The following is a 144,179-nucleotide window of genomic DNA, read 5'->3' as shown; positions in this document are numbered from 1 at the left end:
GACAAGGCTGATTTGCATATATGCACTTGCCTAGTGTGGGTGACAAAATGCATACGGCTGCTGCCCACGTGTCGGAGGGGGTTAGCTTCATTCTCCTTAAATCAGAGCCGGGGGTCGGCATTGGTGGAGAGGGAGCGTGACGCATGTCACGATTACAGCCCCTCTGTGTTCCTGGAGAGTGCCTCTGTGCCACGCCCCTCTCTCCAGGAGCACTCTAAGTCTCCTGCCACACCCTCATTCATGATTGGTCCCCTAGACTAATTAGAACAGACATTGGAGATTATTTTCATAGTAACTCTGTCTGAATTTGCTTGCATTTTGCCTGACCTCTGTCGGTTTACCGGACCTCTGTCTGTTTGCCTCACTTTGCTTGGTTTTGGTTGGTTTGTTTAATCCTGTTAGCTCTGTTTGGCCTGTTTAGTATGTTCAGTTCTGTTTGGTCTGTTTACCTTGTTTAGCCTTCAGTCCTGTTTCGTCCGTTTAGTACTGTTTCGTCTGTTAGCCTGTTTAGCATGTTAGCCTATTTAGTTTGTTAAGTCCAGTTTAGTTTTAGTAACCCTGTTTAACCCTGTTTAGTCTTGTTTAGCCTTTGTCAGCCTTTGTCTCTGTTCGTTAGCCTTAGCCCTTTGTTTGTTAGCTCTGTGTGTTAGCTCTGTTTGTTAGCCTTTGTTTATTAGCTTTAGTTCTGTTTATCTCGATTTAGTCTTTGTAGTCCTGTTTAGTTTGTCTTAGCCCTGTCCAGTCCTGTCTAGTTCCTGTTTAGCTTAGCTTAGGGTTTAGGTTCATGTTTCATGTGTTTAGCCTTTAGCTTAGCATAGTTCATTAGTTTGTGTTTTGTTATTACCTGTCTTGTGTTTAAACTAGTCTCGTGTATCCCTGTTGTATCTTTTGTCTATGGTATTATTAAACAGTTTTGGTTTATATACATCTCTGCGAGTGTGTCCGCCCCTCTTGTCCGTCATAGCCCATACAACGTTACAACGCAATTGGGCAATTGGACGCGCTAAAAAAAAAAGTCGGGAAATTGCATAAACAAAATATATATATTATATATATATATATATATATATATATAAAGACAATGAATTACATATACAGTGTATCACAAAAGTGAGTACACCCCTCACATTTCTGCAAATATTTCATTATATCTTTTCATGGGACAACACTATAGACATGAAACTTGGATATAACTTAGAGTAGTCAGTGTACAGCTTGTATAGCAGTGTAGATTTACTGTCTTCTGAAAATAACTCAACACACAGCCATTAATGTCTAAATGGCTGGCAACATAAGTGAGTACACCCCACAGTGAACATGTCCAAATTGTGCCCAAATATGTCGTTGTCCCTCGCTGGTGTCATGTGTCAAGGTCCCAGGTGTAAATGGGGAGCAGGGCTGTTAAATTTGGTGTTTTGGGTACAATTCTCTCATACTGGCCACTGGATATTCAACATGGCACCTCATGGCAAAGAACTCTCTGAGGATGTGAGAAATAGAATTGTTGCTCTCCACAAAGATGGCCTGGGCTATAAGAAGATTGCTAACACCCTGAAACTGAGCTACAGCATGGTGGCCAAGGTCATACAGCGGTTTTCCAGGAACAGGCTTCGCCAGGGTCGACCAAAGAAGTTGAGTCCACGTGTTCGGCGTCATATCCAGAGGTTGGCTTTAAAAAATAGACACATGAGTGCTGCCAGCATTGCTGCAGAGGTTGAAGACGTGGGAGGTCAGCCTGTCAGTGCTCAGACCATACGCCGCACACTGCATCAACTCGGTCTGCATGGTCGTCATCCCAGAAGGAAGCTGACGCACAAGAAAGCCCGCAAACAGTTTGCTGAAGACAAGCAGTCCAAGAACATGGATTACTGGAATGCCCTGTGGTCTGACGAGACCAAGATAAACTTGTTTGGCTCAGATGGTGTCCAGCATGTGTGGCGGCGCCCTGGTGAGAAGTACCAAGACAACTGTATCTTGCCTACAGTCAAGCATGGTGGTGGTAGCATCATGGTCTTGGGCTGCATGAGTGTTGCTGGCACTGGGGAGCTGCGGTTCATTGAGGGAAACATGAATTCCAACATGTACTGTGACATTCTGAAACAGAGCATGATCCCCTCCCTTTGAAAACTGGGCCTCATGGCAGTTTTCCAACAGGATAACGACCCCAAACACAACCTCCAAGATGACAACTGCCTTGCTGAGGAAGCTGAAGGTAAAGGTGATGGACTAAACCCAATTGAGCACCTGTGGCACATCCTCAAGTGGAAGGTGGAGGAGTTCAACATGTCTAACATCCACCAGCTCCGTGATGTCATCATGGAGGAGTGGAAGAGCTCTGTTGCAACCTGTGCAGCTCTGGTGAATTCCATGCCCAGGAGGGTTAAGGCAGTGCTGGATAATAATGGTGGTCACACAAAATATTGACACTTTGGGCACAATTTGGACATGTTCACTGTGGGGTGTACTCACTTATGTTGCCAGCCATTTAGACATTAATGGCTGTGTGTTGAGTTATTTTCAGAAGACAGTAAATCTACACTGCTATACAAGTTGTACACTAAGTTATATCCAAGTTTTATTTCTATAGTGTTGTCCCATGAAAAGATATAATCAAATATTTGCAGAAATGTGAGGGGTGTACTCACTTTTGTGATACACTGTATATATACGTATATATATATATACTAAATTCAAAATATATAAATATATACTAAATTCAAATGGTATTTTATAAGCCTTCTGTGACATTCACATAAATACTTTGTATTATGGGTGTTTAAATATTTTATATTAAATATTTTGATCAATGTTTACATCCTTTGCTATCTGTAATGTTCACTTATTCTGGTACCTACTTTAAAAAGAAACATATTTTGGGAAAAAAATATTTGATGTTAAAAGGAACTTCAAGATATTTTGTTGGACTAATTTTAAGGCACTAAACTGTTGCCTCTAAAGGCAAAATGTAAAATACGATTAGGGCATTCCTAAGTGGCAACCAAGTTGTAAACATACAACTCTCTACAATGCTATTGTATGGCATTTATTTAATATTTTTTTCACTGAATCTAAGCCGCTAGCCAAGACCAATAAAACAGCCTCAAATCATCTATCTATTTGAACTTGTTATTTTTACATTCACTAAATTCTGTCAGACTGCCAGATGGTAAAGCAAGATTCACACTCAGTAGTACATATTTCCACTTCTTCAGATTTGAATAATGATGATGTGTTTAACAAAACTTCAGCTAATGACTGGTAATGTATGCAGCTGTTCAGCCATGGAAATCCAATACATTAAGCTCTCAGCAAACAGGTCCGACACCTAAGCTGCTTCCACTGACAGTTAGCACTGTGGTAGTGAGTGTTTCAACTGATGTAAGGTTATTTGGACATTATACATGCTTAACCAGTGCGTGGTGTTCATAGTTTTGTTACTCAGCCAATGTTTGCGGGTCAGGTGGACCCATACAAAATATCAGATGTTTACTTTAAGATGTTTACAAGCAATAAAGACAGCATATTTGGTTAACATTTACTATTTACTTATGTTAGATCATATTTATAAATAACAGTGCCATCCGTTTGTTGTGATGAAATATAAAAAAGGAAAAATCACTATCAAAATATGGCTGGAAAACATGTTTACTTTGAACAAATCGAAATAAAACAACCTTAAGAAATGTAAAACATTTGTCAGTCTAAGAAACACCAGCCTAAACAGATACAGTATTTGTATCAGTCTACACATCAGTCCCACTGAACACAGTCTATTCATGCAGCCTATACAACACAGCTCAGCTTTACTGTGTGTGTGTTTCATCCATTCATCTGATGCATGCATTATGTGTCCCTCTGTCTGTCTGTCCGTCTGTCTGTCTGTTTCTGTCTCTGTCTGCCTGTCTGTTTTTATCTATTTGTCTGTATGTCTCTGTCTGTTTGTCTGTTTCTTTCTGTCTGTTCATCTGTTTCTCTCTATCTGTCTGTCTTTCTCTCTTTCTGTCTGTTTCTCTCTGTCTGTCTTTGTCTGTCTGCCTCTCTCTCTGTCTGCCACTCTGTCTGTCTCTCTCTCTCACACACACAGACACACACATACTCACAGCAGGACATGTTGTAGTAGGACAGAGTAAAGGGATACACTTTTATACCTGCGGGACCTGAACACCACATGTGAAATATAAATGTGTAGGGGGGTGTACAGTGTGAACTCATTAAAAACATGTTATTTTATATGTTTTTCACACAAAATGAGCCAAAGGCAAGAAGTCTAAAGTTAAAATAATAATCAATAGCATAATCTTTCTTTTGGTAAACATAAAAACGTAAACGTAAAAACGGGTCTCACAGACCCAAGCACCACACAAGGGTTAAGCAGGTCCATGTGTGGTTTAAAACCTGAGCTGCTGTTACTCTTACACATTTTTACTTCACAAAGACAGCACTTACGATTAAATTAAAGAGGGCAGCTCTAGCAGGACAGCTGACATTTTCTGATGTCATTTAAACTGTGATTTCCTATGATCATGCCACAGTGAAAGTAATTTAGAGAACAGTTTGTTCTAGCCATTTAAACCATGCCGTGGAATGTTTGATATGATGTGTTTGATGATGTGCAGTTACCAAAGAAAAAATGCTAAACAAAAACATAATGTTTAAACAAAATAGGACACAAAAAAGTTAAGCCTCCAAGATTTTATTTATTAATTTATAAATGTATACAATTATCCTTTTAAAGAAGGACTTTTTAAATTAATTTTGAGGTCACAGGACACAGAAACCTGCTTGTCTTGGTTATGTCTTGATTAGTAATAGTCACATGTAAAGTACCACCACAGTTAATGCTCCTAAGCAATGCACCAGTAAACATTCAAATCCATCAATAGGCATTGTTCAAAAGCCAATACGACCATAGCCATATTGGATATATGTAAGCTAAGGGGCAGAAAGGTTGCAATTGGAGGACACTTGATATGATTAGGGGTGTCACAGTGGCTCAGTGGATAGCCCTGTTGCCTCACAGTTACAAGGTACTCGGTTCAATTCCCAGGTGGGATGGTCCAGGTACACCCCCACCACTCCCACCCTCGCCAGGACATGCTCCGGTTCCCTCCAACAGTCCAAAGACATGCAGTCAGGTTAACTGGAGCTAATAAAATTGCCCTAGGTTTAAATGTTTGTGTGTTTGAAAGTTTGCCCTGTGGTGAACTGGCAACCTCTCCAGGGTGTTTATTGCCTTTCACCCCAGTGGTAGGACCCAGCGCGACCCTGAATAGGATGAAGCGGTGGTGAAACAGACAATGAATGAACTGTTCTTTCAAAGCCTTATATATTTCTTAAAATCCCTTTCTACGAGGGTTCTTCAAAAAGTTTACGCACTTTTAAAAACTCTATTTATTAAGAATTTTAAAAACAAATTACATCACCTTCCGATGCACTGTTTCCAGCATCATACCAACTTTTTAATGCCATCAGCGGTTGAGCGCATAGCCACTGATGCAGTGCTGCTTTCACATCATCATCACATGAAAATCTTCTTCCCCTTAAAGCTTCTTTGAGCAGTCCAAAAAGGTGGACATCAGATGGCGCTAAATCCGGACTATAAGCGCTGTCTCAGTCTCTCAGACACGACAAATTACTACTTCTCCTGCCCTCACCGTTTCCAACGAAAATATAAAAGTGTGGAAAATCTTTGAAGATCCCTCGTATATTTATTTAGTAAGCTGTTTTGTTTAACCAGCTTGTTTTACACAGTAAGTTATTTCTGCATTCAGGCCAACTACTTGATAGATTGCAACGACCCCTGTGTGCTATACATCCACAGGGAGAACTTAACACACAGTTTTCAAAGACCCACTGTATCCTACTCATTGTTCAAAAGTCAAGCATTTTGCTTTAACTGACATTCCTTAAACTGTTTACAAACCGCACTATAAATATTTCTATTGTGCATTCTGTTTTTGAATGGGCAAAATTGATTCTTTTGGCACTATAATTAGGTTGCTGACCCAGTGCCTATTGGATGTCCCGCTGAAATAGGCCGCAGACATGCAGGACGATCCACTGATTGACTGTTTACCCATGTGCTCCAGTTTCTTCAGCAGTGGAGAACCAGCACTGCATATTGCTAACAGCTGTATAAACCAAGGTATACAAAGTCATGAATGAAGTCGACAAGTTTTGTTAGCAGACAAAGAACCTATGCAAACATACAAATAAGCACGGATTGCCCCTCTTCTGAACCATGTTTGTACCTTGATCATGAGCATGATGTAATAAGTTCACGAATGTTTGTGTCACTGAAAGAGAAAGAAAGAAATATACGACTGCCCTAAAAACCATAAGAACCAACGCATGGTCAGACAACCTTGCTTTAAAACAAACTGCCTGCTGTAAGTCATTCTGAAAGTATGCTGTAAGCTAAAGAGAGCCACAAGCCTGTAAAATGTTTATTGTTTTCAAAATTATAGGCTTTACCAAGCTTTATGTGTCATATGAATGAACTAAATGGTGAACTGTTTTTTTCTTGAGAACATCAAACCTGAGATCTAATAACTGGCAAAGTTCAGGTAAATTCACAGTCCCACAGATATGGCCAGGTGCTTTTCTACAATATTTGTTGCCTACTATAAGTAGAAAAAACATTTATGTATTTAAAATCCAAATGTTTCCGTCACTTCTCTTATTAAACATATTTTGGTTGGCCGCTCAGGTGGCCCAGCGCTAAAAACACACGCTGGAACCAGAGCTGGGATCTCGAATACATCGTATCGAATCTCAGCTCTGCCTGCTGGCTAGGCTGAGCGGCCACATGAACAACGATTGGCCTGTTGTTCAGATATGGGCGGGACTAAGCTGGATGGGGTCTCTCTTTTATGACTGGTGCAATTACGACCTCTGCTGGGTGATTGATGGCGCCTGCACAGAGATAAGAAAAGAGCTCTCAGGGTGTGTCTCTCGCTGCACTGCACTCGTCAAAAGTGTAGGTGATAAGATGCATATGGCATGCTGCCCACGTGTAGGAGGGGGCGTGGGATAGCTTTGTTCTCCTCAATCAGAGCAGGGATCGCATTGGTGGAGAGGAAGCATTACACAATCGAGCAATTGGATGCGCTAAAAGGGAGAAAAGGGGGAGGAAATACATAAACAAAAAAAAAACATATTTTGGTGAATATTAAATGAAAAACTAAAATAAAACCTTGAAGAACTAAATATGATACATATTGTGCATTTACATTATGCTAAACGTTTAATAAAGTTTCCTATTCATTTAACTCATAATATGATTATAATTCTTGTAGTAAGTTATACCTAATAAATAGGAATGCACCGATCCGATATTAAGATCGGATATCGGTGCCGATATTACCAAAATGAGATGGATCGGATATCGGATAATTAGGCCGATCCATGGGCCGATATGCTGCCTCAGTAGAGAGGATTCTAATAAGTCAATATTATTCGAACGCGCTACTTAGACAGCGCTTCCATCGGGTTTCGCGTTTAGCATCTTGCCATTAAAACCAATGGATTGAGGTAGCACAGCATGCTAACGTCAATATAACACCTCCCTTCAGGTACCGATAACGGTTACATTTCCTGACAAGCCCGAACTTGCAAATAAAAACACTCGGTACAAGTTTATACAGGTTAAAAATCAGTAATATTTTATTTACGTTTGATAATAACTCCATTCGTTTGTCCGCACCATCAGCCATGTTTATTTTTCTGTGAGAGAAAGAGAGAAGATTTGGAACAGCCTCCTCCTCGGGAGCGCGCACAGGATGACATAAAATGCGTCTATGTAGAGCGCGCACTAGCTTTTCGAACACATCCATTATGTTGAATTGCACTAGATGTTTGCTTGTTTACAATGTTTGAGTATTTGATTACTGATTGTATTGTACCAAGGTATTCGTTTATTCTCAGGTTCTTCTTCCGCTGCTAGATTTTGAATTACTGTTTACACTACATATTTAAAAAATAAGATTAATTACTGTTTGTGTAACTACTTCAGTTTCAGCTGATACATTTAATTTATTTTAAAATATTTTAAGAAGTTTGCCTTTTTTATTTTGAATTTGAATGCTGTGCCAAGGTCCTGCACAATTGTTTATTATTTTATTGACAAATATATAGCAGTTCAGTACATTTATATCTGTGTTAATTATATTTTGTTTTGCAAACTTAGTAATGTTTAAGTAAATCCTGATGCCTTAAGTCTTTCCCACATGATAAAGTATACGGTTTATTAATTCAACAATGGTATCGTATCGGATCGACTGATATGCAAAGTATATGTATCGGATCGGTATCGGAACTGAATAAGTTGGATCGGTGCATCCCTACTAATAAATACCAAATAAACCCAAATAAAAAATGTGTGATCATGATCATACAGTCATTTTTGGCACATGGTTTACATGTCTATTATTTTGTTTCAATGTAGTTTATCATATATTGTATTGTAAATCCATCAGTAAATTGCCCAACACCCCCCCCCCACACACACACACACACACCAAGGAAACAACCAAAAAAATCAATAGGCAAAAGTCCTGATTCTGTAGCAGAGGTGAGTAACAAAACATGTTAAGTCTGAATACCGTGTACAGCTCTGATCTGTAATTTTTACTCTCTGAAGATAAAGTGGTGTTTAAGCCTTTAAATGCACCCAGAAGTACAATTACGAGCAGCTTGCAACACTTCACAAAACACTCCATGTGATCATTATGTTTATGGAGACAAAATTAAAGGTAAAGTTGTGCAATGACCCCAGTGAATGAGGTACACTGAAATCTGGCAGAAGTTCAAGTTAAATCCATGATTAAGTTATAGATTGAGTTATTTGATTTGTAACATTTAATAAAATTTATGTAAAATGTAAATAAAGCAATAATATGATATGTGTTGTTATTATTATTATTATTATACAGTGGTACCTTGAAACTCAACGTCAATTGGTTCTGGGACTGGCGTTGAGTTTAAAAGGCGTTGAGTTTCAAGGTATTTTTCCCCATGAGGATGTATAAGAAACCTGTTAATGCGTTCCTGAGGACTTGCATATATTTTAGGCATATGTAAAATAATGGGGTTGTTTTTGACACTTAAACACTGAAAAAATACAAATATAATATAAAAAACACTGAAATAAAAAGCTGATTCTTACAATTTCTTAGCACCTTGAGCTGTAACACAAGTTTAAAAATGAAACAGGAGGAAAATACAGCAAAACACAGATACATGTGGAGCTTTCAGAGTGAATCTGATGGTTATTCCACACAAATGCAGTTTCGTCTCATATGCACACTTTGATGACGTTTTACCACACCGCTCAAGCCAAGCGCTAAACAAAGCGACCGTTTATTGTTAATTTGAAATTAAATAAATATTTTTTTTTAAAACAAACTGAACACGTCGAGTATAAGGAAAACATTAAGTTTAAGGATACAAATTTCTCGACGTAGAGCGTTGAGTTTCAAAGATTTTGAGTTTAGGAGGTGTCGAGTTACAAGGTACCACTGTGTATTTTGTTTACAAACCCTATTTCTGGAAAAGTTGGGGCATTATGTAAAATTCTATAAAAATGAGTATTTAACTGACAAAATTACAGAACACGTATAAAGTATACGGTTTATTAATTCAACAATGGTTTCGGATCGGTATCGGGTATCGACCGATATGCAAAGTATATGTATCGGATCGGTATCGGAACTGAAAAAGTTGGATCGGTGCATCCCTATTTACAAGATGGCTAGAACAGAAAAGAGCTATTAAACCACACTAAGTCCCTCAAGTTACATTACATTGGGCATGTGATGAGACACCAACATGACAACATTGACAACATTATGTTATGCAATTTATGTTATTAGGTCAATCCATATTATTCCTGTCATAACGCTGTCTTCAATGTTGTCATGTTGGTGCCTCATCACATACGATAGTAGCTGTTTTCTGTTGTAGTCATCTTGTAAACCTGAATGCATTTTTCTTCCTCTTTCTTCAGTGTACAGGCTTCACATACATTTGTGTCTACTGGCCAGATATACACACCCATTGTGTCCTGGAGGATCTCTACCCAGACCCAGGTCAGGATATCAATGAGCAGCTGGACAGTCTGTGGTGATACTCGACAGTATCGGATGCACTGATACATAACATCCCATAGGTTCTCAATTGGGTTAAGGTCTGGAGAACGTGAGGGCCAGTTAGTGGCATCAATGCCTTCATCATCCAGGATGTGCCTACATATTCTGGTCACATGAGGCTGTGCATTGTCTTGCACCAGGAGGAACCCAGGGCCCACTGCAGCAGCATAAGTTCTAATGGCTCTAATGATTTTTTCCCAGTACATAACAGCTGTCAGGATATGTCTCCCCAGACCATTACTGACCCACAGCCAAACCTGTCATGCTGGATGATGTTGCAGGCAGCATAATGTTCACCTTGGCATCTCCAGACTCTTTCACATTTGTCACATGTACTCACTGTGAACCTGCTTTCATCTGTGATGAGAATGGGCCGCCAATATCAGACCTGTCAATTCTGATGTTTTCTGGCAAATAGACCTACACCGAGCTGGGCTGTGAGCACAGGTCCCACTCGAGAACATTGGACCCTCATTCCACCCTCACAGAGTCTGATTCTGACAGTTTGGTCAGAAAGATGCAAACCAGTAGCCTACTGTAGGTAATTCCGTAGTGCTTTGGCAGTGCTCATCCTGTTCCTCCTTACACAAAGGAGCAGATACTGGTCTTGCTGCTGGGTTGATGCACTTTGACAGCCTTGTCCAGCTATCCTTGTGTAACAGCCTGTGTCCTGGTATCTCCTCCATGCCCTTAAGACTGTGCTGGGAGACACAGGAAACCTTCTTGTGATGACACATATGGATGTGCAGTTCTGGAAGAGCTGGACTATCTACCCAACCTAAATGGGCTGCAATAGTGCTTCATGCTATCAATAGTGACAAGAAAATTAGCAAAATGCAAACCTAGAGAAGAATACGTCCAGAAGGATAAAGAGAGAGTAATTGTCTGTGACGACTACTTGCAATACCATTCCCTTTTGGGAGGTTTGCACCAAGCACCTCATTTGCATAAAAGCAGGTCAAACTGATTTACATTTGCTTTTGCTTCCTAACTGGACAGATTGATATCCATGAAGTTTGACATGGTGTTATACTTTGACGATTAAGTGTTTCTTTAATTTTTATACACTGATCAGCCATAACATTAAAACCACCTCCTTGTTTCTACACACATTGTCCATTTTATCGGCTTCACTTACCATATAGGAGCACTTTGTAGTTCTACAATTACTGACTAGTCCATCTATTCATACTGTTCTTCAATGGTCAGGACTCTCCCAAGACCACTACAGAGCAGGTATTATTTGGGTGGTGGATCATTCTCAGCACTGCAGTGACACTGACATGGTGGTGGTGGTTTGTTAGTGTGTGTTGTGCTGGTATGAGTGGATAAGACACAGCAGTGCTGATGGAGTTTTTAAACACCTCACTGTCACTGATGGATGAGCGACCGTCTCTGACTTTACATCTACAGGGTGGACCAACTAGGTAGGAGTGTCTAATAGAGTGGACAGTGAGTGGACATTTAAAAACTCCAGCAGCGCTGCTGTGTCTGATCCACTCATACTAGCACAACACACACTAACACACCACCACCATGGCATTGTCACTGCAGTGCTGAGAATGATCCACCACCCAAATAATACCTGCTCTGTGGTGGTCCTGTGGGGGTCCTGATTATTGAAGAACAAGATGAAAGCAGGCTAAAATCTATTCTTCTATTGTGTAGTACTAATGTGACTGGGCAGTTACAAAAAAGCATTTCACTGCTTGTTATACTATTTATGATCTGTATGTTACAAATGAACTTTGATTTAATCTGATTTGATATAGTGATTCAGAAATGTAATAAATAAGAGAAATTCACCGCCTCCCAAATTCTGTCAAATTACACTTAATTTTTAAAAGATTATTTTAAAAAGACAAACTTTTGTCACCCCATACTGCTAAAACAGAGAAATTAGTATTATTAAAACATAATAAAACTTAAAAAGAAGGCTTAAAACTAAAAGGAACACAACACAACAGGAAGGAGGCTTGCTGGGAACATCACAGAGCCCAAATATGTAGATGAATGTAAGCTACTTCCGAGCCAGACAGGCCGTTTTGTAATCAGTTCAGCCATGTGGACCTCTCTACACCATAATCACAGGATTGATCCAGCAGGACAGAAGAGATACTGAAGTAAATATCCACAGGGTTTTGCTTAGATTGTGACAACAAGTTGTTTTGCATATGTTAGTTTTACCAGGGCTTTTGTTATTTGTTCCAAAATCAACAGTTTGAAACAGCTATTCAAGAACTAGGACACACAAGCTAGGAAAGCACATCTGGTGCACAATTGAGAATCCTGGTAATAAATACTACATACAGCAATATACGTATATCAGCCATAACATTAAAACCACCTCCTTGTTTCTACACTCACTGTCCATTTGATCAGCTCCACTTACCATATAGAAGCACTTTGTAGTTCTACAGTTACTCTTTGCATGCTTTGTTAGCCCCTTTCATGCTGTTTCTCAATGGTCAGGACTCTCCCAGGACCACTACAGAGCAGGTATTATTTGGGTGATGGATCATTCTTAGCCCTGCAGTGACACTGACATGGTGCTGGTGTGTTAGTGTGTGTTGTGCTGGTATGAGTGGATAAGACACAGCAGCACTGATGGAGTTTTTAAACACCTCACTGTCACTGCTGGACTGAGAATAGTCCACCAACCAAAAATATATCCAGTGACCACTGATGAAGGTCTAGAAGATGACCAACTCAAACAGCAGCAACAGATGAGCGACCGTCTCTGACTTTACATCTACAAGGTGGACCAACTTGGTATGCATTGAAGAACAGCATGAAAGGGGGCTAACAAAGCATGGACTACAGTCAGTAATTGTAGAACTACGGTAAGTGGAGCTGACAAAATGGACAGTGAGTGTTGAAACAAGGAGGTGGTTTTAATGTTATGGCTGATCGGTGTATTGTATATATATACAATATATACATATACATATATAAAATACACCAATCACCCATAACATTAAAACCACCTCCTTGTTTCAAAATGAAAATATATTAAAAAAATGATTATGTGGCTTTCCAGTCAGTTAAATTGTCAACAAATTCAGTACTTTTGTGTTTCTCCACAGCACAGGGCAGCTACCTGCAGTGCTAATGGAGGTGAAAAAGTAAGCAGAAATCAGCTTAAATACCAGCAAACTAACCTAGACTCTCTCAAACTAGACCAGTATTCTACCATTAAAAATGCTTTATGAAATTTGTGAAGTGTGACGGAGGTAGCATCATGGATTATGGATGCTTTGCTTCCTTAGGGTCTGCACATCTTACAAATATTAAAAGAACAATGAGTTGTATACCTGTATACCTAAAACAAAAATTTAAGTTTATGAATGTGGCAAGACTATAAAAGACTTTATTGTAATGGCCCTGTCTGATCCAACATGAGAAAAAATTGCATACTCAATTTTGCAACCAGCTAACACACATCGGTACATTCTTGACCTTTGGATAATTGATGACTCAGAATTGGTAGATGACTAAATTTTAAATGAGGAAATTATCAACAACAGACAATAAATTTTTGCACAGCAGATAGTGGCGTCTATAGAGCATCAGCGTACAAAACTTTGCTTATAGGCTCCATATAGTAGATCAGTAAGTGTGGTTGAGCAGACCCTCCGGGAGTCCTATCAGTACTGTGACCAGGAAGTCACATAACACTGACGTAGATGTCAAAGCTCTGTGCTTCTTTCAGGAAGTAGACTACTGGCACAGTGGACTGCTATTTAAGTTTTCTTAATACAAACAACATCAGTGCTGCTGAAAGAGGGGTCCATACTTCAAGTGTGAAATCATCTGCCGTTTCTAAAGCTAGATTAGCAAACATGCAGAAATATCAAGGTAATAAAATCGTTTGCTGAGTATGAAAGCACATATAAAACCAAGAATATTTTGGGGAGCTTAATGAAGTTTAATTCCAACAGGCATGTTAAAAAATCTAGTTAAATCCTTGCAACTCCTTGTTAATGCATATTCTCTTGGAATTAGTTGTTCAACAGACACATAAATGATACGTTCAGATAGGGCTGGACGGTATGACCAAAAATTTGTATCACGGTATTTTTTAAGATTTTGACAGATTATGTTTTATTTATTTTTTTTGTATGACTGATGTAATGATGCACCACAAGACAGTTAAAAATCAATTTACATGTGTAGCGATTCAAATTGGTTTACATGGATAATGAATCAATATTTACTAGCACTGGCGCTATTCACCTCACCTGGTTGACATCACTACAGGGTTGCCATTTATTTATTTATGTGAGGATACTTTATTTGTATTATTCATTTATTTATTTAATGTGGGATTTATTTCATTTGGGGGTTTTTTTTACACAAAAAGGGAAATGTGCAGCTTTGTTTTGCATATTTTGTACCTACCTCAAAAATAAACGGGCATTCATTATTTAGATAAATAATAGATAAGCACAAATACAGTATTTTTTAAGAGCAATAATAAAAGGAAACTTTGTCATAATTTGTCTTCAATTTAATTTTGTTTAAAAAATTGGGAAAAAAATCGCATCGTGAACCCAGTATCATGAATCGCATCGTGGGTAGAGTGTGTTGTTACATCCCTAGTTCTGAGTACTTTAAGTTTTGCATATGATGGAATCAGTATGCATGAAACAGGTGCAATATATACAACATTTATTATAAAGTTTCATACAATTACTGTTAGCTCTCCCTTTAACAAATAAAACCACATTTGCAAAATTTACTGTACAACTTGACCACAGGTCTGTTTTAGTCTGTTCTAAACTGCCGACACGGCTCATTTCTTTGTCACGTTCTTCCGGTGCATATTTGGTCTTCCTCTCTTCAAACTCCATCTGTTTTTGTTTATTTTTTTCCACCATATCGAGAAAGCCTCTCTCATCTGTTAACACTGTCATGCTACCGGTACCTGGCTAACCCGTGAGCTGTATCTAATCTGCACAACACTCCATAGCGCTTTTAGTGGCGAACAATATTATAAGATCTGCTGCCTACTGAAGACTACAGCTGTTGTATTAACTATGCTACGGTATGGCAGTATTTGAAAAATCCATACAGTATGAGGAATCAAGGACGGTTTACCAAATGTACCATCATACCGCCCAGCACTATGTTCAGATCAACAAACATTAGGACAATCTAATACTTATTGAGTTCAGATGTCTCAAGCACAACTGGTACTGAGTTCTGAGCTCAACTCCACTAAACAGTTTTTAGATAGCAGAAGATGTTGATTGATAGCCAACACTGATGTCAGACCTAACAATTTCCCACAGACACACAGTCCAAAATCTTGTAAAAAAAAAAAAAAAAAAAAAAAAAAGCTTACTGAGAAACGTGGACGCAGTTAGAAGTTACAACACTGTTTATAACAAGCTTAGGGTGAAGAGTCTTCATATGTTTGACCATACAGTGAACTTAATTTATGTTAAGCCAAAATGTGTGATCTGTTGGAATGAATACTTATCAGTCTGGTTTGTCAGACTACTTCCACTGGACTAGCCATATGGCTATGCAGATTTCACACCTGTTAAAGCCATTTAGTCACAGGAAGCACATAATCCCAGTATTGCTAACCTCATTCCGCTTTCCTGAATACATTTGTAAAGTGTCTAACAAAGTCATGTTTAGTGAAACCCACAGAGGCACTGAAAGCAGGGAGTGCCTTTTTAAAACAACCTTAGAAGTCTACCACACCCTTACCACAAACAAAAAAATGGAAAGAGAGTAAGAATCTTTCTTTTCAGGTGTCTGGGGAGTCAAAAGAGTCAGACTGTTGAGTGAGTCGAGTGATGTCATTATTACAATAGTACCCCAATATAAAAACACCAAAGTAAAGGCACTGATTAAATGAATGACCGTAAAAGCCAAGCATTCTGTGACACATAACATGTGTTTGTGAGATGGAGATTACTAATCCAGTGATTAAGATCTAGTCTAAAGGTAAAAAGAGCAGAATTACATATTCTGTACAATCCAGCATAATAATACAGTACATTGGCTTGAACAGTGGCTTGAGGTACTTTCATTTCCTCATGTGAAGAATAATTTCTTATAAAGCATTAAAGCATGTGTGCAACATCACTGCTAAATGTGTATTAATGAGCATGCAGAGTTTTTTTACATTTAACACCAAGGTTTTAGATTCTGACCTCTAGTACAACATGAACATCAGGTTCAATGAACTGTAACTGTGCAATCAGAAAATAGCATCAAAGTTCATGAACTATAAAGCATGAACCCTTCCAATTTCTACAAAAGTAGCATACAAGGATGACAAGAGCCAAAAAAAATGAATAATACAAGTCAAAATATAAGCAGAAACCCAAGAGAAAGCAGAAAACAACAACCATTAAGCATCTGTTAAAATGTAATTGTATTGAAACTGTAATCACAGTTATGTAGAACAGAGTTTAAAAAATGCCAAAACAATGGTGAGCAGAAAAAAATAATAAAAATTGAATAAACAAATTTTAACAGCATAGAAACACGAAATGAACTTGTACGTGATTGCCCCCTTGTGGAGGCTTTACATTACTTCTTGTAAACCACAGTGGGTCGCTTTAAAAAAGTTTTTAAAACCCTGATGTAGCCGCCCAGATGGTGCAGCGATAAAACACGCTAGCACACCAGAGCTGGGATTTCGAATACATCGTATCGAATCTCAGCTCTGCCATCCCGCTGGGCTGGGCAGCTATATGAACAACGTTTGGCTTTTGTTCATACAGGGTTAGGGAGCTGGATGGGGACCTCATAACTGATGCAATTACGACCTCTGCTGGCTGGTTGATGATGCCTGCACAGAGTAGAGGAATAATACTGGCGCTGTCCTTGCACAGGGCCGATCGCATATGAACTCGGCTGGTGCTGGTGAAAAAATGCAGTCGGCTACTGCTCACGTATTGGAGGGGATGTGTGTCAGTTCGTTCTCCTCAATCAGGAGCGAGGGTCAGCAGAGGAAGCATAACACAATTGGGTAAAAAATGGACGCACTAAAAATGGGGAGAAAAGGGGAGATAACGCATAAAAAAAAGCCTGATGTAGAATATATGATCACAGTTGTGAAAAATACAATCCAATCTTTTTGTATTACATTTCAACTACTGTCTCAAAGATGTTTCCTATGGGGTTTAAACCAGGAAACAAACCATTTTTGTGTTGATTTGGACATTTTGGATCATTGTCCTGCTGGAAGATCTTGCTACCACCAATTTTAGTTTATCAGAGGCAGACAGATTTTGATTCAAATTGTCCTGGTAAGTCATGGAGTCCATAATGCCACGTACCCCTAAAACTGGGGCCTTTAGTGAAACAACAGCCCCACAACATCCTGGACCCTTCACCATACTTAACAGTGGGCATCTTTTTAGTGCAGTCATACTTCTTTTTATGCCAAATTCAGTCTGTGTTTTTTGACAAAAATCTCAATTTCTATTTCATGATCATAGAACACGGTTCCAGTCAAAGTCCCAGTAGTGTTTAGCAATCTCCAGGCACTTACATTGCTAGATGACAGAAAAGGCTTTTCCCTGGCAAGCCATACAAACAATCTGTTAGCATGGAGATGGTGTCTGATTTTTGGGAGTTTTGGAGACTTTAAGATGCTACTTTTTGTGTAATTCTCCAACAGTGATCCTTGGAGATTTTTGTCTCTCATACCATTCTCCACATTGTGCGTGGAGGCAATACAAACTTAGATCCAAGACCTGCTAATTATTACCCTAAATTTAATTGTGTTCTCTTGCCTTTCCCATTATGAAGAATGAGAATGAGAATTTGACTTCTGTGTCACCACAAATAAATATGAAGTAAATGCTTTAGTTACAACTTGTTTCTAAAAATTTGTAGTCATGCCAGTATTTGTGGCACATGGTTAAAAATTGAATTTCGTATAACCCTGGTGTCAAAATGGAAATCTACTAACAGAATCAGAAGAATGCAGAAGTTTTACATCACCATGACCATAAAAGGTTCTTTCCCAAAAAGAAGCCCCTGCTTCAAAATCAGCACCTCATCTGAAGTTTGTTGCTGATGACCTGATCAAAGAAAAACTTTGTGGTCAGATTTAAGAAAGAAAATATTTAGTCACAATGACCAGAGGTATGTTTGGAGAAAGTGGCGTAGATGAAGGGGCATAAATTCCACTTACAATTTACCTACTGTCAAGCATAATGGTGGTGGTAGTATGCCCTGGAGCTGTTTTGCTGCCAGTGGAACTGGTGCATTGCACAAAGTGGTTGGAATAATAAAGAAGGAAGATTTACTTGATTGGGTGTTCCAGCAGCATACTCAGCCCCGGTTCTGGACTGCTTTGCTTGGGGGGGCAGTAAAACCTAATGAGGGGGCATGTTGATAGTCATGTTTTTGAAGCCAGAAATATATTCAAGGCTTGATTTGTGCATGAATGATGACAGCCAAGCTATTGATACTGGCTTAAAGTGATGTATGAGGTAAAGAAATAAAAATGCATGTTTTCGAACTTAAACTTAAAACCCAATGATTAAAAAATACATGTTGATTATGTAAATGGAGAAAAAAGATTATCTAATTGTATTTCATTTTAATACGCCCCCTTAATTAAATTGCCATTACTAATAGAACAACTCTATTTCTTGAAAGGCTTTAATACAAATTTAAGTCAAAGCTGACAAATGTACCTACACACAGACTGAGAATATTCAAACGTGGAAATAGGAATGAGTGAGAATATTTATATTATTGGGAAATTAAAATATAAAGAAAACAAAAGAATACTAATTCTGTAAAAAAAAAGTGTTTACCAGTATACCTGCCTCTCGCTCACACTAACAGAACATATACTGCCGAACTGAACTGTTTGGGGCAGTCTGCCGATTTTTATATGACTCAAAGAGCCAATCAGGAATAAGCAAGGAAATATCTTCACACTGTAAAACAAAATGCATTTTTGTGATTGGTTCAGAGATAATTTTAAAAATAGCCGTTGCTTGCATTGTGCTTGGGGGGGCAAAGACACAATTTGGGGGGGCAATGCCCCCCTCAGCCCCCCCCTAGCGCCGGCTTTCTTACAAAAACGTTAAAGAATGGCCAAATTAGGCTCAAACTACACTTTTGGGAAAGTCTTGGAAAGGTCTGACCTCGGCACTATGGAGAATAGTGTGCTGGACTGAAAAGTCAGTCAGTCTGTGTCAGAAAAACAACACATTGGGTTAAACTTGATTAATTCTGTCAAGAAGAGCCAAAATGCAGCTTGAAAGTTTTATGCCAAAAGCAGCTGACCGAAGTGAAGCCAGGGGATATATAAGCAAATATTAAGTGTGCTGTATGTATAAATTTGATCCTGCAGAATAAATAAACTAATAAATAACTGAAATTTGTAAAATTCATTTTAAACTGGATAATGAAGTTTTATTTTAATTTATTATCATCAACCACTTCATTCTTTTCAGGGTCGTGGTGGGTCCGGTTCACCCGGAAACACTGGGCGCAAGGCAGGAATACCCTGGACAGAGCTTTAGCCATCCCACACCTCAGAGATAGCCAATCAGGTTGGCCTGGTCAGCTGATAAGTCTTGCTGCACCACCCGAGCACTAAAATGAATTTTACCACTCAGAATATGTGTGGTGTTGTATTCATACATTAATGTGTTCATTTATTCATATATTGATTTAATTTCATTAACTGCTTCATCTTTATTCGGTTTGTGATGGATCCAGAGCTTTTTTGAAATTACTGGCAGCCAATCCAACATATCACACTCATCCATATACCTATTTACCACCAAATAAAAATGTTTATCTTTTTTTGTCAGTATCCATACTGCATAAAACATATTTCTGTATAGTCCTATTTGTTTTCATGCAATTCAATCTGGTGATTTTCCTGGGGTTAAACCACCCAACAATGTCTCAAAAACAATATAGAACCCCAAATCATAAAAAAGTTGGGACAATATGGAAAACGCAAATAAAATATGCATTGTTCCTTACATTGACTTTTATTTCATTGCAGACAGTATGAACCTGAGATATTTCATGTTTTGTCTGGTCAACTTCATTTCATTTGTTAATATACACCCATTCCTGCGTTTCAGGCCAGCAAGACATTTCGAAAAGTTGGGATGGTAAAGCATTCAGCTGTTTGTAATGTTGCCATTCCTTCTCGCAGTACTTGAAAGGTGTTTTGGCACTGAGAATACCAAACGATAAAGTGTTTCAGGTGTTATTTTGTCTCATTCCTCCTGCAAACACGTCTTAAGGTGTGCAACAGTATGGGGTACTGTGGGTATTGTAGCATTTTTCATTTAAAAATTCTCCACACATTGTCTATTGGGGACAGGTCAGGACTGCAGGCAGGGCAGTCCAGTGCTCATACCCTTTTCCCTCCACAGTCATGCATTTGTAATGTGTGCAGAAAGAATGGGACAAAATAACACCTGAAAAACTTAATTGCTTGGTATTCTCAATGCCAAAAACACCTTTTAAGTGTTGTGAGATGGAATGGCAACATTACAAAGTGGTAAATGCTTGACCGTACCAACGGTATGTTTTTGGAATGTGTTGCAGGTCTGAAATGCAGGAATAGATGTATATTAACAAATGAATTTAAGTTGACCAAACAAAACATAAAATAGCTTGGGTTTATCCAGTCTGCAATTAAGTAAACATCAATGTAAGAAACACTGCATTTTTTATTTTCATTTTCCATATTGTCCAAACTTTTTTTGATATGGGGTTATATTTTGACGCCTTATTAGTATATATTATCTTACGGACAGAATGATGACAAGCTAATAAACTAGGGGGCTACACAGCAACATAGGTCCTGACTGACTAATATATAGCAATGGCAGTTGTAGCCTAGCGGTTAGGGTACTGGACAGTAAGCAGAAGGTCGCTGGTTCAAACCCCACCACTGCCAGGTTGCCACTGTTGGGCCCTTGAGCAAGGCCGTTATGCCTCAGTTGCTTAGGCTGTAAGTCGCTTTGGATAAAAGCATAAAAGCATGTGCTGTAAATGTAAATGGTACCTCGTTCCAGGTGTTTTTTGGTTGCACTAGACCCACCTTGACCTTGAACATGCATGTAATTACTTTGACATTTATATCATCTGTACAAATATAAAAAAACAAATTATATAATAACAAAAATAATTTTTAAGACATTGTAAAATAAAAATAATTTTGCATATTAAAAATACAAAACATACCAAAAGTATGTGGGCAATGGGAATGAGTTTGTTGGATGAAAACAAACTAAAAACAGCATTCACTGGTAAGACTTTCCACAAGAATATTAAGTGTGTATATGGGAATTTGTGCCCAAAAACATTCAAGAGCAGGTAGTGATGCTGAACATAAATGCTTGTTTCGCAATCAATGTTCCAATTCATTCCAAAGGTGTATAATGGGGTTGATGTCAGGGCTCTAAACACACCACTACAGTTCTTCCAAATCAATCGTGCCAAGTCATGTTGTTTTTTGTTGTTGTCACAAAGTTCAAAACAGTAATCTGTCCACATACTTTGGGTCATATAGTGAATAAATTAAACAAACAATTTCGAGTTAAAAAAACAGAGATAATCTTTCTCTGGTCATTTCCCACATTGACTTCCTCAGGGGCCAAACAGTCCCAAATGATGATATGATTAGCTAAAGAGATAAGTGTAGAAGTATAAACACAGAAAAAAGCTGCTTTTAGGAGGGCAGTAACAGCAGTTCTAACAAATTTTACTGTCAAATAAGTACATGTTTTTCTGTGTTGCGTATTTAAGTATGTGTTAAATAAATGAGAGCAGGCTTTGCTTTGGTTTGTTTTTATAAGAGGTTAACGAGCGCCCTCTTGTTTCCGTTCAGCCTCAGTTGTGAACATATCATTAATTACTTCTGCACAGTTAAAACAAATGTACTTCACTATACTATACTGTTCAATACATGATATGTGCTGTACTGTTTGCATTGTTCATAATATGTATAGATTTAAATGCATAATGTTTAGATTTATCTTTATAAAACTATTCATAACTAACAAAATAACTTTAGTTTAAATAACTAAGTTAAAACAGTTGTTTGCAAGAAAATGTGCTATTTAAGACATCCCACACCTCAGAGACAGCCAATCAGGTTGGCCTGGTCAGCTGATGAGTCTTGCTGCACTACCCGAGCACTAAAATGAATTTTACCACCCAGAATATGTGTGGTGTTGTATACATATATTAATTCATTCATTTATTCATATAGTGATTTAACTTACTGCTTCATCTTGATTAGGTCCCAAACCAGCGGTCTTTGATTCAATGCAAAATGAATTTTGCAGCACGGTCACTCAAACCCCCAAACCCCCACATTTACACCAAACTTAAAGAGCAGTTAGCAAGCAGTTAAACCATGAAATAATGTTTTCCCTTTGCTTCCTTTCTGAATGTTGCCAGTAGTTCACTTAAATCTTAAATGTCCGTCTTTAAGGTCCTGTGCAAGTTCTGCGTCGTAGTCGTAAGCGCAGTTGTATCTGACTGAGCTGTAGTGAAAGATTCTCGAAGATTTGTTCGTTTCAAGCGACTCTTTTCAATGAATCGTGAAACTTAATTCCTCAGCGTCAATGAATTACTTTCAGCTAAAATAAACAAAACTTTAATAAGCGACATACTTGTTGTAAATGTTATATGTTTTAAGTCTCTAACACGAAACATTTTACAACCTAGTTTTCGTAGGTTTTCCGTTAATAAACCAAATGAATCAAACCTCGATTTGATTCACTTGAAGCCACAACCGTTACTCGATGCTTTTTAACACTTTCGGGTTAGTGTTTGGGCACAGTGACTTTTAGAGTGAAATGAAGCCAAAATGTTGATTATTCTATATATTGTAGCGTAGTGGTTTTGATGAACAACCAAAAGATGCTCACAGCTTTATTATTCAGCTAAAGATTTTTAGAAGAAAAGAGACTGCTATACAGTATAATACAGTAATACCCCGGATCATACACACCTAACCCACCCGAAACACAGTTCTGTTATTCAACATGAAGAACTTGGTGATGGTAAACTACCCACAATCCCCTTCATTACTCAACTATTTACATACCTTTTAGTCTTGGTCCAATCATAGCAGTGTGTATGTCCTCCATGGTCCACTCATAGTACCATATTAAACACTGGGCTGATAAGTTGTTTGTAGTAAGCTTGTTGAATGGAGCATTTATGGGCAGGCAAAAGACCTGAGTGACTTTGATAAAAGGCCAAATCATTATTGCTAGTGACTGGGTTGAAGTACATGCAACAAACTGCCAAACAGGTTGCTGGATGGTCAAGAAGGCATGAAGGCTTTTGCACCAGGTACAGACCAACAAAAGGGTTACTGTGGCTTAAATTGCAGATCACTTTAATACTGGTAATAAGGGGATGTACTCAGTGCAACAAACTCTTTGGGGCTTAAATGGGGCTGCATTGTCACAGGCTTGTCAAAGTGCCTGTTCTAATCCCTGTCCATAGCTAAAAGCACCCACAATGGGTATGTAGGCATTGGAACTGGACATCGGAGCAATAGAAGAAAGTCAAATGGTTTGACACATCTCGTTTTCCCCAAGATTACATGGATGATGAGAGGTCATAACTGTTTTGAGAGCACATGGTCCTTTAGTTTTTGCTCATTGAAGTATATATTTGCAATCAAAAATATTTACCCCCTTACCTTAAAATATATTATGGTGATGGGTATTGACTATAATGAAACTATACAATACACTAAAGTCTCAGTAAACAAAGAAAAAATATTAATTGATACACATAATTTTGATTTCATTTAAGTCTACCTCATTAATATTATTTAAGTTTAACTGCTATTAGTCAATTTTCAATGTTGTCAACTCCCACCCTTTGTTTTTAGTGAAGTAAGTGCTCAGAAGCTTTTGACACCTTTCCTTACAGCTTACACTTGATGGCTTTCATGCTGTTACTGCCCTCTTTAAACCCCAAAAATTCTCTATGAGGATTAAATCTGTAGACTAAGAAGGCAATTTTAGGATATTAGATTCTCTAACCAAGCTTTGGTTGATCTGGAAGATATTGCTGGAAAGTCCAATTATCCCCATGGTTCAAATTTACACCAGTTATAACGTTCTTCCCTAAAATGTATTGGTATTTCTGTGAATCCAGGATGACACACGGTCAAGACTGCCAGTTAAAAAACACCCCCAAATATCACATAACCCATACCACTGACCCACCTCCATGCTTGACCATGGGAACAGTATTCCTCTGGTCATAAGTCTCTCCTTTTCTGCTGATCTATTAGACTAAACAGTCTGATTTTTGTCACTTAGAACTGTGTCCCAGAACTCTGCAGGCCAATCCAAATTCCTTCATCAGGTAAAAGAACACAGGGTATTTAAAACTGTCTATTTAAAAAGCAGCAAGTTTTCTGCTGTGCCACAAGTTTTGGACAAAACTCCCAGTGTCTCTAGAAACGCATTTTGGTGCAATGAAATTATCACCTCTATTACCTTTTTTGAGAGCTCATTAGTTTTTACCATGGTTGAAACACACCTTGAACACATAGGTGTTGTTTATATAAAAGATCACAGCTGAAAGTTGTATTTGAAGTTCGCAATGGTTTAATCATGCTGTAACCCAATGTTAGCTCTGTTATTTTCTTTGGGTGTCGAATATAAAAACTATATATTTCAGTGTTTTAATGACTGTGACTGTATATTTCATATCCATTAACCTGTTTAACAACATAGCTAAATAAAGAATATGTCATGTAAAAAGTAGAATGTCGCATTTTTTCAATGGTTATTACCAGAGGTGAAAAGAGTACTAAAATATTGTACTCAAGTAAAAGTACTATTACTTTAATGAATTTTTACTTAAGTACGAGTAAAGTTACTAGTCCAAAAATCTACTCAAGTAAAAAGTAACTCGTTTAGAATGTACTCAGAGTAAACGTTACTTCGCGCTTCTCGGAGTAGTTTTATATATATACTCGGCTCTTTAAAAGGAACCGAGCCAAAAGATCCGACTCCCCATCGCAGAATTCACTGCAGCAGTTTCCCAGACGCGATTTTTTTTTGCGTTTTTTTTTACTCAGTAACGGATGTTATTTAAAATGTAATACAAAAACATACTTAAGTAAAAGTAAAATTACAGGCTGTAAAATCTACTTTAAAAAGTACAAGTACACAAAAAAACTACTCAATTACAGTAACGCGAGTAAATGTAACTCGTTACTTTCCACCTCTGGTTATTACATTAAAAAGTATCACTTTCTGGGATCTGTACAGAGGTCCTCAGATTTTTCTTATTATAATGTTTATGCGTGTACTCAAGCTGCCCCTAAAAATTCAAGTCACCAGCTGAAGCTAATCACTATCAGTGAAGTTTTGTTTTGGTTAAACCAACAAAAAAACGTTAAAAACTCCAGAAACTCCATTTGATTTTCCCCAAAAAAAGAACTGCAGAAAATCAACCAAGTGGCAGTTAAGAAAATCCACATATGGCATATGTTTTAAGTGTTCGAGTCTTTAAGTATATCAAGGAAATATAATTATGCACTTCATTAACATTTTGAACAGACTGCACATCCCTCCTTTCCTGTTGTGTAATTGCTTTTTTTAAATATAAATTACAATGTGTACAAGGGCAGTGATAGCTCAGTGGTTAAGGTACTGGACTAGCAATTAGAAGGTTGCCGGTTCAAGCCCCACAACCGCCAAGTTGCCACTTTGGGGCCCCTAAGCAAGGCCCTTAACCCTCAATTGCTCAAAATCCTGTTCCGTCATAACTGTAAGTCGCTTTGGATAAAGCGTCTGCTAAAATACCAAAAATGTAAATGTAAAATGTACATGAACAATGCTATAAAAATACAGTTCCAAAAAAGAGCATCACAAAGGCAAAGCAAGAAGTGTGGGTGATGTACCCCAGTACCCTGAGTTTAAACCTTACCAATAGTCACTCTTTTTGTCCCTATGAGATTCCTCCACATGCTTTAGTTTCTTTTCACCTCCAAAAACATGCCAGTAAGGTGAAACAGCTACTCTAAATGGCTTGTATGTATAAGTAAGAAAAGAAGTGTGTGATGATCTGTAATGACCTGTTTTATCCAGGTGGGCTTTCAAACCCAGATATGACTCTGATCATAATAAATCCGGGGTGTCCAAACTTTTCTTGTTGTGGGCCAGATGGAGTAAAAATATGCAAACACGGGCCTCAGAATATTTTGTAATGAAACGAAAAAAAAAAAAAAAAAAAAAACAGCCCTATATCGATCAGCCATAACTTTGTAGTTCTACAATTACTGACTGCAGTCCATCTGTTTCTCTGCATGCTTTGTTAGCCCCCTTTCATGCTGTTCTTCAATGGTAGGTTTTATTTAGGTAGTGGATCATTCTCAACACTGCAGTGACACTGACATGGTGGTGGTGTGTTAGTGTGTGTTGTGCTGATATGAGTGGATAAGACGCAGCAGCGCTGATTGAGTTTTTAAACACCTCAATGTCACTGCTGGTCTACCAACCAAAAGATGACTTAACATCTGCAAGGTAGACCAACTACGTAGAAGTGTCTAATAGAGTGGACAGTGGACAAAGCTGCTGTGTCTGATCCACTCATTCCAGCACAACACACACTAACACACCACCACCATGTCAATGTCACTGCAGTGCTGAGAATGATCCACCACCTAAATAATACCTACTCTGTGGTGGTCCTGACCATTGAAGAACAGGGTGAAAGCAGGCTAAAAAGATATGTACAGAAACAGATGGACTACTATCAGTAATTGTAGAACTACAAAGTGTTCCTATATGGTAAGTGGAGCTGATAAAATGAACAGTGAGTGTAGAAACAAGGAGGTGGTTTTAATGTTGTGGCTGATCAGTGTACTTGATTACTAACAATTACACTTATTCACTGTACAGTGTTTAATTGACTTAATTATCTATCGTTGACTGTATCGTGTGAACTAAGAACTCGCCAATTTCACTCACCAGTTTAGAATCCTAATGGAAAGATTATTATACTTATTTACTTACTACACACTTTCCTCTGTACTTGGTGAAAAAATATTCATTTCCCCAGTGTGCCATCTTCTGCATTCACTGTCTAGTTTTTGTTTCTTTGGAGATGCTATGTTTATGTAAAACCTCGGGAACATTAATGTAGGTGTAATGTTAATATTTTGAGTTGGGGGAAAGAAGATGGAAAGTGTTTTAGATTTGTTTTGTGCGATGACGACACCCAGAGTTTAAACAGTTCAAGCAGTTTAAAAAAAAAAAAAAAAAAAAAAAAAACCTGCTTAATAGCGAGCCAACTTTATTTTTTGTTTCTTTCTCTAGAGGTTGCAGAAACACTGATACATGCTTTTGTTACCACCAGATTAGACTATTGTAATTCTCTACTATATGGACTTCAAGCCAAAACTCTCCGTCCACTACAAACTATTCAGAACGCTGCTGCTAGGGTTTTGACCTTTACCAGGAGGTATGATCACATTACTCCTGTTCTAGAAAAACTTCACTGGCTTCCGATTTCCATGCACATTATATTCAATATAAAATACTAGTTCTCACTTTCAAAGCACTTCACGGTCTCGGCCCCGCCTATCTCACTAAACTACTCACAAGTCACACACCGTCATGCAGATTGAGGTCCTCGGACGCTAATCTGCTTTCCGTTCCCAGATTTAGGTTGTCCACTATGGGTGGCAGATCTTTTTGCGTTGCCGCCCCAGCACTCTGGAACTTTCTGGCTCTTCTCTTTCTGAATTTAAGGCTTCCTTGAAGACCTATCTCTTTTCACCACACTTTCTTTCTTCTTCTTGAACTTCTATGTCTAGTCTATCTTTACACAGCGACCTTGAGCTTGATGAAAGGCACTATTTAAGTTGAACTTATTATTAAAAAAACCTCGCGAGCCGTTTCAAAAATGGTAACAGGCTGTAAATGGCCCATGGACAGTAGTTTGGACATCCCTGTGATAAAAGAATGTCTAATCATTAGAAACAGCTTTACTTATTTATTTACCTTTAAAAACTGTGTTATCCTCATGGGAACTGTTGGATTGTTGAATCATTCAGAGCAAGACAAAAAAAAAACAGCCTAAATGCGGTGCCAAATTGCCAGGCACAAATACTAATAACAAATTATTGAATGAATTAGGACCAAGAAAAGAGATTTTTACAGAACTGTATTAAATATTAGAAAGGATCACAGATACAACACATAGCTTTTTATAATGATTATCCCATTCATCAATAATCTCCCAAACACTTAATTATTTAAAACTAAACAGCACATTACAATGATCTGCTTACAGTGTTAATGCATTAGCAATACTGTCCTTAACGATCAAACACAGTATACTGGAGCTAGTGAAATTGTAAAAAAAAAAAAAAAAAAAAAAGAAAATCATAGTAAGAATATTATACATTAACAGAAACTAGCACGAAACCAAAAATTCACAATTTAGCAGTAAAACCTAATGATCATTTACGCATGTATAAATGTATTTAAGAAACTTTTAAATAAAATTTTTATTGATATGATTATAAAAGACAAGAACAAAGGTTTATGTGGAAGTCTACAATACACCTGATCATACTATGAGATGTGCACGAGATGTTCACACTAGTGGAATAAAGTGCTAGTGTGTGTACACTGAAACCATAACAACCACGCTAAGGAGTGCAATGGATCTGATTTAATAAGTTCTGGATCTGGATACAGATCAAATTATTAGCAATAATATTGTGCAATAGTCATTTGTTAAAATGTACCTTATGTATGAAAAGGAGAAACCATCCAAAAATTCAAAGATTACTTAAACCTTTATATCAGGGGGGTTTTATGCAGGCACAGAAATGTTTGGCCTTGACATCGAATATCTTTTGGCCATTTGCTAGAGGGCTACATGCAAGATATGGTGAAAAACACCACCATCATTGCCTTCTGGGTTTTTGACCATGAAAACTGTTTGTATGAATGTTAAAGTAAACACAAAAATTGGCACTTACACATCCATTATGTAAAATGTGACTGAAATGCACTGAGTAATGTTTGTTAATATAGGAGTGAATAATACCATGCCCTTTACTTTTAAAGAAAAAACAAAATTACATTCAAATATTCAAAATGTGTAGAGCCATAAACCAAATATCAACATCATGCCAAATATCAACAGAATATTTAGTACAACAGACTAGTGTTTCACCCACCGTAAATCATTACAAATCCTACATACGCCGACAGACACAAGAATGTATGTTTTAAAGATGGGTACTGCACAAGGCCAGAATAAAGTCGAGAACTGGACACTGTAGACAAGATGAAGCTATTAACAACAGTGCTCATTCAACAAAGTCCATTAAGGGAGGTGTATTTAACTGAGCACCACATGCCGATCAAACACGGATTTGCGCTGCTCCTGGACCTGCCTTCTCCAGCGCTGCTGGGCGTGCTCCACTTTGTTCAGCATATTGGAACGAGAGTGTGTGCGAGACAGCACATCATGGGCATTGGCAAATGGCTGCTGGTCCTATCAATTCAAAGAAAAAAACTGATTTGTTTTCATCTGTTAAACAACATCAAAATTAAGTTCCGTTTTTACCAGAGAAATATATATTACATAAAATAATTACATTTAAAACTGAAGAAAAAAAACAATGCAGAGTGTAATGGAATGCTATTTCTTAAAGGGGGCATAAAACACCCAATGTTCATTTTGTAACAAAAATGATAAAAGTTAAATAAAAGATTTGTGTTTTGTACTATTCTTTTACTCTGGATTATTCATGGTGATATATTTTGTTACGTAAGAACAAAAAAATATACACAGTGGCTACTTTTATTTTTATCTGTTCAGGTTAACTGCATACAAAAGGTTTATATACTGTATACTCCACATAGTTCTCATGTACAAAATGCTCTCTACAAACTATTGCATCATGCCAAGTACAAAAAGCTGACTGCCGCTTAAGTATAAACGTCTGCAATCATCATTTTAGAAGTATGAAAGTCAGCAATCATTCCATTATTTCAGTTTATTAGCTTGTTAACAGCCAAGTCTCACAGGGCCAGACTCGTCTCTTGCAAGATATTCTGGAAATTCTATAAAACACTTTGACTTAAAGGTAGGTAAAAACAAAAACTCTGGCAGACACCAAGATGGTTTAAAATTTATAAGCCAAATATACCTCATGAAGGCAAAACTTAACATTTTTAACTGGTAGTTACTACTAAAAAAATCAGCTTGTCATTCTGAGTGGAAGGACGTAGCTAATGTAAGACAAGATTCACCCATGAAGCAACCAGTCTGGTCACAAAACCAGTTAAACTGCATAAACAAATAAATCAGATCACACCCAACTTACAAACAATACCAAAGAACATATTAGACCATTAAAACCAATACCATTTTAAAATGTAGAAGGTTGACACTATTTTGTGGTTAATGTCTTTATAGCTAAACTTGTAATCATATAAAACAGACAATAATCCAACTGTGATCACAACTGAACAATACTATAAACATTATTTAAATGTTGGTATCTATAGAAGCAAAGTAAATTCATTATTGCCAAATGTTAATACCATCAACACCCCGAACTACACACTATTTATTATTTATCATTTGCACCTGAATTTTACGTATATTTATGTATAGTTATTTAGCACTGTCCTTATATAGTTATAGTTACAGTTGTATACTTATTATTTACACACCTTTTATTATTATTACTGTTATTATAATACATACCTAACTAATCCCATCTTTATATATATGCTTATTATTATATTGCTATTATGTATATATTACTATGTACATAGATATAATTCCATATATGTACAGTGGGGCCAAAAAGTATTTAGTCAGCCACTGATTGTGCAGGTTCTCCTACTTAGAAAGATGAGAGAGGTCTGTAATTTTCATCATAGCTACACTTCAACTATGAGAGACAAAATGAGAAAAAAAATCCAGGAAATCACATTGTAGGATTTTTAAAGAATTTATTTGTAAATTATGGTGGAAAATAAGTATTTGGTCAATAACAAAAGTTCAACTCAATACTTTGTAACATAACCTTTGTTGGCAATGACAGAGGTCAAACGTTTCCTGTAAGTCTTCACCAGGTTTGCACACACTGTAGCTGGTATTTTGGCCCATTCCTCCATGCAGATCTCCTCTAGAGCAGTGATGTTTTGGGGCTGTCGCTGGGCAACACGGACTTTCAACTCCCTCCACAAATTTTCTATGGGGTTGAGGTCTGGAGACTGGCTAGGCCACTCCAGGAACTTGAAATGCTTTTTACGGAGCCACTCCTTCGTTGCCCGAGCGGTGTGTTTGGGATCATTGTCATGCTGGAAGACCCAGCCACGTTCCATCTTCAATGCTCTCACTGATGGAAGGAGGTTTTGGCTTAAAATCTCACGATACATGGCCCCATTCATTCTTCCCTTAACACGGATCAGTCGTCCTGTCCCCTTTGCAGAAAAACAGCCCCAAAGCATAATGTTTCCACCACCATGCTTCACAGTAGGTATGGTGTTCTTGGGATGCAACTCAGCATTTTTCTTCCTCCAAACACGACGAGTTGAGTTTTTACCAAAAAGTTCCATTTTGGTTTCATCTGAGCACATGATATTCTCCCAATCCTCTTCTGGATCATCCATATGCTCTCTGGCAAACTTCGGACGGGCCTGGACATGTACTGGCTTAAGCAGGGGGACACGCCTGGCACTGCAGGATTTGAGTCCCTCTCGGCGTAGTGTGTTACTGATGGTAGCCTTTGTTACTTTGGCCCCAGCTCTCTGCAGGTCATTCATCAGGTCCCTCCGTGTAGTTCTGGGATTTTTGCTCACTGTTCTCATGATCATTTTGACCCCACGGGATGAGATCTTGCGTGGGGCCCCAGATCGAGGGAGATTATCAATGGTCTTGTATGTCTTCCATTTTCTTACAATTGCTCCCACAGTTGATTTATTCACACCAACCTGCTTGCCTATTGTAGATTCACTCTTCCCAGCCTGGTGCAGGTCTACAATTTTCTTCCTGGTGTCCTTCGACAGCTCTTTGGTCTTGGCCATGGTTGAGTTTGGAGTCTGATTGTTTGAGGCTGTGGACAGGTGTCTTTTATACAGATAACAAGGTCAAACAGGTGCCATTAATACAGGTAACGAGTAGAGGACAGAAGAGCTTCTTAAAGAAGAAGTTACAGGTCTGTGAGAGCCAGAAATCTTGCTTGTTTGTGGGTGACCAAATAGTTATTTTCCACCATAATTTACAAATAAATTCTTTAAAAATCCTACAATGTGATTTCCTGGATTTTTTTTTCTCATTTTGTCTCTCATAGTTGAAGTGTACCTATGATGAAAATTACAGATCTCTCTCATCTTTCTAAGTAGGAGAACCTGCACAATCAGTGGCTGACTAAATACTTTTTGGCCCCACTGTAAAAAGCTATAGTTATAATTCTATATTAATATTAATCATAGATATATGATTGCTGATATTCTCTGGGTTTTTTTTTTTGCACAATGCTACCATTTGCACTTCTGGTAGATGCTAACTGCATTTCGTTGCCTTGTACCTGTACTGAGCAATGACAATTAAGTTGAATCTATCTATCTATAAGTTGGGTTTTTTAATTAGTTAAGAGCAGTGTGTATAAATCCAGGTATTTTGCTAAAATAATTTTAAATGAATTTTAAATGAATTACTTTTAAGTTTTCATATAAGGAAAAAGTCTAGCTGCCCTCCACACGCATTAAAGTGTCAGGAGTACACGACTGAAAAACCAGAGAAAATGCTGGGAAAGGCTGCACCACATTCTGATGTGTCCACTTTTCAAATGCAATAAAAGTACATTTGCACATGAATAGTATAGTTATCAGAGTGCAAGACTAAAGTAAGATTGTGTGTGTCAATATTTTTAGTGTAACAGCAAAAGAAATTTGTGTGTAAGCAGAAGTAATCCTACCCACAGATTAAACTGTGCTTAATTTCAGCATTAAAAATACCATGGATCAATTACTGATAGTAAAGAGACAGTAAAGCCATAGCAATAAATGCCATTAAGAAACGCATTTCGTCTAATGTGAGATTTTTGAAAATCTGAGCATTTTTTGCGATTTTTATTGTTTGCTACAAAAGAGAATATGTTTAGTTTGAGCAGTAGTCATTAAAAGAAGTGTACAGCTCACTGATACATACCCCAACTTCATCATCACTCTGGATGAGCTGTGAGTGGCCGAAAAGTCGTCTTTTTAGAATAGGCTCGAGCAGAGTCAGGTAAACCATGTAGAGCAGAAGCAGACCCAGAACTGACAGGTAAATTATAATCGTCCTCTTTAAAAAAAAAATAAAAAAATTAGGTATTGAAAGAAAAATTCTTATGACAAATGTTTACTACATTGACTTTCCAATAGTAGGTAAGTTAGTTCCTTTGTTTTGTAGTTTTCCCTTTTAGTTATGCTGTAATAATTAGAGGTGGCTGAGTCTTATGCTATACATTTGACTTCTTATTATTGTTAATTTAGTTTATATGATATTTTAACTTTATCTTTTGGTTTGACGTGAACCTTTCCACTCAGCTGAGGCTAAAGCCTGCACGCTTTAGGCTACCATAACAACAGTGCTGTTCCAACTGGACTGCTAGATGTAATGGGAACTTAGTTACTGCACTCACAATGTCCAGAAACTCATCATTAGATTTGATTCTACAACAGACTGAACTGAATGACAAACTGTATTTACTTTTGTTGTTTTTTATTTTTCATTAACATAGTACTTGATTTTATTTTTATTTATTTTTAGTACCTTATCATTTAATTCAACTTTAATTTATCCAAATATTCCCTGGATTTCCCAAGCAGGATAAGTCCCTGTTGAGTCTTAGTCTCTCTCAAGGTTTCTTCCTTAATATTTGCAGAGGGTTTTTATCTGCAAAGTTGCTAAGAGACAGTGTCCACTGTTAAAAGCTCTATACAAATATATTTGATTTAACCCGACATTCTATTCCAAAACCATGAGTATAAATATGCTATATCACTCAAAACTGCATTTGTAAGGTCAGACTCTGGTGTTGGACAAGAAAGCTGGCTTACATTCAACATTCCAATTTATCCCCAATGTGCTCAATAGGGTTAAGGTCAGGGCATTAAACAGACCACTGGGATTTCTTCACATCAAACCATGTTATTCAAATAATGCTAGAAAACTGGTACATTACATTTTTACAACAGAGATAGAGCCATTTAATTTAATTTATTTTATACATCTAATAGTATATACAAAATAAACACAAAATTAACACTATATAGTGGTACACATTCACACTAACCTTGATGGTTTTGGAACTTCTCTCCTCATATTTACATTCACAGCGTAAACAGTAGGCTTCCACATCTTTTCCTTCGACTGGCATCGGTTCCACAACATGAAGGCAGTTGCTATGTGTACAAATGCAGTGAGCAATGTTAATAAATTCTATCAATAATTAATATGTAACAGGTATTGGATTTAGAATATTATTAATAGATTACCAATCCTTTAGGGAAACATTTTGATTGTAGATCTGACCTTCAACCTCTTTGTAAGGTGGGCAAATACATTTACATCGGATGTCCTCTGAATTCTGTAAAACAGAAAATACATTACTCAAATCTCTCTGTTTGACAAAAGGTTTGCTTGTTTTTTTAAATTTGTATATAACCACCTTTTCATACTATGAATAGTAGTTTTGCGTAATTGCATAATTCCCTGTTTGTTTTTAGCTTAATTTCACACTGAATGCACTTTTATAAATGGTTCAAAGTAAAACACATCATGCTTTGTTGGTGCAGTAAGTGCTGCAAAAAGCAAGCCATAGCAAAGCTTAAAAGACTTATAGCTTTGTTGTTTACTGCTTACAAAATCACAAAGCACATTTCTTGTCCAAACTTCACAAACTGCTGCCTGTCCACATCATTAATCACAATGATTTTTTTCTGGATGACTTTAATTTATGATGATTTATGTTCCAGTTATTTCCAAAGCTGTTTAGCTGTCCTTTAAACAATGCTTTTTTCATGTCTTTATAGACCTTGCTCTGTACCCAGGGGCACAGTCATACTGAAGAAGTAATGGATCTTCCCTAAACTGTTGCTGCAAAGTTTAAAGCATAAACTTTCTTTATATAATTGATTTACAACACCTAGTTAGTAATTGTTATGGCTAAAACACATGGATGGATGAAAGGATGGATGGATGTATGGATAAATTGATGGATATGTAGGTCATGACACAGTCAGGTTAATATCTTTAGAAGAGCTACACAGCTGAATTTTTGTTTACTCAGCTATTAGTGTAGATAAGTTGATTTTTTAGATTTTTTACCGGATGGTATCTAAGTTGCCCTGCTGATTCCCAAAAAAGGTGTAAAATATCTTTGGGAAATGTATTACTGGGTGATGTCTGAAGGTGATGTGGTTACAAACTAGAATGGCCTTTTTGATATAAGGGTTTTATGAGCTGTTGAATTATGGTATTTTTATGATAAAATAACTGCTAGAAAGGCATTTATAAATCACAACCATATCTAAACAGTCTATGATAGTTAGGTAATAATTCTACAGAGACTTCCACACTGGATAAACAGGCATAAATCTTTTGTGGATTAGACAAGAACAGGTTGAGGCACACATAAAAGAATTTAAGCTGGAAGGCAGAAATGAAGCAGCAAGAAGATGCCGGAAACAAGAGATTCTCATGCATTTATACCTACTGAACCAGGCAGGCTCTTATAAGGGACTTATAAATATTGAGGAAACAAGATGTATCTGATTTTGACACTCTTTCAGGTTGAGAAACTGAATTTTTATTATATCAGACAGGGTAATATATAGCTGCTATGTATGAATAAGGCTTTGTTGGTGTTATAACCCAAGGACCCGATGATTGTGAAGATGTACAATGGAAATTTATAAAGCACAGCATGCATTGATAGGGGTGTATGTTGTCATGGACAAGACTTGATGATGTGTGCTTGGTGTCATTTCAGCACATCCTGTGTCATGTTCCTGCTCCTCAAGCCTCTGGAGGTGGAGCAAGATAATATCTACTGAACAAGGACACTTTAATTACGTTGTAGCCAAGTTCAACACACATGCTGCTACACATATTTGACCAGGTGACTGAATTCTTTAATCCAATGTGAAAGTCTTTGTAGGATTATTAACTAACATAAGACAGGTTAAACCTATAATGACGTAACAGATTTCAGAGTAAATGACGGGTGCCTGTGATATATAGATGCCCTTCTAGCATTTATTTTTCTCATAAAAAAAATTGCATAATTCAACACCTTATAAAACACTTAAATTAAAAAAGCCATTCCAATTTTTGACCAGATCACCTGCAGACATTTTACACAAATGTAAAAAATTCGAAAAATATTTATACCTTTTTTGGGAATCAGCATGACAACTTGGGTACCGGCCGGTTTAAAAAGCAACTTCTAAATCAACACTGTGTCTGTGTCTAAACTTTACAAGTGTTGAAGGTGACATTTCTTCCTGGACATCCCCCTACCTATGCTATTCAACCTGGTACAAACTGCAGACTTATTGTATGCAACTAGAGCATACCAACAAAATGCATTTTTGCACTTAGGATCAGATTACATACAAATTAAATATACAGACTTATCTACTTAGAGCTAAACACAGAAATATATTTCAGAGATCTAAAGCTGACAATACTGTGAATAGTGAATTTTTGCAAAGTCGCATTTTGGGGTAGGGTCACACCAATTCATGGACAAAATCCAAACTATATTGCAAATCTGTAAACTAGTATCAGATTTCAAAAATATCCTGGATTTTGTCATGAACTGGTCCTCTCTACACATGGACAAAATTTCAAGAGATTCTGAGATGGTCAGGTTGGGACATTTCTATATATTATATTCAATCAGCCATAATATTAAATACACCCTAATAATACCTACTCTGTAGTGGTCCTGTGGGGGTCCTGACCATTAAAGAACAGCATGAAAGAGGGCTAACAAAGAATGCAGAGAAATAGGTGGACTACAGTCAGTAATTGTAGAACTACAAAGTGCTTCTATATGGTAAGTGGAGCTGATAAAAGGGACAGTGAGTGTAGAAACAAGGAGGTGGTTTTAATGTTATGGCTGATCGGTGTATATATATATATATAATTCATGATTAGAGCTGGAATGACTCAGATAGGTACACAAACAGACAGATATTAAAATATATCGTAAAAAATGTAGAAAAGTTTAGACAAGCTATGCTTTTGGCAGATACCGCAACTGGCTGACACTCCTGTTAACACTCAGGAGTCTTTTTATTCTTATTTTTTTAGAAAATGCTTTACTCTCTTTCGCAGAATGCCTCTGGGTCTGAGATATACATGGACCAGCTCACATGCACAGCATGTTTAAAAACCTACCAATTTATTTTCAAATCTGTTTCAGAAGAATAAAAGGCTTCAGTTAGTTTGTTGTGGGTCATGGGGTAGTTCCTTGAACTGTTGTAAAAGCCAGCCTATTTACAGCCTAAGCGTCACATTTGCATTCAAAATATGTTAATATTTAGTAAAATACGTACTTCCACATACTCGTGCAATGTTATCTGTGACACTGTCTGCCACACAACCCCAAAACCTACTAGCTCCACTCCCATGCTTAAGTTTCCATGCAGATGTTTGTGTTTATTAGGATTTTAACGTCATGTTTTACACTTTGGTTACATTCATGACAGGAACGGTAGTTACTCATTACACAAGATTCATCAGTTCACAAGGTTATATCGAACACAGTCATGGACAATTTGGTATCTTCAATTCACGTCTTTGGACTGTGGGAGGAAACCGGAGCACCCGGAGTAAACCCACGCAGACACGGGCAGAACATGCAAACTCCACACAGAAAGGACCCGGACCGCCCCACCTGGGGATCGAACCCAGGACCTTCTTGCTGTGAGGCGACAGTGCTACCCACTTTGCCAACGTGCCGCCAGATGTTTGTGTACACAAACTATCCTACACAAATGATGCACATTGCTTCTGTGTCAGCTAGACCTTTTTGGAGGTTCTTTACTCTCACACTGGGGTTTTGCTTTTTTCACATATGATTTCAGGAGTAAGCAAGTTCATTATCCTCTGAAATTGTCATTAGCTGAAGATTCCTAATGACAGTTTTAACTGTCTAATAAAGTCAATGAAGGCATAAAGTAGTAGTAATGAAGTAGTAAAAAGGTACATGCCAAAACTGCCATGCGTTTTAAATTATTAAAATAGTAAAGTAACTGCACTAACAGTAAATAAATTTACTTTTTAATAAAATATTTGCTGCAGGTGTTTCAATTATAAATTCACAAAAATATAAAATTTTTCCATATGTGATCAAACCTTTGCATATAACTGTAAAAGCAATGAATTGTATTCCCACCTGCAAAGCTGAAGAAGTTCTATCACAAAATAATAAAGGGAAAAAAACTTTTGCATTTACAACAATTGGTGTCCTTTATGCCCAAACAATATCCTCATTTCCAGCCTGTAGGTGAAATGGATACACTAACTGACCCTAAGCGTAAATGGACAAGTGAGTAATGCTGTGCTATGCATCCAGGATGTAATCTTTTACAGGAACCACTGCTAAGCTGACCACAATAAAGTGCTTGCCTAAGAAGAGAAGAGCTAGCATTAAGAGCTAATTTGAGACTGTCATGACTATCATGAGATCAGAGTTTATAACACGACACATTGCTGAACCATGTCAAGGAATAGTGTTTGAAAAAATCCCAAATATTAACAGTTTGGAGCCACAAAAGGGTAAAGTTCTGATCACAACCTAATGCTATCTCTTAGCTTTTTAAGAGAGTTGACAGGGAAAGTTTAGAGGTTAATTTAACAGTCTAGTATGATTTCTGGCTTCAATGCTACAAGAATAGTCATTGAGAAAAACATTATAGTGGGTAATAACAATTAATTAATTAACTGGTAATCAGAGGAGTCTTTATTTATTTAATGTCATTTGAATACATTTACAGTCTGCGGTTGATTTGAAGTGGTATAAAATGACTTAGCCTCACCCATCCTCAGTCTGCAGTTCTATCCTGAACAGAAAAACGTAATGCATTTATATAATTTAAGAATGATGTGTAATTTAAAACTGGACGTGTGGAGGAATTTGCAAACCAGTCTGCCTTCAATACAATAGTCATATGAAAATAATCATGTAATTAATTCCTTATTTCCATAAGTCTGTCTTTCTTCATTTTTGTTAATTAATACATTTTAATCCTATTTATACTGCAAACATGTGGTGCTGTCTGTAATGAAGAGAAATTACTGCTGTAACTACATGCACTACTACATATATATATAATGAAGTAATGAATTATATATAAATAGTATAATGAATTCATATAAATTCATATAAATGAAGTACAGTTTCCGGTACACTGTGTTGCTAATGTAAGTCTTTAACAGTCTGTAAAATTAAACTAAAAACTGAACACCTCAATCTACTGGCTGTATTTTACACGCTGCTAGCTTACATTATCTGTATATTACTGTATATTGCCATCAGTATGTTACCATATATAGTGTACCTCTGCTTACATGTACATACATAGGTCACTGAATACTGTACATACATACAGTACATACATACGTGCATGCATGCACACGTCCATACATTTTCTCTATATTGCCTGTATATAGTCTTATAGTTTGTATATTTTTGTGTTTAATGTTCTTGTGCACTGTCTGCAACTTGTACATTGCTTGTATACTGGATTTATACTAGAGAGATACCATCTGCCAGAACAAAATTCCTTGTGTGTATCCACATACTGTACTTGGCCAATAAATCTGATTCTAATTCTGATTCTGATTACTATGATGTTTATACCTACGAAATCCTAATAATTTAAATTAATCTCCTGGGCCACCCAAGGAGGAGTCTGGTTACTCTTAAGGTTTCTTGTAGGAAAGTTTTTACTTTTTACTGTCACCCTTGGCTTGCTCAAAAGGGGTTTTTGACCTGTTGGTCCTGGATTCTAAAAAGTTGCTTTGAGACAATGCCTATTGTAAAAAGCACTATACAAATACATTTTACTTGACTTTAAACATTGACTGGTCAAAGGTATGTGGCCACCTGACCTGAGCTGAGCTTAGCTTCTTGGACATCCTGTTCTACAACCATGGGCATTAATATGAAATTGCCCTCACTCCCATTTGTCCAATCTTCCCTGAGGGCTTTCCAACTGGAGAGTGTTTTGTGGAGATTTGTGCCCAGTCAGTCTAAAGAACATTTGTAGGGTCTAGCATTACTGTTAGACGAGAAGGCCCATCTCATTATCAGTGTTTATCCCAAAGGTGTTCAGTAGACCAGTGGTGTTCCTCCACACCAAAAAAAGAGGAACTAAGTCTTGAATCTCGAAGCCATGCTAAAACAGGAACGAGCTTCTCCCAGACTGTTGCCTCTAAGCATTTATTTATTAGAATTTTAATGTCATGTTTTACACACTTTTGGTTACATTTATGACAGAACAGGTGGTTACTCCTTACACAAGATTCATCAGTTCACAAGTTTAACGTCAATGGACAATTCATGGACAATTTTGTCTCACCAATTCACCTCACTTGCATGTCTTTGTACTGTGGGAGGAAACCGGAGCTCCCGGAGGAAACCCACGCAGACACGGGGAGAACATGCAAACTCCACACAGAAGGGACCTGGCCCGCTCCAACTGGGAATCGAACTCAGGAACTTTTTGCTGTGAGGAGACAGTGCTACCCACTGAGCCACAGTGCCGCCCTTAATTCTAAGCATATAGTACATTGGATAGAATAGAGTTTATACACGCCTGAACTGAATCATAAGGCAGGTAGTCCACATACTTTTGGCCATTTAATGTATGTACGTCTGTGCAACCTGAGCCAATTTTGCTTGCTTGGTAGCTGTTGCACCTATATATATGTGTGTGTGTGTGTGTGTGTGTGTGTGTGTGTGTGTGTGTGTGTGTGTGTGTGTGTGTGTGTGTGTGTGTGTGTGTGTGTGTCCTCATCCAACTGGTCCTGAGTCACTGCACCGATACACAACTAACACACACCCATACATTACTAACACACAAAGATACACCACTAACACACACAGACACTGTAATAACACACGCCGACACACCACTAACACACACTAACACAATAAAGACTCAGGAACAGGAGAAATCTGCAAACCCAATTAGAATAAACCAAATTACACAAAAACTCCGAACTAAATATCTGAATTATTGGGAAACTAAAACTAAATCTCAAAGTAAAATGCAGTGTTATTTGGCCCTAAACAGACACTACAGTACAGCAGATTATCTGAGCACAGTATCCGACCCTAAATTAAGAAACACCCTGACGAGGTACAGACTGAGCGCACACGACCTGGCCGTGGAGACGGGGCGACACGCCCGGTCCTGGCTGCCCCGGGAGGAGAGGTTGTGTCAGCACTGCACTCTCAGTACAGTAGAGACGGAGCTGCACTTCCTCACCCGGTGTACCAAGTACCACCACATCCGCTCCCAATTCTTCCCTAAATTTAATAACGTCATCCCCAACTTTACCTCCCTCCCAGACCCCAACAAACTGCCCCACCTACTGGGGGAGCACAGAGAGAGCTGCACACTAGCAGCACTCTATACACACACCTGTCACCAGGTGAGGGACAGTGGGTGACCATGTCTCATATACACACACACACACACACACACACACACACAGATCGTTTTTACTACCTCATTAATGTAAATATTATAATTTTGATTGTTCTTATCTTGCACTGTTTTTATTAATATTTTATTCTATTTTATAATATTTTTGCACATGTGACTGTTTTGTATATTTTTGTTCTTTCTTATTTTTATTTTTTATATTTCCCTGTAACTTGCTTTGGCAATACGAATGTCCTTATTTGTCATGCCAATAAAGCTTCTTTTGAGTTGAATTGAGTTGAGTGAGTGTGTGTGTGTATCAATGTATGTGTGTTAATCGTGGATAATAAACATACGAGTATGCTCGTGCTAACTGAACTGTGCTAGCCAGAGAACGAACGCTAGCATGTTTATGTACAAAACTAGGTTAGTAAACCAGTTACAGCACAGTTACATATACATACATTCATATTAAAAGCATTTAACACTATTAAGTGGTGGTTAAGTTTTAATAAATACAACTTCATATTGTATTAGATAATAAAAGCATGCCCATTTACCTTAGCTTCTGTAGCCTGTGCTAAAAACGTCAAAACAAAGTAAAGCAGCATTACTGAACTGACTGCGGTTCTTCCGCTGCACGGAGACATGTTTTACATTTACAGTGGCACTGTGCTGTTTAATATAGAAACAACTGTTTCAAACCAGTTCATGTGATACAAACACAGAAACAAACAGAACAGCCTGAAGCACCGAGCCTTCAATCAGCTGACCTGCATCAAACACACACACACACTTCCCCCGGAAACAACACAACAGCCACCGAGGTTCCGTACAGCACTACGTCCAGATACCAGACGTATCTTACACGCTAAAGCATATATACACCGATGAGGCATAACATTATGACCACCTCCTTGTTTCTACACTCACTGTCCATTTTATCAGCTACACTTACCATATAAAAGCACTTTGTAGTTCCACAATTACTGTCTGTAGTCCATCTGTTCCTCTACATACTTTTTTAGCCCCCTTTCATGCTGTTCTTCAATGGTCAGGACCCCCACAGGACCACCACAGAGCAGGAATTATTTGGGTGGTGGATCACTCTCAGCACTGCACTGACACTGACATGGTGCTGGAGTTTTTCAAACACCTCACAGTCACTGCTGGACTGAGAATAGTCCACCAAGCCAAAATATCCAGCCAACAGCGCCCCGTGGGCAGCATCCTGTGACCACTGATGAAGGTCTAGAAGATGACCAATTCAAACAGCAGCAATAGATGAGCGATCGTCTCTGACTTTACATCTACAAGGTGGACCAACTGGGTAGTAGTGTCTAATAGAGTGGACAGTGAGTGGACACGGTATTTAAAAAATCCAGCAGAGCTGCTGTGTCTGATCCACTTATACCAGCACAACACACACTAACACACCACCACCATGTAAGTGTCCCTGCAGTGCTGTAGGGTCCTGACCATTGAAGAACAGCATGAAAGGGGGCTAACAAAGCATGCAGAGGAACAGATGGACTACAGTCAGTAATTGTAGAACAAAGTGCTTCTATATAATAAGTGGAGCTGATAAAATGGACAGTGAGTGTAGAAACAAGGAGGTGGTTTTAATGTTATGGCTGATCGGTATATATATACCCATTATATACGGCGTGTGCTGTCATGGTATGGGGCTGTGTCAGTGTCCTTGGCAAAGGTCAATTACACTTCTGTGATGGCAGCATTAATGCAGAAAAGTACATAAACATATGCTGCCCTCAAGATGTCATTTTTTCCAGGGACGTCTATGCATTTTTCAAAGAGACAATGCAAAACCACATGCTGCACACATTATAAAGCCATGGCTGCGGAAGAAGAGGGTACGGGTACTGGACTGACCTGCCTGCAGTCCTGACCTGTCCCCAATAGAGAATGCATGGAGAATTTTGAAATGAAAAATATGGTAACCCAATACTGTTGCATGCCTTAAAACATGTTTGCAGGAAGAATGGGACAAAATAACAGGTGAAACACTTTATTGTTCGGTTTCCTCAGTGACAAAACGTTTTTAAGTGTTGTGAGAAGGAACAGCAACAACACAAAGTGTACCACAATATAGTAATGTACCAACTTTTTGGAATGTGCTGTAAGCCTGAAATACAGGAATGGATGTATTACAACAAGTGAAATGAAGTTGACCAGACAAAACCTGAAATGTCTTGGGTTTATACTGTCTGCAATAAAATAAAAGTTACAGTAAGAAACAGTTTTTATTTTATTTGTTTTTGATACTGTCCCAACTTTTTCTGATTTATATGGGTGATGAAATGCATTTTCCGAAAAATATTCAAAAATAAATCAAATAGATTTTACAAGAGTAGGTTTTTTTAGATAGAATAATTTGTGTATCTGTGTTAAACTATGTAGGCATGTTGGTCAGATCATTAATAAATAACCACAAACCTTATGAAGATAAAGTGAATAATTAATAAACAATCAACATAATCACTTACTAATTTGTGTTTAACTAGGTTGTCTTTTTTATGTTTTGAGCAAACATTCGTGACAAATGTGCAAGATGAAATTGGGAAGTACAAATCCTTTTTTATGCTCTTCTATGATCACTTAAAATTCCCCCAATAAAACAGAGCTGCTTCTTTTTCTTTGCCAAAAGAAAACACATAACTGAATGCAAACATACAACAACTAAGTTTTCCTTTTTATTTACAAGTTAGATGTACACAGATAAAAATATAAACATTAATTTACTCTCTATAACATAGATGAATATGTAATTCTACCTCAGAATCCTGCACTTAAAGTCTTGTTTCCCTGCCCACTTTATTACTGTCTGTGTTAAAAAGCAGTCTGAAACTGGTGTGGTAAAAAATCAAATTTCTATGGACAGATAAGGCTCACAGATCATACATTTGGTAAGAAGGCATTTAAAAAAACAACACCATGAGAGCTTAACTGAATCTAATATTTTATACATAATATACAAACGATTTAAATCATAACTGCTTTTACTGCCATCCCAAGTAGTGCTTTGGTGATAAGGCAAGGTATACAGTATATTTCATATACAAAGTCTATTATTTTATGCCAACACTGAATGCAACTGTCAATTCTGCTATATTTATCACATGGTATCAAAATGGATTTGTTTTGGTCAAAGAATAAAAATATTTGAAAAGTAAAAATGACCCAGATCTTGATTTCGAGTAAAGGGAACGAGTCTGTGTACAATCATATAGATCAGTGGTATTTAAATGGTAAGATAAGCCCCTCTGTTAGTGTGGAGAAACTGCTAATATATTTTATATGCTTTGAACAGAGACTTCTACAAATAAATGTATACTAATAAAACACACTACTGATACTGAGTAATACCCCACTTTGCTCCAAGACCAGTCTTAATTATTTGCTGCCTAAACTCCACAAAGTGCTGGAAACATTCCATTGTGATCTTGGTCCCAAGATTATCTACTAGATTTCTGTCTGGTAACTGGGACTGAAGCACACTGAACTTATTGTCTTGTTTATGGTACCAGTTTAAGATGGCTTATAAAATAATGCATCATGCTAGAAGCTGCCATTTCAACATGGCTAAACTGTGGCGATATAGTGATAATGCACAAAATGTCAAGAGTGTGTGAATACCACTGATCTAAATGCACAAGACCTTAACTACAACTGGGAGGCTTGAACACTGTTTGTTTAGAAAAGCAGTGTTATCTACATACACTACATGTTTAAGTATGTGGCCATAAACTTGTTGGACATCCATTCTAAAAGCATAGGCATTCATTTGGAGACTCCCTTGCAGCTGTAACAGTCTCCACTCTTTGGAGTTAGTCTGTGAAAATGTGTACCCACTCAGTCAAAAAAGCATTTGTGTGGTCAGGCACTGATGTTGGATGAGAAGTCCAGACTTACAATTGACATATTAATTCCAAACGTGTCCAGTTGGTTGAGCTCAGGGTTATGTACAGGGCAGTGAAGTCCCCACATCAAACTGAATAAACCATGTTTTTATGGACCTTACTTTATGTACAGGGGAACAGTCATGGTGGAACTGGAACAAAACCTTTCCCAAACTGTTGCCACAAAAATGGGCGGAATAATTTAATTTATATAATTAAATTTCTTACTCCTATGAGCAATAAGTGTGGCTATAACATCTGAACTTTTCATTTATTTTCTTTAAAGCAAGTGAAGTTCATTTTCTTGTGGAAATCATCTCTTTAAACACAAAGCTGTTTTCTTTTAACATCAACGTTGGCCTACAGTATTTCAACAGCCCTGCCGTTTTGTATAGGTCCTATAGTTAATGGCTGTAGGTTCCAAGTTCCAACTGTCATTAATCCAAGGTGTTCTCTGCTTTTTTAACCTAGGGGCGTAAAAATCGAAGAACTTTGGAGCGCAGAAATCGGATAAACGATTTAGGAAACATCTCTCTTGACTCTTGTGCACTGTAGTTAAAGAAGTTTTGGGGATGAGCAAGAACGTCGAAGAGACACTTCATGAGCTTCTTGTCCTGTGGAAAAAAGTCTTAATTAATTAAACGAGACCATTTAACAGGAAACGTGCATCTACTGAGGCATATGGGGGTTCTGTCCCCAGGTGGGGCGGTCTGGGTCCTTTCTGTGTGGAGTTTGCATGTTCTCCCCGTGTCTGCGTGGGTTTCCTCTGGGTGCTCCGGTTTCCTCCCACAGTCCAAAGACATGCAAGTGAGGTGAATTGGAGATACAAAATTGTCCATGACTGTGTTCGATATAAACTTGTGAACTGATGAATCTTGTGTAATGAGTAACTACCGTTCCTGTCATGAATGTAACCAAAGTGTAAAACATGATGTTAAAATTCCAATAAACAGAGGCATATGGCCTGCATTTCATAGTAAATCCACAAGGTGGCGGTATAATCTTACCAATAATAAACAGATTTACAATTTAGCAAACGCTCATAGCTGATGAGGAAAGGCGTCTCTGAATGTGGGTTAGTCTTCAATTATTTTCTTGACAACCTTGGGGTGTAATTCAGTTTGATCTCTCTTCGACCTACCAATATAGTATCAAATGCTTACAGATTTTAACATATAAATATTAAACATACTGCAAAAATAAAATAACTGCAAGTAGAACTGCTATTCAGATTTTTCAATCAATAAAAAAATCATTGTAAGCCAAGCAGTCATCTACGTCTATGCAACTGACAAAAGCTTATAACTCTTATAATTATTATAACTTTTAACTATAAAAAAAAAGTGGCCTTGGTCACAACCTTAGGATTGTTTGTTTTTTAGGATTTTAACATCATGTTTTACACTTTGGTTACATTCATGACAGGAACAGTAGCTACTCATTACACAAGGTTCATCAGTTCACAAGCTTATATCAAACACAGTCATGGACAATTTTGTATCTCCAATTCACCTCACTTGCATGTCTTTGGACTGTGGGAGGAAACCGGAGCACCCGGAGTAAACCCACGCAGACACTGGGAGAACATGCAAACTCTACACAGAAAGGACCCGGACCGCCCCACCTGGGGATCGAACCCAGGACCTTCTTGCTGTGAGGCGACAGTGCTGCCCACTTAGCCACCGTGCCGCCCCCACAACCCTAAGGAGACATCCATGTTTTACCTAGCCATATATACATTCAGTACTTGTTTTAATTGGGGGAGGCCTGGTGGCTCAGGTCCTTTCTGTGTGAAGTTTGCATGTTCTCTCTGTGTCTTTGTGTGTTTCCTCCCATAGTCCCAAGACATGTAAGTTAGGTGAATTGGAGATACAAAATCACCCGTGATAGTGTTTGACATTGAATTTAAATCTTGTATAACCTGACTATCTATGCTGTCATGAATGTAAACAAAGTGTAATTGTATTTAGGTATACAACTTGTGCTTTTACAGCATAATAAAATTATGATTGGAAAACAAACCTCTAAAAGTCAGTATGGTAGGCATTCTAAATGCTTGTTTGGTTCTAATGTCATGTTTAATAAGACATTTTCTCATCTATTACCTTAAAATTTTTTATTATTCTTACACAATAGCAGCAAAACATTTAGAATTAATTTTGAAAATGAGGCCACCACATACTGTATATATGCTTGCTTTACAACTTGGTATATTGTATCAAGCAGGAATATGTGTTAATTGGTGCCACTTTCTGGTGCAACACCACCACAGCTTTTTAAATCAATATCATTTTAGGCATTTCTGTTGGATGTAAAGGTACCAGGATCAAGAATAAGACGTTAACGGTCATCACTTTTATATAACCAGTCAAATCACAGTAAATTCCTCAGTAAAATTTTGGTAAGCATTTTAGTCTTGGTTCTAGTACCTTTGTTTTCTACAGACATGCCTAAATCACAGTTGTTTGATATATGTGGTGCTTTGGCACTACTGACTGGAACCAATTGATATTATGTAGCAAAGCAAGGCTGTAATTAAATGCATTCTATTGAGGGGTATGAAAAAAAGATTCTGAGATCCAGCCCTAATACTTAGGACTTTACATGGACACTATTGGACCTCATTAGAAAACACACTGATTTGTGCTGCTAGTACTAAATTGTAACAACACCTAAGTTTGGGGACTGGATCTGAGAACAAAATGCTGGTAATATACAAACACTATTTTTGGAACAGTTGGGGCATTTTCTAAAATCCAATAAACTTGATGATTTTTAGTTCTCTTTAATTAACTGTAAAAGTCTTCTGAAACATCGCTATATTTATCACTGTAACATGTAGGTTTCTCATGAGAGTGTGAAGGTCATACAGATTTAATGGTGCTTTCTGGCCTTTACATGGACAGCGATTTCTCCAGATTCTGGGAATGTTTTTACAATATGTTTAATACACAGTAACCAAAATTATTTGCAGGTAGATAAAATAGATTTTTTTTCATTCTGATGTATTTAATGTGATCTAACTTATAATTGTAAATTAGTTTGGCACAAAGTGGTAAACCACAAAGTTTAGACGACCTCACTTGTTACCAGTTATGTTTGCTTGTTTATTTATTTGGATTTTAATGTCATGTTTTACACTTTGGTTTCATTCATGACAGAAACAAAACCAGTTAAACTACTAATTGTGGAACCTTCCAGAACAGTGTTAATTGTATAACCTTTATCTTATTCTGCTTCTGTCCCAACTTTTTTGTGTAATCTGCAGGCATATTATTGTATTTTTTCCATGTTTACAATATGCAATTAGGTTTATCCATGAAGACAATTAAATAAAAATATTGTACTTTTATCAGTTAAATAAAAGTTAAAACTTTAAAAAGTAAACTAAATGGTTTTAGTTTTTATTGCAGTTTTAAAGTGTCCTAACTTTTACTACCATTATTATTATTATTATTATTGTTGTTTTTATTATCATTATTTATTACCAATTCACCTGCTTATAGTAAAATGTTTTAAATGGTGTAACCTGAATATAAACCTTTCACTCATAATACAATCAAATTAATCAGCCAAAAAGTCATTTTTATCAATTAAATACCTTAAGGATTCAAGAGAATAAACAAATCAAAGATTCTTGCCCCAATCTTTTTCCAGAAATGGGGTTTGTAGATGCCTAACTATAAATATGAATAAAAGTATGTTCCATGTGACCAATTTAGGTCTCTCTTTAAGTTTTATTTATTTATTTATTTGGTTACAATCATGACAGAAGTGGTAGTTACTTGTTTTTACAAGATTCATCAGTTCACAAGTTTAATGTCAAACACCTCACTTGCATGTTTTTGGACTGTGGGAGGAAACTGGAGCTCCTGGAGGAAACCCACACAGACACAGGGAGAACATGCAAACTCCACACAGAAAGGACCTGGACCACCCCACTTGGGGATCAAACCCAGGACCTTCTTGCTGTGAGGTAACAGTGAGTCTCAGTTTTATGTGTTAAAGAAAACAGATTTAAGGTACTGGATTGTTAAGTACTTTGTGAGACTTGTTTTTTTTTTCTTTATTCCCTTTACTGATTACAAAATCTTTATCTGTGATGCCCGACTAGTAACTTTGGTTTTACTATACCTTTAAAATTTCCTGATGATTTTCTGAGGCATACAATCTTCCATCCCTTACTATGTCTTCAATGAGCTCCTGGTAGTCCTCTAATAAAAAAAAAAAAAAGAAAATTAAATATTTTGAATGGAATTACAATTTGATCATGCAACAGAGTTAACTGTATTTCTTCTTACCATCATATGTTACATAGGGCACTTGAAAGCCTTTTCCACTGTTGCCTTCATTGGACCTGAACTGGATCCATAGCTTCTTAGAGCGTGAGGTAAAAGCAATGGGCCGCTCATATGTCTGACATGTCTCGTATGTTGTCACTGAATTGGGTAGAGCTGTTGGGAACAAGACACAGTTTTAGTGAAGAAACTCAATGGATTGTTCTAACTGAGGTGTTGGGGATTGCTTATAAAAAAAAAATTTTTACCATAAATGAATGAGTTATATCAGTTTATGTTTTACTTACAGCTCTTGCGCATGACCAAGTAGTCCCCACACTCGTCCTCTATGGGAATAAAGATCTCAGGTACAATGATCAGGATCCTGCGTTTGGGTGGTGGATTGATGATCCATGTACACTCAACATTGGCTGGGTAGTCTCCAGGGTAATTAGGTGACTCAATGTACCCAGTGAAATCCCCCAATTCTCCTCCACAGTGCCTGTCTGAAAGGAGGGACATGTAATGTCTTAACCAGCAACTATACAGAGAATGTATTGTAATTATTTGTTAGATTGGAGTGAAACTATTTTATGCAGCCTTTAAATATTTTGTGTTTATTTTATGAAATGTTATATTCCAGCAGTACTTTGCCTCTGTGCATAAAGCGAGGTCCATAAATGCACAAAGCCCACACCTCAAGCCCATTAAAAACCTCTGGCAGGAGTTGAAACACTGAATGTAATGCCAGACGTTCTCGCCCAATATAGGTGCCTGACCTCAAAAATGCTCTTTGGACTGAATAAGCAAAAATTCCCAAACTTCCATAAGTGTAAGTAAGTGATTAAATGGAAGGGTTTGTGGTGCCCTGTGATAGCTTGACCAGGTTGTGCCCTACGCCTAGTGTTACCAGGTGATATAGATATAGATGGTTCCTTAAGATGAAACTATACATTAATAAACAAAAAGATATGTTTTTTTTCACTGGTCTAACTTAAAGTACTCTATACAACTTAGACCAGGGGTGTCAAACTCATTTTCACCGAGGGCCACATCTGCATTGTGGTGACCCACAAAAGGAACGATTGTAACGTATCCTGCTGTGATTGAAGTCTGTCTTTTAATTCTTGGACAATTTGTTGTTTTTCATGGAGGCAAAATTCTGTGTTTGGTGTCAAAATGCCAAATTTATACTATATATTTATAATGTATATCTACATTTATATTGTACCACAGACACGGCCTCATAACACAAGAGACGTACCGGTTTTTCTTCTTGAAGCACAAACTTGTATTCACTTTCCCATCTTTCATTTAATTACCTTCCTTCTGCTTCAGTTTTCTCTTCTTGTACATTTTGGGATTATTAGTAAATATTTCTCAACATCACTTGTTGAAAAACCACCTCAGTTAAACGCTGATTCGGAAACACTACCATGTAGTGACGGGATGCGGTCACTTTGCGGGTCACAAAATCGGCATGCATTGTGGGAGATGCAGTTTATGTACGATTTTACAGTGTATTTTAAGATATACTTCATACGTCCACGGGCCTTGGGTTTGACACATGTGACTTAGAGCATATGGGCACCCTGTAATTACTGAGTTCAGGGGTTTAGCCAGACTCATCACTAGCAAATGTATGCAATTAATTAAATTAAATAAATTGCTTCTAACTTGTTTAAAGACCTTTCTCTGTTCCAGCATGACTGTGGCCCTGAACACAAAACAAGGTCCATAAAGATCTAATTAAAAGAGTTCCTGTGAAGGAACCTACTGACCATTTTTGAGATGAGATCTTTCTCATCCATCATCAGTACCTAACCTAACAAAAGCTCTTTCAAATGACTGGCCATTCGTCTTCTTCTTCATAAGCCAAATAGCCTTCAACCATAACTACCTCATAACCAATTACACCTTAATCCTAATTACCCCAACAGCTAAATAAAACCTCAGCCTCAAGCCAATTACCGATCTACCAGAATTACCTCCAGAGTCCCTCAACAACTACCCCATCAACTAAATTGCCCACAACAACAATGTGCCTACCACATGAGCCTGACAGCCTTTAATCAAAACTACATCAACAGCTAAATAATCCCTTAACCTAAACTACCCCACAGCAAATTGCCCCTTAACCAAAATTACCCTATTAGCCTAATAGCCTTAAACCATAACTACCCCAACAGATAAATACCCCACTCAGCCTGAACTACACTACCCCACAGCCAATTGCACACATACACAATCACCTGTCTGAGCGAAATTATTCACACCCCCACCAACTGTGTGCTCATATACATGCACAATCACCTGTCTAAGCAAAAGTATTCACACACCAACCAAATACATACTTGCACATACAGTCACCTGTCTGAGCAAAAGCATTTGCACCCCCACCAACTGCATGCTTGCACACACACACTGTCACCTGTCTGAGCAACCACCTTGCTACACCTTAGCAACTGCAAAAAATACATCTTAGCAATCAAACCTGTTACCATAGCAACTGCCTAGGCACACCTTAGCAACCATGCCCTGTACCCCGCTACTTGTATCGCAACAACTTAGTCACCTAGGAATACCTTAGCAAAACTCGGTGTACCTTGACAACTGCCTAGCAGCACCTGAGCAACCACCAGGTAACAGCTTAGCAACCACCTGATATGCCTTGGCAACTGCCCAGCAACAGCTTATCAAACACCCAGGAACCCCTTAGCAACCACTTAGCAAAACGTTAGCAATGAACCCACTACCATAGCAGGCACCTAGCAACACCTTAGCAACCACTTCATCATCTTAGTAACTCTCTAGCAACTCTTTAAAAACAACCTGAGAAACCTTAGAAAACCTTCGAAAGAAAATCCTAACACCTTGGCAATTCAAACCCACACCAAATTCACATTTATTTCCAATAATCTTTTTATCCATGTTTGGAGATGAGAATTTAACCCAGGTTTTTTGGATTCATGTTGCTGGGTCGCACCGACTCTACCAATTGTGCCACCGTGTTCGCCCTACCATTTTTATTTAAAATAAAAAAATATACAACAAATAACAAAATTTAAATAAATTAACAACAAGCTAATGTATAGTCTAGATTTCAGTGTCTAACTGAACATAGTAAAGACAGCTGTTTAAGATGGTAAAGGGTAGGTACAGGGCTTTAAAATGTCCCAGTTATAAACATAAAAAGAGTGGTGTGACCAGAAAATCCCATTCATTCACAATTCGTATTTTTAGGTTTAGTTTTCACTTTTTTGCCATACAAAATAAAGCTAAATGCTAACCTACAGTATTCAACATTGATTTAAAGTGACTGCTTGTCTCTTCGGTTTCTTCTGCTGTTTTAAAAGTTAACCATTTCCAGAAGGCAGGATTCCTTCTGATACACTTTTTGTTTTTCCTTCTGCTGTTTTTGCTTACTTTTGCACTGTGTGATGTTGGTCGAACCATCAAAGTCAGTGGTAGTGTTTCCAGGGCAGGTCACACAGAAGTTTTGTCCAAACTCTACCTGGTAGGTTCCCAGCGGGCAGCGGATGCAGCGGTGAGTGCTGGTGTTGTAGTAGTGCCCTGGAGAACATTGCACTGGGAGGGCAAAAACACAGACTATTTGAATTTTGTCTTAAATTTCAGACTGCATATAAAGTCAATGCCACAAAGCATAGCATAACAAAAAAGCACCAAGTGACCTGTAAAAACAAATGATTTATGCTTTAAACCAGACAGGCAATTTTGAAGCCTTCAGCTTGTTTGATATGAACTTCGAATAGAACACATTTCACAGAAGCAAGGTGGTAAAATTGTTATATTTTAAATAATTAATTTGTATATTCGTGTTTAGTGCTGGTCCAGTGGTGCAACCTGTAATCACTGGGCGCAAGGCAGAAACAGAGCCTAGACAGGACACTCACTCACTTCCGTAATCATTTACTTAGGGACATTTAAAGAAACCAATTTTGAAAAAGGAGGAAAACCAAAGTACCTGGAGGGAACCTTTCTATCAAACAGTGACCGGTGGTGATACAGCAACCACACTGTTGTGCAACCATGCAGCCCTCATTTTAAACCATTTATTGTAAATGAGCTATAAATTATCATGTAAGCTATTTGTTTACCAAGCAACATTGGTAAACATATTTTTCTTAATGAACACAGGTCATGTAGGAGGACTTCTTCTATTTCAAATGATGTAATTGGGTTGTTATTGATTTATATCTCCTGTCCCATTGCCTGCCCCAACTGAAAACGTCCTGTTTTTATAAGCTGTTAACAGTCCAAGATTTTCAAGTGGCTTGAAAATCTTTCTCACTCTCCCTCTATGTCTAATGAGGACTTTTCCCCTCTTGCATCTGAATACACCCAATTCCCCTGTGCACACTGATGTCTGTCTGACAGATCTTTACAGTGGACTTATTCAGAGAGTTTCAGTGTTTGGAGGGTCTCTCTATACACCGATCAGCCATAACATTAAAACCACCTCCTTGTTTCTACACACATTGTCCATTTTATCAGCTTCACTTACCATATAGGAGCACTTTGTAGTTCTACAACTACTAACTGTAGTCCATCTGTTTCTCTACATACTTTTTTTAGCCTGCTTTCACCCTGTTCTTCAATGGTCAGGACCCCCACAGGACCACTACAGAGTAGGTATTATTTGGGTGGTAGATCATTCTCAGCACTGCAGTGACACTGACATGGTGGTGGTGTGTTAGTGTGTGTTGTGCTGGTATGAGTGGATAAGACACAGCAATGCTGATGAAGTTTTTAAACACCTCACTGTCACTGCTGGACTGAGAATAGTCCACCAACCAAAAACATCCAGCCAACAGCGCCCCAGGGGCAGCGTCCTGTTGACCACTGATGAAGGTCTAGAAGATGAGCAACTCAAACAGCAGCAATAGATGAGCGATCGTCTCTGACAATCTACAATCTACAAGGTGGACCAACTAGGTAGGAGTGTCTAATAGAGTGGACAGTGAGTGGACACGGTATTTAAAAACTCCAGCAGCGCTGCTGTGTCTGATCCACTCATACACGCACTAACACACAACCACCATGTCAGTGTCACTGCAGTGCTGAGAATGATCCACCATTTAAATAATTCCTGCTCTGTGGTGGTCCTGTGGGGGTCCTGACCATAGAAGAACAAGGTGAAAGCAGACTAAAAAGTATGTAGAGAAACAGATGGACTACAGTCAGTAATTGCAGAACTACAAAGTGCTTCTATATGGTAAGTGGAGCTGATAAAATGGACAGTGAGTGTAGAAACAAGGAGGTCATAATGTTCATAATGGTCATAATGTTATGGCTGATCAGTGTATATTCTGCTCTCTTGCCAGAACCGCAGACACCTGACGAGACAGCAGGAGCTGCAGGAATGTAAAATCCCCATCCAACCTCCCTCCCTCAGACATAGCAAACTGTTTCTTTTAAATGCCTATCCAAGCTGGTGGCACTACAGAATCAAAAGGATGTCCAACCAAGCACAACCAGGTTTAAGCAGAATGGTCTAATGTGCACATAAACATATTGCATCACCAAGTGGATTGAAAACACAAATATTTAGTATCCAATATTTGGTAAAACTTTACATTCAGACTATGGTGTAGCATACCAAACAATACAGGGGTAATGTACATAGGGCTGAAATGTATGTAGGGCAAAAATGCAAAGTATACACAGGATTAACCACAGTAATAGTACAGCTGTGGATAAAAATGCATGTTATCCTCACCTTTTGTCTCACAGGCCTGGAAGGACACTGCACCATCATGCTTTGTTATCAGATTCCCCCCACAATGGAAGCAGGAAGTGCGCCCCCTTTCTGGCTGGTAGGTGCCTCTAGGACAGGGCCGACATGGCAAAAAGCCATCATGAGAAAAGTGTCCAGGAGAACATTGTCCTAAAAGCCAAACAAATAAAGCAACACTTTCAAGCCAGTCAGGCAGGCAGTCAATCCTTTACATTTCTACAGAAGACAGCAGGTAATGTAAGTTCAATATGTCTTGAGTGACATTTGTAAAAACAGCCCTGATAGCTTCTTTTGTTATGTCTATCACAGGAAAGCAGAAGATTGGATCTGTGTCTTTGTGACCTTAGATAACAGCACATGTCAACAAAAACATGGCATATTTTCATACACGGCAGACAATTGGATCCTTTATAAATAACTATATCACACAAACACCCTTCACAATTTGCTTGTGAGATTTTTATCAAAAAATGTAAGCTTCCTACTCATTCCACAGACAAAAAGCAGGATGTGAGTGAACCAAACACTGGAATAAAAAAAAAAAAATAATAAAGTTAGAAGATAAAGAAAACGATAAAAAGATCAAGTTTTGTTAAAAACATTAAATCAGCTGGAGACCAACAGTTTGAATTAGTTAATACGAGGGATCTTTAAAAAAAATTTCGCACTTTTATATTTTCGTTGGAAACAGTGAGAGTGGGAGACTGAGAGAAAGAGCTTATAGTCCGGATTTTTTATATGGCTTATAGGCCATCTGATTTTTGCCTTTTTGGACCACTCAAAGAAGCTTAAGGGGAGGAAGATCTTTTTGTGATGATGTGCAAGCAGCGGTGCATCATCGGTACATTTTTGCTGATGGCATTAAAAAGTTGGTATGACGCTGGGCAAAATGCATCGGAAGGTGACTATGTAGAAAAGTGATGTAATTTGTTTTTGAAATTCTTAATAAATTTTTAATTTATTCTTAATAAATAAATAAGTTTTTTTTAAAAAGCTGAAACTTTTTGAAGAACCCTCTTAGTAAAACATTACCTGAAGAGTATACTGAAAAGGTTTACAAATTTTTAGAATATGACAGAGATTTCTCTTAATCGGCAAGCAGTGCCAATGTGTTTCATTTCCCTATATTTTACAACATATTTTAAATTATTAGCATTAGTCAAGTAAATTGCATTAAAAAAATCAGCTTCAATGTTTTTTTTTATTTTACATTTTCTTTTTTTTTTTTTACAATCTAATCGTTTGCAATACTTCTTGAATGCACCACCCCTGGACTAGCTGAGGAGAGCCACAGACTAGTACACACCCCCTCAGACATGCATACAATTTCTGACAGCTTCAGACTGCTTAAAAGCGCTGTATTTCTTAAGGAGAGTCAGGCTATGCGCTCTATGAATCATCCACTACTCTCGGGAATAAGGAGAAACCCAGTCAACTCTCCCTCCTCAGACACGACTATTTGTGATTATTCAGCCTATTAGGTTGATAGCACAGCTGAGCTTGAGCATTTTGTGGTGGTGAGCTAGTGCATTACGCTGTTACACTGTGCCTGGAATTCAATTGTTCAAATTTTAATTTTTAAATCTATTATTTTTTTTTGTCAAGTCTAAGAATTTAATCCTGTATCTACAAAAAAAAACTTTTAAGGACTAAGAATTCATCCACCTTGCGTGTTGCTTTTGCTCAGTGTACCTAAACATTTTTTACAAGTTTAAGAATTCTAGAAAAAGTAAGCAGGTTTTTTTATCCAGGATCTTTCTGTAGTGTGTACTACATGTTTTTCAGACTAACCCCCCCACCCCCCCTTGGTGAAAGGTTCTCCATAACATGATAATGTTTCACACTGCCAATGATGTTATCACACATGGCATTTGGTATAATATCTTGGATATGGTTAAACCATAAACACAGCCTTCATTCAAGCCAATGTGTAAGCCATTCAGAGTTAATATTAAAACAGCCATTCTAACCAATTTCTCATATTGATTTGTTGATTTAGCCATTTACCCACTGTACATTTCATATTTATACCCCTTTTTACAGTCTACTGAACTCTTTGAGGTATGTTGAGTGTGTTTTAGGTTTGAAATTTTTCCCTAGTGCTTTCCTAACATATAAAACCTGACTTTCTGAATGCTATTTGTTTTAAACTGTTGTGTGGACAGTTTGTACTACAATCTTTTTGTTTTGTAATTTTAGTCAATGTTTAATATATTAACTATTCAGTATTCAATATTTAATCTAAAGTTGGCTGGACTGTTGACATTGAGACCTGCAGGTCTAAGTTTTGGTGGTTCCTGGAGTACACCTGACCATAATGATATGCTTACTTTCAAAAAGAGTTTTTATGATTTTTTATGATCTTGGCAAAGAGACCATTGTTTTATATACTATACGCTGGTGGCTCAGTGGATAGCACTGTCGCCTCACAGCAAGAAGGTCCTGGGCTCAATCCCCAGGTGGGGTTGTCTGGGTCCTTTTTGTGTGGAGTTCTCATGTTCTCCCAGTGTCTGTGTGGGTTTCCTCCGGGAACTTCGGTTTCATCCCACAATCCAAAGACATGCAAGTGAGGTTAATTGGAGATACTTAATTGGCCATGGCTGTGTTTGCCTTGAACTTGTGAACTGATGAATATTGTGTAACGAGTAACTACCTGTTCTGTCATGAATGTAACCAAAGTGTGTAAAACTTATTTTTACATAATTCCTGTATTTTAGTGTATTAATTGCAAATAATAAAAGAGAGAATACCACAGCTGCAATCAACCATAATAATGGACATTGAATTATTAGGAAAATTAATCAAATATAATATAATAAATATTATAAAACGTTCTACACCACTTTTGGACAATTACGAGTTTCAGTCATAGTCACAGAACGAACACAATTGTAAAAATCACTCAAATACAAAGATTGCACTGATATTCATGTCATTTAGTGAATGTTTGACTTCTGTATACAATTTGCATTTATTTTGATTCAGATAGTAAGATTTAATTTTACATGCTCTTTGTTTAGTGTGCACTAATCTACAATTAAAAGAAATGCACTCAGGGCGTTATTTTAAGGAACTGTCCGATAATCTGTCCTACCTCCACATTCAGTAACACTCCGGGCTCCTGTGGTTCTTGGGGTGACCCTGCCCTTTAGTCCCGGGCAAACCTCACATATTACCTGCCCTTCCTCATCTTGGTATGTTCCAGCAGGGCAGGGAATACACCTCCCCTGCTCAATGTCATGGTAGGTTCCAACGCTGCAGCTCACTGAAAGACAGAAATAAATAAAAGTGGTTTAAACCACTGGACATCCACTCACATACTGAGTGATGCATACAAAAGCTGCTCAAAGTACAAAACAAATCTCTCTAATGTCTGAAATTCTGATAAACAAAACGAGCTGAACTTCTTAACAGCTGCATAGCTACACACATCAAAAAGCCTTGTACACATACAAAATCCCTTTATAAGCACCCACACTTTAGCAAAGCAGACAGAGCACATGCTCCAAGGCGGCGTTTTTACCATCTTACCTCATAAGAACCCATAAAGACTGATTACAGGGGTAGCAACAAAGTCTTTTTTAATGTTTGCTTTGTAAAAACTAAATTACACAGAATGATTTATGGCAATTGCTACCAAATTGTGTCTCACACACTGGCTTAAAACCGCAAATATTTTTTTTGCAGAGATGACTTGGCCTGATAAAAATTATGTAGAAAATTGATGTAGTGGTGTAATTACTATAGTTAAGGTACACAGATATTAGCTTGGGAATGAAATTGCTTGTTATAAGCTTAGCCAAAAATATTAAATTAACTAAAGAGTCCAACAAAACCTCAACAAAAAAATAGCAAACCTCAACAAATTGGTTGATTTTGATTTTTCTCCAAAAAGTACCTCTTAACTGCTGTTATTTTTTTTATCCCTTTTGTTTTTTTCTAAACCATAAAGAGCCATCATTGCATTGTCTTTTTCCAGCTTTTATTTAAAGAAACTCCAGAGCCAATGAACAAGAGGAAAAGAGGAAGATGGAGAAAAAAGTGAGAGGTAGAGAGAAGCAAAGAAAGAGAGAAAAAAACCTTGAAGCCTTTCAAATGCAAAACGAGTGATTGTATTGAGTCCTCAAACTGATGGCCCCAAAGAGGTTTAAAGGACCTTTCACCTCTATTCAAGTCCCCCGGACTCTTTCCTATTTGATGACATAGGCAAACACATTGGTATCACAGTGGTAAAGAGCTGAACCCAATAAAAGAGGTCAGGATTGTGAATCGCCCTATTGAGTAGAGCCCAATCGCTCCCTGCTCCCTTCAGAAAAGCGCCAAACAGCTGATGCTAATTGATTCCCATGGTGTTCCTGAAGTCAATTTTCTCAAGCAGTTCACTGGCTGGGGTCACACTGAGCAGCCCTTCCTAAGGAGGAATTTGGCACTTACACTGCCCGCTTGAATAAACAGCCCGGGTAAAATGTCTCCCTTACAAAAACAAACAGCCCAACAATCACTAGGTGCAAATTTATGTGCTGGCAAAACACAGTAGTGAAAAGTGCAAATGTGCCAAAACCAGCTGCATTTATTTCCAACTATTTAAGTTTAGAGTGGAAGCCTTTGGTTAGAGAGGTTTATCCATCTAGAATATATTTCATCCACATCCATTACTTTCTTGAGAAAGCCCATTGTCAAATAGCCAAAATTAATACAACTGCTATTTATATGCCCCACAAAAATTATGTAAATTGCACAATGCCTTCTAGGTAGCAGCACTTTTTACAGTTACAGCATATGGAAGTGGACATGAGTACAATTACAGGCACACATTAAAGTGTAGGCCTTTAGGAATACTAATAAACCCCTTTTCTCCCCCAGTCAAGTTCTGTGCTGATGTGGGGATTTTTTTGTCCTCTCCCACTCCAGCAGCCCTTCTGAGGTTTACAATAGAGTGGGCAAACTGAAAAGGCTAAACTACATTTAGTGAAGGCAAGTCAGTGGGGGAGGTGGCGACAGGAGGGAAAAATACAGCTCTTTTTAGAGCTGGGGGTTAAGACTTCCTTTGAGCAGCTCTTGAAAATTGTATGTCTGGTCCTCTTAAGTCATCCTCTCGCCTGTCTAATGATGCTCTGGTTTCCTTGTGTGGAACCTGTGCCATGACATCAACACACCACTTGCTTATACTGGCATCATTTTGGCAAACACAAACATGCCACATAAAAGACCTGACTACACTCATACTTTGAAGTGAGAGTGCCGGGAACTTTAAAGTGATGCAATGCGGTTTTTTGAAAAGTCAGCAGTGCTCTAAATTGAACCGGAATCCACTGTATAAAAGATCAGTGCGAGCTGGGTAATGGTAATGCCAGTCCTCTTTACTTTCCAAGCCAAAACTACTTGTATAAATCAGACGCATTTAGCCCAACCCCCAACTAAAAAAGAGCAAGAGGGATAGATTCAAGCAAACTACAGAGTTTTAAATAATCTACATGCAATGAACAGTGTACAGCATTTACCCTCGTTTTGATTTTCTAAAGACTTAACTGTTTTGGATCTTCGAATTAGTGGCAGGGCTACTACCTGTTGACCAAGTCTTATGTCTGTATAACTTATGGTTTGGTTTGTGTGTTTTGTTTTATTAGAGAATAATGTTTTGTTGCCCTAGGGTCTAGATGACTATTAATGATAAAACCATGATTTATGCTTTACCAAAAACAGTCAAAAAGACTTCTACGACGGAAGCATTTGGTCATAGTTGGTGGTACACACTGGGGGCACACTATTTTGTGATATAGGTGTATAACCTTTTCCCCTCGATAAATAAATGATCTAAAAACTATGTTTTGTGTTTTCTCATATTCTTATATTATAAGAAAACATGACAAACATGAAAAAATAAAACCACTTTTAAAAGTCTTATATGGGCATTAGACTAAAAAAAGGGGGCTCAGTTTTACAAATACTGCAACATTTACAATTTACTTAAGTGAAGAAGGGCAGTTTACAGTCTACTGACAGGTATGGACACAAACCAAGAAGTAAACCCAACACTTGTAGTGTCCCTTGTGTTGACACTAGGTCTTTTAAAAGCTAATGGACCTCTCAGACCTTATGATGGTATCATAAAAGGAGGCATTGTTCTCAAAAGCTTTATTACAAACAGGCCTTTAAGAATTTCCCCCCTCTTGGTACTTTATCTGTGTTAGAAACAATGAGGTATCCACAGAACGACTTAGCCAAGGTTGCCCAAAACCCTTCAGTGGTTAATTCTCTGGGAACTCATAAAACATATGTGTATTCCAGCCAACTGCAGCCCCTATACAATGTGTCCAACTGGCAAAAATTAGAGGTGCATTGAAAGTGTAAATAACTTAATATGATTTATTAAAAGTAGGTGTTCAAATTACCTGTTCATGCAGCCTTGTAATCTACTAATAATCTAGCTGAAAGCTCAGCAAAAACACATTAAAATGAAATAAATAAATAAACACAGTTAAGAAGCTTATCTAACTCACTGAACTATTATAGGTGGGGTGAAATCCAAACAAATGATTTATATGATTTTATAAAAAGTAGGAAATGATAATGAGGATGCTTTTTCATCAACTAACTGATGCAAAATTCCAGACAATGATTAACATGATTAAAAAAAAACAATCCCCAAAGCTCACTGCTGTAAAGTGACCAGTCACTGAATAACTCAGACTAGACCTCAATGCTGAATATATAATAATGAAGAATACTATACTATATGTACAGAAGTATTAAGACACCCCTTCAATTAGTTTTTTTTATTTATGTGTTTTAGCCAATTGCCAACAGATATAATAAACTAATTATATAAAGAAAATTATATCCCTCCAACTTTGCAGCAACAGTTTAGGGAAGGTCATTTCTTTTTCAGCATGAATGTGCCCCTGGACACAAAGCAAGGTCTATAAAGACGTAAAGAAAAGCTTGGTTACAGAAACTTCAGTGGCCTGCACAGAGCCTTGACCTCAGCCCTACTAAACAGCTTTGAAATGAACTAGAACATCAGTTAAGGCTTTATTGACCAACATCAGAGCCCAGACATATAAATGCTCTTTTGACTAAATGGGCACAAATTCCCACAATCAAATCTTGTGAGAAGCCTTCTCAAAGGAGTGGCTCTACTTTAATGCCATATGTTTTTTTTTTTAAATAGAATGTCCAACAAGCTCATGGTCAAGTGTCCAAACAATGTTGGCCATATAGTGTATGTGTAATGCCAAGCTATGAGACTGCAATTTATGATAAGCAAATAAAGCAACACAACACACAGCACTAATTTAGACAAGGGCAATGTAAGCAAGTGCAGTGAACCAGACATGGGCCTTTAAAGTCTCCCTAACATTTACATTTGTTGCATATAATTATGAGAACTGAAATATTCTATATTTGATACATTCGGATACTGTAACTGGGTTCAGCAGCTCACCCATGTTAGTGGTGTCGTTCTGCACTGCCTAGTTTGGCCAGCAAATCAGGCATGGAGGCATGTGTGATCGGTCAATCCCTCCTAAATGACAATCACCTGTGCCTTATGAATGTTAATTCGTTCCAGGTAAAAGATTTTCTATACATCACAGCCTCTCTTTTTCCTCTACACCAGCTTGTTGTTGACACACTTGCATTTTCTGTGAAGCTGTAATGCCGGGTAGCTTGGGAAGTCAGCATTTTTTTGGTTTCTGGAAACTGCCCCTGATCTTGTAACATTTTAGGGCACTCCAAGAGAGACCCACTGTGAAAGTGGTTTGCCCCAGTAGTGCTCAAATGTTTACAGAGGGGAACCACATGTAAAACCATGTTACACGCGAGAGGAGGGATAAGGGGTTCCACTCAATAATAGCCAAGCCAGCAGGTTCTGATAGTTTTCTGACTGTTCTGGTTTCAAAAGCTGTTACGAGTTGCCTGTTATATCACAACATCCAGTCGTGATCCACTTTCTCCATCCTGGGTTATGAATGTTACTGTGTCATTATTTTGTTACTTTGGTTCTAATTATTTGGCCACCTCTTTTTTGCATTGTCCCCATTTTTTATTAATGGCATAAAGTCCCAATATTATTCTCATATTATTAATTATCTGCAAATGGGTTTTATTTCCATTCTTGCAGGTGTGTGGGGATTGTTGCACTGCACGTCCAACCCTGTTAATAGATACATTACCAAAAGCTATTTAACTTTCTTTGGTTTAGACTGATCACAGTAGCTTAATGAAACAGTATGATAATTATTAGGTGGCTCATAAAAAAGGAAAGAAAAGCAATACATAAGAAAAAGGATAAAGTCACTTACCACATTTCTTATTGAATAGCACATGCCCTGGGCTGCAATGTTCAGGGCCATCAGCAGGCCGTGCCAGTTTTTTGGCCAGTTCATACTCTGAGCCAGCAAAGTGCAGATGGAACTGCTCTTTATTGATGGACTTGCGAAGAGTACGAATGGTCTTCCGTAATCGCTTTTCTGAGCGCCGCCTCATGCATGCAAGGTCACAGCCCTCTGCTGAGAAAAAAGCTTGATAAAATCACAATAACCAACACACTAACACAGTGAGTTTGCAACCACCACAAATACCTAAAACATGCACACATTTCACCACCCACATGTTACATTACCAAACAAATTGCTTTAGCCATCTCAAAACAGGAGATACTTTCTCTTAGTGATTTGTTTTAGTAGCAAGTGTAAAAGTGTTGGTAAGGAACTAACAGCGCAAGCAGATAGATTAAAGCAAGAAGTCTGATGCAGTTAAAAGCAGACGCAAGGGCTGCAGCGAAACCAACCTGTTACCTCCTCTGGGTTTACATCCAGCTCAAACAGGGCTGTAATAGAGGAGCCCTCGTCCTCCACTGCCTTACGCCCATGACGGCTTCTCGGTCGGTAGCCTGAGGAGGTGCAGTGCAGCCTTACAAAGCTGAACTGCACATTTTCTGTAGGCAAAGCATCCTTGTCTAAGGAAAGAAAAATACAGCAATTAATGTATCTAATTTATTAAAATAAGGTCATGTACTTTACTCTTAAACTAAAACCCCTGCATTTTGCAAAATGCATTGCAAAGCTAAAACAGGAAAAGTCTTGTATTTTTTTAATTCATAGAATAATTCCTTCCCTACCATACTCAAAGTTTGCACTAAGGTATCTGAATGCAGTGTTCTTAACTGAAGCGCTGAAGTACCCAGTACCTGTTGCATCAAAACAGCTATCAAACTATTAACTACATCTTTCTATATGTCTCTTAATTCTGGATATAAATAGTTTACCAAAGGAAATACAATGTAATGCCTTTTTAGGGTCACATTCAATTGGAACATTGGAGAAAGTTGACTCTTTAAGCCACTGAATTGTAAAACAATCGCAAGTCCAAGTGACTGATGGCTTGGCTGAAATGATGTTGAAATACACACCACTTAGCTCTGCCTAATGCCCTGGAACTACCAGTAGTGCAAAAACATGTAATTTTAAACTCCAACATGACCCTTTCTCAGGTTTTACCTAGCCCCAACATTGATCCATCTTCATTGATATTTCACCAGTCATGAAGCCAGGTTTATTTTGTTAACTTCCTCATATGAACCATGGTTGAGGTAATGTAAACAGGAATTGTTTGAACAACGTTCTTGCAGGAAATGGCAGATTTATGTCCGTACATCAAAGCAGTGGCTGTGGATTTGTTTAGTTTTTTTAGTAAAAAAAGGGAACTGAATTTTACCTGACAGAGCCATGTTTAAGCTCTCAGTGAGTTTTTCCTGACTCCGTTTCAGTCCGCACTTCCCCTGGCCAGATTTAAAAGTGGCTATGGTTTTGATCCTCTGAGTGCATGACGATTCTAATGCTGAAAACAAGAAAGATTTGTGGCATTACTTTAAAAACATGGTCCAAACATATCATAATGACAGACAACTTCTGCCTGAATAAAAAACTACAACTAGTATTCATTTACATTACTTGGCCAAAAGTATTTGGACACCCTGTCTAATTTTTTTGTTACATTAATTCAAACACACCACAACATGTGTATGAAATCCTCTGTATGAAATAAATGTTGTTAACTTTGCTAACTTTGTTAACTGTGCACAATGAAAACAGTGTTTAAAAAGATTGGTGTGGAGGAAGCCTAGTGACCTGCAAAGAGCTCAAACCTTGGATAAACCAGGCATTTGTATTTATATTTAAATGCAAAAAATGTTGCTTATCCAAAGTGACTTGCAGAACTGGGACAGTATATATTGTCTACGCAATCAAGGTTAAGGTCAAGGGCCCAACAGTGGCAACCTGGCAGTGGTGGGCTTGAACCAGCGACCGTTTGATTACTAGTCCAGTACCTTAACTACTAGGCTACAACTGCACTTTGTAGGCTCATGTGTATAAATAGGGCAGTAAGTGCCTCTATTAAAATAGTTTGCCCAATGACATGCAACAGAACAGCTAAAAAAAAGCAAAAATAAATGATATATTTCTATATTCTTTTATAATTTATGGTGGACAAAGGAGAGCCAATCGTCGTTGTGAAGTGTACTACAGTATTGCAAGGAATATAGGTCAAGGTTCACCATTTTAGGAAAAACTGCATAGGTGAATAGTCCAACACCTTAGTAACAAGCACTATTACAGGGAATTAAGGATTAAATCATTTACAGCCCCTCAATTAAAAATTTAAAGAGTTCTAAAAAATCTCAGTGTGTGAGGGGCACAGCTGGCAACACATAATAAATATATTAATGACCTCTAATCCCTCAAATGGCACTGCATTAAAAACTGACATGCTTCTGAAATAAAACTAACTATGTAAGCTTGGGAATGCTTTGAAAAACCATAGTCAGTGCAAATATTACACTAAGTGTCAAGTTAAAACAACTCAATTAAAACAACTCAAAGCAGAAGTACTGGACTAGTAGTATCTGCATCAGCCAGACATCCACACATCTTTAGACCCAGGCTCAAATAAGATAACCTAAAGTAAAGTGAAAATGTGTGATGTGATCTGCCAAGTCCACCTTTAAATTGTTTTCGGAAATAATGGCTGTTACTTTCTTAAGCCATAACCATAGTAATGCAAAGTTAAACAGACAGACAGACCTGCCTGCTGTTTAGACCTGTCTCAAATTGGAAATGTGTTGCACATTATGAAGCACAATACACCATAACAGAGACCCTAAACTATTGAGCAGCTGACATTATGTCAAGCAGGAATGGGAAAAATATTCCACTTTCACAACAACAATAAAGTGTGTCTTCATTTCCCAAACGATTATAGTAACAAAGTAATCACAGGAACACTGTGACGTTGCTATTATCAAATTTTTAATTCATATATATTGAAAAATAATCAACTTGAATCTTATTTGTACCATTTAGATTAGAACTGTGTCATTATGTCCTTAATAAATTGTGTCTTTTCTACGTACACAATCATGCAGAGTAAAAATAAAGGTAGTGCATGCAAGAACTTGCCTTGGCAGTGAGGCCCACTGTCATCCCACTGTCCTGACAGGGGCAAGCCACAGGTCACTGTGTAAGAATCTTCGGCCCCTACATATGTTACATACCAGAGGGAGATGCAGGAGACAGACAAAAACAACAAGCCTCAAGTGTGAGTACATAAACAAGACCCAAAAGATTAATGTATTAAAGGGCAGAAGGACTTAAGTACTTACCATTGCTGATGTTAACTTGGGACTGGCAGGTCAGAAAGCAGTGCTCAGCCCCCCCATGTTTGCTACAATTTAGTGTTGGTTTGGCTGGGACTGCCTGTGTTGAAGAACCATCTGCTTCTGAACGTACAAAATCAACACAAGCTCACAGATAAAAGAAATCAATTGGAAAATACAAGGAATGTAAAAGAAGAAATACAAATGAGAAAAAATAAAGATGTAGTTGCATTTGTGTTAGTTGCTTGAAACTGTGCAGCCAGAGGCAAAAGGCAGGCAAGAAAGTAATGCACAAATAATGAAGTCCAAGTATCTCCTGCTTTAGTCCCAAAAAATGAAGACACAAACTGATCAGACAAGCATAACAACCGAAGTTAATAAAAACTTACCAATGCAGTCTTTTTTGTTCCAATGTAATTTGTAACCAGGATGGCAATGACACTGGAAACCACCAACAGTATTTTCACAGATGTGCCCACAGCCTCCATTGTTCACACTGCATTCATTAATGTCTAAGAACACAGAGAAGAAAATCAAAATGTTCCAAATTAATCAAATATTTTAAAAGAATGGCTGAAATCCTATAAAATTAGGTGACATAGCATATACTATATGTACTGTTTCTCAACCACCCTTATTGCAAAATGTATGCTATACACTATGACACATGCCATTTTCTTTATTATCTGTCTAATATCTAATGTTGCAAAGAGTCAAAAATCAAAGATACAATTACAATTTACACAAATGTATTTTTATCTTACACTAAACATATGGTCTTACATTTGAAACACTAAGGTACATTTAATACAACTGTTATTAGTATAAAGCTGGTCCTCCCCTTTCTTTCTATATAAGTATACACTCTCTAAAAAAGCTTTTACTAGTTTTTTGGAACATGACTCGAATCAAATCAAGGTTTATTTGTCGCATACATAGTCACACACAGTACAGGTAGTGAAATGCTTAAGTGACTGCTTGTCCATATTAGCTACAAAATAGACAAAGTAGACAAACGTATACAGTATATTTATCTTGGGCATCACAGGGCCCAGTAAGCGAAGGGCCATTAAGGAGGTCACTGAGGCAGCAGAAGTTGCCTCAAGGTGGCTGTGGATTACGAAAGACCTGAAACACTCCGGGACCCCAGGTAACATCACTGATGATGTGTCCAGGTTTCATCAAGTTGATGTATGTTACAAGATACAAAAAATAGAAATGTTTTAAAATCTGAAAGTGTAGAAAAATACAAAAAACTAAAAATTGAAATTAAAAAGAAACTTAAATATAAACATGGGCTCACAGTCATCATTCATGTTATATTTGGGCACAGAGTATTAACTGTGACTCAATACTACAGCATAAATGTGTCACAATTCTACAGTCTGTCTCCTATATTGCTCACATTAACCTCCATTATTTGAGTAAACAAACATCATACTTACTATATCCCACACCACCCACCTCCAGCATCACCAAAAGCAAACTACCACTTAGATCTTTACATCTAGGTATAATTTGGATTTAGCTGTGGACAACACTACTATGTTGGGTAGGGTTTTGGTCAGGTTCTTTGTGCAGAGTAGTACATTTCTTTCACTCCCAATTGAACCATTTTCAGGCATTGATTTGTGCAAAGAAACATTGTCAGGCTAAAACAGGAAACAGGCTTTGTGTTGTCACAAATCTGGAAGCTCAGTTTTCTCTAGAATATCAATGTTAGTTGTAGCATTTAAATTTTGCTTTCATCTAAAGGAAACTATGTGGCACAGTCTAAACCACTTAAAACAGCTCAGACCAATATACCCCTGCCACAAAACTTTTAGGAGGCAATATGGTATCTGAGTGTGCTGTTATTATGGCACCTACTTAACCCACAAAAGTCCATAAGATTGCCAGATGGAGGGTGGAAGTAATACCCTCACTTAATGTATTTCTACTTCCCCAAAGTTTAACAATGGGGTGGTTTACACAACTCATGCTTGGATTGTGCACTGTAGAATTATAAATGTGTTTTACTGCTAAGCAATGAAAGCTCTAACCATTAAGCTTTAAATATGCAATTCAATGTGCTGTCATTGCTGTTAATGCAGGATGGAACCCAATAGTGAGTGCTGTTTCACAACGCGCTGGTCTAATTCTGTGAGCTTGTGTGGCCTGTTAGTGCGTCTATATGATCTGTCTTATAACAGTATATACTGTCTTATAACAGTCTTATAACGGGACAGTGGTAGCCTAGTGGGTAGAGCTTTGGGCTATCAACCGGAAGATTGGCGGTTCAAATCCAGGCTCTGATATGCAGCCACTGTTGGGTCCTTGAGCAAGGCCCTTAACCCTGTCTGCTCCAGGGGCGCCGTACGATGGCTGACCCTGCGCTCTGACCCCAGCTTCCAAACAAGCTGGGATATGCGAAGAAAGAATTTCATTGTACTGTACAACTGTATATGTATATGTGACAAATAAAGTATACCTTCTTCTTCTTCTAAGTTCAATGTCTTATTAGAATCCTCTCTACTTATGTAGTTGCCTAGGTAGGCAGTAGGCAGCAAGACAGCTCACTTGGTTTTTATACAGACCCATATTGCTTGCCTGAAAGTATGTGGACACTGCTTCTTATTATTATGTTTTGGTGTTTTATGGTTTTGGAACTGGCACGGAGGCTTGGTGGGTAGCACTGTCGCCTCACAGCAAGAAGGTCCTGGGTTCGATCTCCAGGCGGGGTGGTCCGGGTCCTTTCTGTGTGGAGTTTGTATGTTCTCCCCGTGTCTGTGTGGGTTTCGTCCGGGAGCTCCGGTTTCCTCCCACAGTCCAAAAAACAATTGAAGACACTGAATTGCCCTGTAGGTAAATGTGTGTGTGTGTGTCTGCCCTGCGATGAACTGGCGCCCCGTCCAGGGTGTTACTGTGTGCCTTGCACCCATTGAAAAGCTGGGATAGGTTCCAGCAACCCCCCCCCTCCACACACACACACACACACACACCCGCGACCCTAATTGGATAAGAGGTTAAGAAAGTGAGTGAGTGGTTTTGGAACTGCAAGTCCAACAAGCTGATGGTCAACACGCCTTTTGCCAGGTAGTAAATATCTGAGGTATGGTAGACAAATATCACTTAGAGCCTTTTAGTCTTTTATTGTGGTTTGCCATTTTTAAACTCTTTCATTTACTGATTTAGAAAATGCTGTATTGTGTCCACCACTTATTATTATCTCTAATTGTAATTGCTTCAAAGAAAATTGACATAAACATGCAATCTAGACAAGTTATACCTCCACAGCGTGTCAGCCCATAGAGAGTGTAGCCCTTGCTGCACACACACTGAAAGCTTCCCGGGGAATTCAGACAAGTGTGGTCACATGTCCTCTCAAAGTAGCACTCATCAATATCTATAATTAAGCAAATATACACACACCACATGTAATTATGCACATCTGTCACGTTTACATAGGCTTATTCTCAGATTAAACATCACATTGAATATGAAAGAAACAATCTTTGCCTTGGTTACAAATAACAGGGAGAGGTACATTCCTCTGAGGGTGGGAGTCGTTATGCTTTACCAAAATGAATTCTTAAAACGAGCTTTTATACTCGCCCAGGTAAAGAATCTTCAAAGAAATCTGGCAAGTCGATACTGGCACCCTTCAGAAGACTCCCACCCTGTCTTATCTCAGAGTCCGACTACGCACACAAACACACCACCCCGTACAGAAGAACAGAAGCCTGACCTTGGCATGAGCGCTCATCTGTCAGCAGTTTGAATCCCTTGCGACAGTTACACTCGAAGCTGCCGATGGTGTTTCTGCAGAAGTGGTCACAGCCACCATTGTGTACTTCACATTCATCTATGTCTGTAAAAGCACACACACAACAGAGCTTAAGTCTAGATTTGGGTTCTACAATGCAGTTAATCCATGAAATTGACTACAACAGATAATGGTTTATACCTTTGCAGCTCTTGCCATCAGGTTGAAGGGTGAATCCTACTGGACAGCTGCAGCGGACACCTGTAGACGTGTCCTTGCACATACTGTCACATCCACCATTGTTCACAGCACAAGTTTCTGAAAGAAAAACCTCAAAATTATACATGACCTCTAATCACTTTATCTATTTTTAAGGTAGAACTATTGTAATTATTAACCGAGGTCTACTCAGACATTTATATGAATTTTATGTTGATTCCTCATTTAATAATGCCACGTTGACTTGAGGTTAGCTTCAGGATAACAGGCATGACTCACAAGTGTAAAAACTTGGCCAGATGCATTCGGGATAAACATGACATTTCTGAGTCATTTTAAAACTTAGCAGATTGGTCAGAAAAATGGAAAATTCCCAGAATTCTAACATAATGTTATGGCTGAAGTGATTTGGTGCCAGGAAGAACAATGACATGCACCAGTTTAAAATGAGGAGGATGGCTGACCATTGGACCAACTGATGCTTACTCTTGCATTGCATCTTGCATTTTGTATTTAAAACTGGATACAAGATGGTGCAATGATTATTTCCAGGTTTTTGATACACATGTATGGTGGCAGTAATGGCTCAAAGATTTATAATCTGAATTACCAATCAGAAAGCTGAGAGTTCAAACCCTTCTTTTACTCAGCTACAACTCTTGAACCCCTAACCGCTCACCTTAAGTCACTTAAAATCATCCTCCAAATTCATAAATGCAAATGTAAACAAGAGACCCAACAAATGACTCAAAAAGAGGCCAAATAGTGAGTGACTAATGTGTAGCTGCACCAGTCCCAATCTTTAAAAGGTTTTAAGGGGAACAGCCTTGTAGTGTTAAACCCTGACTACAAGCAACAGAGACATGATGGTCACAAGTAAAAACACAAAAAAGTGAATGGGTTAAATGACACTTCATAGGACAAATGCCAGCCACAAAGATAACCAATAAATCAAATATAATTTACAAATCAATTCAAAATACATAATATGGCAATATGTGTGAATACCTATGTATGAGCATGTTGGACTTCCCATTCCAAATACATGGGTTCTAATATTGAACTTAACCAAAGCTTTATGGCTGTAATAGGTACCACTCTTTCAGGAAGGTTTATAGTATATGAAACTGACTTTACAAAGCTAAAATGTCTGGCAGTGCTGCCATTCATAGACGTTTTGTATCACAGATCAATGTAAAATAAAAAACAATTGAGGAATGCCTTGTGGAATGCCTTCCAAGGAAAGTAAAGGCTGTTACAACTGCATAAGAGGGGGGGTCAACTCCATGTAAAATCCAGTGGATTTAAAAAAGGGTGTCCTCAAGCATGTGGTCAGGTGTCCACATACTTTCGGTCATAGTGTATTTCCGTCCCTGATATTAATAAAGTGCTATGGGTTTCACACAGTGACAGTGGCAAAACACAAATACTACTATATCATTGGTAACAGACACATAAATACAGTAACACCTCTACACAACAACACATGTGAAATTTACCACACCGTCACTAGAGCAGATTTTACAGTAGCAGGATCTGAGGTGAGAAAACGCAGATTCTCTGCCATTTCACAGTTTGTCTCAAAACCTGAGGAATGCCCAGCATGGATGGGAAATGCTCAAGTTTTTTTACACTGATGCCCTATATAATTTTCTATTAGTATAAGTTTACTATTTTAAGGACTGTGATCATGATGACAATTCTATATTGTTGTTCTGGTAGCATATTTACCCATGAGTAGTCGCCTCTTGACACGCTTATCCACCTCAGCAAAAAGTGAAGTGGCATTGTGATCAGAGCTGGTGTTGGCAACTTCGTCTCTTTCTGAAATGAAAAAAGAAAAAGGACAATGACTAAGAGAATTTGTGGAGTGCTTTTTAACAAGCATGTAATAACTTGTAAACTTTTGACTTGAAATGGTAAAACAGGACAGAATATTTATTTATTTTTATATATATTACATCAAAAACTGAATGTACGTTCAGACCAGAAACTAAAGGATGAGCAAAAGCTGCAGTAGTTAGTGGAGATAATACCACCCAAAGACTAGAAAAATAAAATAGCAATATTAAGCTGGAATACATGTACTGGTATGAGCTAAGATAAAGGCAGAGATAAGTTTTGAATTCCAGGCATACTCTACAGTGTTTCTCAATCTTCGTCTCAAACATTTCCCATGCTTAAATAAATACAGCATCTGTTTCCTCATTAATATTATGGATAGCAGTTAAGTGTTAAAAAACACCTCTAATTTCAGCTGAAATCAAAATAATGAGTTTAGTTACTTTAAATGTGTCTAAATTTATCCTAAATAAATAAAACTGTATTAAGTCATTTATAACAGAACTAATGTAGCTATAAATTATCCTTCATTATTGGAAAGTTGATAGCGAGACAAGTCTTCCCGTTCAGCATTTGTGCCTGACCTCAGCAATAGTCTTTGGACAGAATTGATAAAATTAGCAATAGTACAAATAGTACACGCCAAAACCTCATGGAAAGCTTTTTCAGAAAAGTGGAGTCCATTTTGTAGTAAAGGCAAGGGGGATAACTTTCATATTGACTTCCATGTTTTTGAAAATAAAGCCCTCACCAGCTCTTGGCACTTTGTCCACATACTTTTGATGTGGACTTTTAAAGTGCTGGATGTCATATCACTCAAATAAATTAAGCTTTATTTGTGTTTAGTTTAATAACACTTTTGCTTGTTTGTTGATGAATAACAATTAGTTGGCTACATACTCTACAAGGTGTCCCTAAAGTCCGGACACATAGGAAATATCACTAACTATAACTAACTATGTTTACTAAAATACACACACATACAGTGTATCACAAAAGTGAATACACCCCTCACATTTCTGCAAATATTTTATTATATCTTTTCATGGGACAACACTATAGAAATAAAACTTGGATATAACTTAGAGTAGTCAGTGTACAACTTGTATAGCAGTGTAGATTTACTGTCTTCTGAAAATAACTCAACACACAGCCATTAATGTCTAAATGGCTGGCAACATAAGTGAGTACACCCCACAGTGAACATGTCCAAATTGTGCCCAAAGTGTCAATATTTTGTGTGACCACCATTATTTTCCAGCACTGCCTTAACCCTCCTGGGCATGGAATTCACCAGAGCTGCACAGGTTGCTACTGGAATCCTCTTCCACTCCTCCATGATGACATCACGGAGCTGGTGGATGTTAGGCACCTTGAACTCCTCCACCTTCCACTTGAGGATGCGCCACAGGTGCTCAATTGGGTTTAGTCCATCACCTTTACCTTCAGCTTCCTCAGCAAGGCAGTTGTCATCTTGGAGGTTGTGTTTGGGGTCGTTATCCTGTTGGAAAACTGCCATGAGGCCCAGTTTTCGAAGGGAGGGGATCATGCTCTGTTTCAGAATGTCACAGTACATGTTGGAATTCATGTTTCCCTCAATGAACCGCAGCTCCCCAGTGCCAGCAACACTCATGCAGCCCAAGACCATGATGCTACCACCACCATGCTTGACTGTAGGCAAGATACAGTTGTCTTGGTACTTCTCACCAGGGCGCCGCCACACATGCTGGACACCATCTGAGCCAAACTAGTTTATCTTGGTCTCGTCAGACCACAGGGCATTCCAGTAATCCATGTTCTTGGACTGCTTGTCTTCAGCAAACTGTTTGCGGGCTTTCTTGTGCATCAGCTTCCTTCTGGGATGACGACCATGCAGACCGAGTTGATGCAGTGTGCGGCGTATGGTCTGAGCACTGACAGGCTGACCTCCCACGTCTTCAACCTCTGCAGCAATGCTGGCAGCACTCATGTGTCTATTTTTTAAAGCCAACCTCTGGTTATGACGCTGAACACGTGGACTCAACTTCCTTGGTCGACCCTGGCGAAGCCTGTTCCGAGTGGAACCTGTCCTGGAAAACCGCTATATGACCTTGGCCACCATGCTGTAGCTCAGTTTCAGGGTGTTAGCAATCTTCTTATAGCCCAGGCCATCTTTGTGGAGAGCAACAATTCTATTTCTCACATCCTCAGAGAGTTTTTTGCCATGAGGTGCCATGTTGAATATCCAGTGGCCAGTATGAGAGAATTGTACCCAAAACACCAAATCTAACAGCCCTGCTCCCCATTTACACCTGGGACCTTGACACATGACACCAGGGAGGGACAACGACACATTTGGGCACAATTTGGACATGTTCACTGTGGGGTGTACTCACTTATGTTGCCAGCTTTTTAGACATTAATGGCTGTGTGTTGAGTTATTTTCAGAAGACAGTAAATCTACACTGCTATACAAGCTGTACACTGACTACTCTAAGTTATATCCAAGTTTCATGTCTATAGTGTTGTCCCATGAAAAGATATAATGAAATATTTGCAGAAATGTGAGGGGTGTACTCACTTTTGTGATACACTGTACATATGGCATCACAAATAGTGGAAAACGCATTGCAGCTGATTAATATTCTAATTAAATAAAATGTTGAAAAATTGACACCTACACATTATACCTGCAAAAGCTTTTATGACATCTTATTCTAAATCCATATTTATTCTTACTGAGTTTGTAGCTATAACAGCTGTTACTCTTACTGGAAGGCTTTTTAGATTTTGGAGTTTGTATGTCAGAATTTTTAAGTATTTATCCAAAAGAGCATTTGTTAGACACTGATGTTGGACGAAAGGATCTAGCTCGCAATCTCTGTTCTAGTTCATCCCAAAGGTGTTGTCAGGTCAGTCAAGTTAAGTTCCTCCAGTCAAACTTGTAAACTTGTGACTTGAAGTGGTAAAAAAGGACAAAAGGTATTTATTTTTTACATATTAGACTGCATTAAAAACTGAATATGCTCCAGGGGCGCCGTACAATGGCTGCGCTCTGACCCCAGCTTCCAAACAAGCTGGGATATGCGAAGAAAGAATTTCATTGTACTGTACATCTGTATATGTATATATGACAAATAAAGTATCTTCTTCTTCTTCTTACAAAAAAGATAAACAAACACCCAAACACAAAAAAAATCTCTAGTTCATCCCAAAGGTGTTGGGGTTGAGGTTAGTCAAGTTAAGCTGACACCAAGCAAGTCAAGTTCTTTCACACCAAACCTTGCTCTGGGGCATAGTCATGCTAAAACAAAAAGATCTTTCCCCAAACTGTTCCCACAAAGTTGGAAGCCCCTGAAAAACAACTCCATAGCATTGTCCTTCCTCCACCAAACTTAACCGCTGACACAATGCAGTCAGGCAGGTAATGTTCCTCTGGCATTTGCCAAACCCAGACTCGTGCATTAGACTGCCAGAAAGAACAGCATGATTCGTCACTTCACAAAACACATTTTCACTGCTCCAGAGTGCAAAGAGAACGTGCTCAACCCCACTCCAGCCAAAGCTTGGCATTATGTGTAGTGATGTAAGGCTTGCATGTAGCTGCTTGGCCATGGAGACCCATGACATGAATCTTTTTTGTGCTGATGTTAAAGCCAGAGGAGGTTTGGAACTCTGCAGTTATTAAATCAGCAGAGCATTGGCGACTTTTATGCACTTTGTGCATCAACATTAAGCAACCCCACTTTGTACCTTTACATGGTCTGCCAGTTTATGTCTGATTTGCTGTGTTTTGCAACCTAAACCCTTTCACTTTTCAATAATACCACTAACAGTTGGTGTTGGAATATCTAGGAGGGAAGAAATGTTAGAAACTGACTTGTTCCAATAGTGGCATCCTATTACAGAATCATGCTCAATCTCACTGAGCTCTTTAGAGCCCATTCTTTCACAAATGTTTATAAAGGCAGACTGCTAGGATAGGTGCTTTATGCATCTGAGGCAATGGGACTGAATGAAAATCCTAAAATCAATGACTAAGAGATGTGTGCCAATACTTTTGTCCATACAGTGTATATTCAGTGTATATTCAAAATAAAAACCTTAAGGTATTAATCCAAAAAGTCATTTTTATAAATGCAATGGGTCGCCATGGAAACAGATTCTTTCATGTAGAAACTACTGCAAACATTGACCCATGATAACCACACTTAAGCGTGCTTATTTCAACTGATATTTATTAACACTTAAAATCCATGTAAATACTAGGCTAACTTTACCAATAGTAATGAGCTTTGTGACATTTCCACATGGCAGCATCACAAGGTAATTTACCAAGTGTCACTCATTAAACATTGCTGAACTGGTACACGTGATGTGACAAAACAATCCCACATACAATGAATTTTGTGTAGTTGAAGATGTAAACACTTAAGCCTGTTATTAGATGAATCTTAACTCTGCTTATCGACTCATTATAAGAGTAATTTACTGGTGATTAAATCATAAGTTATTCCATGTTATAGCGTTTGTATTTCTCCAACATTTGTGGAAATACTGTATTTCAATTAAGGTTAGTGCCCCATAGGCTAACTATAACTATTGATTCCATTTTATGCTTTCATGTTATGGGGTCAGCTTTACATATTTCAATCTGGATTGATAATTTCAAGCATGTATTAATTCACATGTATAGGAACAGTGGTCACGGACAATTTACAAGATACATGCCCACCAAAACCACCAGTAACTTAAATAACAACATAATTAAATTAAATTCTCCACAACCTTAACTAAAATTTACAAGCTAAATGCCCACCAAAACCACCAGTAACTTAAATAACAACATAATTAAATTAAATTCTCCACAACCTTAACTAAAATGTCATACAATTCACAAAGCTGAAATTCATGATAGAGCTACCATTCACCAAACATCTACTGCATATTAAAGGCCACTGTAAAAATGTGAAAGTAGTATAGAACTTGAACCCCTCTGTTGACAAATTCTAAGTGAAGAGGGTGATACATAATGGTAAGAGCAGTCATTTTATTTGCATGGTCAAATGTACCAGAATCATCGCACTTCATGCTGCAAACACCCTTTGCTGACGATCTCCACAAATTTTAGGGTAAATATGTTGCCATACATACTGATAAAGTCACCTTCAATAGCCTCCAACAGCATAAAATTTTTATGAAAGTATAGACTGCCTAAGTAGTCTACCTTATCTCCTAATAAAGAAAAAAAATATGATAATTATATTGTCATTTTAATTATAAATTATTATAAAATCAGCTAAAGCATATTTTGAAAAAATGAGTTTCCCTTAAAAAAGATGTCTGACCAAAGAATGGTAAAATATTAAAAAGCTGTGTCTGAAGGACACAGTATTTCTACATAGGTACAGTTTGAACATACTGTGTAGCGTAAAATTGTGTAGTGTTATGATCATTATGTTATGCCCTACTGTAAAATCAGTGCACAGATACAGCACATATACATGTGTACAGTAGTAATAGTTTAAATCACAGGCCTTAGTATTTACCTTACTAATGTATTGCTCTTTGTTCACACATGGGAAGACTACCTGGCAGTTACTAGGTCTTGGTCCAGTAAACTGCTATGTCAGTTTACACAGTATTCTGACGTTGTGGTGCTTTCACAAATAATCCAAACTCAGTAAATTTCTGGTTAATAACTAACAAGTACAAGTGCATGTGTGAAAGAGACTATAGAGCATGAACAGTGTTTTCCACTTTACCATTGATGTTACATAACCACTAGCCTGATGTTGACTAAATTTACCCTCAGAATGTAGGTGCAGAATTGCAACAGACCTCCCTTAGGCATGCCTTTAGGCAACAATCATTTAAACTTGAATCATGATAGTTTTATTCAATGCAAAACCAAGATAAGTTGAAAGCCAAAAAATGCAGGCGGAGATGATGTAGCGATAAACACAGACCCCCCACACACACTTGTAGTGAGAAGATACAGCCTGCAGGCTCCAGCTGTTGCTCCTCACTATCTGATGAGTGGGCGGGAGGGTGTGTGTTTATGATTCCTATCACTAACTTTGTTTGGAAATTTGAAAAAAACAGTTAAAATCAGTCATGCGCAGCTTTCCAAAAAAATAGCTGCAGTCTGAGTGTGAGTGTGATTCTTTACACCCAAAGACAAGATATAAAGGAGCATAATCAATGACTTCTTACCTACACAAGAGCGACCATCTGCCTGAAGTGTGTATCTGGCATGACACCTGCACACTGGTCCTTGCTCTGTGTCTTCGCAGATGTGTTGGCACCCCCCATTGCCATGAATACAGGTCACTACAGAATATAGAAAAACAGAACTCTATTACTACAATATCTACTGTACACTATCTATGAGTCAAAACATTAGCATATCCTCAACAATTTGCATGGCAATGCCTATTTTGTAGAATATATATTTAATGTTGGGCTATCAGTAGTTATTCATAGTACACATGTCAAACACATTAGATTTGACTTAAATAAGGGCTTTGATAAGGGCCAAAAATGATAGCTAGATGACTGGGTTAATGTATCTCTGATACAGCAAGGTGTGTTTATGGTCAGCCATGAGGACTAATTGATGCCAAAGAACATGAAGGCTATAGAGTCTTTTACAGACCAAGAAGAATGTTACTGAGGCTACTGTTTATGGGGCTGCATGATCACAGTCAAAATTTCCATGATAAAATACCAAAAATGACCAAGCCATGCAGGCATTGGAACAGGCCATCATAGCAATGTAGTGCTCAGTGAATTTTCTTCAAGGATGGCCATGCTTGTGTACATTCTTTCCCTATAAAAAGATGGCACTAAAACGCTCTGTAGGACAATCCACTTTGCAACATACATAAGTCGAAGGACATCTTGGTAATGTCCTGATCAATGCATGTATATATAAATTTAAAATGCTTTGCCTGTTTTTTAATGGCAAATTTAAATACTTTTGTGGGGTTTTTTTTTTTTTTTTTTTTTTTTTAATTTAGCACGTCCAATTTCATCCCATCTATCATCCTCTCATTAGTGCGGATTCCTGCTCCTGATTGGGGCTGACGAGGCCGTTCCACGCCTCCTCCGAAACTTGCACAGCCAATCGACCGTCTTATCACCCACACTTGACGAGAGTAGCGTGGCAGAGTACTGTGCACGGAGGATCACACACTCCGCCACACCCCCTCCCGTCTCCATACAGGCGCCACCAACCAGCCAGCAGAGGGCGCAACCGTCCCGTTCCTGAGAGAGCATCCCCTACGGTCTCAAGTCCCGCCCCCCACCCGGACAACAGGCCAATCGTTGTCCATAGCCGCCCAGCCTCGACCGTGAAGGCAGAGCTGGATTCGAAACGACGCTCCTTCGAAATCCAGCTCTGGTTGCAGCGCATGTCTGCGCCACCTGAGCGGCATACTTTTGTGTTTAAGCAAGGGGCGGCACGGTGGCTAAGTGGGTAGCACTGTCACCTCACAGCAAGAAGGTCCTGGGTTCAATCCCCAGGCAGGGTGGTCCGGGACCTTTCTGTGCAGAGTTTTCATGTTCTCCTCATGTCTGCGTGGGTTTCCTCCGGGAGCTCCGGTTTCCTCCCACAGTCCAGAAACATGAAGCAGGTTAATTGGAGACACTGAATTGCCCTATAGGTGAATGGGTGCGTACGTGTGAGTGTGTGTGTGTGTGTCTGCCCTGCGATGGACTGGCGCCCTGTCCAGGGTGTTACTGTGTGCCTTGCACCCATTGAAAAGCTGGGATAGGCTCCAGCACCCCAAACTCCCATGTTATGCTTAAAGGTTTGTCTGGATGGTAAGATTTAATCAAATAACCACCAAAAAGAGGTCTGCCATTAATTAGAACCTGCTGGTACTAGCTCCCAATGTCCACAGCCAGCACCTTAAAGCTTGACTAAAGTTTGTTGCTAGTTACATGGACAAAGTCTTTAAGCACATAGCAATATAAAGATCACTTTACTGTGTCAACAATGTCAGCAGCTTCAAATTCATAACATATCTGTTTTTGGTGGTTTATAAATGCACTTGTCCATTCTGACATTTGTTTTCTTTGCATAAGGTTTTCTTCTTGATTACAGTGCTAAGCCATTTTTCCTACTTAAAGCATTTCCATTCAAGTTTTAATACATGCACACATAAAACCAAAAAACACAATACTATTGGCACTTACAAATGCAGCCCCGCTGATTCTTGGCCAGCTCAAAGCCTGGTCGGCACTCACAGGACACTCCACCTTTGGGTGTCTCCCTGCAGATATGAGCGCAGCCGTGCTCTTTATTCATACAGCTCAGACCTTCTGCGAGAAAGAGGGACAGTTAGCTGGCCTGTAGCATGGTGACTGATGTAAACAGAATGTCAGCAAATTTACAAAAGTATTAAGATTGTGTATATATGCAATAATTTCTATTATGTAATGTTGTTTTTGCACTGAATAACAAAATTCTTGAAAGAAGCCCCAAGACAGTGGACATATAGAGCTTTTCTCATTGTAAATTCAAAACGGTTGTAAAACATAAAAATAAAATAAAATAAAAGAACAAAAATGGTGTATCATGCTTTTCCCCCTTAAATTAAATCCATGATAAGTGTCTACAACGTATAACACATGACAATACAATTGACAAGACAGGCATTTTAGCACTTTTTAACCTGACAGTTGCAAATGCACCTTAATAATTGACAAAACACATTCATGCAATATAAAATAATCATTGTGACAATGTCTCACTTAAGGAAGAAACAAAGATTAGTTTTAAAATCTTATTAAACATTTGTAATATGATATTGCTTTCTTATGTGTGATTGCAGCAAGTTCTATTAGTGACAAACTGATTATACGACTACTAATAATGTATTTATTCAATATTAAAAACTGTGGAGCAGATGTACATATATTGAATAAATTACTGCAAATACATAAATGCAAATCTATTTTTTCCTGTAATTTGCATTTCATAAAGCCTGTTTTGAGGTTTATACCTGGGTCACTGACAGAAACTACCTACACCTAGCTGCCTGTAAAGATTGTTCACACAAACAATCCAGTTCCAGTTTGTATATACAGTGGACCCTTGACTTACGAATTTAATTGGTTCCGAAGGGCTGTTTTTAAGTCAAAGTGTTCGTTAGTTAAACCTATTTTTCCCATAAGAAATAATGTAAATAGAATTAATCCGTGCCAGACCTCCCAAACCCCCCCTTACCTAACCTTTCTAATGTCTTAAATTGTCTTTTTTGTTATAAATACAAGTATATTTCCCCTTAATCTTAAATTATAGAATAGACATTCCTGTAATAAACAATAATAATCAACAATACTGTACTGTACATAAACACACATCACATTTCAGTACAGTACGTGTGCTGTACCATACACCATAATACATTGTATCTACCAGAAACAACAATAACTCTCATATTTCTCTATTATTTCCTTATTTATTTCAATAGTGTTGTATTTTGTAGGTGTAATTTCACGAAAGAATAACTTCCTTCTTCTCTCTTACTCAATGTCCCCTCTGTCTGATACACAGTGACAGCTACTGGCAGGAGTAATTATACAACAACAAAAAACTGCGCTTTCTCTGCACCTTCTCTGGGGATATTTTAGAGAGAGAGAGAGAGAGAGAGAGAGAGAGAGAGAGAGAGACACGGTTGGAGCCAACTTGTTCGTGACGTCACGTGTTTCGCAAATTTTGGTTCGTAATCCAAAATTTGTTCGTATGTGAAGTTGAAAAAGATCGTTCATAACCCAAAATGTTCGTATGGTAAACCGTTCGTAACTCAAGGGTCTATTGTATATTTGAAAAAAACGTATGACATCCTTCCCCAAACAAGCCCAAAATAGACTCTGGTTGAGTACTTAAATATCCGGGCTGACTGTAAAAACATTACAGTCTAGTGCCAGAAAAATGATTTCCAAAGATTTTGGTATCTCTCGTATCTTTGCTGCTCTCTTTCACACCTTGTCAAATGCCTATAAAACCTTAGTTTTCTCTTTTTCTTATAAACATTTAGTCCTTGTTTTCCTAAGGACTCATTAGAAGCACATTCAGTACTTAAATGCAAGTGTAACAAGTGCCTGCCACATTAGCAATCAATTAGCAAACTAATTAGCAAGAGCGCACACACTTATAACCTGATCCATATGTCTTTTTAAACATCTGTAACTCTTTCAAATCCACTGCCATTTAATCCAATGAACTCTGACCTGTCATCAATGGCACAGCTCCATGCAAGTGTAGCAGGCCAGCTTTCGCCATTCACTTTAAGCCTTGGTGGATGTGTTAATAGGATTTAGCAAGTTTGCCCAGAGAAACCCAATGGGGTGGAAAGCCTTGCAAATTTCAGTTCATTTCACAGAGGGGTGGGGGCTTTTGTGGGGGTAGAAGTGGGAATAGCAACAATACTTGCTGCTGAAAAGCTAGAGATACATAAAAGGTGCTTTATTCCTATTTGGAGTCAGACCTCCAATTTCCAAGTGTTGCAGTTATTGACTCATTTTATTTCCCATAACATGGGACTCCTTTTCATGAAGCATGGGTCTTTTGGGGAATATGTAAAATTAGGCAAGGCGGTGATAGAACAGCAGTTCTAAGGTACTAAACTAGTATTCATGAGATTGCCTGTTCCCATATGGCAACTGTTGCCCATAACCCTTAACAGCTCAAATTGTATTGTCATAATTTTTGGGATAAAAGCATCTGCTAAATGCTGCAAACGTAAATGTAAAAGAAAGCCCAAACTAAAAAAGCTGACCCCCCCCCTTATATGACTGTCAAATCAGCAATCCATTTGACCTTAGCATGACATATTTAGATATGCCATATATCACTCTTGCTCAAGGTCAAAAACACAGGTAAACGTCCATTTTATACATTTTACATCATTTATAAAACCCAGGCAGTGCTATCTAAATGTCTTTGTTGTTGGAGTACTGAAACTTGGCCTGCAAGTTTAGTCTTTAACTAAAGCCTGAATTTAAATCACCCAAGCCCACAAAAATTATGGCCCTGTAGTTAATTACTAGCTTACAAAGACCTGATTCATACAATTGAAATGGTGCCACGTATCGTTAAGAAAGCATAAAGCTACTCACCCACAGAGCGATGGATGCATGTGTGCTGATTGTCACTTAAGAAGAAGCCATCTTTGCAGCGGCATTCGTAACTACCCATGGTGTTGACACATACATGCTGACAGCCACCATTGTTATAAAGACATTCATCCACATCTAAGGGAAAAGCATGCCAAGTAGTAAAAGTTAAGTCCAAAAACTCTGAACTTTATTTAGCACCTTACTTTAGTCAATAGACATGTTAAAAAGCATTGTGCAAAATATAGAATGGGATTTCATTTTATTCTCTTTTATGTGTTTTCAAGCCCTTACAGCCAACATATAACGCTTGAGAGTGGACGTCATGCAGGGGTGCGACTTGCCATATTTGCAGCATGAGTTTGTTTGTTTAAATCTGCATGTTTTAAGTAAGTGGGTATGAGGAGGAGGAGGAGTTTTTTGCAGCTTCAATTTTTGGCTAAAATGCTATAAGGAAGGTTTTTAACAGACACATTATACTTACACAATCTTGACATTTACATACTATTCGAGGCTGTCACGCATAACAGACTTCCCTGCTTAAAATCTGATATATTTAAGCTTGACCACAGTTAATGATCACATGGACAGAAAATAAAAACAACAGCAGGGGCTTCTTTCCTGAACAACAGCCCTTAAGCCCATGCTAATGTTAAGCTTGCTTGACTATGGACAGTGTTGTCGGTGTAGGCAAGTCATGTCTAAACAGTGTCATCTGTGCAAAGTAACACTGTGTTACAACTGTAATAAAGTAGTAACTATTATATTAAAGGAACTGGAATGGTTGTTGCACAGTTGCAAAACTTTCTAAACAGTGGAGCTTTAGCAGATTTATGTTTTAAGTAAATAGATTATATCAATTTGATGTATCTGTTTCTTACCAAGGCAGTTGTGCCCATCATGGGCTAAATGAAATCCATCGTAGCAAGTACAGCGGTAATTGCCCGGTATATTGTTACATTCATGTACACAGCCACCATTAAATTCGGAATCACATTCATCAATGTCTAGGGAATAGAACACAATAGATAAACAATGAGACAGTTCCCCAAATTGTTTAGATTAAAATAATCAAACTGAATGAGGAGTCTGCATTTTATCAGTATTAACAATGTTTTCCATGTAAATACACAAAAGTTCATAAATACAAAAAATCTCTGCATAGCTTTGTTTTGTTACTTAAAACAATAAGCAAATGATTACCAAATGATATAAAAACTAGCGTCCTTGAGGACGAATTAATTTGGTGTGCAGATTGGTTGAAAGTGTGAAAACTGTCACTGCTGTGGTTGTGCTGCATTCTTTCAAGAAACAGTGAGCTGTTTAAAAAGCTATCATGCTTCAATGGGCTAATGTCTTCTGTTCTTTCAAGGGAAGTAGTAGGCGTGTATGGTCGGGGCATTTCCAATTAACATATTCACAAAATCTGGATTGGTGCTTTTGTGCCCTTTTCTCTTGAAATGTCACACCAAGCTATTTATTTTTCAAAATAATGTTTTAGTGCTGAAACCTAGTGCTAAACTTTATTTGTCAAAATTAAAGTGACTATCACAATCAGTAAGGTATACCAGTTGATAAAATGCTGCTCATGGCACAATGCAGGGTGTGTGTTTACAAGTACAATATGTATATTAATTATTGTCAGTCCTGGTCCTCCAGTAGTCAAGTTAAGTGTTCCTAAACAATGTCACTAATATTAATGTTTACAGCCACTAATAAATATTAACAGCCACATATTTGAATGTCAAAATCAGCATTTAAACCAGCAACTAGTCACTGCTTACTGCTTAGTTAAAACCCCTAAAAATACTGGGTTATTGTTTGGGTTAGGATGGTTCTGCTGTTCTTATATTGTGAATACATTTTGTTTAGGGGAAGGAAAAAGTTGCTGGTTAAGAACCTGAGTTTTTTCTGAGCCTTTTTTTTTTTAGCTTATTTAGAATATCATTTAGAAACAGGGTGTTAGGTACAACACTAAGTGATCAATTTAGACAGTTCCTTGCCAAACTATTAGGCCCTTTTTTTCACTAAGTTGGGCATTTTCTTTTTTGGTTTCTTTTATTTGAGCTATAAAACTGTGTGTTGTGTCAAACAAAAGAAAGAAGCCGAAACAATTTAACAATACACAAATTAAACTTAAAACAAGTCAAATAAACACTCAAAAGCATAAAAAGTGGAGCATCAGGAAGTGTGCATGACTATTCCAGAGGCACTAAACATACACCATATGGCAAAAAATATGTGGGCACCTGAACATAAGCTTGTTGGTCATCCCATTTCAAACCCCCCTTGAGTTTATCCATAACTTGTAACACAATGTGTTAACAGACACAGGAAATAAAACATTTATATAATTGATATAATGCACATTAGCATTAAGTGTACCTAAAACACATGAACAAAACAATTAGGAGCCATATAATGTAGCCCAGAGCTTAGTTCAGCCATCATTAAGAAGTGGAGAAAACTACAGTAACACTGCTAGATTAGGCTACCTCTTTAAGCTCTTCTAAAATTGACGTTCATGGCCCAATCAAGGTGATACAGGTAATTACCTTTTACTCTAAATGTGGTGGTAATTGAGACTTATTAAGATACTTTTTCTCAGCAGTGAATAGTAAACTGGTCAGGAATTAAGGGGAAATTGTTAATGCTCAATACATAACACACTTTTCTGGTACATAGAAAAACTTTATTTTAGCAAGACGTTGACTGTAAGCACAATGCCTAAACAACACTTGAATGGTTCAAAAATAAAAAAGAAAGAAAACTGACATCCCTAAATGGCATGGTTATAAACATGTTTAATATTTGTGGTACTCATATAAAACTGTTGCACACTACCATTACCCAGCTTACCAGGTAGAACTGAAGTGAAATATACCTAATAAATGTCAAAGTCAGCACAGAGAAATACCAAAGGTGGGTGATAAATAGTTATGCATTATAGACATGTATAATTAGTCTTATTAGTAAAAGAAATCTTAGTCAATTGAATACAAATTCCAGTTTATGAACATAATTTATTGAAGTTTTGGGAATATTTTTTTGCTCATTACTGTGTTTATAATTACTATGTAACTAACTTAAGTAAGCATTTACAGCTTCCAACCGCTAGTAATATTCATCAAATTATCCACACACTAATTTACATAAATGATACAACCTTTTATATTTGTTAGTTAGTCAGTATTCAGCATCTTGTATTAGCTAGCAAACAATTTTTCTACTATTCTTTGAACTGTTTAGAGAAGTCAAGAGTGTTTTGTCCTGCCCCTCAAAGTTGATGCTGCTCCTCATAAAAATAAATGCTTCTGTTAGACTATAAATCTTATTCAGTAGGAAGATAAATGCTTGGCATTTTAGCACTTTTCAATAAAACACTTACAATTTACATGTTGTTTAAGGGCACAGTAAAAAAATGACTGTAACACAAATCATGAACCACTATACATGTTTTGTAGTTTCACACCCATATCTGAAAGGTTCTAAACAAATATAAACAAACAGTGTAGATTTCAGACTTGAAATGCATAGTTTATGCTGGTAATAATACATGGAACGTTTACCTAGACTAAAATATATACGGTTATGTGTTTGTTCAATGGCTAACATCATTAGGGTTAACTATGTTTTATTATGTCACAATTGTACCTGTGACTGACCAGTTACTCACTGACACTGTTTAACCTAAGTAATCTATCAGTAATTATTTAACAAACAAAATAAAACTAAATTAAACAAAACTGTATTTGTTTAAAATGCAGTTACAATTATTGATTGCAAATGTGTCTTTGTTTAAAGAAATGTTAACATACAGCAAGTAACAAGCATGTGTAATTTGCACTGTTACATCAGCTGAAGGTTAAAATGTTGTTTCTCTTACTATTACTATAGTAGTCTACATTCATCTTTATGTTTTTACATTTCACCCAAGAACAACTCTGCTTTAATCATCCCCAGTTTGCTATATATATATAGTACACATGATTTATTTATATGTACATACATGTTACTAAATGTGCCATTTGTGACATTAATACTTTTTTCTTTTTTTTAATTATCTTTAGAAATGAAATAAATCCATTTAAAATAAAACTAAGAAAAGCAGCCTACCTTCGCAGTGTGTCCCATCACCTTTAAAGCCAGATCTACATGTGCACTTATACGAGGTTGCTGTGTTTTGACAAATAGCATCGATGTGACAGGAATCGCTCCCCTCAGCACATTGGTCCACATCTGCACATAAACATTTTATTCAGCTACTATCAAAATAACAACGCGTCTCCTGGCTAATAAATAAAGTATCTAGCCAAATATAACCACGCCTAAAGTTACCCAAACTGAAATGTTATAAACATAAACGCATGAATGAACGCAGTACCAAACAAGAGCGCGTGTATTCCGCTGCGTGTATAAACTGGAGAGAGGCGCGCGTAAACAAAGCGCCAGTAAAGAGAAGTCCTGAAGTGCTTATGAGAGAAACTCTTTCTTACCGGCGTGCTGGAGAAGGGCAGAGATTTGGCGACTATTTAACAGGAGCAAAAACAAACACACGAGCCGCGCAAGACAAACAGCTCCCATGGTGCTAAGTTCGGCGTTCAGAGGTGTCCGTCCTCCCAAAAAAATAAACACGCGTTCAGCCTGCTCTGGAGAAAAGCGTGAGCGTCCGTCTCATTTTCATACCGCGCTGGAAATGAACTGCTGCCCACAACCCGCGCGCACGCAACTAGCGAGAGAGAACCTTTTTCTGCTGTGTGTGTGTGTGTGTGTGTGTATTGGGGTGGGGTGGGGTGGGGAGGGGAGGGGAGGGGGGGGTGTTGATAAGTGGTTGGGTGTGTGGCGGGGGGACTGTAGGGGACCGTGGGGCTTCAGAAACGCCTCTTTGCCAAAATGATTAATGCAACAAACCTCTTTACTGGTATCAAAAAACCTACATCATTAAATGTTTTATTTCTTTTGTAATAGTTTATTTCACACTTCAAAATCATGAGCGCTAAAGCTACTTAAAATTACCTCTAAAAGTTCATGTAAATGTAACTTCTAAAAGTACCAGTAAATGTACAACCCCAAATCAGAAAAAGTTGGGACAGTATGGAAAATGCAAATAAAATAAAAATCCTTTTATCTGATTGCAGACAGTTTGAACCCAAGATATTTCATGTTTTGTCTGCTCATTTGTTAATATACCTCCATTACTGCATTTGAGGCCTGCCACACATTTCAAAAAAAGTTGGGACAGGGGCAATTTAGGGCTAGTAATGAGGTGAAAAATAATGATGTGATTCCAAACAGGTGATGTCAACAGGTGATTGTAATCATGGTTTGGTACAAAAGCAGCATCCATGAAAGGCTGAGTCTTTGATGAGCAAAGATGATCAGAGGATCTCCAGTTTGTCATCAAATGTGTGAGAAAATGATTGAAATGTTTAAAAACAATGTACCTCAAGGAGAGATTGGAAGGGATTTGCATATTTCTCCCTCTACAGTGCATAATATCATTAAACGATTCAAGGAATTGGGAGGAACTTCAGTGCGTAAAGGCCAAGGGCTCAAGCTTAAACTGAACGCCCGTGATCTTCGACCCCTCAGACGGCACTGCATCAAGAACCGCCACTCAACAATAGCTGATATAACCACATGGGTGAGGGATTACTTTGGCAAACCTTTGTCAAGCACTACAATACGGAGTTACATTGACAAATGCCACTTAAAAATTTACTGTGCAAAAAAAAAGCCTTATGTTAACCATGTCCAGAAGCAGCGTCGACTTCTCTGGGCTCGGAGGCATATAGGATGGACCATCACACTATTGTGGTCAGATGAATCAGCATTCCAGGTCTTTTTTTGAAAAAATAAATGCTGTGTGCTCCGGACCAAAGACGAAAAGGACCCTCCAGACTGTTATCAGAAACAAGTCCAAAAGCCAGGGTCTGTCATGGTATGGGGCTGTGTCAGTGCCCTTGGCAAAGGTCATTTACACTTCTGTGATGGCAGCATTAATGCAGAAAAGTACATTGAGATCTTAGAGCAACATATGCTGCCTTCAAGATGTCATCTTTTCCAGGGACGTCCATGCATTTTTCAACAAGGCAATGCAAAACCACATGCTGCACACATTACGAAGGCATGGCTGCGGAGGAAGAGGGTACGGGTACTGGACTGGCCTGCCTGCGGTCCTGACCTGTCCCCAATAGAGAATTTTGAAAAGAAAAATGCGACAGCAACGACCCCGTACTGTTACACATCTTAAGACGTGTTTGCAGGAAGAATGGGAAAAAATAAAAGCTGAAACACTAAATCACTTGGTATCCTCGGTGCCAAAACGTCTTTTAAGTGTGGTGAAAAGGAATGGCAACATGTGGTAAATGCTTTACAGTCCCAACTTTTTTTTTTATGTATTGCAGGCCTGAAATGCAGGAATGGATGTTTATTAATAAATAAAATTAAGCTGACTAGACAAAACATGAAATATCTCAGATTCATCCTGTCTGCAATCAAATAAAAGTCAAAGTTTGTTTGTTTATTAGGATTTTAACGTCATGTTTTACAAAAGTCAAAGTAAATGTAAGAAACTGTGTTTTTTTTATTATTTGCATTTTCCATGCTGTCCCAACTTTTTTCTGATTTGGGGTTGTACGTTGTAATTTAAAGTAAAAACCAAGGTAATTAAATGCTATACAGCCAAAAGTAAGTGGACTCCAGGCCATGAGCTTGTTGGACATCCCATATTAACATGACTATGGAGTTACACTAACCTTTGTGGCTATAACATCCTTTACTCTTCTGAAATGGATATCCTCAAGATTTGTAGCGTGTCCGTGGAAATTTTAGCCCATTTAGTCAAAAAACATCTGCAGTTTCAAGGGTCAAAATCCAATTCATCCCAAAGATGTTCAGTGGGGTTGAGGTCAGGGCTCTGTGTAGGCCATTTCCTCCACATCAAACTAGCCTTGTGCAAGGGGGGCAATCATGCTGAAACAGGTAAGGGCCTTCCCCAAACTGTTGCAACAAAAGTAGAAGCATATGATTTATTTGATATAGTTGAGTTGAAAGTGGTCAAACTGCTGTGTTTTACTTTATTTTATTTATTTATTTTTGCTACTTTTTGCTATTTATAATTGTATTTTTCATGCATCTTTTTGCAGCACTGTCTTTATTCATATCCTTAATATAGAAGTTCTGAAAAAATACTTGATTGTAAAATGTTTTATACAATTCCATTTATTTATTTTTTATCGGTTTTTTCCGTTTTATACAATTTTCTCCCCTAATCTAGTCGTGTCCAATTACCCTGATTGCGTCCTATATACTGATTTGACCCTTCACCGCTGACTGAGGACGCCTCTCAACTGACATACGCCCCCTCCGACACATACAGTCAGTACAAACTGCATTTTTCACCTGCACGAGTCGAGTTCATACACTGACGGACACTGTGTACGGAGGGCCACACCCCCAACAGCATTATTCCTCAGCCCTGTGCAGGCACCATCAGTCAGCCAGCAGGGGCCGCAGTTGCAGCAGTTATGAGGACCTATGAGCCGACTTTTTATCCCTAATCCTGAACAACAGCCAATCGTGGTTCATGCAGCCTCCCAGCCCAGTCGGAAGGCAGAGCTGAGATTCGATTCAATGTATTTGAAACCACAACTCTAGTGTGCTAGCGTACTTTTTTTTACCGCTGTGCCACCTGAGCGGCATGCTTATACAATTCCATTTTTAAAAAGTGATTTATAAGTTGCTATTCAAAAATAGCATGTTTATTATTGAATTACAGTGACCTAGTAAATGTGAAACATGCCATAAAACAACTACTGCTACTAAGCATTACATTGTGAATTGTTGATTTGTGCAATATGCAGGGTAAACACACCGTAACCCTACAACAAACTATTTACTGCTGAACTATTAGGCTGCAAGACATACTGAGAGCTCTATGCAGATTAGCAATAAAAGTGTCCACTCCTGACACAAAGTAAACACAGACGTAAAAAATAACTTTCCTTTACTTTGGACTTAGTAGCCTACAACTTAAAATGTGCTGAGTTTATTTTCCACATATTTACTGTAAAGAAGGGTGAGGTAAAACACCAAACTGATTATGGAACCGAGTGCACCGGCTGCAAAGAATCAGAACAAAGGAACCCAAAAAAGGTCAGTCACACTCACCGACCTGGCTAATAAATAAAAGAAAAATCAGTTGCATAAGGCAGGATTCAATAAAACACGGTAGAATGTCAGAAGTAAGCATTCTACAGTGTAAACTTACCAGCTAGCTAGTAGAAAACTAAAAAAAAAATAAAGCCTGAAAGGTGGGAAAGCACACACAATTGGTTCACTCGGCTTGTAAGGTAAAAAATAACAAATACATTAACTAGACAGTAATGAGGCAAAAACACTAAGAAAAACTGTGATCAAGCATGATATGCCAGCTACTCGATCCACCAACATGCCATGACACGATTCCCACTCATGCCCTAGCTATCAAAAACGCAAAGTTTAGAATTGAAGATCCCTTTAAAAGGTTTAATGCTTTAGGAAATAGTTTATTTACTAGAATGTGAAACTCGCTTGTTTGCACTTATGAATGCCATAGCCCTGCCAAGAGCATTTCCTGATGTTCCTGTACCTGCCACATGGAACAACCAAATCAGATTTGGTCCCAGTTTGAGACTGGCTGAAACCCAGGATCATTCCCATATACTTTCCAATTGACTAGCTACTGGATCCCAGCCTTAACTTAGTAAACATTAAGCCAGACAGAGTAGGCTGAAAACCCAGCTACCAGCAGTGAAGGTACTACATAATACCACCTTGAGGCACAATACATGAAATGTGTAGAAGTTGTAATCTGTAAGCTATAAGATAAACCCACCTAAGGATCTTAAAAGGTTACACGTATCTGAGGCCCAATGTCTTAGATTCCATGGAAATGGGCAGATCCTAGGCAGATAGACAAACTCATTCCCTTGGTCAGAAAAAGGGGCCGTAAACACCTCTTCCTCTTCTCTTGCTGGAAATTTCCTAGACACTGCGGTCACCCTGAGAATGTTGCAGGCCCTCCTTCATGTCCTTTTACAGTTCTGGGAGAACTTCTGGGCTAAGGGTATGTCAGTGTCAGCCTTTTGCTGGAAAACATAGGCGAAGGATAACCAAGCTATCATTTGAAGGGTGACATGTCTAGGGATAAATGCCAGACAGTGCAAAGCCAAGGATGTGGGTTCAGCAAAGCCCAGACATTGGTGTGTCCACTTCAAGTCTGGACTACTTATTGCTGGCACACACCTGGCAGGCCCCAACACACCCCACATGTCCTAGTACATCGAATGCCACCAAAAGAATCTGTGCTCTGAAAGTGGTGGGGACATATATTGTCCCAAGGGGGCATTACTGTGGCCAGAATGAGCCTCCAGAATTACTTTCTCAAGGACCCATTGAATGGGGGCTATAATTTGGAGTCCTGGTATAATGGGGGAATAGGAGGTTGGGGGCTTCCATTGTCTGGAGTCTGACTTAGTACTCTTTCAGCTGGGTTGGTAAGATAGAACAAAGTCAAACTGGCCAAAGAACAAGGTCCACCTGGTCTAGGAGAAGTTAAGTGGCTTGGCATTCTGGATGCATTCCAAGTTATTAAGGTTCATTCAGACCAGAAACTGCTGTTTAGATTCCTCTAAACAGTGCCTCCATTCTTTGAGAGCAGTCTGACTATCAGTAGACTTTTGGTCTATTACAGGTTACCCTTACCTAGTGTAGCTATGAGCTAGCTGGTTGAGGAGCCAGTGATCCAGTTGCTGCATGGGCTCCTGCTCTGCATTTGCTGAGTGGAGTGGAGGCAAAAGTGTGAGAGTAGCTGGTCTGTCTACTCTGCTGTCTGGCCCTCCAGGAGGCCTTTGCCCTTCAACTCCATTCTCCTTCCAGAAGGTGGCTGTCCTCATGGATGGCCAGATCATACAGGAGCTCCAAAGACAGTGATAGTTCAGGGGTGGCCAACTCATCTTCAATCTTCAACAACCCCTCCTGGAAGGTGGACATTGGTGTCTCAGAATTCCACCAACTTTCATCTGCCAGGGTGTGGACCTGAATGGTCGGAGTCGAAGCATCGACCCTGCTGTATACAGAGGAGCTGCAAAGGGGTTAAAGTTCTGCTACCGTTCTTTGGTGAACCAGTCAATGAACAAACACAGATCTAGCTGGTTTATCCAGCTGGCTATAAGTTTTGGGTCCATGTCCTGTTAAAATGTCCAGATTTACTGACAAGATTAAGTTCTACCCTAATAAGTCCCACTTTTTTAAATTATTATTCTTTTTGATGATGTATAACACCCCAGTAACATTTGCAAAAATGCAGTCCCAAGTTATGATGTCCTTCAGTGTAAGTATAGCGTTTTTTAGATTATACACATAAGACTTCCTTATGTATCACTTTTTTTAGGGGGTGTAGATACAGAAGATACATTATATGGACAAAAGTATTGGGACACCTCTTTAGTTTATTTAATTAATGTGTTTGAGCCACAACAATTGCTAACAGGTGTAACAGGGGCAGTTGTAGCTTAGATGTTAAGATACTGGAGTAGTAATCAAAAGGTTGCTGGTTCAAGCCCCACCACTGCCAGGTTGCCACTGTTGGGCCCTTGAGCAAGGCCCTTAACCTTCAATTGCTTAGACAATATATACTATCACAGCACTGTAAGTCGCTTTGGACAAAAGCGTCTGCTAAATGCCGAAAATGAATAAGTGTAATAAATCAATTATATAACAGAAACTGTATGCTTCCACTTTTGCAGCACCAGTTTGGGGAAAGCCCTTTCCTGTTTCAGCATAACTGTGCCAATGTACACAAAGCAAGGTCTATAAAGACAAAAAAATTTCTGTGGCCTGCACAGAACCCTGACCTCAGACCCACTGAACAGGTTTTTTTTTTTTTTTTTTTTTTTTTTTTTTTTAGCGCATCCAATTGTTCAATTTTGCATCGTGCTTCCTCTCTGTCTATGCCGAACCCCGCCCTGACCGAGGAGATCGAAGCTAACCCATATCCCCTCCGAAACATGAGCAGCAGCCAGATGCAGTTTTGCCACCCACACATTGATGAGTTTGGCGCCACCTAGCGTTGCATGCAGAGAGACACACCCTAAGGGCACTCTTCCTCATCTCCTGTGCAGGCGCCTCTAATCAGCCGGCAGAGGTCGTAATCGCATTCTGACAGAGAGAGACCCACATCCGGTTCTTTGTCCCACCCCCCAACTGAGCAACCGGCCAATCGTTGCTCATACAGCCACTCGGCATCGAACCGGTGAAGCAGAGCTGGATTCAATACTACGTACTCAGAATCCAGCCCTGGATTGCAGCGTGTCTTTTTACCGCTGCGCCACCCAAGCGACCCACTGAACAGCTTTGAAATGAACTGGAACATTGATTGTGGCTTGCTTGACCAACATCAATGCCTATCCATACAAATATTTGTGAAACTGAATGGGCACAGGCGGCACAGTGGCTAAGTGGGTAGCACTGTCGCCTCACCCGGCGGGGCGGTCAGGGTCCTTTCTGTGTGGAGTTTGCATGTTCTCCTCGTGTCTGCGTGGGTTTACTCCGGGTGCTCCGGTTTCCTCCCACAGTCCAAAAACATGCAGTCATGTCATGCAGGCAGTTAATTGAAGACACTATTCACCTATAGGTGAATGGGTGTGTATGTGTATGTGTTTCTGCCCTGTGATGGACTGGCGCCTCCTCCAGGGTGTTACTGTGTGCCTTGCGCCCATTGAAAAGCTGGGATAGGCTCCAGCAAGGACAAAACAGAGCTAGACGATCAAGAAAACTTTCAAAATCTGATGAGGAATTTCTTAGTTTCTTCTTTGAGAGACTAGTCCAGCAAGGACCTGGGTCAGCTTCAATGAGATGCCAAAATGACACTTCTACAGTCCAAAGAGGCTTGTTTAGGAATATGAGCAGCCAAAAACACTTTTAAGAAACAGGGAACAGGGTGAAAAGGCTAAAATATGCTAAAGCTGACAAAGATTGGATTAAAGATCAGTGGAAAAGAGTGACAGATCCAGGTTTTAAATTTTTGGGTCCAATTGTCGACAGTATGTGAGAAGAAAAGTTGGAAAAAGATGAAGAAATGAGTGCTTGCAGTTTTTAGTAAAACACGTTGGTGGGTCTGGAGGGTTGGTGGCTGCATTTCTGCCAGTGGTGTTAATGGGATTATGAATGCTGAAAAGTGCAGGTAGATTTTAATTCATCATGCCATTCTTTCTGGAAGGCACCTTATTGGAAATAGTTTTACTTTTCAACACTTCATTTCACATGCAGTAAAACTGTAGAGGAAAAAAAGGTGGATGAAACACTGACAGTCATGGACTCCACAGAGTCCAGACCTGGAATATTAAAGAGGCAGTAAGAATAAGAAATAAAATGACCTGGCTCAGCATCTGGCAGCTTCATTAAGAAGTGCCAATAAAGAAGTGAAGGAGTGTAGAAGTGTCAACTTGGCGTCTTAACAAAGCCGCCAGGTGCCGAGCCAGGTCCTTTCACTTCTATGTCCAGGTGATCCCATACTGAATCTGTAATTCTCAGGTCTGGAGGTCTTGCCCATGATGTGCATATCACTGGTGCAGTGGTTAGCGCTGCTACCTCACAGCGAGCAGGGCTTGGGTTCAACTCCCTGGACAAGCAACCTGGGTCCTTTCTATGTGAAGTTTGCATGTTCTTCCGCTGTCTGAATCTTCCTCTGTTCCATCTTCTGAACACATGCAATCAGGCCAACCGGAGCTACTAAAATTGCATGTTTTCATGTGTATTTTCCATGTGATGGACTAACAACCTGTCTGGGTGTTTCCTGCCTTTCGTACAATTAATCGGATCCTCCGCGACCCTGACCAGAACAAAAAGGTGATAAAACATACAATTATTGAATGAATGCAGCCTGTGAAATAAACTGTTAGATATTTAGTTATACAGCGCCCTCTGTAGATTTGACGTAGTAAGTGCGCTCCTAAAAATAAACTAAACCGATATCGTCGATGTTAAAATAATGGTTATCACAGGTTTTTACAAGAAAAAGTTGGGACAGTATAAAAATGCAAGTAAATTAAAAACAAAGTGTTTCTTAACTCTACTCTGACTTTTATTTTATTGCAGATAGTACAAACCCAAGATATTTCATGTGTTGTCCAGTCAGCTACATCCATTCCTGCATTTCAGGCCTGCAAAACATCCCAAAAAATGTTGGGATGTGGCAATTCAGCGCTAGTAATGACATAAAAAAAAAACTAAATAATGATGTGATGTTATATATACACAGACATGCATATACACTCACACACGACCACACACACACACAATCAACACGGTTTGTTCGCTGGACTCTGACAACTTAAATACATACTACTACTGTATTGTACTACTGTGACTGTATTACTTGCATATTTGCACAATATTGCAATTTGCGCAAGTTTTTGCATTTTTGCACCTTACTCCTTTTATATACTGTATCTGCTGCTATAAAAACTCTACGCTGCTAACTGCATATCAGAATATGTTTTCTACCTCACCTACCATTTACTCAGTACCATGTACTGACCAACACTTGTCTCTAGCATTGTCTTACTTAATTACTTTTTAGATTAGAAATGTCTTTTTGTATGTATTGTAGGCCTTTTTGTATTTATTGTACTGTTGTCTATCTGCACTGTGTATTGTATTGTACAGTATATAGCTGAAATGACAATAAAGCCTCTCTTGAACTCTTGAACACTTAATTGTATTTTGTAAATATAAACAAATTCAAAATTTGATGCCTGCAACACATTCAAAAGAAGTAAGACAGATCTGTGCTACAGGCAGGCTAGTCAAGCACACACTCGCTGTGTCTACAAAGCCGCTTTTGTAGCATGTGCAGAATGAGGCCTGACGTTGTCTTGCTGAAATAACCATGGACTTGGCAGTAAAAGACAATAGCATATGTTTCTCTAAAATCCAAATGTATCCGCATCATCAATGCATATTCACACATATGCAAGTCACCCATGCTGTGGGCATGGCTGTACCCCAACACCATGACAGATGCAGCCACAGAATGTGTTAAGTGACAACTGTTATTCACTTATGCATTGATGTCTGAGGGCTTGAAGGTTACTCACATTTAACAGTGGTTTCCGGCATTGCTCTATACATAATGAGATATCTCTGGATTACCTAAATATTTATTGATTTAGGGCAGTGATAGCTCAGTGGTTAAGGTACTGGACCAGTAATCAGAAGGTTGGCAGTTCAAACTCCACCACTGCCAAGTTGCCACTGTTGGGCCCCTGAGCAAGGCCCCTAACCCTTAATTGCTTAAAAATTGAATTCAGTCATAATGGTGAGTCGCTTTGGATAAAAGTGTCTGCTTAATGCCGAAAATGTACATTTATTTATTAGGATTTTAACATCATGTTTTACACACTTTGGTTACATTCATGAAAGAAACGGCAATTACTTGTTACACAAGATATCAGTTCACAAGTTTAATCTCAAACACAGTCATGGACAATTTTGTATCTGCAGTTCACCTTACTTGCATGTTTTTGGACTGTGGGAGGAAACCGGAACCGGAGAACATGCAAACTCCACACAGAAAGGACCAGGACCTCCCCACCTGTGGATCGAGGGATTACCTGAATAGTTTCACTATATTTTTAATTGCAAATGGTAAAATACCTCAATTATTTGCAGTCTTACATTAAGAAATGTTTTGTTTAAACTGATTGACAATACTCTGTTGTTCCAACAACAATACATTAGATAACCACAATGTGCTGTGTGGAACACTGTGACCTTTTTGTACCATTGTAATGTAATTGATGTATTTATTTTACTAAAAGCTTCATCTTTATCTTATCCATGGTGGTTCCAGGGCCACCAAAAATTAATAGGCACCAAACCACTGCCACAATCAACACTAAAAACATTCACCCACTCATTGTTTTGTTATACCTTAAAAACCAGGGCGGCATGGTGGCTAAGTGGGTAGAACTGTCGCCTCACAGCAAGAAGGTCCTGGGTTCGATCCCCAAGTGGGTCCTTTCCGTGTGGAGTTTGCATGTTCTCCCCGTGTCTGCATGGGTTTCCTCCGGGTGCTCCGGTTTCCTCCTACAGTCCAAAGACATGCAAGTGAGGTGAATTGGAGATACTAAATTGTCCATGACTGTGTTCGATATAACCTTGTGTGAACTGATAAACCTTGTGTAATGAGTAACTACCGTTCCTGTCACGAATGTAACCAAAGTGTAAAACATGATGTTAAAATCCTAATAAACATAAACAAACCTTAAAAACCAAGGCCTATTACTAGAATCTATGGGCCAGTCCAAAAGGGTTGGCAACCCTGGTCCAGGTCGACAAAATCAGTAAAAAGTGTCTTTTAAAATGTAGAAAACACAGTTTAACTCTTGCATATATAGGGTGACCATACGTCCTCTTTTTCCCGGACATGTCCTAAAAAATGCCTCCGGCTTTTTAAATCACCAAAAATGTCCGGGATTCGGCTTTTGTAGTCTGCACTCGCTATTCTGTGTGTATGTTTTTGCATTGGTTTGCATTGGTTTGTTTTTAGGTCTTTTTAGGAGAGCATCTGTTTTGTTAAAATAAGTCTGATTTTCACGTGCACGTACTAACACAGAGGCTCTCAACACCGTGATGCTGCTGCATTCTGTGGAAATTGCTCAGCAAGCACTAGAAGACACATCTTACTGCTGGGTTTCTACTGACGGGAGCAAGTAATTACAGTACATCAAATTAAAGTTAAAAACACTCCTAATAAGTCGGCTGATACGATTGTACAATACATCAAAGAAACTAAAAAAATAAAGGGATTTATTTTATTTGACCACTGTTTTTTAATTTGTTGTTATTATTGTTTAGGGCTTAATGCTGAATGTGAAGGAATAAGATTATCTGACCATAAAGGCCTTTGTTAAAGAGCAGCTGTACATTTATTAAAGTTCAGTAACACAGCTGGATGGTTATTTACTTATTTGTCAACTATTTAAACCTCTACCCCATACAGGCATACACACTGCCATGGTGTCACCAACGACATGAAATACCCCCCCCCCCCCCCCCCCCCTTCCGTCCCCGAACCAGGTGTCATCTTTTTTTAAAAACAAAATATGGTCACCCTAGCATAATACATAATTAGGCCTAACTTACAAATAATGGAATCGCGTTAAAATTGCCACCTCATTCGAACTCCGCGTCAGTAGGTGGTGGTATTGAATATTTTAGTACATGTGGAAATGCAAACAAATGAAATAAATAAACAAGGAAAGAAAGAGGAGAGCGTCGCGTGTTTGTTGTTGGTGGTGAGTGTTGATTTGTTTTCCACTGTCAGAAGGCGACATTACAGTTTAAAGCAGCATGGATCCCAGCACCACCATTCTGCGGGTGAAGCGCAAGAGAGGCACCGAGCCGGCGGACGCGCTGCTGTTGGCCTGTAAGCGGATCCGCGCTGAGTGCAGCGCCGCACAGCCTGCAGCAGAACCCGGCCAGCAAACCGAGTCAGAGCCTGCCAGCGTAGAAAACTCCGTCTTCAAACTAGTGGCTACTGTGGCCTCACAGGTGATTAAAATACCTCGCTAGAATGATATATGGAACTGCTGTTTAGCTGTATAGCTAGTATTAATCCTTTTAGTCAGCCCATTGTTTTCACGTGTCTTGTTCACGCGACCGGATGTCGATTGCGCAAATGTTTATTACCTCGTTTGCTAATTCCCCAACTAGTCCACGGATGAATTGTTTAGTTTTCCAGTGTGTGTTTTATAATATATATAACCTCACTTATGTAAATACTTCCCGCCATGTTTGGGCTACATTTCTTGTACTTAAAAAAATAAATAAATAATTTGTTTCATTTTTGAAGGGTTGCCAGTTGTTAAAGAAGTATTATTTAAAACTACAATATCAAAAACGTGCACTCTAGCACCTGAAACAACTACTGCAGAGGAAATTTGGCAACCCAAGTCGACATTGTATTAGGTTATGATGAGAAAGCGGGTGGTGCCCAACTGTCTGTGTTTTAAAGATTAAATTTCACCAAGTGAGCGAATTATTAACGCTGACATATTTAATTACTAAAAAAAATAGGCACACATGAGACGTGCTTTTTGTTTTAGACATTTGACAAAACTACTGTATGTTGTACATAAAGTAATCCCCAAGGGCATTGAATTGAAGCCCTGTTATGATCCCAGCTAACAAAACTACGTTCTAAGAACGTTTCCCAAACGTTACATTTTGGTTGTGGGAACGTTGAATGTTCCCTCAACGTTATTTTGTCCAGTTTTCTTGATGTTCTCAGGACGTTTTTTTAAAGTTATAAAAACGTTCATAGAACGTTACCTAAACCTAATTTGCAACCATAAGTTAACGTTCTGGGAACGTTGTCTTGGAATGTTCTAAGAACATTCAAAATTAGGTCCTCTGAACGTTCCCTTAACGTTCTGTTTTGATTGTATGAATGTTTTATTAGAACGTTTTTTCAACGTTATTTTGTCCAGTTTTCTTAATGTTCTCAGAACGTTTTTTTTAAGTTATGAAAACGTTCATAGAACGTCACCTAAACCTCATTTGCAACCATAATGTAACTCATATAACGTTACACTTTGAACATTTCAGACTAACATTGTTAGAATTTTTTACCAAGGTCACGTAACGTTTATAGAACGTTCTGCTGACGTTATTGGGAGAACGTTTGTTCATAACATTATGAGAACTTTTACATAACGTTAGTGAAAGTCGTGGGAACGTTCCCTGTTAGCTGGGATCACAGAGGAACGAAAATGACTCTCCAGGGGTCTCAAACTCGCGGCCCGCGGGCCAGTTGCGGCCCGCTAGCCGATATTTTGTGGCCCCCGACATAACGTCAAAGTTCATTGTTAGTGCGGCCCGCGCGGTTTTCTCACATGCACCTATTTTGCCGAGTCGTTGCGCAACTCTTTACCCTTCGCATTTTATTATTTTTTTCACTTAGCAACGTATTAGCAACGTCACTTTGCTGAAACATGATTCAGAGCGACACCAAGTGGAAGGAAAATATATCCTGTCAGCCAGTGCAAGGTACAGAGGACAGAAAGGTGCGATCGCAAAAGAAAACAAATTTACCAAGAACAATTTAATCAAAAAGAGCAAGAATTTGTAGATTTTATTGTTTTTGTTTACATCCTACACATCCTTCTGCTCTACCAAATCTCTCCGCCACTGAGCTAACTCTGGTGTCCATGTTACTTCACCTCTCTTAATTCTTAATATCAAGTGCATTGTCTGTTTTATACTATATATATATATATATACACAGTACAAGCCAAAAGTTTGGACACACCTTCTCATTCCTGTGGTTTCTCTTAATTTTTTTAAATTTTCTACATTGTAGATTAATACTAAAGACATCCAAACTATGAAGGAACACATATGGAATTATGTAGTAAACAAAAAAGTGTTAAACAAACCAGAATATGTTTTATATTTTAGATTCTTCAAAGTAGCCATCTTTTGCTTTAATGACAGATTTGCACACTCTTTGAAATTTTCTCAACCAGCTTTATTAGGTTTCCACCTGGAATGGTTTTCAATGAATGTTTGTGCCTTGTCTAGAGTGAATTTTTGGAATTTGTTGCTTTTTTAATGTGTTTGAGACCATCAGTTGGGTTGTGCAGAGGTAGAGTTGGTAAAATATAAAACATATTCTGGTTTGTTTAACACTTTTTGGTTCACTACATAATTCTTCATAGTTTGGATGTCTTCAGTATTAATCTACAATGTAGAAAATAAAAATAATCAAGAAAAAACATTGAAGAGAAGGTGTGTCCAAACTTTTGGCCTGTACTGTGTATATATATATATATATATATATATATATAGTGTATCACACAAGTGAGTACACCCCTCACATTTCTGCAGATATTTAAGTATATCTTTGCATGGGACAACACTGACAAAATGACACTTTGACACAATGAAAAGTAGTCTGTGTGCAGCTTATATAACAGTGTAAATTTATTCTTCCCTCAAAATAACTCAATATACAGCCATTAATGTCTAAACCACCGGCAACAAAAGTGAGTACACCCCTTAGTGAAAGTTCCTGAAGTGTCAATATTTTGTGTGGCCACCATTATTTCCCAGAACTGCCTTAACTCTCCTGGGCATGGAGTTTACCAGAGCTTCACAGGTTGCCACTGGAATGCTTTTCCACTCCTCCATGACGACATCACGGAGCTGGCGGATATTCGAGACTTTGCGCTCCTTCACCTTCCGCTTGAGGATGCCCCAAAGATGTTCTATTGGGTTTAGGTCTGGAGACATGCTTGGCCAGTCCATCACCTTTACCCTCAGCCTCTTCAATAAAGCAGTGGTCGTCTTAGAGGTGTGTTTGGGGTCATTATCATGCTGGTCATTACCCTGCGACCCAGTTTCCGGAGGGAGGGGGGATCATGCTCTGCTTCAGTATTTCACAGTACATATTGGAGTTCGTGTCCCTCAATGAAATGTAACTCCCCAACACCTGCTGCACTCATGCAGCCCCAGACCATGGCATTCCCACCACCATGCTTGACTGTAGGCATGACACACTTATCTTTGTACTCCTCACCTGATTGCCGCCACACATGCTTGAGACCATCTGAACCAAACAAATTAATCTTGGTCTCATCAGACCATAGGACATGGTTCCAGTAATCCATGTCCTTTGTTGACATGTCTTCAGCAAACTGTTTGCGGGCTTTCTTGTGTAGAGACTTCAGAAGAGGCTTCCTTCTGGGGTGACAGCCATGCAGACCAATTTGATGTAGTGTGCGGCGTATGGTCTGAGCACTGACAGGCTGACCCCCCACCTTTTCAATCTCTGCAGCAATGCTGACAGCACTCCTGCGCCTATCTTTCAAAGACAGCAGTTGGATGTGACGCTGAGCACGTGCACTCAGCTTCTTTGGACGACCAACGCGAGGTCTGTTCTGAGTGGACCCTGCTCTTTTAAAACGCTGGATGATCTTGGCCACTGTGCTGCAGCTCAGTTTCAGGGTGTTGGCAATCTTTTTGTAGCCTTGGCCACCTTCATGTAGCGCAACAATTCGTCTTTTAAGATCCTCAGAGAGTTCTTTGCCATGAGGTGCCATGTTGGAACTTTCAGTGACCAGTATGAGAGAGTGTGAGAGCTGTACTACTAAATTGAACACACCTGCTCCCTATGCACACCTGAGACCTAGTAACACTAACGAGTCACATGACATTTTGGAGGGAAAATGACAAGCAGTGCTCAATTTGGACATTTAGGGGTGTAGTCTCTTAGGGGTGTACTCACTTTTGTTGCCGGTGGTTTAGACATTAATGGCTGTATATTGAGTTATTTTGAGGGAAGAATAAATTTACACTGTTATATAAGCTGCACACAGACTACTTTTCATTGTGTCAAAGTGTCATTTTGTCAGTGTTGTCCCATGAAAAGGTATACTTAAATATCTGCAGAAATGGGAGGGGTGTACTCACTTTTGTACCCCAGTGAGTACACTGTGTATATATATATATATATATAAAATGTATACACTGATCAGCCATAACATTAAAACCACCTCCTTGTTTCTACACTCATTGTCCATTTTATCAGCTCCACTTACCATATAGGAGCACTTTGTAGTTCTACAATTACTAACTGTAGTCCATCTATTTCTCTACATACCTTTTTAGGCTGCTTTCACCCTGTTCTTCAATAATCAGGACCCCCACAGTACCACCTCAGAGCTGGTATCATTTGACATGGTGGTGGTGTGTTAGTGTTTGTTGTGCTGGTATGAGTGGATAAGACACAGCAATGCTGATGAAGTTTTTAAACACATCACTGTCCCTGCTAGACTGAGAATCGTCCACCAACCAAAAATATCCAGCCAATAGTGCCCCGTGGGCAGCGTCCTGTGACCACTGAAGAAGGTCTAGAAGATGAGCAACTCAAACAGCAGCAATGGATGAGTGATCGTCTCTGACTTTACATCTACAAGGTGAAGGTCCTGTGTTCGATCCCCAGGTGGGGTGGATCGTGTCCCGTGAGGTAGGAGTGTCTAATAAAGTGGACAGTGAGTGGACATAGTATTTAAAAACTCCAGCAGCGCTGCTGGTTCTGATCCACTCATACCAGCACAACACACACTAACACACCACCACCATGTCAGTGTCACTGCAGTGCTGAGAATGACCCACCACCTAAATAATACCTACTCTGTGGTGGTCCTGTAAGGGTCCTGGCCATTGAAAAACAGGGTGAAAGCACACTAAAAAGTATGTAGAGAAACAGATGGACTACAGTCAGTAATTGTAGAACTACATAGTGCTCCTATATGGTAAGTGGAGCTGATAAAATGGACAGTGAGTGTAGAAACAAGGAGGTGGTTTTAATGTTATGGCTGATCGGTGTATATACAGTGTATCACAAAAGTGAGTACACCCCTCACATTTCTGCAAATATTTCATTATATCTTTTCATGGGACAACACTATAGAAATAAAACTTGGATATAACTTAGAGTAGTCAGTGTACAACTTGTATAGCAGTGTAGATTTACTGTCTTCTGAAAATAACTCAACACACAGCCATTAATGTCTAAATAGCTGGCAACATAAGTGAGTACACCCCACAGTGAACATGTCCAAATTGTGCCCAAATGTGTCGTTGTCCCTCCCTGGTGTCATGTGTCAAGGTCCCAGGTGTAAATGGGGAGCAGGGCTGTTAAATTTGGTGTTTTGGGTACAATTCTCTCATACTGGCCACTGGATATTCAACATGGCACCTCATGGCAAAGAACTCTCTGAGGATGTGAGAAATAGAATTGTTGCTCTTCATAAAGATGGCCTGGGCTATAAGAAGATTGCTAACACCCTGAAACTGAGCTACAGCACGGTGGCCAAGGTCATACAGCAGTTTTCCAGGACAGGTTCCACTCGGAACAGGCTTCGCCAGGGTCGACCAAAGAAGTTGAGTCCACGTGTTCGGCGTCATATCCAGAGGTTGGCTTTAAAAAATAGACACATGAGTGCTGCCAGCATTGCTGCAGAGGTTGAAGACGTGGGAGGTCAGCCTGTCAGTGCTCAGACCATACACCGCACACTGCATCAACTCGGTCTGCATGGTCGTCATCCCAGAAGGAAGCCGACGCACAAGAAAGCCAGCAAACAGTTTGCTGAAGACAAGCAGTCCAAGAACATGGATTACTGGAATGCCCTGTGGTCTGACGAGACCAAGATAAACTTGTTTGGCTCAGATGGTGTCCAGCATGTGTGGCGGCGCCCTGGTGAGAAGTACCAAGACAACTGTATCTTGCCTACAGTCAAGCATGGTGGTGGTAGCATCATGGTCTTGGGCTGCATGAGTGTTGCTGGCACTGGGGAGCTGCAGTTCATTGAGGGAAACATGAATTCCAACATGTACTGTGACATTCTGAAACAGAGCATGATCCCCTCCCTTCGAAAACTGGGCCTCATGGCAGTTTTCCAACAGGATAACGACCCCAAACACAACCTCCAAGATGACAACTGCCTTGCTGAGGAAGCTGAAGGTAAAGGTGATGGACTAAACCCAATTGAGCACCTGTGGCGCATCCTCAAGTGGAAGGTGGAGGAGTTCAAGGTGTCTAACATCCACCAGCTCCGTGATGTCATCATGGAGGAGTGGAAGAGGATTCCAGTAGCAACCTGTGCAGCTCTGGTGAATTCCATGCCCAGGAGGGTTAAGGCAGTGCTGGATAATAATGGTGGTCACACAAAATATTGACACTTTGGGCACAATTTGGACATGTTCACTGTGGGGTGTACTCACTTATGTTGCCAGCCATTTAGACATTAATGGCTGTGTTGAGTTATTTTCAGAAGACAGTAAATCTACACTGCTATACAAGTTGTACACTGACTACTCTAAGTTATATCCAAGTTTTATTTCTATAGTGTTGTCCCATAAAAAGATATAATAAAATATTTGCAGAAATGTGAGGGGTGTACTCACTTTTGTGATACACTGTATATTAAATTAAATATGTGTTTATTATTAGTCAGGATTTTATTCCTAAGCGTTTTGTCAAATGTTTTTGGACTTACTTTTCTTACTCCACACTAACTGTTGATACTGATGATAAATGGGTGTTTTTTCCTTCTCCTTAAGGACGCTCCAGTACATACACATGTACGTGAGGCTCTATCACGTCCACGCATAGCACATGCCCTGCGGCCATCTCATGGCAGCTCCCAGAGGATCATCGGTGATTTGCGCAGTGCTAAATGGAACACCAGGCGAGAGGAACGTTACAGGATTCTCTCCAGTCAACGGGCTGGGCTTCCAGCAGAGCCAGCCACAGCTAAAGAGAAAACACCTCAAGTAAATAGTGATGAGACTGAAACGGAGCCCCGTTTAAATTTGGGAGATGTGCAAGTGTTTGATATAGTTCAGGAGGATGCCGAGGAAGATGACAAATCTCACGGAAAGGTAAAATTGTTTGATACTCCTACACTTGCCTTTTAGCAAACTTGTTTTATTTATATAATGAGTTACTTTAAATAAAAAGGTCAGTGGCTAATCGTTCCTCTCTGTTTGTCTAGAATTTGAAGGCCGACACTGAGACAATCCTGTGTAATTCAGTGAAGATGATCCGTGAGAAGCTGACCGTGTCATCCGATAGCGCTGGGACTGAACATCGTGAGAAGGAGGATGATTACGTTTATGATCTATACTACCAGGAAACAGCCACGCCAGGCTGGATACAGGACATCTTGTCAGTCAGACCATATACAGATGAAGGAGAGCTGGTAAGTTGAAGATGGTTAATGTTGTTGCAGTTTGTAAACAATAATGCTTTTAGAACTCTTTAAAGCTCATTAATGCATAACCATAACACTTTTTTCTGACGCCAAATTAAAAATTTGAGTACAATTTTTCACTCTAGCACACTCTAGACTTGAAGGGGCCTAAATTTTGTCCGTGAATTGTGTCGGTAAAGTTGTTGTACAGTTTCATAACAGCAAATTGTTATTTAATGAAAAACAGCATAATGAACGTGGCAGTAATTTAGTAAAGTGAGATGAACATAAACACTGTGATCAGAACCAGTTCATTCAAAATGTAGACTGAGAATGAACTATTATAATGAACGGTAGCAAACAATTCATTACAAGTGCTATCTAAACATTCTAATCATAATTTTTGTTTGTTTATTAGGATTTTAACATCATGATTGACACTTTGGTTACTTTCATGACAGGACAGGTAGTTACAGGTTACACATTATTTATCAGTTCAAGTTCCATGTCAAAAACTGTTACAGGCAGCCGCTCAGGTGGTGGTGGTGCAGCATTAAAACACGCTAGCACACCAGAGCTGACATTGCGAACTTGTACAGAGAGGGAAGAGCCGGATAGGGATTCCTCATAACTGATGCAATTACGACCTCTGCTGGGTGAGTGATGGCATCTGCACAGAGTTGAGGAATAATGCGATCAGGGTGTGGCTCTCCGTACACAAAGCTGATCTGCATATGAACTCTCCTCGTGCAGGTGAAAAGATGCAGTCGGCTACTGCACACGTCGGAGGGGGCGTGTGTCAGTTTGCTCTCCTTAATTGGAGCGGGGGTCAGCACCAGTAGAGAGGAAGCATAACGCAATTGGGTAAAAATTGGACGCACTATAAATCAGGAGAAAAGGGGATAAAATGCATTAAATAAACTGTTACAGGCAATTTTGTATCTCCAATTCAGCCTACTTACTTTTTTTTAATCCTCCAATATGTGAAAGATGCTGAACACAGCTCACAATAAAACATATTCTAATCGAATGCCCCAAATACACCAGGGAGAGAAAACAGCTACACATACCTGGAACTGTTAAAGAAATCCTCAACCAAAAAAACAATCCTAAAGTTCCTGGCAGAAACAAAAATATAAATATAAATGGACAAATAGAAACAAGAAAAATGACTTAAACATAACATCGATCATGCCATAAATAACACAAACGAGTGTAAAAAGTGGTGTAAAAAAATCAATTAAATAAATACTTACATGTCTTTGGACTGTGGAAGAAAACTAGAGCTCCCGAAGGAAACCCATGCAGAACATGCAAACTTCACTTAATCTAAGAATTAAACCCAGGACCTTCGTACTGTGAGGCAAAAGTACTACCCATGAAGCCACTGTGCCACCCTGCTAATCATTTATTAATAAAGATGTAGTCGTTATAGCTCTTCTTGCCATTAGTATAGTTATAAGATGGTAAGCAGAGTTACTTTTATATTGGAACAATAATGCTAGATATTTATAGAATATTTGTAAACAAAAAAAAAATGTGCAGAACTTAACATGCAGTGACACTTCATTATGCAAAGCAGCTTTTATTTGGGGATTAAGAAGTTTAATACTTCCATTGTTCATAATTTGAAATAATATAAATCAATGTAAACGTCTGCTGATGAATGACTGAGTTGTATACCTAACTGGTGCATGTACACTGAGGGTGTGGGAAGATGGGTCTCAAATCAGCAGTCAGAAGTCTCTCTGAGTTTAAATCAATAATCAACTGTTAAATTAATTTGAATGACCCTTTTAACCAAAAAAATCTAACAATGACTTCTGAGCTATCGGTGAACATGTTAATCATTAAGATACCTATTCAGAAGAACAAAAATGTGAACATGGCATGGTTGTTTAAACCAGGTGGGCTGTTAAACTGCTGATTGTATGTAATTTGAGCCACAATAGAGTGGTGCAAAACATAAAAACCAGGAAACAGCAGTTCTGGGGCAAAAGATACTTGTTGATAAGAGAGGTCAGAGAAGAACAGCCAGTCTGGTTTAAGCTGACAGGAAGGCTACAGTAACTTGAATCAGTTTTTACAGCTGTCATCAGACAGGGTTAAAGCAGCAGAAGACCATATCAGATTCTACTCTTTTCAATCAAGAACAGTAATCTAAATAAGGTTACAGTCACAAGCTTACAGGAACAATACACTTAGAAATTGGAACAATGTCGCCTTTTGATTTCTGCTGTGACATGCAGATGATTGGGTCAAAATTTGGTCTACACGTTGTGGGAATTCAAAATAACCCTTAAAGATTGACACAGACAACCGGGATAATGATAAAAGCAAATAATCAATTTATTACTCAGCTGAGGGCCAACCTCAATGCAAACGCACACATGCCTTTACAGGAGAGAAAGGGCCACTCTGTCTGCCCTATCACAGTATTTATACCCCACTTACTGCCCCTTCAGGCTAACTCTGCTCAGCAACCCAGCTCAAGGTCAACTTTCCACACCAAACTTGTTTATCATCCTACAAGAATAGTCAGTTTAGAAACATGGCGTACCTCCACAAGAATGCACCAGTATCAGAACTGCGCGTGCACCCCTGCACACAAAGTCCTGACACCCATGCATTCCCACGGAAGCAAGAAGCCCATGCCAAGGTCAACATATCTCTGGACCTAAGAAACCTTCCAAAAGTCTCTTCTACCTCTGCTAATTGAACTAAGAAAGCAGAAACTTATGAGTTTAATGCAAATAATTAATAAAATATAAAATTTCCATTCACAACATCAAGGCTCAGTGATAAGATTACAAGAAAACTCAAGTGCTCTGATTGAAATGTAATGCCCCACATTCCCACAATTTTATTTTGTTTCTTTTCCACATTTTGGATTTAAAAAACTTTAAAGGTGACTAATTAGGATGTAAAATTTTAAATACACAGGTTCCTGATGAGGTAGCTTGGGAGGAGGAGGTGTATGAGGATGAAGATGATGAAAATGCTGAAGCCAACTGGAGGAACGACTATCCAGATGAAGAAAACAGTGATGACAACAGTGATGATGAGCGCTATGGAGGTATGTTTAAGTTCATGATTGATTGATTGATTTGGGCTGCCTGAACATCAATTTGACAACTTAGATTGATAAGGTTTAACAATTAAAATTAATATACTGTGTCTCCCAGCAGCGATTGGCCAGTAAACTTGTTATAGGGTGTGGCAATGATCTTAAAATCTGCTAAAATGGGATGAATGCATTAATGAACTAAATACATAATATGAGATGTTAATATTTGTTAATATATTAACATGATGTAGATATTGTGCATCATTTATAGAATAAATGTTCGAGGCAGATTAGAAGACCAGAGTTCTGCTGTCACGATTATAAAAGCTAGTTATGAGCATTCTGTCTGGTTTGGGACACCACATTTCCATACAGCACCTAAACCTTGTTGCCCTGACAGTCCAGTTACATTAACATGCTCTGGTGTCAAAACAGATTGCCATTGTAAATGTTTACAACAATTATCTGTCACTAGGGTTACAGGAGTTACATAAGACAATAGTGAAATTGAGAAATAGACAGACTGGCTTAACTGTTTAAGCAAGCAGATTGTTTGAAAAGTATCCTGTTAGTAAAGATAGCTATCAGTGCCAAATTCTGCTTCCCGAAGTCTACAGTTAAGCGACATAGCGGGTAGGTGGGTAGCACTGTCACCTTACAGCAAAAAGGTCCTGGGTTTTACAGTCCAGGTTCTTTTCGTGTCTGCGTGGGTTTTTTTCGGGAGCTCCAGATTCATTACATACAGCGGGAAAAATAAGTATTGAACGCATCAACATTTTTCTCAGTAAATATATTTCTGATGGGGTTTTTGTCATGAAATTTTCACAAGATGTTGGAAACAACCTTAGTAATCCACACATACAAAGAAATTTAAACAAATAAGTCCATAAATGAAGTCATGTGTAATAAAGGTGAATGACACGGAAAAAGTATTGAACACGCTTACTGAATTTTATTTAATACTTAGTAGAAAAGCCTTTGTTGGTAATGACAGCTTCAAGACGCCTTCTGTATGGAGAAACTAGTCGCATGCATTGTTCAGGTGTGATTTTGGCCCATTCTTCCACACAAAATGTCTTCAAATCTTGAAGGTTCTGGGGGCCTCTTCTATGAACTTCAGTTCTTTCCATAGATTTTCAATTGGATTCAAGTCAGGTGATTGGGCCTTTATAGCAGCTTTATTTTCTTTCTCTGAAACCACTTCAGAGTTTCCTTGGCTGTGTGTTTGGGATCATTGTCTTTGTCTTGTTTCATCTTCAGTATTCTGGTAGATGGCAGCAGATTCTTATCAGGAATGTCTCGGTACATTTCTCCATTCATCCTTTCTTCAATTATATGAAATCTGCCTGTACTGTATGCTGAGAAACAGCCCCACACTATGATGTTCCCACCTCCAAACTTCACTGTTTGTATGGTGTTTTTGGGGTGATGTGCAGTGCCATTTCTTCTCCAAACATGGTGTGTGCTATGACATCCAAAGAGTTCAATTTTGGTCTCATCTGACCAGACTATATTCTCCCAGTATTTTATAGGCTTGTCCAAATGTTATGCAGTAAACTTTAAACAAGCTTTAACATGCTTTTTCTTCAGCAATGGAGTCTTGCGCGGTGAATGTGAATAGAGACCATGGCGGTTGAGTGCATTGTACTTATTGTTTTCTTCGAAACAACTGCACCTGCTAATTCCAGGTCTTTTTGAAGCTCTCCGTGGGTGGTCCTTGGCTCTTGGACAACTCTTCTGATTTTTCTTTTGACTCCTCTGTCAGAAATCTTGCGAGGAGCACCTGGTCGTGGCTGGTTCATGGTGAAATGATGTTCTTTCCACTTCCGGATAATGGCCCCAACGGTGCTCACTGGAACATTTAGAAGTTTAGAAATACGTCTGTAACCAATACCATCAGTATGTTTTGCAACAATAAGGTTGCGAAGGTCTTGAGAGAGCTCTTTGCTTTTACCCATCACAAGATGCTTCTTGTGTGACACCTTGGTAATGAGAAACCTTTTTATAGGCCATCAATTAGGACTAAACCAGCTGATATTAATTTGCACTGATAGGGGCAGGATAGCTTTCAAAATACTGACAGATTTCAGCTGGTGTTTTGGCTTTCCATGCCTTTTTGCACCTCCTTTTCTTCATGTGTTCAATACTTTTTCCCTGTGTCATTCCATTTTATTACACATAACTTAATTTATGGACTTATTTGTTTAGATTTCTTTGTATGTGTGGATTACTTGGGTCGTTACTAACATCTTGTGAAAATTTCAATAGCCCCATCAGAAATATATTTACTAAGAAAAATGTTGATGCGTCCAATACTTACAGTGTATCACAAAAGTGAGTACACCTCTCACATTTCTGCAGATATTTAAGTATATCTTTTCATGGGACAACACTGACAAAATGACACTTTGACACAATGAAAAGTAGTCTGTGTGCAGCTTATATAACAGTGTAAATTTATTCTTCCCTCAAAATAACTCAAAATACAGCCATTAATGTCTAAACCATCGGCAACAAAAGTGAGTACACCCCTAAGAGACTACACCCCTAAATGTCCAAATTGAGCACTGCTTGTCATTTTCCCTTCAAAATGTCATGTGACTCGTTAGTGTTACTAGGTGCATAGGGAGCAGGTGTGTTCAATTTAGTAGTACAGCTCTCACACTCTCTCATACTGGTCACTGAAAGTTCCAACATGGCACCTCATGGCAAAGAACTCTCTGAGGATCTTAAAAGACGAATTGTTGCGCTACATGAAGATGGCCAAGGCTACAAGAAGATTGCCAACACCCTGAAACTGAGCTGCAGCACAGTGGCCAAGATCATCCAGCGTTTTAAAAGAGCAGGGTCCACTCAGAACAGACCTCGTGTTGGTCGTCCAAAGAAGCTGAGTGCACGTGCTCAGCGTCACATCCAGCTGCTGTCTTTGAAAGATAGGCGCAGGAGTGCTGTCAGCATTGCTGCAGAGATTGAAAAGGTGGGGGGTCAGCCTGTCAGTGCTCAGACCATACGCCGCACACTACATCAAATTGGTCTGCATGGCTGTCACCCCAGAAGGAAGCCTCTTCTGAAGTCTCTACACAAGAAAGCTCGCAAACAGTTTGCTGAAGACATGTCAACAAAGGACATGGATTACTGGAACCATGTCCTATGGTCTGATGAGACCAAGATTAATTTGTTTGGTTCAGATGGTCTCAAGCATGTGTGGCGGCAATCAGGTGAGGAGTACAAAGATAAGTGTGTCATGCCTACAGTCAAGCATGGTGGTGGGAATGCCATGGTCTGGGGTTGCATGAGTGCAGCAGGTGTTGGGGAGTTACATTTCATTGAGGGACACATGAACTCCAATATGTACTGTGAAATACTGAAGCAGAGCATGATCCCCTCCCTCCGGAAACTGGGTCGCAGGGCAGTGTTCCAGCATGATAATGACCCCAAACACACCTCTAAGACGACCACAGCTTTATTGAAGAGGCTGAGGGTAAAGGTGATGGACTGGCCAAGCATGTTTCCAGACCTAAACCCAATAGAACATCTTTGGGGCATCCTGAAGCGGAAGGTGGAGGAACGCAAAGTCTCGAATATCCGCCGGCTCCGTGATGTCGTCATGGAGGAGTGGAAAAGCATTCCAGTGGCAACCTGTGAAGCTCTGGTAAACTCCATGCCCAGGAGAGTTAAGGCAGTTCTGGAAAATAATAATGGCCGCACAAAATATTGACACTTCAGGAACTTTCACTAAGGGGTGTACTCACTTTTGTTGCTGGTGGTTTAGACATTAATGGCTGTATATTGAGTTATTTTGAGGGAAGAATAAATTTACACTGTTATATAAGCTGCACACAGACTACTTTTCATTGTGTCAAAGTGTCATTTTGTCAATGTTGTCCCATGAAAAGATATACTTAAATATCTGCAGAAATGTGAGGGGTGTACTCACTTTTGTGATACACTGTATTTTCCCCGCTGTATTCCAAAACATGTAAGCTAGGTGAATTGGAAATACAAAAATGCGTGTAACAGTGTGACACACTGAACTTAAACTACCTGCCTTGTCATGAATGTAACAAGTGTAAAACAGGAGGTTAAACACCTAATAAATAAACAAAGGCTACAATCATTTAATCACGTTTCTGGATGACATGGTGGTTAAAAGTTTGCTAACTGTACATCTATTACATTGTAAAGGGTTAGGAGTTAGCTACCAATACCAAAACGGTGGTAGGCAATACTGGTTAAATCACATAAATGACTTGAAAGATAATCCTTTGTTAGTAAATCTTATGAATTGGATAAATATTAAATTAAAACAAATGCCACCATGGTGCTGGTATAAAGACTTTATTCACATCTGTCATTTGTGGATAAATTGAGTGCCACTAGTGTACAGTGCCTACTGTAAACCTGTTAAAATCCTCACCTTTGGTTACATTACACTCTGAAAATGAAAACACCTTTTTTTTCCCCAAATAACACACCAGACAGATTGGCCTCCATCAGACATCTATTGTAGTGGTTTTGATGACTTCAGAAAAAAGGCTATTTCTTAAAGGATTCCACTTCTACTAATGCATGGTCACACAAATCACCATGGTTGGAAATTGTGGTTTCAAGAGAAAAAACACTTGGAAGTTTGATTTCATGTGGCAAAAGTTTTTACAGTAAGACAAAAAGCTTTTGGGCTGAACTTCTAGCATTAAATTTGATTAAAAAACAAACCTAGCACATCACCCAAAATACACCGTACTACAAAGTATGGTGGTGGTAGCCTGTTGTTTCCTTTAATTGGGAACTTGGCCATTGTGCAGTTCCATTGTTAATGGTAACATATTTCCAAATACACAAATTCTTTAGGACCCATGTAAACCTTGACAAGAGCACTGACATACTGTACATTTAGCTTATTTCATGACTTTTTCCTTTCATGTATCAGGTTGCTGGAGTGAGGAGCATTCGTACAGCCGGAGAAGCTGGGAGCGCTATAAAAAAGAGGTGATGAAGGAGCTTGATGAGGACGACAATGACGATGAAGAAGACAGAGATTACAATTCTGATTGATTGTTTTAAGGTGTTCTGAGTATGAGAGGTGTTTGTATTTCACTGAAACTGTGTGCCGTTTTGTTTAAAGTGAATGTATGGTAGATAATGCTTAATAATATGGGTGCTTTGCATTGTTAGTAAGAGATGATACTGTGTCCACGACTGTCTTGTGCATGATAGTATGATCAGAAGTGTGTTTGCTAGCAGTTATGAGCGTGTAAGTGTGGAGTGAATCATGTTGTCTGTGTGTGTGGTTGTACAATTTGTATTAACATTCCCTGTTTCCAAAGGGTTATACCTGTAAATATGTAGATGTGTATAAAATAAAGGAACATTCAAAATCCAAACTTTCAAGATCATGTAGTTCATCTTAAACACACTGTGCCTGATTAAAATTTTAAAGTTTACATTTTATTTTTGCTCCATACATTATATGAAATGTCTCAGCAGCACTTTACAAAAGTGCATCCACTCTGAATTGTGTGCGTGTTTCAGCTTACATTCATTTTCTACAAATTTCCTTCTCGAAACAACTTGTAGTTCCACACCCATCCCCTAACAGTGCTTTCTGAACAGTCCTCCTAAAAACAAACAGTTGAGGCATTGGAGTAATAATTATGCATATGAAAAGCTCAGAACATACATCTGAGAGTGTTGAACAACTTTAAAAAGGAGAATGACATGCAATTATCAAAACCTCCTAATGTTCCCTAATCACTTGCAAAGCCTCAAGACATTTTACAGCCCCATAGAAAAAGTGATGATGTGCTGACATTAACGTAACAAACTCAAAACTCACCTGTGTATATAATTTATTTGCATGTTAAAATACTGATTTATTCTGCCCAGGGTCACAGTGGGTCAGGTTTTCCCAGAATTACTGGGTGCAATGCAGTAACAGGGTCACAGGGTCTTGGCTACCCTTATGGACATAGTCATAGTCAATCATCGTTATGTAGAAATTCATATTATGGTTTAACATAAGAGACTATGGATCAGGATATTTTGCTTTTTTAAGTTCTGTCAGAAATGGGTAAAATGACAAAACAGCTTATGAACGGCACCAATTTTTTAAATCGCTAGTTAGAATGTAACGTTTTTTTGTATAAATCCCAAACATTATTGATGCCTGATGCGTTTTTATACTTTAATACAAACAAGATACCTGCCAAGCATGTTTGATTCTGACCACAAATGTAAACTCTTAAGCAGAAACTTCTGACGTGTACTTGGCAGCATTACTGTCTAACCTTTATTTTAATGAACGACTTAAGGCTGTGGTCATTTCTTTGTTTCAAAAGTCATACAGAACTAATTACATAAAAATTTATTTAGCAAAAGTGAATATTATAAAAGTATGAAAAGCCTAAAAAAGTAATTTTGCCAATAAATAATAATAACAATGTATTTGAAAATATTACTTAGTCCTTAGTCCAACAAGATGAAGTAAATAAACATCTCTCCCCTCTGGTTACCGGAAGACAAATCAAGCCCAGCAGCTTGTGTAAAAAACATAAATTATCCTCCGTAGAGCACATTGCACTTGTTCCTGAGAGAAGGCTGGACAGTGTAGGTCACCTGCATCACGTTGCACAGTCCGTTCACCTTCACTGTGAATACACGTTTTCAGTTCGGAATATGGGAGTCCAGCACAGTGCATGTCTGTGAGCTTCAGTGTTCCTTGTGTGCAGATCCATCCACCGGGTCCATGTCAGTGAGAACACAGAAACATGTGAACTGAGTAAAACGAGTTATGGAACCTGCAGGAGAAAGCAGAGCGATTAAACGGATTTTAGATAAACTACAGATGTGTAGTTAAAAGTAGTAGCTAATTGGAGAGCCCAAATACTTACGCAGCAGCTTAGTGATGAAAGGAGGTCGCTTAGATTCGGGCAGGTGAATGCCCAGGAAGTATACAGGTACACCTGAGAGTGCAATGGCAATGCCAATGAGGGAGTTAAGTGTGTCACTGTAGAGAGGTACTGCCACCAGGAATACAGTGCACAGGCAGAAGATGATGGGGTACAACAAGGACAACTGCACAAGAGAAACACACAAAAAGTAAGTTTTAATATGCTGGCTAGGTTTACCATGTTCATTAGCCTAACCACTGGGGGTGCACGTATAAGACTGGTTTGATAGAAAGGGTTGCTTCAGAAAGGGTACCCGCCGTAAAAATGACCTCCAATTAGGAATTAACACTCACTCACTCAACCGCTTATCCAATTAGGGTCACGTTGCTGGAGCCTATCCCAGCTTTTCAATGGGCGCAAGGCACACAGTAACACCCTGGAGGGGGCGCCAGTCCATCGCAGGACAGACACACATACACACACCCATTCACCTATAGGGCAATTCAGTGACTCCAATTAACCTGACTGCATGTTTTTGGACTGTGGGAGGAAACCCACGTAGACACGGGAAGAACATGCAAACTCTGCACAGAAATGACCCGGACCGACCCGCCTGAGCATCAAACCCAGGATCTTCTTGCTGTGAGGCAACAGTGCTACCCACCGTGCGACCCCAGGAATTAACATATATTTACAAAAATATCTTCTTGTGCTGTTTTTATTTAAATACCTGTAAAAAACACTTACCCACTGTCCCAACTTTTTTTAAATTAAGTTTCTCACCTTCAATGGGCGTGGCCGGTTTGGCTCCTTCCATCGCAAGTAGATCTGACCAGCAATGGACAGGCCAACGAAAAACCAGTAGCTGAAGCTGTAGTAGTTGATCAGCTGGAAGACATCCTTCACTGACAAGTAGATCAGTGCCATTGCACACTGAAGAAACAAAAAGAAATCAATCACTATATGGATTAATCACCAGATGGAGCCGTAGTTGAGCGTCTACATTTCAGACGTTATCGCTTGAATGATATTACATCTAAATCGGTCTCGGGGACAGCACAAAGATACAACATTTAAAATAGGTGCTTCACAACACTGAGGTTCTGAAGACCTTGGTTCAAACCTAATCTTAGTTACTGTTGGCAAGCTCCATGTGTGTGTCCTCCAGTTACACAGGTGTCTTTCTATCTAGCCCTTCAAAACATGCAGATGGGTGATTAGCTTTTTAATATTACCACTACCACTGTGTGTGAGTGTATGGGTGAGTGTGGTGTCTGGACTGGCACCCTGTCCAGGGTGTATTTCTGCCCGGTAATTTCAGGTGATTCTGGAACAAGATGGCCTTCATTGATGGCTCTCACAGAGACCTGTATTGCATACAGAAAGTCATATTATGCCCCAAGTAAATCTTTAACCACTCATGCAGCTGTGTCTTGTAGATGCCCAGCCAGATCTTGGAAACTAAAGCTCTTTATGGTGGTTGGCTACTGTACTAGACCCAAGAAGTGTTTCTGTTAATGAATGAAATTAATGGACCTGGAAGGAAATAGTAGGACAATACCCCTTGCTTTAAACACACCAACAAAGCCACCCAAAAGCTGAGCTGTAATACTGGAGGGTCAAACTAGATGTCGATCAACATTGACTGAGGATTACTTACATTAAAGAGGAGAGCAGGGACTGGTGTGAACCTCTCGACATGGATCATAGATAAGGCATCTGGTAGGTGCCCTTCCCGAGACCCCACAAAGAACAACCTGCAACAAAAGGGCATTTCACAAAACACAAAATTATTGGCTCAGTATATACAGACATGCACATAAACGTAAAGGACATTCCATGTGCATACACCTAAAAAAATTTAGTTGCTTACATTCCTAAACAAACTTCATCATGTTATACATGACTATGTATTTATGTTATACACTATTTACAGGTACTGTGTTTATGATATGATTGTACCCAGTGGTTAAAAAAATGCAATGGATACAATAAGATCACATTTTCAAATTATGCTAAATTTCACATACTGTGAGGATTTCTGTTTATCAGTTATCAGTTCAGACCCTCCTTTGCATCAATAACAATCATTCTCTAAAAAGACTTTCCACACAATTTAGAAGTGGGTCTGTAGGAATTTTGCCTATTCACTCAAGAGTATTTGTAAGGTCATGTACTGGCCTGGCTCACAATGAACAATCCAAAAAGGTGTTTAATGAAATCACACTAACCCCCACAAATCATGTTTTAATAGACCTTACTTTGTGCATGGTGCACAGTCAAGCAAAGACAGGTCTGTACATCATACATGCATTAAACGTAGCACTCATGTGAAGCTCACCTGGATGCAGCAATAATGGAAGAGTTGAGTCCACCATAGCATGACAGAGCCACAGCTATAGGTATTGTCCAGCTCATCACTCCTAAGGTGTGGTCAGCAAAGGTCTGTAAACATACATACACAACTACTTAGACACATGCTAAAATAAGTACATCTAACACTGTTATGCTTTACTACAAAAAAATTACCAGTATTATAAAAAAAAGCCAAAATATGGCCATTTCTCTTGTTACATATATTTTTTTAGAACAATCACAAAAAGCAGGATAAAACCACTGACAGTGCAGTGAAGTACAAGTCTCCTAAAAATTTCATTAAAATGCAGTAATTTCTAGTTTCCCTAAAAAAGTGTGAATATGCCAATATGCATATTATATGACTAAACAACTGCAAATAAATTACACTTAAATGGGAGTTGGTCACACATAACAGCTGCTAATCTTCTAGTAAAGCTTTTCACTAGATTTTGGAAGAAAACTTGAATGAGTTTCAAATTAGATGTTCACAGTAATATCTGACGTGTGTGTGTGGGGGGGGGGGGGGGTGAGACAAGCTAACTTGTGATTTGTTAACTAAACATAATTAAAAACTGTTTTTTAAATTATATTAATTTGGTAATGCATTTAAAATGAGCCTATAATTATACTCTTCTTTTAAAAACTTTAACATTTGTACTTGTTTGATTAAATTCCCGTGAAAGCTTCCCTTGTGTAAAAAGTAATGTAATAAATACCAAGTGCTATTCTTTTAACTTTCAATATGTTCTATATACAGTACAATAGGTAGCAGGTGATTTGAAATTTAGCAAAAGACAGGAATTAACTTCTAATATAGGAAATAAGCTTCTAACATACTGTATAATGTCATGCTAATTTCTTTAGCTTTTTTATAACAATGCTGATTTACTTTTATTAAAAGCACCTATTTATCAAAAAAGTCTATAACAAATCCAGAGTCTACTCTGATGATTCTAGGATAGAGCACTTTTCTGCCCATGTGGGCAGTTCAGGAGCACAATCTGTTAAGATTGGTCTTAAATAAAAAGCACATTCAAAAATGCCAATCTAAACATTCTACAACAAAATCAAGAGTGGAAACTTGATTTTATTCAAGTATGAAATTTGAGGTGAACATAGCAAATGTTAGGCAAACAAAGAATAATCAAATGCTGCCAACAGCATTTGCAAGCGGTCTAGAAATCCCCCTGGTGTCTACAAACTTTTGACCATGTAGTACATTTACCCAGTTAGTTCTGAGTAGATATATGCAAGATTATATGAGAAGTCACAGGATGTCTAAACTCACCACAGCCACAGCATTGCTGGCAAGGATCGAGCTCATGTCCAGCACGGCATAGTAGGCCACATTGGTCAGGAGGTAGATAATGGTGACAATAGGCATAGACACGGCTATAGCCAGAGGAAGATTCCTGGGGAAAAAAAAGTATATAGTATTATGTTTTAAATGGAAAACCTTTACTGTGATATGTACTGTCACAAAAATATAATCAAAATAATCCAACCAAAGTAAAGTATGCTTTTGAATTCAAAGGTCACATTAATACATGTCAAGAAAAAGACTAGACATTAGTCGTATAGTTGTGGTCAACATTATAAGTATATATATATATATATATATACTGTATATATATATATATATATATATATATATATATATATATATATATATATATATATATATATATATATATATATATATACAGGGGTTGGACAATAAAACTGAAACACCTGTCATTTTAGTGTGGGAGGTTTCATGGCTAAATTGGACCAGTCTGGTGGCCAATCTTCATTAATTGCACATTGCACCAGTAAGAGCAGAGTGTGAAGGTTCAATTAGCAGGGTAAGAGCACAGTTTTGCTCAAAATATTGCAATGCACACAACATTATGGGTGACATACCAGAGTTCAAAAGAGGACAAATTGTTGGTGCACGTCTTGCTGGCGCATCTGTGACCAAGACAGCAAGTCTTTGTGATGTATCAAGAGCCACGGTATCCAGGGTAATGTCAGCATACCACCAAGAAGGACAAACCACATCCAACAGGATTAACTGTGGACGCAAGAGGAAGCTGTCTGAAAGGGATGTTCGGGTGCTTACCCGGATTGTATCCAAAAAACATAAAACCACGGCTGCCCAAATCACGGCAGAATTAAATGTGCACCTCAACTCTCCTGTTTCCACCAGAACTGTCCGTCGGGAGCTCCACAGGGTCAATATACACGGCCGGGCTGCTATAGCCAAACCTTTGGTCACTCGTGCCAATGCCAAACGTCGGTTTCAATGGTGCAAGTTGGGCAAATCTTGGGCTGTGGACAATGTGAAACATGTATTGTTCTCTGATGAGTCCACCTTTACTGTTTTCCCCACATCCGGGAGAGTTACGGTGTGGAGAAGCCCCAAAGAAGCGTACCACCCAGACTGTTGCATGCCCAGAGTGAAGCATGGGGGTGGATCAGTGATGGTTTGGGCTGCCATATCATGGCATTCCCTTGGCCCAATACTTGTGCTAGATGGGCGCGTCACTGCCAAGGACTACCGAACCATTCTGGAGGACCATGTGCATCCAATGGCGGTGCCGTGTATCAGGATGACAATGCACCAATACACACAGCAAGACTGGTGAAAGATTGGTTTGATGAACATGAAAGTGAAGTTGAACATCTCCCATGGCCTGCACAGTCACCAGATCTAAATATTATTGAGCCACTTTGGGGTGTTTTGGAGAAGCGAGTCAGGAAACGTTTTCCTCCACCAGCATCACGTAGTGACCTGGCCACTATCCTGCAAGAAGAATGGCTTAAAATCCCTCTGACCACTGTGCAGGACTTGTATATGTCATTTCCAAGATGAATTGACGCTGTATTGGCCGCAAAAGGAGGCCCTACACCATACTAATAAATTATTGTGGTCTAAAACCAGGTGTTTCAGTTATTTTGTCCAACCCCTCTGTGTATATATATATATATATATATATATATATATATATATATATATATATATATATATATATATATATATATATGTATATATATATATATATATATATATGTATATATATACAGTGTATCACAAAAGTGAGTACACCCCTCACATTTCTGCAGATATTTCAGTATATCTTTTCATGGGACAACACTGACAAAATGACACTTTGACACAATGAAAAGTAGTCTGTGTGCAGCTTATATAACAGTGTAAATTTATTCTTCCCTCAAAATAACTCAATATACAGCCATTAATGTCTAAACCACCGGCAACAAAAGTGAGTACACCCCTAAGAAACTACACCCCTAAATGTCCAAATTGAGCACTGCTTGTCATTTTCCCTCCAAAATGTCATGTGATTTGTTAGTGTTACTAGGTCTCAGGTGTGCATAGGGAGCAGGTGTGTTCCATTTAGTAGTACAGCTCTCACACTCTCTCATACTGGTCACTGAAAGTTCCAACATGGCACCTCATGGCAAAGAACTCTCTGAGGATCTTAAAAGACGAATTGTTGCGCTACATGAAGATGGCCAAGGCTACAAGAAGATTGCCAACACCCTGAAACTGAGCTGCAGCACAGTGGCCAAGATCATCCAGCGTTTTAAAAGAGCAGGGTCCACTCAGAACAGACCTCGCGTTGGTCGTCCAAAGAAGCTGAGTGCACGTGCTCAGCGTCACATCCAACTGCTGTCTTTGAAAGATAGGCGCAGGAGTGCTGTCAGCATTGCTGCAGAGATTGAAAAGGTGGGGGGTCAGCCTGTCAGTGCTCAGACCATACGCCGCACACTACATCAAATTGGTCTGCATGGCTGTCACCCCAGAAGGAAGCCTCTTCTGAAGTCTCTACACAAGAAAGCCCGCAAACAGTTTGCTGAAGACATGTCAACAAAGGACATGGATTACTGGAACCATGTCCTATAATCTGATGAGACCAAGATTAATTTGTTTGGTTCAGATGGTCTCAAGCATGTGTGGCGGCAATCAGGTGAGGAGTACAAAGATAAGTGTGTCATGCCTACAGTCAAGCATGGTGGTGGGAGTGCCATGGTCTGGGGCTGCATGAGTGCAGCAGGTGTTGGGGAGTTACATTTCATTGAGGGACACATGAACTCCAATATGTACTGTGAAATACTGAAGCAGAGCATGATCCCCTCCCTCCGGAAACTGGGTCGCAGGGCAGTGTTCCAGCATGATAATGACCCCAAACACACCTCTAAGACGACCACTGCTTTATTGAAGAGGCTGAGGGTAAAGGTGATGGACTGGCCAAGCATGTCTCCAGACCTAAACCCAATAGAACATCTTTGGGGCATCCTCAAGTGGAAGGTGGAGGAGCGCAAAGTCTCGAATATCCGCCAGCTCCGTGATGTCGTCATGGAGGAGTGGAAAAGCATTCCAGTGGCAACCTGTGAAGCTCTGGTAAACTCCATGCCCAGGAAAGTTAAGGCAGTTCTGGGAAATAATGGTGGCCACACAAAATATTGACACTTCAGGAACTTTCACTAAGGGGTGTACTCACTTTTGTTGCCGGTGGTTTAGACATTAATGGCTGTATATTGAGTTATTTTGAGGGAAGAATAAATTTACACTGTTATATAAGCTGCACACAGACTACTTTTCATTGTGTCAAAGTGTCATTTTGTCAGTGTTGTCCCATGAAAAGATATACTTAAATATCTGCAGAAATGTGAGGGGTGTACTCACTTTTGTGATACACTGTATATATATATATATATATATATATATATATATACACACATATACATATACACATATACATACATACATATATACAGGTCCTTCTCAAAAAATTAGCATATTGTGATAAAGTTCATTATTTTCCATAATGTAATGATAAAAATTAAACTTTCATATATTTTAGATTCATTGCACACCAACTGAAATATTTCAGGTCTTTTATTGTTTTAATACTGATGATTTTGGCATACAGCTCATGAAAACCCAAAATTCCTATCTCAAAAAATTAGCATATCATGAAAAGGTTCTCTAAACGAGCTATTAACCTAATCATCTGAATCAACGAATTAACTCTAAACACCTGCAAAAGATTCCTGAGGCTTTTAAAAACTCCCAGCCTGGTTCATTACTCAAAACTGCAATCATGGGTAAGACTGCCGACCTGACTGCTGTCCAGAAGGCCATCATTGACACCCTCAAGCAAGAGGGTAAGACACAGAAAGAAATTTCTGAACGAATAGGCTGTTCCCAGAGTGCTGTATCAAGGCACCTCAGTGGGAAGTCTGTGGGAAGGAAAAAGTGTGGCAGAAAACGCTGCACAAGGAGAAGAGGTGACCGGACCCTGAGGAAGATTGTGGAGAAGGGCCGATTCCAGACCTTGGGGGACCTGCGGAAGCAGTGGACTGAGTCTGGAGTAGAAACATCCAGAGCCACCGTGCACAGGCGTGTGCAGGAAATGGGCTACAGGTGCCGCATTTCCCAGGTCAAGCCACTTTTGAACCAGAAACAGCAGCACTGGACTGTTGCTCAGTGGTCCAAAGTACTGTTTTCGGATGAAAGCAAATTTTGCATGTCATTCGGAAATCAAGGTGCCAGAGTCTGGAGGAAGACTGGGGAGAAGGAAATGCCAAAATGCCTGAAGTCCAGTGTCAAGTACCCACAGTCAGTGATGGTCTGGGGTGCCATGTCAGCTGCTGGTGTTGGTCCACTGTGTTTTATCAAGGGCAGGGTCAATGCAGCTAGCTATCAGGAGATTTTGGAGCACTTCATGCTTCCATCTGCTGAAAAGCTTTATGGAGATGAAGATTTCATTTTTCAGCACGACCTGGCACCTGCTCACAGTGCCAAAACCACTGGTGAATGGTTTACTGACCATGGTATTACTGTGCTCAATTGGCCTGCCAACTCTCCTGACCTGAACCCCATAGAGAATCTGTGGGATATTGTGAAGAGAAAGTTGAGAGACACAAGACCCAACACTCTGGATGAGCTTAAGGCCGCTATCGAAGCATCCTGGGCCTCCATAACACCTCAGCAGTGCCACAGGCTGATTGCCTCCATGCCACGCCGCATTGAAGCAGTCATTTCTGCAAAAGGATTCCCGACCAAGTATTGAATGCATAACTGAACATAATTATTTGAAGGTTGACTTTTTTTGTATTAAAAACACTTTTCTTTTATTGGTCGGATGAAATATGCTAATTTTTTGAGATAGGAATTTTGGGTTTTCATGAGCTGTATGCCAAAATCATCAGTATTAAAACAATAAAAGACCTGAAATATTTCAGTTGGTGTGCAATGAATCTAAAATATATGAAAGTTTAATTTTTATCATTACATTATGGAAAATAATGAACTTTATCACAATATGCTAATTTTTTGAGAAGGACCTGTATATATATATATACACAGGGGTTGGACAAAATAACTGATACTTATAATGTTGACCACAACTATACGACTAATGTCTAGTCTTTTTCTTGACATGTATTAATGTGACCTTTGAATTTAAAAGCATACTTTACTTTGGTTGGATTATTTTATATTATAACTATTTTATATTATTACTACGTACCAACTTGGTATAATCAGAATATTTTAATATCATGTCCAATATCATTTTTATTAAATGTTGGATTAGGAGCAGGGCTCACTGCTGGACCGTCCATTTTTCCTTCTTAACTTTTTTTTGTTGTACTTTTAGATGTGTGCTTTGGGTCATTATCCTGCTGACCCAAGCACATTTTGCTCTAAAATTCTTTGATTTTAGTGTTTGCATAAGATGTTCAAGGCCTCCAGTCCTAAAAGCAGCAAAGCAGCCCCACAACATAATGGATCCTCCACCATGTTTCACTGTAGGTAGGATGCACTACTTTCCCACTTTCCACAACATGCTGGAAGGTCCTTGACTGTTTCATTAAAAATGCTTGATAACATTTTTGAACGTCTAAAGCTGAGAAGCCAAGGTATTTGGAGATTTTTCCATTGGAAACAAAACTGGCCTTTTAGGCATCAAAGTAACCACCTAAATGCTAATTAAAGTAATGTGAGCACTGATACGGTGGGGACAGGCGAGTCTAATTTCTAATTTTAATTAATCTCAGGTTAGTAGTTTTTTTTTTCCTTTTTCAAACTGAACAAAAGGGTGCCATTAATCTTGTCCTGGCATTGTTTTTAATCTTGTATCCTTTTGTCATGGCAAGTTTTTATTTTGTTATTTTTGTGCTTTTCTGCATCAAAAATATGAGTTAATATTTATATCCAACCAGTTTTACTAAACACTTTAATTTAGGATATATTTTACATGGTGTACTTAACCACAGCTGTAAATGTATATCTTATACTGAGAATAAAAAGATAAATTTACCCATAGTTTTGTTTTGTCTAGCTAAAAAAGATGTACCTTACTTAAGAAGAATAAAATTACTACACACCTTTCTGGGTTCTTAATTTCCTCCGTAACAAAGTTGAGGGTATCCCAACCTGAATAGGAGAACAGGGCTGAATACAGGGCCAAGGCAATGGCTCCTGGGTCCTGAGATGATCCCTGAAATGACCCCTCAAAGTTTTCTGTACTACCTTTGAGAGAAACACAGAACTGTTTTATTAAACCACTTATTACAAATGGTTATAAAAGAATGTAATTAGGAATGCAACTAGTGTAGCAATTGTGCAATGCTAAGAACTACAAAGCGTCTTACCCTGGAACAGTTTCACAATGCCTGTAATAATGATAACAATAAGGGCCAGCACTTTGGCGTAGGTGAAAACATCTTGTACCCTGGTGCCCCACTTTACATATGCAGCATTAATAAATGTCAGCAGACCTGAAACAGACAGATAATTATGTAACTATCCAAATATACGACTCCATGTGTATGACTTTAAAAATAACAATGTAACAATGTAATTTAACCAAATAACTAATGCAATACAAAGTAAGTATTTATTAAGTGTTTACAAGGTTTTTACAGGAAGAAATATGTGGTCAAACAAGCCTTAGTGGCTGCATCAAGATAAAAAAACGCTTTGACAGCAGCTGAAACTTGGAGACAATGTATATAGTATACCTTGACGATTATATAGTATAAGCAGGTGACCACAGCTGACAGGTACAAGCAGAGCAGCTTAAAACCAGATAAACAGGTCATAAAAAATTACCTGCTTAATGACATGCATGTGATTAGAATCCAGGTTATTTTTTAACCCTTGTGTTCTGTTAACATTGATTCTTCTGTCTTGTTTTTGAAGAGTTTAAATTTAAAATTAACCAAATTAAAGAAAGAGAGAGATGTTGTAAAGCTGTGTGTGTGCGTGTGTGTGTGTGTGTGTGTGTGTGGTGTGTGTGTGTGTGTGTGTGGTGTGTGTGTGTAAGAAAATCAGCTGCACCCTCAATACCAGACAGAAACTAAAAACATATGAAAATCTATTGCATCATGTATTCAAGCTGGGGTCTTGAATTTATAAATTATAAGTTAAATTATGGGGCGTTTAAAACACAATATTAATAAAAATATTGTTTATTTGCCGCTTCTATAAAATTAGACTTAAAAGTTGAAAGATATTTTGTGAGCTGTGAAGATATGCTGCGAGGTCTAAGAGACCCTAAACAGAACATGAGTCCACATAGTTTTTGTCATATAGTGCATCTACACCGATCAGGCATAACATTATGATCACCTTCCTAATATTGTGTTGGTCCCCCTTTTGCTGCCCCATACACAACAAACTGTGATGCACTGTGTATTCTGACACAATTTTATCAGAACCAGCATTAACCTATTCAGCAATTTGAGCTACAGTAACTCGTCTGTTGGATCGGACCACACGGGCCAGCCTTTGCTCCCCACGTGCATCAATGAGCCTTGGCCATCCATGACCCTGTCACTGGTTTACCACCGTTCCTTCCTTGGGCCACTTTTAATAGATACTGACCACTGCAGACCGGGAACACCCCACAAGAGCTGCAGTTTTGTAGATGCTCTGACCAAGTCGTCTAGCCATCACAATTTGGCCCTTGTCAAACTCACTCACATTCTTACGCTTGCCCATTTTTCCTGCTTCTAACATCAAATTTGAGGATAAAATGTTCACTTGCTGCCTAATATATCCCACCTAGTAACAGGTGCTGTGATGAAGACATAATCAGTGTTATTCACTTCACCTGTCAGTGCTCATAATGTTATGCCTAGTCGGTATATATGACATTATGCAACACCTCAGAAAATAAAGCACTTACAGATGCAGGCAGCAGCGATGAGTCTAGATGCTGAGTATGGCGGTTCACACGTGGGAAAGAGAGGCTGCACCAGGTAGTTGGCAAAAGTGATGGCGATGACAGCCTGGCTGGTGGGCTCGATGATGAGGAGTGACGTCCAAAGCCGAATAAATGCAAGAAAGCCACCAAATGACTCCAGGATATATGCATAACTGGCCCCTGACTTGGTAATGGTGGTACCCAGTTCAGCATAGCAGAGAGCACCGACCACTGAGAAGATGCCACCAATGGCCCAGATGACCAAGGACAGTCCGTATGAGGCGCTGTAGATCAGCACGCCTTTAGGAGAAACAAAAATGCCAGAGCCGATCATGTTACCCACGATAAGGCTGATGCCATTCAGCAGTGAGATCTCCTTCTTTAGCTGCATTGTCTGTTGGGGTCGAGAGCCCTCTCTGCCATTTTCGGTCTGCCCGTTTAATCTAGAGCCATCAGTGCTGTTCTCCATTCTGCCTGTTGGAGGTGCATGGAGAGCACCCGCTTCTCTCTGTAAATTTATAGGAATACGAAAAATTGGAATATTGGTATTATGCTTTTGTCATGACATGCATTACTAAGAAACTAGACTATGCAACAAAACACATAATTTGAATCATCTGCATGATCAAGCCACCTAAAACTGTACAGTACTTTGAATAGTAAATACCCTTGAAGCTGTTAAAGCATCAATGAGAAGACTAAGTACACTCAGCTTGTTAGACATTCCATTCCAAAACCATTGTCATAAATATGGAGTAGCCATGGGTATAACAGCTTCATAATTTTGGTAAGACTTTAATTGAAAGATTTAAATTAGTAAGATGTGTCCAATCGACTGAGCATGTGTGAGGACAGGCACTGATTTGGCCAAGATGGCCTGGCTTGCAATGTTCTAATTCAGTGACGTCAAGGTCAGGGATCTGTATAGGTCACTGTGAGTTCCTTCACACCAAAGCGGTCAAATGGACATCGCTTTCTGCACAGGGGCACAACGTTGGAGCAAAAAGGGCCCTAAACTGCTGCTACAAAGTTAAAAGAGTAAGGTTTTGTTTAATTTCATTTACTGGTAAAGCTTAACTCACTGATTAGAAGTGGGGTCCACATACTTTTGACCATAAAGTGCATTCATGATTTTGGATGTAATGGCACAGGCATCCACAAAATGTATTTGTTTGTTTGTTATAACACCATGTTATCAGTGTTTAATGCTAATTTAGTTGGTGTTGTATTATACAGGTCCTTCTCAAAAAATTAGCATATTGTGATAAAGTTAATTATTTTCCATAATGTAATGATAAAAATTAAACTTTCATATATTTTAGATTCATTGCACACCAACTGAAATATTTCAGGTCTTTTATTGTTTTAATACTGATGATTTTGGCATACAGCTCATGAAAACCCAAAATTCCAAAAAATCTCAAAAAATTAGCATATTTCATCCGACCAATAAAAGAAAAGTGTTTTTAATACAAAAAAAGTCAACCTTCAAATAATTATGTTCAGTTATGCACTTAATACTTGGTCGGGAATCCTTTTGCAGAAATGACTGCTTCAATGCGGCGTGGCATGGAGGCAATCAGCCTGTGGCACTGCTGAGGTGTTATGGAGGCCCAGGATGCTTCGATAGCGGCCTTAAGCTCATCCAGAGTGTTGGGTCTTGTGTCTCTCAACTTTCTCTTCACAATATCCCACAGATTCTCTATGGGGTTCAGGTCAGGAGAGTTGGCAGGCCAATTGAGCACAGTAATACCATGGTCAGTAAACCATTCACCAGTGGTTTTGGCACTATGAGCAGGTGCCAGGTCGTGCTGAAAAATGAAATCTTCATCTCCATAAAGCTTTTCAGCAGATGGAAGCATGAAGTGCTCCAAAATCTCCTGATAGCTAGCTGCATTGACCCTGCCCTTGATAAAACACAGTGGACCAACACCAGCAGCTGACATGGCACCCCAGACCATCACTGACTGTGGGTACTTGACACTGGACTTCAGGCATTTTGGCATTTCCTTCTCCCCAGTCTTCCTCCAGACTCTGGCACCTTGATTTCCGAAAACAGTACTTTGGACCACTGAGCAACAGTCCAGTGCTGCTTCTCTGTAGCCCAGGTCAGGCGCTTCTGCCGCTGTTTCTGGTTCAAAAGTGGCTTGACCTGGGGAATGCGGCACCTGTAGCCCATTTCCTGCACACGCCTGTGCACGGTGGCTCTGGATGTTTCTACTCCAGACTCAGTCCACTGCTTCCGCAGGTCCCCCAAGGTCTGGAATCGGCCCTTCTCCACAATCTTCCTCAGGGTCCGGTCACCTCTTCTCGTTGTGCAGCGTTTTCTGCCACACTTTTCCCTTCCCACAGACTTCCCACTGAGGTGCCTTGATACAGCACTCTGGGAACAGCCTATTCGTTCAGAAATTTCTTTCTGTGTCTTACCCTCTTGCTTGAGGGTGTCAATGATGGCCTTCTGGACAGCAGTCAGGTCGGCAGTCTTACCCATGATTGCAGTTTTGAGTAATGAACCAGGCTGGGAGTTTTTAAAAGCCTCAGGAATCTTTTGCAGGTGTTTAGAGTTAATTCGTTGATTCAGATGATTAGGTTAATAGCTCGTTTAGAGAACCTTTTCATGATATGCTAATTTTTTGAGATAGGAATTTTGGGTTTTCATGAGCTGTATGCCAAAATCATCAGTATTAAAACAATAAAAGACCTGAAATATTTCAGTTGGTGTGCAATGAATCTAAAATATATGAAAGTTTAATTTTTATCATTACATTATGGAAAATAATGAACTTTATCACAATATGCTAATTTTTTGAGAAGGACCTGTATATGTTTTCAGTCTTATATTATTGAGGAATTTAAGGAATGATTCTGTATTATCTTGGTGAGAATTTCTTTTAATGTATTGGGCATTTGTAGTCTTTGTCTTTCTCTGTTGTACTGGGTATTTTTCCAGAATATTTTTTATGGTGATTGGTGTTTGATGTTCCTCAAGTCTTCTCTTCTCCTAGTATTAAGTGTTGGTGTGTCACAAAATGCATTTCAAATCATTATACCCCTGCACAGCTGTAAAATAAGAGAAACTCAAGTGTGAAATTTACAAGTGCCTGTCTTCAGTGCTTACAAATACGTTTTCAAGGAACTGTCATAGCCTAGAACTATGAGTATATCTTCTAGGATGGGTGTGAAGTTGGTGCTATATGAAAGATTAAATATAATATGCATGCGTCAAGTGTTCTGCATAATGAATGTAAAGAATGAAGAAACGGCACTGCTCAGACTGACAGCAAGAAAAGGTTACATGTATTAGTAGGGATGTAACGATGCACCAATATACAGTTAAAAATCGATTCATTTTTGCCACGATTTAAATCGGTAATTTAAGTAAAATGAATCGATATTCACTTTAAACAGAAAAGGGCATTTGCGCTAGCCACCTCGCCTGGTTGCCAAATCGAGCTTATTCAAAATGAGTGAAAATTCAAAGGTGGTGATTTATGCCTGACTTCACTACACAGTTCTAGAAAAAAGGCGACCGCAGGTGAAGATGTGAAACTTGAGGATGCCCCCTCCTCTTTCAAATCAAAAGTGTCGCAGTATTTTGAAAATGAAAAAAAAGATAATGGACAAAACAAAAACAGGGTACTGAACTACACAAATAGCACAACGAACATGATAAACATATAAACCGGCACCACAGTGAGAAGCTCCGGTCACCCTGCGTGAGCGAAAAACATTCATAAAAGGGCAAACCACGCTGACAAGCGCGTTTACATGAGGTGCATTGGTATTTTCATCGCAAAAGATATGAAGCCATTTTCAGTAGCTGAAAACACACTGGAGCCTAAATACTGCATTCCATCACACCTGCACTTTAGCCATACTGTAATGCCAGCACTTTACAGCACTTTACCAAGCTTGGAAGGAGCACAGGTAAAACCTTAGTTTATTTATTTGAGGTTACTTTCTTTGTTTGTATTATTTATTTATAAAATTTAAAAAAAAAAAATTAAAATTTCATTTGTTTTTTACACAAAATGTGAAATGTGCAGGGGAAACATGCAGCATTGTTTTGATTTTGTTTTATATTTAGATAAATAAAAGCTAAGCACACATACAGTATTCTATTTTTTTTTTTTAAAGAAAAATGATAAAAGGAACCTTTGTCATAATTTGTCTTTAATTTCATTTTGTTTAAAAAATTGGGAAAAATCGTACTGTAAACTCAGTATCGTGAATCGTATCGTATCATGGGTAGAGTGTATCGTTACATCCCTATGTAACAGTGTTACTGTCATCCAAAAAATCCTGGAATATGTACAGGGTGAGTCAAAAGTCGTTTATTTCAGAAACGAAAGGGAAAATGACGTATCTGAATACCCCAGCAAGTAATGGGTGAGGGGGCCTATCTTTTAGGCTATGTCCAGAACATGGCCGCCATCTTGAAAGCCGCCATATTGGATCAAGGGCGAGTTTTTCCAATGGGAAGGTGGTCATGTAGCATATCAAAGAAGACCAGATTTGCAATATCTCTTGTGGTTAAAAGTAGGGCTGGATCAAAAATTATATCTCGATATTTTTTTCTGAATGGCGATATACGATATATATCTCGATATTTTTTTATCCCATAAGGTGATAACAAAAATACACTTCTGAGACAAAGCTACATGTTCCAATTTTTTTACAGGTACTTTTATTAATATTCATACTGGGGAAGCTTCACACAAGAATTACTTTTCCTTAAAAAAAAAAACAAAAAAAAAACAGCTATTCTAAAAAAAAAAAAAAAAAAGTTGTTTTCTAAGGCATCTCCTGTTGTCTAATGTGAATTACAAATATATTTTCTGGCCCTTTAAGAATGTTAAGTGTACTATAGGGCGCAGGGAGCGAGTGTGTAGGGAAGATGTTGGAATGACACGGTTTCCGGCTGAGCTTGTGTGACATTAAAAGTAAAGCCCCGTTAAAGTAAACCCCTCGTTAACCCTCCACCCCACCCCCACATGTTTGGACTTTATACATTATTTTATGTATATGTCGCCACAACATTAACATTTACATTAATATTTTCTTTTACTGTATAGAACTCAGTTCTGTAATACAGGTATAACTAATCGTTAATGTTACTGTGTAACTATTACAACATTTAATGCATTTTAATCAGCGTTCTGCTTCATGTACTTGATTATTTTTTAACAGCTTTATTTGTTGTTTAATTGCTGTTTGCTCCTTGTTTACTGCAGAGTTAGTTCATGCAATTTAATAATGTTTGGTTGTTTATTGGCCGACAACAAGTAATAATATAATAGAAGATAAATAAATAAATGACGTGTCGGACGTCGGGCGATCGTCCAGTATAAACTAACACGACCACGTACAACATCCGGTACAGAAATCACTCCCATAATGTTTGTATTTACAGATAGAGCAAGTATATGCACATCACATATACAAACACATGTTAGAACAACAGGAGAAGCACCGCTACGTTATTATTACTTTCTCAACACTTAATGTGAAGTAAATACGTGCATATCAGCGTGTGCATGTGCTTGTATTGGTTTTTAAAACGAATAACGACTCGTTTTCTTGTTTTTTAACTTTGGGATTTGAAGTGAAAAACGAATGAAGGTACACGGAGCTGGAACCTTTTTTCTGGACTTGTTTTCGGTTTTCTCTACAGAATACATTATTCTGCTGCTCATCTGACACTTTGAATTCGAACCATCTCCAAATAATTCCAAAAAGAGTCATTATTTTTCTTTTTAGTAAGCAGCTCCTCCTCGATAGCTTCCGTCATGTCTTTATCCGTCTCCATGCTATCGCTGCCTGCAGGAATTACTGAAGCGGTGGGGAGGGGCGAGTTGTGTTCAGTGAGGGAGAGGGGCGGGGCAGGTGAACATGTGCAGAGACAAACTGGGAGAAGAGAAAGACGAACTGTCGGATCTAACTGCGCAACGCAACATCTATATCGATATATGCGATATTGTCTTATCTTATATCGCGTATGAAAATATATCGATATTTTATAAAATCTCGATATATCGCCCAGCCCTAGTTAAAAGGTTATCAACACAGAAAGTTCAAAACTTTTGTTGTTCATTACAGGTAACTGAAGATGGAATTGACAAAAGAAGAGAGAATTTAATTGAATTGAGGACACCCAGAATTGAGGACACCCATAAAGACCATCAATTTCACACAGCACTGTTGCATCCCTCATAGCCAAATACCGAGAAACCGGGACTGTGGGCAACAAGCCACCGAGGAAGAAACCTCAACAATGGATTTGACAGCCTTTGCAAAACGTCCATGACGCAGCACGCGACATCACGTGACGCAACAGAATGTGGTGTCAGCCAGTCATCCCTTGTCAACATCAAGGGGATCCCGCATTCACACAGGGCATTCTGTTCAGTGACGAGGCCAATTTTTATGTCAGTGGTGAGGTCAACCACCACAACGTGAGGTACTGGAGTGACGAAAACCCTCACTGGACGGCAGACACCAAAGTAATAGGTGATGTGAAGGTTATGGTGTGGTGTGGAATATGGGGCACCCGTGTAATCGGACCCATTTTCATCGACCAGACCCTAAATGCTCAGCGCTACCTGACAATGCTACAGGAAACAGTGTTCCCATCCATTCTGACCAAAGATGGCAGTTTCCCTTGTTATTTCCAACAGGATGGGGCTCCACCACACTACGGAGCAGGTGTTCGTCAGTGGCTGGATATTCAATTCCCTGGTCATTGGATTGGCCTTCGTGGTATTGTGGAATGGCCGCCCAGAACACCCGACCTCACACCACTCGACTTTTATCTCTGGGGTCTTCTCAAACAAATTGTGTATGCTGAGAAAATCCACAAACACCACCTTCAGCACCGCATCGTGAAGGCTTGTGACAGCATTTCTCCAGAGATTCTCATGCGGGTTCATAACGATTGGATCCAGCGCCTTCAGCTCTGTGTCAGCATCAGGGACAACACATTGAACACGTCAAATAGCTGTGCATCACAGGGAACGTTTCCTGTTACTGTTGCAACTATGTGTTGATAACTTTTGAACCACAAGAAATATTGCAAATCTGATTGTGACAATCGATTTCTGAGAAAATTCTGGTCTTCTTTGAACACCTTCCCACTGGAAAAACTTGCCCTTGATCCAATATGGCGGCTTTCAAGATGGCGACCATGTTCCCGGACATAGCCTAAAAGATAGACCCCCTCACCCATTACTTGCTGGGATATTCAGATATGTCATTTTCCCTTTCGTTTCTGAAATAAAAGAGTGTCCTGTGACTTTTGACTCACCCTGTATTGTGAATCTTAAACTGGATGTACAATATAGTTAGACAGTAGTTAATACTCTTTGAGATTCATGTTATGGCTGTTTAAATTATTTTTGATATACTTTAAAGTGCCAGAAAAACTGGTACAACAGGGGACTGTAACGGCTGGTGGTGGCTCCATAATGGTATGAGGTTTGTTCAGCTGGCGTTCCATGAGACCCCTGGTACATCAACAAATGTCTCTGACAGGTGAACGCTGTGTGTGCCTCCTTTCTGATGAGTTACACCCGTTCATGTCCTGCATTCATTCTGATTGGTTTGGCAACGCACCACCACACATGTCTAGAGATGGCATTTCTATCTAGGTCACCAGATCTTAACATTATGGAACACATCTGGGATGGCATGCAAGGCGCTGTGAAACACAGCTATCCTACACCTCATAATACAACAGAATTGTGGACCGTTCTGCTGGAAGCATGGTGTTCATTGCCTACAGAATAATTTCCACAAGCTTGTGGAGTCTATGCCACATGGTATTTCTGCAGCCCTACACTTTTGTGGGGGACCTACCAAGTATTAGACTGGTGTACCAGTTTTCCTGTCACTTCAGTGTATCTGTCATATTAAAACAGCCAACTTTGTGTGCTTTTTGCAGTGGCATTTGCAAATGATTAAACACAAAGCTTAAATCCAGAGCTGCCAGGTGTGGCTGATTAAACATCAGTTGACACAACTTTGAGTCACTCCGTGTGACCAGTAGAGGTGGAATTGATGAGCAGTTTTAAAACAATAACCAGTGGGTAGCACTGTCGCCTCACAGCAAGAAGGTCCTGGGTTTGATCCCCAGGTGGGGCGGTCCGGGTCCTTTCTTTGTGGAGTTTGCATGTTCTCCCCATGTCCACGTGGGTTTTCTCCGGGTGCTCCGGTTTCCTTCCACAGTCCAAAGACATACAAGTGAGGTGAATTGGAGATACTAAATTGTCCATGACTGTGTTCGATATAACCTTGTGAACTGATGAATCTTGTGTAATGAGTAAGTACCGTTCCTGTCATGAATGTAACCAAAGTGTAAAACATGACGTTAAAATCCTAATAAACAAACAAACAAACTCTAATCAATCAAATCACACTAAAAAATAGTAACAAGTACTTGCTGCCATTTCTTTGTGCTACTTTAACCAGCTGCTTAATTATATTAAGTGTTCTTAATGAAACATAACTTTATGCCAGTCTGTTGGCAAAAAATAAACATTGTGACATTCATACTATTGACTTTAAGGGACTAGCATACACTGATCAGCCATAACATTACAACCACCTCCTTGTTTTTACACACATTGTCCAGTTTATCGGCTTCACTTACCATATAGAAGAACTTTGTAGTTCTACAATTACTGACTGCAGTCCATCTGTTTCTCTGCATGCTTTGTTAGCCACCTTTCATGCTGTTCTTTAATGGTCAGGACCCCTGCAGGACCACTACAGAGCAGGTATTATTTAGGGGGTGGATGATTCTCAGGACTGAAGTTACAATGACATGGTGGTGGTGTGTTGGTGTGTTGTGCTGATATGAGTGGATAAGACACAGCAATACTGATGGAGTTTTTAAACACCTCACTGTCACTGCTGGACTGAAAATAGCCCACCAACCAAAAATATATCAGCCAACAGCGTCCTGTGACCACTGATGAAGGTCTAGAAGATGACCAACTCAAACAGCAGCAATAGATGAGCGATCGTCTCTGACTTTACATCTACAAGGTGGACCAACTAGGTAGGAGTGTCTGATAGAGTGGACAGTGAGTGGACATGGTATTTAAAAACTCCAGCAGCGCTGTTGTGTCTGATCCACTCATACCAGCACAACACACACTAACACACCACCACCATGTCAGTGTCACTGCAGTGCTGAGAATGATCCACCACCTAAATAATACCTGCTCTCTGGTGGTCCTGTGGGGGTCCTGACCATTAAAGAACAGGGTGAAAGCAGGCTAAAAAATTATGTAGAGAAACAGATGGACTACAGTCAGTAATTGTAGAACTTCAAAGTGCTTCTATATGGTAAGTGGAGCTGATAAAATGGACAGTGAGTGTAGAAACAATGTTATGGCTGATCTGTGTAAATCTCCTATACAAGAGTGCACAGTAGCAGCCTAAAAGTTTTCCCAGAAAAAAACATTCCACACATCTGCACTCATGCCATATAAAGCCTTAGTGCATGAAGCGTGTACATTAACGTTACCCTGGAAACCCTTGGTCGAACCCGTGGTTTTAATCTTGCACTAGGCTGCGGGAGTAAGTCACTGAGTGGATTGCTGTTGGTTCATACTCCTAAACCATAATACTATTGTTGTTTTTTACTGTATTGAAATTACATGTTACTTCTAAAACTGGAAAAGATGGTATTTTCAAAGAAAACAAATATCAAAGTAAATCATGGGGACGCTTATTTAAGTACTGTGATTATTTAAAGCACACAATGTGCCCCCCCATACCCACATTAATAAGCCATTTGAACTTATCATGTCAAAATAAAGTTTTAGTCAACAGTTATTCAGAATTCCTATTTGCAACACATGCTTTACACAGTGCACAATGTAACATTTTTTTTGTCATGAAGCACAATATACACCGCAACATTTGGTACTGAGTCACAGAAACGCAGCCCACACAAACACAGCTGAATGTACTGATAAGTAAAGTACATTGTCATCACAAATGTACTGTGAAAAGAGTAAAACTTTCTCATGATTAAAAGTACTCCAACATGTTCCATATATTCAAGTTATAATAATAATATAAAAATAATTAATTTTTCGTGAGTCTTAAGACAAAACGCATAACGTTTAAAAGTAATTGAATTAGGGTAAATATTAAGATTTTTTCTTAATGATTCTAAAAGCATTTTAGTCAGTAGGACTTGTGAAGTAAAGAAAAGGTCACAATGTTCCAAACACTTGAAGTGACATTTGGTTGACATTTTTTATGGACACCCATGATTATTTTAACATGACAATTTTAAATTCTATAAGTGCTTTAACAGCATGCTGCAAGATCAAAGAGTGCGGGTGCTGGAGGGGCCTGTCAACAGTTTAGACCCGTCTCTTTTTGAAAACTGAAGAATGGCAAAAAGCTGTGCTTTCAAAACAAGATCCAACAGTGTCTTCAATCTTCATTCCCAAACGTTCTGCATTTATTTTACCTCATAGTTATTAGTTATTAATAACTCTAAACATTTCACAGATTTGAAGTAGAAAAGGGTCAGATGCTCCATACACTTGAAGTGTTAATGTAGAAAAAAGATTAACCAGCAGTGTACAAAGTCCTAAACACAGTGTTTTCTTTAATCTGCAGACAAATTAAAATATGCTGTGGTTCCTAAATGATACCACTTTACAATAATACCACTCACAGTTGATCGTGGAATATCTAGAAGGATAGAAATTTCAAAAACTGACTAGTTGCAATAGTGGCATCATATTACAGTACCATGCTCGAATTTAGTGAGCTCTTTAAAACTACTGACTCTTTCACAAATGCTTGTAAACGCTCACCGCCCAATCAGAGCTTAAGAGGATCTTCAACAAACAGTGGGATAAACCGCCCAAATCCAGGTAAATGGGTGGTGTGAGAGCGCATATGACAGCGATTGATATGGTGGCATATTGCTGCCGAGCAGAATCACAAAAAACCCTTAGTATATTTGTGAAACAACACGTAATTTTTACATGAAAAGTATGTTGTTTTACCTTGAAAATCAAGGTGGTGCAGTGGTAAAATACGCTAGCACACCAGAGCTGGGATTTCGAATACATCGTATCGAATCTCAGCTCTGCCATCCGGCTGGGCTGGCCGGCTATATGAACAACGTTTGGCTGTTGTTCAACCAGGGAGGCTGCGGAATAACTGATACATAACTGGCCACATAACTGATGCAATTATGACCTCTGCTGGCTGGTTGATTGCGTCTGCACACAGTAGAGGAATAATGCTGATCAGAGTGTGTCTCTCCGTGCACGGGGCTGATCGCATATGAACTCACCTCGTGCAGGTGAAAAGATGCAGTTGGCTACTGCTCATGTGTCTGAGGGGGCATGTGTCAGTTTGCTCTCCTCAATCAGGGGCAGGGGTCAGCACCAGTAGAGAGAATGCATAACGCAATTGGGTAAAAAATTGGACACGCTAAAATCGGGAGAAAATGCATAAAAAAAAAATTATGTTAAGGTGTTTGAAGCAAGAAGCACAGATTATCAGAATCTCACCTATTCTATTGCTTTTATACCACAATTGTTTTATTAAAAAAAGAAATAAATAATAGAATCCATACATTTCATACTGAATATGCTATAACACTGACAATACCTTCCACCAAAAAGTAGTTCCACAACAAATGAGTTGTTGTTATGCAGCAGTTATAATTCACCAGCCTGCCTTAACTCAATGCAACAAAAAGCGGCTGGTTTATATAGAACACCAACTATACATTAAAATAAAAGATGAAAGGGAAAAATGACCAAAAGTGGTATGCGTTGCCAAGTAATGTGTGATGTGTTGTCAAGTAACTGCTGTGATGATTTACAGCACCTGCTGTAGAACACATTATTGTCACAGCTGTGATGATTTATGGCTTGCATTGTAAAACACACTGTCATTAAAACAACAGGTTTCTCGTTAAAACAACAAATTTCGTGTTAAAACAACAACAAAAACTTTTTATTTAAATGACAATGTCGTTTTATGACAACATAAAATGTCGTTTAACAACACACTAAAGGTTTTTTCTGCTTGGCAGCAATACGTCACCAAAGTTTGATCATTAGAATACATCAATACCAGTGGTTGCAAACATTTTCTTAGAACCCCCGTAAAATGGCAGGGCAGTGGTAACCTAAAGTTGTTATTTAATTATTTATTTATTTATTAGGATTTTAACGTCAAGTTTTACACACCTTGGTTACATTCATGACAAAAACAGTAGTTACTTGTTACGCAATAATCATCAGTTCACAAGTTTAACATCAAAGACAGTCATGGACAATTTTGTATCTCCAATTCACCTCACTTGCATGTCTTTGGACTGTGGGAGGAAAACGGAGCTCCCAGAGGGAACCTACGCAGACACGGGGAGAACATGCAAACTCCACACAGAAAGGACCCAGGATCAAACCCAGGAGCTTCTTGTTGTGAGGCAAAAGTGCTACCCACTGAGCCACCCATCAATAACTAGAAGGTTGCCTGCTTAAACCCCAACACTGCTATGTTGCAACTGTTGAGCCCCTGAGGAAAGCCCTTTACCCTCAATTGCTTAAATTGTAATCAGTAATAATTGTAAGTAACATTTGTCTGCTAAATGCTGCAAATGTAAATTAAAATGATCTATTGCAAATTAAAGCCACTTTTCCTTTTCTCTTGGGTTCGTCTTATAGCTTTTTTTCCTTTTCACTTCAGTTCCTTTTCTCTATTCAAAACAGCTAAATATTTAGCTAAAACACAAGCTGTGATACTTGGGGGTCCAAACCTGGCTGGCAACCATGGAGCTATGCAATAAAAATGATGTGTTGCTTTGCTAACAATCTGGCAACCCGTAAAGTCAGTCAAACAAGAGGCAACCTCCTTTGTTACAAACGCGCCCGAGGCACAAATATAGCTGCAGTTTTACAAATATAAAGAACGAGTGCTACAGAAACTTTTTCTGAATGAGAAATTAGTCAAATTTTACACTTAACATGAAATAAAAAGCTTTACCACTCATGGATACAAAGTGTTGAGTAACGCAAGGAAGAAACACAGACCAAAAAAAATCAGCTGTACTGATTATGCAGGACGTCTCTTACTGAAATGCACCCTTTTCTCGGTGTTGTGTTACTTTTAGGTTTATTTTGTACCTTTGGTCCGAACCTTTAACAAAGGTAGGAACATAAAAAGTCATTTAAAGTATAACAGTGTAATATTTTCGTTACATGAGCTTAACGTACAATCTACTTTCTCACATAATAAAATACAGATTACGGGTGACAAAATAAGTATAATTCAGTGTAAAAAGTACAATTTACTACGTCCATGCTTGAGAATGTGTAATTCACCGCCCATAAAATTTCTTTTTTGTCGGCAGAACGTTAGTTGTTTTTACATTTCAAGTTGACAATTTGAAATTTCATATTTATATTTATTTATTAACTAATTTCTGGACTGACAAAACAGACCCTACTTAAGAAATTAAACGGTGAACACAGCCTTTCAAAAACACCTCCAGATACCACATCCTGTTTTTCTGTAGCAGCAATAAATCCCCCACAAAAATACATTAAAATGTTTTAAAAATTGATTTTAAGCATCATGTACGGTTTGTAAATCATGCTACTAAATACTGCTTACAGCCGAACGTGTCAGATTCCCTGAATACACTGGCGTTAGGAAATACCTACAGTCAGTGTTAAAACAAACCAGTTGTTTGACTTCGACCTTTAAGTGTTTATTAAATTTAAGGGTTATTCTCCTAACTTCAGTTTAATAAACCCACAGCGTTAATGCTATTCTTACCTGTTTAGCTCTCTGGTTATCCGCAGGAGGAGAATGTCAGAGCTCTTAGCACACACAGCATCTTATTGACCAAACAGCCTTCAAAGCGCAAACAGCCAACATGTCACGTGACACCGGCAACATTGATGTCACGTGGGTCTGCCTTTAATAGTCCAATTCTCCAATCAAAAAAAAGCTTAACCCATAACCCATATGAAATAAAATCTATGTTATTTTAAAATGCATTAGTCTCTTATATTAATTTTAAAAGTGTTATTTTAAAATGCATTAGTCTCTTATATTAATTTTAAAAGTGTTATTTTAAAATGCATTACTTTCTTATATTAATTTTTAAAGTATGTTATTTTAAAATGCATTAGTCTCTTATATTAATTTTAAAAGTATGTTATTTTAAAATGCATTAGTCTCTTATATTAATTTTAAAAGTATGTTATTTTAAAATGCATTAGTCTCTTATATTAATTTTAAGTGTTATTTTAAAATGCATTAGTCTCTTATATTCATTTTAAAAGTGTTATTTTAAAATGCATTACTTTCTTATATTCATTTTAAAAGTATGTTATTTTAAAATGCATTAGTCTCTTATATTAATTTTAAAAGTATGTTATTTTAAAATGCATTAGTGTCTTATATTAATT

General features: G+C 38.7%; 4 protein-coding genes across 5 annotated transcripts; 1 reads left to right on the top strand and 3 right to left on the bottom strand.

The window, feature by feature from the left end:
* Window positions 1–28,310: 28,310 nt before the first annotated feature.
* Window positions 28,311–42,602, bottom strand: tmem9b (TMEM9 domain family, member B). Its single transcript, XM_063012592.1, has 5 exons — window positions 42,409–42,602; window positions 34,679–34,770; window positions 34,477–34,585; window positions 33,348–33,482; window positions 28,311–29,672 (listed from the first exon to the last, which is right to left on the bottom strand). Exons 1-5 carry the CDS (start codon window positions 42,496–42,498, stop codon window positions 29,517–29,519), a joined length of 582 nt encoding a protein of 193 aa, XP_062868662.1. The 5' UTR covers window positions 42,499–42,602; the 3' UTR covers window positions 28,311–29,516.
* Window positions 42,603–46,109: 3,507 nt separating this feature from the next.
* scube2 (signal peptide, CUB domain, EGF-like 2) lies at window positions 46,110–88,955 on the bottom strand. Of its 2 annotated transcripts, none has more exons than XM_063012653.1 (23): window positions 88,868–88,955; window positions 88,488–88,610; window positions 85,253–85,378; window positions 84,375–84,509; window positions 81,447–81,572; window positions 79,461–79,577; window positions 73,155–73,247; window positions 71,406–71,522; window positions 71,187–71,309; window positions 70,728–70,844; window positions 67,849–67,971; window positions 67,466–67,582; window positions 67,259–67,340; window positions 65,521–65,618; window positions 64,595–64,762; window positions 64,107–64,313; window positions 58,898–59,068; window positions 55,786–55,953; window positions 53,472–53,633; window positions 50,354–50,551; window positions 50,070–50,222; window positions 49,903–49,982; window positions 46,110–46,382 (listed from the first exon to the last, which is right to left on the bottom strand). In XM_063012653.1, the coding sequence occupies exons 1-23, from the start codon at window positions 88,953–88,955 to the stop codon at window positions 46,236–46,238; spliced, it is 3,039 nt and encodes a 1,012-aa protein (XP_062868723.1). In that variant the 3' UTR covers window positions 46,110–46,235. The 2 variants fall into 2 exon arrangements, with proteins under 2 accessions (XP_062868723.1, XP_062868722.1); XM_063012652.1 differs by having other exon boundaries at window positions 65,521–65,643; window positions 67,263–67,340.
* Window positions 88,956–100,663: 11,708 nt separating this feature from the next.
* On the top strand, window positions 100,664–116,629 carry slc7a6os (solute carrier family 7 member 6 opposite strand). Its single transcript, XM_063012400.1, has 5 exons — window positions 100,664–100,970; window positions 107,547–107,867; window positions 107,981–108,187; window positions 111,122–111,254; window positions 116,176–116,629. The coding sequence occupies exons 1-5, from the start codon at window positions 100,770–100,772 to the stop codon at window positions 116,298–116,300; spliced, it is 987 nt and encodes a 328-aa protein (XP_062868470.1). The 5' UTR covers window positions 100,664–100,769; the 3' UTR covers window positions 116,301–116,629.
* A 42-nt stretch (window positions 116,630–116,671) lies between these two features.
* Window positions 116,672–143,558, bottom strand: slc7a6 (solute carrier family 7 member 6). The gene is made up of 10 exons (XM_063012398.1): window positions 143,542–143,558; window positions 129,697–130,222; window positions 128,159–128,284; window positions 127,892–128,036; window positions 121,782–121,905; window positions 120,477–120,580; window positions 119,796–119,892; window positions 118,919–119,068; window positions 118,136–118,319; window positions 116,672–118,042 (listed from the first exon to the last, which is right to left on the bottom strand). The coding sequence occupies exons 2-10, from the start codon at window positions 130,181–130,183 to the stop codon at window positions 117,954–117,956; spliced, it is 1,506 nt and encodes a 501-aa protein (XP_062868468.1). The 5' UTR covers window positions 130,184–130,222; window positions 143,542–143,558; the 3' UTR covers window positions 116,672–117,953.
* Window positions 143,559–144,179: the final 621 nt, after the last annotated feature.

This window comes from Trichomycterus rosablanca, chromosome 17 (assembly GCF_030014385.1).
Source record: "Trichomycterus rosablanca isolate fTriRos1 chromosome 17, fTriRos1.hap1, whole genome shotgun sequence".
Classification (NCBI taxonomy): Eukaryota; Metazoa; Chordata; class Actinopteri; order Siluriformes; family Trichomycteridae; genus Trichomycterus; species Trichomycterus rosablanca.
The sequence above is the reverse complement of the archived record's forward strand: the minus strand, read 5'-3'. Positions and strand labels throughout refer to the sequence as shown.

Coding starts and splice junctions, on each gene's coding strand:
- scube2 (XM_063012652.1), bottom strand. CDS start 88,955: ATGGGAGCTGTTTGTCTTGCGCGGCTCGTGTGTTTGTTTTTGCTCCTG. Junction 65,644..67,262: donor CAGTGGGCCTCACTGCCAAG/GCAAGTTCTTGC, acceptor TCTTGTTTTCAG/CATTAGAATCGTCATGCACT. Junction 53,634..55,785: donor CCAGGCCTGTGAGACAAAAG/GTGAGGATAACA, acceptor TTGCCCTCCCAG/TGCAATGTTCTCCAGGGCAC.
- slc7a6os (XM_063012400.1), top strand. CDS start 100,770: ATGGATCCCAGCACCACCATTCTGCGGGTGAAGCGCAAGAGAGGCACC. Junction 100,971..107,546: donor TGGCTACTGTGGCCTCACAG/GTGATTAAAATA, acceptor CTTCTCCTTAAG/GACGCTCCAGTACATACACA. Junction 108,188..111,121: donor ATACAGATGAAGGAGAGCTG/GTAAGTTGAAGA, acceptor TTAAATACACAG/GTTCCTGATGAGGTAGCTTG.
- tmem9b (XM_063012592.1), bottom strand. CDS start 42,498: ATGTCTCCGTGCAGCGGAAGAACCGCAGTCAGTTCAGTAATGCTGCTT. Junction 34,586..34,678: donor AATGTTTCCCTAAAGGATTG/GTAATCTATTAA, acceptor TTGTACACATAG/CAACTGCCTTCATGTTGTGG. Junction 29,673..33,347: donor AGAGTGATGATGAAGTTGGG/GTATGTATCAGT, acceptor TTGAATTGATAG/GACCAGCAGCCATTTGCCAA.
- slc7a6 (XM_063012398.1), bottom strand. CDS start 130,183: ATGGAGAACAGCACTGATGGCTCTAGATTAAACGGGCAGACCGAAAAT. Junction 120,581..121,781: donor CCAGCAATGCTGTGGCTGTG/GTGAGTTTAGAC, acceptor GTATGTTTACAG/ACCTTTGCTGACCACACCTT. Junction 118,320..118,918: donor ACCGGCCACGCCCATTGAAG/GTGAGAAACTTA, acceptor TCTCTTGTGCAG/TTGTCCTTGTTGTACCCCAT.